Below are 144179 nucleotides of genomic sequence, written 5' to 3'. Positions count from 1 at the left end.
ATTTGGTAACGGGGGCACACTGCCTCAATAAATTGTCTAGTTCCCTGTGAACTAACGGCGGATACCGGACGCACGTCTAACACCAACATAGTTGTCAAGGCCTCAGTTATCCGCTTTGCAACAGGATGACTGCTGTGATATTTCATCTTCCTCGCAAAGGACTGTTGGACAGTCAATTGCTTGGTGGAAGTAGTAAAAGTGGGCTTACGACTTCCCCTCTGGGATGACCATCGACTCCCAGCAGCAACAACAGCAGCGCCAGCAGCAGTAGGCGTTACACGCAAGGATGCATCGGAGGAATCCCAGGCAGGAGAGGACTCGTCAGAATTGCCAGTGACATGGCATGCAGGACTATTGGCATTCCTGGGGAAAGAGGAAATTGACACTGAGGGAGTTGGTGGGGTGGTTTGCGTGAGCTTGGTTACAAGAGGAAGGGATTTACTGGTCAGTGGACTGCTTCCGCTGTCGCCCAAAGTTTTTGAACTGGTCACTGACTTATTATGAATGCGCTGCAGGTGACGTATAAGGGAGGATGTTCCGAGGTGGTTAACGTCCTTACCCCTACTTATTACAGCTTGACAAAGGCAACACACGGCTTGACAAATGTTGTCCGCATTTCTGGTGAAATACTTCCACACCGAAGAGCTGATTTTTTTGGTATTTTCACCAGGCATGTCAACGGCCCTATTCCTCCCACGGACAACAGGTGTCTCCCCGGGTGCCTGACTTAAACAAACCACCTCACCATCAGAATCCTCCTTGTCAATTTCCTCCCCAGCGCCAGCAACACCCATATCCTCCTCATCCTGGTGTACTTCAACACTGACATCTTCAATCTGACTATCAGGAACTGGACTGCGGGTGCTCCTTCCAGCACTTGCAGGGGGCGTGCAAATGGTGGAAGGCGCATGCTCTTCACGTCCAGTGTTGGGAAGGTCAGGCATCGCAACCGACACAATTGGACTCTCCTTGTGGATTTGGGATTTCGAAGAACGCACAGTTCTTTGCGGTGCTTTTGCCAGCTTGAGTCTTTTCAGTTTTCTAGCGAGAGGCTGAGTGCTTCCATCCTCATGTGAAGCTGAACCACTAGCCATGAACATAGGCCAGGGCCTCAGCCGTTCCTTGCCACTCCGTGTGGTAAATGGCATATTGGCAAGTTTACGCTTCTCCTCCGACAATTTTATTTTAGATTTTGGAGTCCTTTTTTTACTGATATTTGGTGTTTTGGATTTTACATGCTCTGTACTATGACATTGGGCATCGGCCTTGGCAGACGACGTTGCTGGCATTTCATCGTCTCGGCCATGACTAGTGGCAGCAGCTTCAGCACGAGGTGGAAGTGGATCTTGATCTTTCCCTAATTTTGGAACCTCAACATTTTTGTTCTCCATATTTTAATAGGCACAACTAAAAGGCACCTCAGGTAAACAATGTAGATGGATGGATACTAGTATACTTATGGATGGACGAGCGACTGCCGACACAGAGGTAGCTACAGCCGTGGACTACCGTACTGTGTCTGCTGCTAATATAGACTGGATGATAATGAGATGAAATCAATATATATATATATAATATCACTAGTACTGCAGCCGGACAGGTAGATATATTTATTATGTAATGACTGATGACGGACCTGCTGGACACTGTCAGCTCAGCAGCACCGCAGACTGCTACAGTAAGCTACTATAGTAGTATGTATAAAGAAGAAAGAAAAAAAAAACACGGGTAGGTGGTATACAATTATGGATGGACGAGCGACTGCCGACACAGAGGTAGCTACAGCCGTGGACTACCGTACTGTGTCTGCTGCTAATATAGACTGGATGATAAGGAGATGAAATCAATATATATATATATATATATATATAATATCACTAGTACTGCAGCCGGACAGGTATATATATTTATTATGTAATGACTGATGACGGACCTGCTGGACACTGTCAGCTCAGCAGCACCGCAGACTGCTACAGTAAGCTACTATAGTAGTATGTATAAAGAAGAAGAAAAAAAAAAAAAACCACGGGTAGGTGGTATACAATTATGGATGGACGAGCGACTGCCGACATAGAGGTAGCTACAGCCGTGGACTACCGTACTGTGTCTGCTGCTAATATAGACTGGATGATAAGGAGATGAAATCAATATATATATATATATATAATATCACTAGTACTGCAGCCGGACAGGTATATATATTTATTATGTAATGACTGATGACGGACCTGCTGGACACTGTCAGCTCAGCAGCACCGCAGACTGCTACAGTAAGCTACTATAGTAGTATGTATAAAGAAGAAAGGAAAAAAAAAAAAACACGGGTAGGTGGTATACAATTATGGATGGACGAGCGACTGCCGACACAGAGGTAGCTACAGCCGTGGACTACCGTACTGTGTCTGCTGCTAATATAGACTGGATGATAAGGAGATGAAATCAATATATATATATATATAATATCACTAGTACTGCAGCCGGACAGGTATATATATTTATTATGTAATGACTGATGACGGACCTGCTGGACACTGTCAGCTCAGCAGCACCGCAGACTGCTACAGTAAGCTACTATAGTAGTATGTATAAAGAAGAAAGAAAAAAAAAAAACACGGGTAGGTGGTATACAATTATGGATGGACGAGCGACTGCCGACACAGAGGTAGCTACAGCCGTGGACTACCGTACTGTGTCTGCTGCTAATATAGACTGGATGATAAGGAGATGAAATCAATATATATATATATATATATAATATCACTAGTACTGCAGCCGGACAGGTATATATATTTATTATGTAATGACTGATGACGGACCTGCTGGACACTGTCAGCGCAGCAGCACCGCAGACTGCTACAGTAAGCTACTATAGTAGTATGTATAAAGAAGAAAGAAAAAAAAAAAAACACGGGTAGGTGGTATACAATTATGGATGGACGAGCGACTGCCGACACAGAGGTAGCTACAGCCGTGGACTACCGTACTGTGTCTGCTGCTAATATAGACTGGATGATAAGGAGATGAAATCAATATATATATATATATATATATAATATCACTAGTACTGCAGCCGGACAGGTATATATATTTATTATGTAATGACTGATGACGGACCTGCTGGACACTGTCAGCTCAGCAGCACCGCAGACTGCTACAGTAAGCTACTATAGTAGTATGTATAAAGAAGAAAGAAAAAAAAAAAACCACGGGTAGGTGGTATACAATTATGGATGGACGAGCGACTGCCGACACAGAGGTAGCTACAGCCGTGGACTACCGTACTGTGTCTGCTGCTAATATAGACTGGATGATAATGAGATGAAATCAATATATATATATATATATAATATCACTAGTACTGCAGCCGGACAGGTATATATATTTATTATGTAATGACTGATGACGGACCTGCTGGACACAGTCAGCTCAGCAGCACCGCAGACTGCTACAGTAAGCTACTATAGTAGTATGTATAAAGAAGAAAGAAAAAAAAAAACCACGGGTAGGTGGTATACAATATTATATATATATTATATACAATTATATATATATATATATATATATTAAACTGGTGGTGACTGGTGGTCAGGTCACTGGTCACACTATCAGCAACTTGCAAGTAGTACTCCTAAGCAGACAATCACAATATATATTATACTGGTGGTCAGTGTGGTCACAATGGCAGTGTGGCACTCTGGCAGCAAAAGTGTGCACTGTACGTTATATGTACTCCTGAGTCCTGCTCTCAGACTCTAACTGCTCCCCACTGTCAGTGTCTCCCCCACAAGTCAGATAATATACAGTCACACTATCTATCACTTCAGCAAGTAACTAGTACTCCTCCTAATGCTCCCCAAAATTACTACTGTGTCTCTCTCTACTGTCTCACTCTCTTCTCTATAAACGGAGAGGACGCCAGCCACGTCCTCTCCCTATGAATCTCAATGCACGTGTGAAAATGGCGGAGACGCGCGGCTCCTTATATAGAATCCGAGTCTCGCGATAGAATCCGAGCCTCGCGAGAATCCGACAGCGGGATGATGACGTTCGGGCGCGCTCGGGTTAACCGAGCAAGGCGGGAAGATCCGAGTCGCTCGGCCCCGTGTAAAAAAACATGAAGTTCGGGCGGGTTCGGATTCCGAGGAACCGAACCCGCTCATCCCTACATTATACTCCATTATACTCCTTTAGTGAAGCATCTGTCCTTTACCAAGATGATTGCCATTAGGTCTTCTGTGCATGCGCAGCGTCATCTTGCCATGACATCATCTTGCTACTGTGTTTGAGCACCGCACTACTGAACGATGTGTAGTACTTAGCACTGGGGTGACTCTGCATTATTCTAAACATTACTGCTGCACATAAGTGATGAACCAAGATGGCCACCAACTCTAATACTGAAAATGTGCTGTGCCATCTTGCTTCTTGCACCGCAACCCACATACCGTCACCAGCTGGTTACTTGTATGCTCTGCTCCTTGCAACAAGTCTGTTATGCAAAATGGTGAGTACGAATGTACATTCACATTGCTCTTAAATAAACCACCCCACTTTTTAAGTACTAAGCCATTTGTTTACTCAGGGCATCTGCTGTCATACCACCGCCACCTGTACATCTATATTACAAAAGTAACACCTAGGTAAGTACTAGGGTGCTCATTTATCAACTAGTGATAAAACTCATTGTGAATGATAAAACTGTTTGCGTATGATAAATGGTGCTCCAGCCAATCAGCTCCCAACTGTCATGTGCATGAAGGGGACCAGAAAAAGAGGGATAAACCCAGAGATGTACAGTATAAGCAACTATTGTGACCAGTAAGAAGAGATAAATCCTCACAAACATATGAATAAAGAAAGAGAATAGAAGTGTGGTATCATATTTAGAGCTAACGGGATTTAGGGAAGACATGAACCTTATAAATGGTCAGGAACACAGGTCCTGATTCTGAGTTGGGAATAGAGAAAGAAAGAGCAAGTAACTGTGCACCAGGACAGACCACATTGCAATGCAAGGGGAGCAAATATATACATTTTTTGCATGTAGCCCACATACTCAGCTTTATTTTTACACTGCAATTCAGGCTTCAGTTATGACATCCCCCTCTTACATCTAAATCTCTCTACACATTTTACACCTGCCCCACCTACAGTCATACTTGCTTACTATCCCGCATCCTACGGGAGGCTTCAGGTTCGAGGTGTAGTCTCCCACTGCCCCCGGAAAGCTAATTAAACTCCCCAGATTCCCACGCCCTGCCGCAATACTATATGGCCGGGTTTACACGGGTATGACCTGATTGTACATAGATTATATGCAGCTGATGCTGAACAATACCAGAGGGAGAGCATCTGAGAGAGGTGTCTGGTACAAGGCCGCTGTCCTTCCTCAGTGAGGACAGTAAGTACCCTTGTCTCCAGATGTTCCTGTTCTCTGCTGCTCCTCACGGGCTATGGCAGATGCTGTGCTACATATACTGTTTTGTTATATATGTATGTCTGGCACTTTGGGTATGGGGGTGAATGCTGTGCACTGTGTGGGTTTGGGGGGGGGGGGGGGTGCATGCTGGGTACTGTATGGCTATGTGGTGTGTATGATGGGCACTGTGTGGGTATGGGTGGTGTATACTGGGCACTGTGTGGGTATGGGGGATTAATGCTTAGCACTGTGTGGGTATGGGTAGTGTATGCTCAGCACTGTGTGGGTATGGGGGATTAGTGCTTAGCCCTATGTGGGTATGGGTAGTGTATGCTGGGCACTGTGTGGGTATGGGGGATTAATGCTTAGCACTATGTGGGTATGGGTAGTGTATGCTGGGCACTATGTGGGTATGGGGCATTAATGCTTAGCACTATGTGGGTATGGGTAGTGTATGCTGGGCACTGTGTGGGTATGGGGGATTAATGCATAGCACTATGTGGGTATGGGTAGTGTATGCTGGGCACTATGTGGGTATGGGGGATTAATGCTTAGCACTATGTGGGTATGGGTAGTGTATGCTGGGCACTATGTGGGGGTATGGGTGGTTTATGCTGGGTACCAGTGGCTGATTTAGGGGGGGGCACCAAGGCACGTGCCCCCCCCCTGTCATTTTTAATTGATTTTTTGTATTGATTTTCACGCCGCTGCGCGCACCCGCACCCGGCACCTGACATGTCCCCCTCCTTCCCTGTCACCCGCTGCTGCTGCTCTGCTCACATGTGTTCCTCCTCCTGATTGGCTCCCTGGAGAAATGCGACATGTAGTCAGTTCAGAGGAGCCGAGCAGGAGGAGGAACTTCATAGATCCAGCCCGCCGCCGCCGCTGATGGAGAGCGCACCGCCGCTGCCGCTGAGGGTCAGCACCCAGGAACAGTGCACGGCGGTGTGCACCTGTGTGACCAGCAGCCCGCTGCCCACCCGTACACAGCAGCGCAAGGATCCGTCCGGGACAGCAGCCACCCTGCTTTCTGCTGGTGAGCGGTCTTTTGTTGGGGGGGAGAGAGTGTGGGGGTGACCTGGGGAGAATGTTGCTGCAGTGGTGAGCGGTCTTTTGCTGGGGGGTGGACCTGGGGAGGGAGAATGGTGCAGCTGGGGAGGGAGACTGGTGCTGCTGGGGAGGGAACCTGGTGCTGCTGTGAGCGGTCTTTTGCTGCGGGGGGGGGGGGGGACCTGGGAAGGGAGAATGGTGCTGCTGGGAAGGGAAACTGGTGCTGCTGGGGAGGGAGAGTGGTGCTGCTGGGGAGGGAGACTGGTGCTGCTGTGAGCAGTCTTTTGCTGGGGGGGGGGGGGGGAGAGTGGGGGTGACCTGGGGAGAGATGTCTTCAGCGTGACTTGTCCCAGAATTGACGTCAGACACCCGCCCTGCAAACGCCTGGACACGCCTGCGTTGGACTCACCACTCACCGAAAACGGTGAGTTGCCAGCCCCAGAACGCCTTCCTGCTGTCAATCTTCATGCGATCGCTACTGCGATCGCTTTCTTTGGTGTTCTTGTCGTCGCCTGCACATTACGTCCACCGCGTATGTGCAGTTCCCACCCGTTCGCACAGCTACGAAAAACAGCAGCGTACGAACGGGTCGGAATGACCCCCATAAGGTATAAGAACTAACTGTGGACCTGTACCCCTTCCAGCAGTGCATTTCGACCATAGACACACTCGATACTCACATTGAGCACTTGACCACACCCCCTCACACAATTGGTCACACCCACTGAAACTTGGCCACACCCACTCCACTTCAAACTCCACCCCTCCTTGACACACAACCACTTATGGTGCCCCCCCTGTAATTTTTTTCTTGATCCGCCCCTGCTGGGTACTGTGTGAGTAAGAGGGATGCATGCTATGCACTGTATGGGCATGGGCACTGTGTGTATTCTGGGCACTGTGTGGGTATAAGGGGTGCATGCTGGGCACTGTACGGGTGAGGGACATACAGTATTTCCCTACTCTTCTGCATCCTGCGGGAGACTACTGGTTCTGTGTAGAATCTAACGCTGCTCCAGAAAATTAATTTAAAAAAAACCCTGATTCCCCTGCCTAACAGATCTATCACGTGGCAGCAGGGGTGGTCTTCAGGTTGCTGGCGGTCAGGGTCCCGGCGACCAGCATACCGGCGCCGGAATACCGTCATCTTTTCTCCCTCTTGGGGATCCACGACCCCCCTGGAGGGAGAATAGATAGTGTGGCGCATGTAGTGCGCCACCGTGCCCGCAGCGTGGCGAGCACAGCGAGCCCGCAAGGGGCTCATTTGCGCCCGCCCGGCTGTCAGTATGCCTGCGGTCGGGATTCCGGCGCCGGTATGCTGGTCGCCGGGACCCCGACCGCCGGCAAACCATACTACACCCGGCAGCAGCTGTGTCTTCATTTTAGTACTATAGTTATTCTGACTCAATAACTAGGCTGTAAGTGTAGTGTTCTTCAGACAGTTACTCTAGGTATATGTCTACATTAACCAGTACTCACACCGAGAGACCTTGTCAGATAGTGTCAACTCAACTTTCAAGACATGTGTGAAGAATCCAGATGAGGGTTTATTTCAAGCTGATATTCTTGTAGTTATGCACAAAACATCAGTAGGTGAAAAGATGATTTACCAGAGCTGGTCAGAATCTAAAAATGGCAGACACACACAGAGCTGAGGACAGGATGAGGGCAGGACTAATGACAACAGAACCTGGCTACAGGAAATCAGGAGGGACAAATTTTAACAAAATGCAAAGCTCTGCAATAAAAACATGACAACACATGAAACACATATATCGTGGGACATGACACTCCCCGTCTTAAATCTTTAAATTTCACGATAAATCAAACATTATAGTAATGTCCTTAGATGAAGTCCAGAACTAATCTTGCAACCTGTAAGACAAAAGAGAAAACCTGTAACAATAAACAATGATAACAAGAAATAAGTTCAGTCGAAGTCTTGTGGCTGAAGGTCTTGAAGCTTGTAATCCGTAACAGTAGGAAAATGTTAGATCAAGTTCCAAGTACTAAACCCATCTTCAGATTGGGGAAGCCGCAACTTGCAAACACTTCCACCAACCCACAGTATGATCCAAATAATATGTTGTCGATGGTATATCATAGCTGGAAGTTTGAGGTAGAATACTTCCCATCATGAGGTGAATCTAGTAGCCATGTCCTTCTTTATGTGATATCTCCCTTTGGAAGAAGAAGTACTAGTTCAGTGATTGGACGGAAGAAAACTTTGGCAGAGCCTCCTTTGGTCACTTTAACCTCTACCTTACAAGTCTTTCCATCGTCGCTGGGAACAACCTTGGTGATAAGTCCCATTGGCCATTCATTGCGATGGGCCTCTTTATCCTTTAAAAGAACAAAGTCACCGATCTGGAGGTTGGGTTTTGACATCTGCCATTTGTGACGACTTTGAAACATATGTAAATACTCTGTCTTCCAGCTATGCCAAAACACATTGGACAGGTGTTGAGCCTGTTTCCACTGACGTCTGTAAATGTTCTTGTGGTCTAAGATTTCAGGAGGAATTAAAGCAGCTCCAATCTTCTGGGTAAGAAGAGTGACTGGAGTAAGAATGGTTGGAGACTCCGGGTCTGAGGATACTGGGACGAGTGGTGTTGCATTGATTATGGCAGATACTTCTGCAAGAAAGGTGACTAAAACTTCATGGGTAAGAGATGACTTGTAGTCCAGCAACATCGAATCGAGGATTCTACGTGCGATTCCAGTCATACGTTCCCAGGATCCTCCCATGTGGGAAGAATGCGGGGGATTAAAAACCCAAGTGCACCCATTGTTAAATAAGAAATTGTCTAATTGCAGTTCCTTGCAGGCCCCCACAAAGTTAGTGCCACAGTCAGACCTCAGTTGTTTGACAGGTCCACGGATGGAGAAGAATCTTCGGAGGGCATTGATGAAACAAGAAGAATCCATAGATTCAATTACTTCTATCTATACTGCATGGATGCTAACACAGGTGAACAACACGGTACACCGTTTGCTGTTTGTGGCTCCACCACGGGTCTTTCATGTAATGACCGACCATGGACCAAAGACATCCACTCCAACGTAGGTAAAGGGCGGATCTGTACTTAGACGATCTGCTGGAAGATCTGCCATTTGTTGCTGTTGGTGTCTTCCTCTAAACCTATGGCACTTAACACATCTGTGGAGCACGGAGGAGATACATCTCTTCATCCCTATGATCCACAAGCCTGCTGACCTGATGGCACCTTCAGTAAACTGTCTGCCTTGATGCTGTACTCGTTCATGATGGTGTCGAACCAGCAGCGTAGCAATATAATGTCGACCTGGTATGATGACAGGATTGTGTTCCTTGCTAGATAGATTGGATCTCATTATACGGCCGCCCACCCTGAGCAATTTGTGCTGATCCATTACTGGGTTCAGTTCAAAGAGTGCTCTGTTCTTGGACAGATTGACTCCTTTTGCGATCCCATCAATTTCTTGACAGTATATTTCTTGTTGTACACACTGAATGAGAACCTCCTCTGCATGTTCGAGGTCTGCAACTGTAGGGTGTTCTTTATAGATATGACAACCATGACACTCTGGGGATTTGACCTTTGAAAAGCAGTGAGCAATGTGGATTAGGCGAGCAGCAGCTCGTACTAAGGATGACCAACTTGAAAAGCGCTCAAAACGATGTGACTTCAGCTTCAGTTTTGTAGTCACGGTAGTGTAGAGCGTGGAGCTTGTAGGCCTAATTTCTTTGTCGGACTCGGGATCGACCAGCCCATAGTTGGTATTGGTAGGAGGTAAGCAGGGATCATCATATAAGAATCTTGGAGGTGACAACCACATGTCACAAAGGTTGGGTGCTGGTGAAGGTCTTGTTCCACGATCAGCTGGATTAAGGCTAGTGGTGATGTGATGCAAGTGCTCTGGAGTGGAGAAACTTCTGATGCGTTCTACTCTGTTGCTGACGTATACATAGAATTGTTTTATTTGGTTGTGTATATAACCAAGCACGACTTTGCTATCTGTGTAGAATGCAAATGAATCAATTTGAACGTCCAGTTCATCTTTTATAACTTCAGCAATTTCTACTGCTAGCACAGCTGCACAAAGCTCGAGTCTTGGTACAGAGTGTGCAGGTTTTGGGGTTAATTTGGCTTTACCCAGGACAAATCCACAGTGTAGTTTGTTGTTGTTGGTTTCAAAGATCCTCAGGTAGGCTACTGCAGCTATGGCTTCCATCGATGCATCTGAGAAAATTTGGATTTGTCTCCTGGTGGCAGCTGAAAGGGAGCTGGGAGTGTAACAACGTGGTATTTGGAGTTGTTCTAATATCTTCAATGACTTCTTCCACGTCTCCCACCTTTGTTGTTGCTCAATAGGTAATGGAGTGTCCCAGTCTAAGTTCACATTGGTTAACTGTCTCAGCAACATCTTGCCATGAATGGTGAATGGAGCTACAAATCCAAGAGGATCATAGATACTGTTTATGACAGATAAAACTCCTCATTTGGTGAAAGGTTTGTCATAGCCTGATATTTGGAATGTAAATATGTCTTGTTTAATGTCCCAGAGCAAGCCTAGGCTGCGTTGTATGGGGGGAACATCAGAACCAAGATCAAGATCTTTCAAGTTGGTGGCATGATCATCAGAAGGAAATGCTTCCATTACTTTCTGGCTGTTGGAGATAATCTTGTGGAGCCTGAGGTTTGCTACAGAAAGCATTTCTTGTGTTCTGGCGAGGAGATCGATTGCCTCTTCACTTGTGGGTAGGGATTTAAGTCCGTCATCAACATAGAAGTTCTTTTCAACAAAATGACGAGCGTCAGATCCATAGTCCTTCTCACCTTCCTGGGCTGTTCTCCTGAGTCCATAGATTGCTACAGCCGGAGAAGGGCTGTTGCCAAATACATGTACCTTCATCCGGTAATCTATGACTTCATTATTGACGTTGTTGTCTTTGTGCCACAGGAACCTCAGGTAGTTCTGATTGTCTTACCTGACTATGAAGCAATGGAACATTTGCTGGATGTCAGCTACTACTGCCACAGGCTCTTCTCTAAAGCAAATTAGCACTCCTATGAGGCTGTTGTTTAGGTTTGGCCCAGTAAGGAGCAGATTGTTGAGGGAGACGTCATCATACTGAGCGCTGGAATCAAAAACCACTCTAATTTGATTGGGTTTCCGTGGGTGATACACGCCAAAGGATGGAAGGTACCAGCATTCTTCTCCTTCCTTTACTGGTGGTGCAGGTTCTGTGTGATCTCTGTCAAATATGTTTTGCATGAAATCCACAAAATGTTTTTCCATCTCTGGTTTCCTCTTTAGAGTTTGATTTAAAGAGGAAAATCTAGCAACTGCTTGCTGTAGATTGTTTGGTAGTTTAACGCTTGGAAAGCGGAAGGGTAAAGGTGCTACCCAGCTGTTGGAATCGTCTTGAGTGAAATCTTTGTCCATTATCTTGAGAAATTCTTTATCTTCTCTCGCAGATGCTAATTTGTTGTCCTCACTTGTTGAATTGAACACTGTCGATCCGAGACTGTCGTCCCAAGACAGGACCATGTTCATGTTATCTTGATGGCTATGCTGCGAATTACTGCTGCCCAGCTTCTGTTTCACCCAGTAATGATGTAGGCATGGCTGAAAACAGGTGCTGCGACCATTAAGCAAGATGTTTGTCTTGAATGAGGAAATCTTGGTAGGCGTCTTCATCTTGTCTATACAGACATTGCCTATGATAACCCAGCCTAGATCAAGACGTTGGGCAAATGGAGGATCATTTGGTCCATTGATGTGTTGACGTACTTTATGTACCCTGAGAATGTCTCTACCAAGCAGAAGTAAGATCTTTGCATTTTTGTCAAGGGTTGGTATTTCATTGGATATAGGCCTTAGGTGAGTGTGATGAAGAGCGGCCTCTGGCGTAGGAATCTCCTCTTCATTGGATGGTATCTCATTACATTCAACAAGTGTGGGTAAGGGTATCTCAAGATTGTCCTTGAGAGAAGCTACAACCAGTCCACTGGCTCTTCTTCCAGATTCCTCTGTAATTCCACTACAGGTACCCAAGGTGTAAGGGTAAGCATCTCCCTTAAGTTTAACAGATCAAAGAGTTCTGATCTTGCGAGTGATTGGTTGCTCTGGTCGTCCAAGATGGTGTACACCCTTAGAGTCTTTTTTGGCTGTCCCTTGGGGTATACTTTGACTAGACATATCTTTGCACAAGACTTGTCCCGGAGATCTTCCCCACAGACTTTAGTGCATGAAGAAGATACAGTAGTAGGACTCGCTGTTTGATCTGCATTCTCCCCGCCATGCCTTGATGCAGAGGGGAAATGTGCAGGGGGTGTAGTATTGGGTTGAGATGGGTGTAGTGCCTGCACGTGGTCCTCACAGCCGCACTCTATGCACTTAATAACAGTTTTACAGTCCTTAGCAAAATGTTCAGTAGAAGCACAACATCTGAAACATACCCCAAAATTCTTTATACGTTCCTTGCATTCCTGGAGGGGTTTCTTTCTGAAACCAATTCATTTCTTGAGGGGATGTAGCTTCTTATGAATGGGACACATGCGGTTGGGGTTTTCAATCCTATCACCTTGGTTGCTTGTGACAGGAGCTGATGCTGGTGTGGGGAGGATTTCAGTATTTTTCACTGATACTGGACCTCTGTGGTTCTTGTAGTTAGAGCGTGGGCTTTCAAACTTGGGGGTAGGTGAACCAGGATGGCTTGACTCACTGTAGGAGAAGCTTGGGTCATTCTTGGATTCCGCAATGTTCTTGACAAACTCACAGAAGTAAGAAAAGGGGGGAACGGAGACTCGATTTTCTCTTTTATATCTTGACCCAAGTGTAGTCCACCTTTCTTGAATACCGTATGGCAGCTTGGAAACTATTGGGTTTACCCCATGAGCTGTGTCCAGGTAACTGAGGCCAGGTAAGTGAGTGTCCATTTTGGCCAGCTGGAGTTCAAAGAGTAGGTCACTGAGCTCTTGGAATTTCTCATTGTCCTTGCCAGATATTTTTGGAAAATCACGCAGCCGTTTGAACAGAGCATTCTCTATGGCTTCAGGACTTCCAAAGCTTCGTTCTAACCTTTCCCAAGCAGCAATGAGGCCTGCCGCAGGATTATCAATGTGGACGGCTCTGAGTCTCTTGACATGTGCTGTTGACTGTGGGCCCAGCCACGTGATCAGCAGATCTAGTTCTTCAGCAGCAGTAATACCAAGGTTATTAGTTGTGGATCTGAAGGCACATTTCCAACCTCTGTAGTTCTCATGCTGGTCATCAAACCTAATGAGGCTGGTCTTAATAAGTTCACGACGAACCATGAATCTTGCAAAGTCTGACATGTCTGTTTTCTCTGACTTTGGGCAAAGAATTGCTGGCTGTGTAGTGCTGTTCATATTATTTGTGGTGTTCTGGGTAAGAGACATAGGGAGATAGGGCAGTGCATAGGCATTCAGCCTAATAGCTGGTTTAAAGTCTGTAGGTCTCGCTGCATGTGGAACTGTGTGGTTGCCAGGGATTTGTTGACTTACTGGCATATTGGGTTGTGACCAGGCATTTGTATATTGAGTTTGTTGAGGTGTTGGGCCTTGGTGCACTGTGGTGTGTGAAAATGGGTCAGGATGACCAAATGATTGTGCATTGTACTGACCTTGAATGTGGCGTGTTGCATAGGGACCGGAGACTTTTTATTCTGGAAGGATGTCCCCTGGAAGGATGTCCACACTGTCAGGAATGTTTGTAGCAATCAGGGGTTCACTGTTTTGACTTAGGACGTAGTCTCTTGTGCGCTTAAGAGGATCCTCCACATCCACTTCACTTGAACTGATGCTGTCCCTTTCACTTCCACTGCCAGCTTGTTCCAAAACCTTTAACCGTACCATTGCTGTGGCATACTCACATTGTTTCTCTAGAGCTTCTATTTCTGCTCTTTCACGTGCTGCTTTAGATTCCATTTCTGCTCTTTCACGTGCTGCTTTAGATTCCATTTCTGCTCTTTCACGTGCTGCTCTAGATTCCATTTCTGCTTTCCGTTGTGCAAAATCGGCTTGTATTTTAGCAGTTTCTGCTTCTGCACGTGCATTTATAAGTTGTTCGCTGAGCATGGAATATTTTGAGCTTCGTGACTTAGATGATCGTTTTGAACGCCTGGAGGACACAGAAATGTGTGATGATGTTTCCAATGTGCAATTCTGGCTGCTGTCTTAGACTTAACTTCACGCAATAGACTGTCTCGATCCAAATTAAGATGATTAAAGTTTTGCAGTTCTTCTAAAGAATCCTGGCTATTGAGTTTCTTCAAAATGCTTATATATTCCTTACCTGACACTTTATAAAGTTCATATACTGAACAAAGCTGTCCTAGTGCGCCCTCTAGCGGTGACACATCACAAACACGCTGAGAAATGGTGGACATATGACTTTGCAATTTTTGCCATAAGTCTAGGACAGTGGAAGAAAGCTCATGTTTCCTACCTTCAAGATTCTCATTTACCTTCCATGTAGGCTTAGCAGGGCGTTTAGACTGCAGGTTGAGATCCATAACTTCTCCTTGTTCTGATTGTAGTCATTGCTCATCCTGAATAGCCGGAACTGTATTTCCTTCAGCCATGATAGTACACAGGAAAATGGATCTGAATAAAGCTAGAGTAAGTTTGTAGCTGGTTATGCTATAATGAGCTGTGCTATAGCTGCAAACACTGATTTCCTGTTACACTACAGGCAAGCTTGTTATGTATTTGTATCTGCAGAAGCTGCAACTGGCTTACTGGTAGTTTTTATCAACCATCTTTTCACTATTCTGACTCAATAACTAGGCTGTAAGTGTAGTGTTCCTCAGACAGTTACTCTAGGTATATGTCTACGTTAACCAGTACTCACACCGAGAGACCTTGTCAGATAGTGTCAACTCAACTTTCGAGACATGTGTGAAGAATCCAGATGAGGGTTTATTTCAAGTTGATATTCTTGTAGTTATGCACAAAACAGCAGTAGGTGAAAAGATGATTTACCAGAGCTGGTCAAAATCTAAAAATGGCAGACACACACAGAGCTGAGGACAGGATGAGGGCAGGACTAATGACAACAGAACCTGGCTACAGGAAATCAGGAGGTACAAATTTTAACAAAATGCAAAGCTCTGCAATAAAAACATGACAACACATGAAACACATATATCGTGGGACATGACAATAGTGTTCACACACCCTTCGGACAGAGCACGACACGTCCCCTCAATGGCGCTCTGCACTAAGATACCTGAAACTAAAAGTAATCAAGGAGGATGCCTGCAGTGCAGCATATGTACATAGGCTCCCCAGGTGCACAGCTACTTGTTCTGTCTTGCATTTTTCCCAACTCACAATCAGGCCTATAAGCAGTAGAGGGAGGAGGAGTGGTGCAGGGATGTGAGGTACTGTAGAAGGAATAATTAAGGTATAAGTGGGAGGAAGGAGAGTTTCCAGAGTGAAGGAGGCAGCAGGTATCGGAAGGGTGACTGGGCATGAAGGAGGATGAGGTAAAGGTTAGAAGTCAGGGCAGGTTGATGACGGAAAACAGTAAATATGCTAAGTATAAAGAAACAGAAGACATGAGGAGACAATTATTCATTTCAGCAACAACATATCAGGTCACAGGAGATTCAGGACCTCAATATAAGGTTACCAGACCCATCCAGAGGATTACTTGTTAGCAAATAATGGGGGTAATTCAGAGTTGATCGCAGCAGTAAATTTGTTGCAGTTGGGCAAAACCATGGGCCTAATTCAGACCTTATCGTAGATGTGCTAAATTTAGCACATCTACGATCAGTTTCCCTGACATGCGGGGGGACGCCCAGCACAGGGCTAGTCATAGAAACATAGAATTTGACGGCAGATAAGAACCACTTGGTCCATCTAGTCTGCCCCTTTTTTTTATCCCTTAGGTAATCTCAACCCTTTTTGAACCTTAATTCTTTGTAATGTCTCTGCATGTCTCTGCATGTCAGACCCTGCCCGCATGTCAGGCCCTACCCTGGCGCAAAAGTACAAAAGCATTGCACGGCGCTGGCAGGAAGCTACTCGTTGCTGTCCGGGTCGCAGCGGCTGCGTGTGACGTCACAAAGCCGCGGCAGCCCGCCCCCACACGGTCCAGGCATGCCTGCGTTGCCCAGACTGCGCCCCTAAAACAGCAGCCAATAGCCGCTGGCCTGCCCACTCCCGCGCAGTTACCTCCTCTACCTGTCAATCAGGCAGAGGCGATCGCAGCACTGAGATGGCCACAGCAGCGATCAGGTCTCAATTAGGCCCCATGTGCAGTGCAGGGGGGGCAGATGTAACATGTGCAGAGAGAGTTAGATTTGGGTGGGTTATTTTGTTTCTGTGCAGGGTAAATACTGGCTGCTTTAATTTTATACTGCAATTTAGATTTCAGTTAGAACACACCACACCCAAATCTAACTCTCTCTACACATGTTACATCTGCCTTCCCTGCAGTGCACATGGGGGGTCATTCAGACCTGATTGCTTGCTAGCAGTTTTTTGCTGTCCTGCGATCAGATAGTCGGCACCTATGCGATCGCATGTGGAGCTGAGCGGTACAAAAAAACTTTGTGCAGTTTCTGAGTTGCCCAGAACTTACTCAGCAGCTGCGATCACTTCAGCCTGTCCGGGGCCGGAATTGACGTCAGACAACTGAGCTGCAAATGCTTGGACACGCCTGCATTTTTCCAACCACTCCCTGAAAACGGTCAGTTGCCACCCACAAACGCCGTCTTCCTGTCAATCTCCTTGCGATCAGCTGTGGGAATGGATTCTTCGTTAAACCCATCGCAGGATCCACTTTGTACCTGTGCGACGCGCCTGCACATTGCAGTGCATACGAATGCGCAGTTCTGACCTGATCGCAGCGCTGCAAAAAACGCTAGCGTGCAATCAGGTCTGAATGACCCCCATGGTTTTGCCCAACTGCTGACAAATTTGCTGCTGCGATCAACTCTGAATTACCCCCAATATGCCTGTGTTATCTGCTGCATATGCATTGCATTGGTTACATAATATGTTTTACTATGAAATGTATCAAAGAGAGAAACTGTTTTCGCACCCTTTTCACATTATTTTAGTATCACCTGAATGTATTAAAGGGATTTTGTTACAGTGCGTGAAAAGCTGCTCCAAACCCATTAATTCACAATTTTTTACTAATCAGATCACATTTCCATACGTATAATGGGAAATGCGATCTGACTGGATTTACTAAAGCAAAAATGTAAAAAACACAGCACAAGCTTTGTCCCTGCATGTGATTATTGATACATCCATGCAATGTATTCAATAATCACATTGCGGATTTGGTCGATCTTATCACATCACATACACATCCTCAGATGCGGATGTAATAAATTGGATGTGTATTAATAAGGCCCATATAGACGGGCCGATGTGGGAGAGATGTGTGCTGAGCGAACCGCTCAGCACACATCTCTCCCGCCGCTCAGCACAGCGCGATCTGTGCTGAGCGTGCGTGGGGAGACGGGGGGGCCGCTCACTTCACCCAGTGGGTGAAGTGAGCGACCCGCTAGATTGGCCTGCATGCAGGCCAATCTTGCAGCAGCGATAGCGATGCGCGGAGCTGCGCATCGCTATCGCTGTAGGGGGTACACACGGAGCGATAATGCTTAAATTCTAAGCAATCTAGTCAGATTGCTTAGAATATCGCTCCGTGAGTACCCCCTATACACTGGGTGTCCATACACCATGCAGCGCAAAACGCCAGACGGGACGGCTCCAAGAGGTGCACCGTACCTTCTTTTTCTTGACATTTTGCGTCTTATTCACATACGCAGGAAAACACCACTGTACTGTAGGCACTGGACTGTAGGGCTTTGTTTCATTAGTTTTAAATATTCACATGGCTCATTGTAAGGGCTTGTATTTTAAAGTGTTGCTTGGATTTGTAAGTGTGAGTTAGTAACAGCAAAAGCAGGAGCTGTAAGCCGAGTGAAAAGGAGGTGCAGTGAGCTGGAACAACTGCAACTGCTAGGTGGAGTATCGGTGCCGCATGAGAGAGTACTACGGCTGCATAAAAGTGAAGGACCAAGAACCGCACAAATATAGATAAGTATAAGCCAGTTAATTATTGTATAAGTGAGATTGTTTGTCTTCTACTTTTTCTTTTTGCTGCTTTTTGAGAGTAACAGGGAGTTAGACCTTACAAACAATATGGGAGGGGCTGTGATTGGGGACCTCACTCAGTGCATGTCGTGCAAGATGTATGCACACCTGGAGCTACCGGCCCAGTGTGATTACATCTGCATGAGGTGTGTGCGAACGGTTGCCCTGGAAGCCCAGGTAACTGATCTAGAGCAAACCGTTACGCGACTGAGGGAGATTCACAATCTCGAGCGAAGTTTAGACAGAACGGTGGAGGAGTTGCGGGAGGGGTCACTGGTAGAAGAGGATGATGATCAGGTAGCCAGCTGGGTCACAATTAGAAGGAAGAAAAAGAGGGGGAGGCTCGACATCTCCGAACTATCAAACCCGAACAAATTTGCCCGACTGGACGAGGAATCGAAGGATGATAGTGAAGAAATGACGGTGCCTGAGGAGACTGCTCCCTCTAGCATCCAGAGGAGCGGTCCCTCTGGTGCAGTTGGGATAAAAGATAGTGAGGTACCTAGTCAGATGGTGGTGGTAGGGGATTCTATCATCAGGAAGGCAGATAGGGCAATCTGCTACCGGGACCGTGATCGCCGTACAGTCTGTTGTCTCCTGGGTGCTCGGGTACGGCACATCGCGGACCGGGTAGATAGATTGTTGGGAGGGGCTGGGAAAGACTCGGCGGTCATGGTGCACCATGGCACCAATGACAAAGTTAGCGGAAAGTGGGATGTCCTTAAGAAAGACTATAGGGACTTAGGAAAGAAACTTAAGGCAAGGACATCTAAGATAATATTCTCTAAAATATTACCCGTGCCATGCAGTAGTCCAGGGAGGCAGAGGGAGATTAGGGAGGTAAATGTGTGGCTTAGGGATTGGTGCAGGAAAGGGGTTTGTGTTCCTGGAACACTGGGCGGACTTCTCAGTCAGGCGCCATCTCTTTTGTCGTGACGGATTGCACCTGACTGAGGAGGGGGCAGCGGTGCTGGGGGGAAGGATGGTTAGAAGGTTGGAGGAGATTTTAAACTAGGAGCCTGGGGGGAGGGTTTAGCTAGAAACTACGGGGCGTGCAGTGAGAATAGTGGGGATAGCGGTAGTAAACGAAATGGGGGAGAAGTTGGGGGGAGGGTAAGAGCAGGCGGTAAGGTTACTAACATGGGTACTAAAAAAGATTTTACCAAAGCACTAACCAATGACGATTACAGGTCATCATTGCTACATAAGGTGAAAGATGTCCCTAACGCAAGGGAAAATACTTATCTTAGTTGTATGTATGTAAACGCTAGAAGCATTACTGGTAAAAAGGGCGAACTAGAAATACTTGCAGCAAGCAAACAGTATGATATTATAGGCATTACTGAAACTTGGTGGGACGAATCTCATGATTGGACAGTCAATCTAGAGGGCTATACACTGTTTAGGAGAGACAGACTAAATAAAAAGGGTGGAGGGGTGTGTCTTTACGTAAAGCCATTTTTAAAACCTGATATACGGGAAGATATTCAGGAGGGGACTGTAGACACTGTCGAGACATTATGGGTAGAAATTGCATGTGGGGAAAAAGGAATAAAAAAGTTAGTATTGGGTATATGCTATAGGCCACCTGGTATCAACGTATCTGATGAGGAATTGTTACTAAAGCAAATTGAAAGAGCAGCAGGAGTAGGAGACATAGTAGTGATGGGAGATTTTAACTATCCAGAGATAAACTGGAAAAACGATTCATGTGATACTGCTAGGGGCAATATGTTTTTTAATACACTTAATGATCTACTTAGTTCAACTAATTGAGGAACCAACTATGTACAATGCAATCTTAGACCTGATATTAACAAACAATGGGGATTTGGTATCAGGTATTATAGTAGGGGAACCCATAGGAAACAGCGACCACAATATGGTCACATTCAATATCAGTTTTCATAAACAGCCCTATACTGGCTCAACTAGGACTCTACACTTTAGCAAAGCGAATTTTGAAAAGATGAGGGTATTTTTCAGGGATATTGAATGGGAAGGTTTGTTTTTAGGAAAAAATACTATGGAGAAATGGGAGGTACTAAAATTCCTGCTAGCTAAAAATACACTCAAATTTATTCCTAAAAGCAGCAAAAAAAAGGAATAAAAATCATAAACCGATGTGGCTTAACAAAAAGATAAAGGAACTTATGGGCAAGAAAAGGCGAGCATTTAAAAAATACAAATCTGACGGGGAAGCAGAGTCATTTCAGAACTATAAGGAATGTAAATAAATATACAAAAAGGAAATAAGAGCGGCTAAAGTAGAAACTGAAAACTAGTAGCAAAGGAAAGCAAAGCGAATCCCAAAAAATTATTTAAATACATTAATAGCAAGAGATTAAAGAAGGAGAGTATAGGCCCTTTAAAAGACAAGTTGGGAGTCTTAAGCAAAAATGATAATGACATAGCGGACACACTAAATGAGTTTTTTTCAACAGTATTTACTAGAGAGGACGCAATTCAGGGACTAACACATAATCTCAATAATAAGAATATCCCACTGATAGGTACTTATTTAAGCGAGGAAGTAGACTGTGACCGATTAAAACATTTAAAGATTAATAAGTCACCAGGTCCCGATGGTATTCACCCAAGGGTTCTAATGGCGCTTCACTCTGAACTTGCAAAACCACTATTTTTGATCTTTAAGGATTCAGTAATATCAGGTATGGTTCCCAAAGACTGGCGTATAGCAGAAGTAGTGCCTATATTCAAAAAGGGAAGTAAAGCTGAACCAGGTAATTATAGACCAGTTAGTCTTACATCTATAGTGGGGAAAGTATTATTCTAAGAGATAGTATTCAGAAGTTCCTTGAAGTCAATAAGGTCATTAAAAGGAATCAACATGGGTTTATGAAGGACAGATCCTGTCAAACCAACTTACTTGGCTTTTATGAAACAGTAAGCGCAAACCTAGATCAGGGTAAAGAGGTGGATGTAATCTTTTTAGATTTTGCCAAAGCATTCGACACTGTACCACAAATGAGACTTATCTACAAGCTACAAGAATCAGGGCTAGGAAGCACAATATGCACTTGGGTCAAAAACTGGTTAAATAATAGGGAGCAGCGCGTTGTGGTTAATGGATCTTTTTCAACTTGGACTGAAGTGCTCAGTGGTGTGCCGCAAGGCTCAGTATTAGGACTGCTATTGTTCAATATTTTCATTAACGACCTAACAGAAGGTCTAGAGAGCATGGTGTCAATTTTTGCAGATGATATCAAATTGTATAAAGTTATAAATGCGGAGGGGGATGCTGAGTCGCTTCAGAACGACTTAGTTAAACTAGAAGCTTGGGCAGCGAAATGGAGAATGCACTTCAATACAGTCAAGTGTAAGGTAATGCACTGTGGTAACAAGAACAAAAATAACACCTACCTACTAAATGGGGTAAAATTAGGGGATTCTGTACGGGAAAAGGACTTAGGTGTCCTCATAGATAGCAAACTAAGCAGTAGTACCCAAAGTAGGATTGAAGCAAAGAAGGCTAATAAGATATTAGCATGCATAAAACGGGGAATTGATGCTAGGGACGAGAGTATTATACTCCCATTATATAAATCACTTGTGAGGCCACACCTTGAATACTGTGTACAATTCTGGGCACCTTACTACAAAAAGGATATCCTGGAGCTAGAAAAGGTTCAAAGGCGGGCGACCAAACTAATTAAGGGTATGGAGACGCTGGAATACGAGGAAAGGCTTGCAAGACTAGGCATGTTTACACTGGAAAAGAGGAGATTAAGAGGGGACATGATCAACATTTACAAATATATAAGAGGACAATATACAGATCTTGCGCAGGACTTGTTTTTGGTTAGATCAACACAGAGAACTCGTGGACACTCGCTCAGGTTAGAGGAGAGGAGATTCCGCACAATACGGCGTAAAGGCTTTTTTTTACGGTAAGGACGATACATGTTTGGAATTCCCTGCCTGAGGGAGTTGTAATGGCCGAATCAGTCAACACCTTTAAGAATGGGTTAGATAAATTCCTAATGGATAAGGATATCCAGGGTTACGGGGCATAGTCACGCACTATGGTTATTATAAAAAAGAGAAGTAAAACGTAACGTCAGTCATCAACTTCAGTCAAAATTTTATACGAAATAATCGTGCATATAGGAGACCACAAATATGTTGAACTCGATGGACAATTGTCTTTTTTCAACCTTAGATACTATGTTATTATGTTACTATGTTACAAAGTAGCAGCTGTCAAAGTCAGAAAAATATCATGCTGCACGTTGCCATATATTCACCTCATGCGCTCGCCCGCTGCACATGCACTTTCTCTGGCGTGCGTGCACATATTCGCAGTTGCGTGACGGCGCCCCTACGGGCGTGCGCTTGAACGCATGGTATGTGCATTTACGGTAGAGTTTGTGTGCGTCTAGCGAGCGACACAATCGCTACTTAATAAATCCATATAGCAGGTTTAATAGATAATGTTCCCCTTAATAGTAACAGTACGTTTGGTTAGTGTAGTTTGTTCCCTGGACAAAGGAATTCCTCTTTTTGTTGTACGAAGGGCCAGACAGGGTTTGAGCAGATGTGTTTGGTACCTAACCGAAGAGTATTTTAATAGCAACAATCCGGTGTTGGTTAGGTAAAGATTAATCGCTCCTGCATATAGTTATGGCCATTAGTAGTTTCTGGACATTTCTAATATTGCAGTTCATTATCCATGCGGCGGGAATCCGGCGATTCCCTCCCACCTGAGCTGTTTGTAATAGTCACAGCCCACCTGTTCAAACTAACCTATGACCTTTTGTTATGATGCGAGGAGACTTCCTGTGTCCAATGAACAATGAGATTATAGGTCCCTTTGTAGTATACTGTATGCAGTGTATATAAGATCAGCCAGCCTGGACAGCTCACTCTCTCACTCCACAAACGGTTTTCATATTGACTAACTTGGAGCTGGTACCAGGAATAGCGCAGCGATCGTTCCCAGTGTGCGTAAGTAATTCTCTGTAATCAACTCGCTCTTTGTTTGTATTGGCCATTCACTCTCTCTCTCTCTCTCTCTCTGTTATAGTATAAGATTGTGACGCTATTGTATATTCCTGTCTAGATATTCTGTTAGAATTATATGTTAGCTTGTAGTGTATGACTTGTAAACTGTTTACCCCTTTTCGATATAACTAAAAGCTTGTTAGTAAAGGTGTTGGAACCTTAGCACGGTATTGTGTGTTCATTACATTGCAGAGGGTAATAGGAGCGTCTCGATCGCTCAAACAGCTTTAGGATTAACAAGGTTAAGCAGCGTTATATCGCTGCAGTATTTCAGTACAAGGTTTACAGCATAAGAGTATCCTTTCTGTGTGTTACATTCAAGGTTTACTGATTGTCATCCTGTGAGCGTCTGCGCCGTTCGTGATCTCCTCGTGGTCTCGAGCGTCCGCTACGCTGGTAGCGTAGCATTACGGTAGTCGCCCGCCTATAGCGTGCTCGACACCACGCATTAAGCTGTGAGCGAGCGTGCCGCATGTGCGTCTCGATCACGGCCGAGCGTATGCTACGCTAAGCGCGTACCCTTACGGTACCCCATACGCCAATTGCGTACTGAGTCTCTTACCCATATAGTGAAGGTTATAAGGTAATCAAAAATCAGCATTATCAATTGGCGGCTCGTCCGTCCTCCACATATCCGCACTAGCGAACACAGACTTTATCTGTCAGCAAGGGCGGGAAGGCAGTATCCCTTCGTATCGGGATACAGTAGTGCTGGCTAGATAAGCGTCTGTTTCGCTACGTTGAAGTAGTGCTGGTGGTAAGAACAATACGCTATTGTCTTTTTAAAACTGTTTTATTTCTGTTTTGCGTACGCACGCACGCATACATCTGCATTTCTTTTCATTTGTGTATTTTCACATCACTCTCCTGGTTGCCATTTCATAATTGATAACGTGCTGAGAAAGATTGTTGCTATTGGTAGTTAAAAGTAATATTAATACGTTAAGGAGTAATTTGTAAATCACGCGCACGGCTTGCCTAAGATACAAGGAAGTTAGGTGTGGTGTTCGGTAGATGATTACAGTTAAAGATCATCTACATTGATATAAACGTGTTAATTGTATTTCTGTGGACATATCTGGCTGGCGTACACGTGTCTCTAACAAAAGGGTGAGACTAGCGTACGCGATGCAAGGGCCGACGCACGGAGCGTATATTACGCTACGGAGCGTCTGGGAACGCCCACATAATACAAATCACACGATAGCATTATTTTTAATTAGGCGAAAAGGAGGCAACGCGATAATAGCGCAAGTCAATTTCAGTGTCCAAAATTTTAAGCTAATAGATCCTTCTCTAATTTGCAACTCATCTGGACTAGACTGTGTTACTGAATGAAAGGGATTTCTGCGCAGAAACAAAAGTAAAGTGTACATGAGGTGAAAGTGTGTGTATACATATATAAGTATTCTCTTTTTGATTGGAACGTAGAAGTCGAGTTCTCGTGAGGACATTCACGTAAGTGACGGCGTGGTGGCTTGGGAGGCATCCCTTGTTAAACATATACAGGAGCATTAGAGTATAGCAGAGTAAAAGTCTACTGTAGACACAGACCGGGAGGTCACGGACCAGGAGGTCCAGAGAGACAGACCAGGAGGTCTAGGTACAGCAGACTAGGAAGTCCGCTATAGATAGAGAAAAGAGGCACAACCCAGGGGGTTGGTGCAGTACCCATATAGGCCATTAAGCTCCGGCTGAAGGAATTCGCAGCAGCAATTTTCGATTCCACTGGTCGTTCCGCACATAAGATTAGTTGCTTATGTGCAGTACGATTATACCGCACGTAATTGTGTGCATTAGTTAGTAACTTGACCCAGTACCGTTTGCGTACGCTAGAGTGGTCATAAACACTATTTGTACATTCTAACGTGATTTGTGAAATTTTTTTTATTTTAAGGGAGGTTCGCTGGTCACTCGGGAATTCTCTAACAACCGATACTTGCTGGGGACGGGTAACCTACTCCCACACGCCCCAGAAATAAAGGTTTATAGGGGCCCTAGGTTGGGTACAGCAGCTCTGAGTCAGTGATTGCAGTATTGGCCAACGTGGGCGAGAGTTTGTGAAGGTACTCGGTAAAGTTTCACCGTCGGCCTACTGGACATCTTGGTTTTTGTAAGGGTTCGCTGAAGACCCTGATTTGAAGGTCAGAGGTAGTGAAAGCAACACCTGCAAGGATGGGGGCCAGTTGTTCAGGTAGGGGGCGATCAACCATGGTTCCGGTTGATGTAGTAAAGCGGCCAATAGAGTCGGCAAGGATAACGTGTGATACAGACCGGGAAGTCCGAAATGGATCACACACAAAGGTATTGTGCAATGAATGGGAAAGAATGACTGTGCATGACGGGGAAAAGTTCCCACGGGTAGGCAGTTTTAGTCCCGAGGTGTTACAAAATCTAAGGAGAAGGATATGTCTCATTAAATCTGCAAAGAGACGGATCAAACATAATGATTATTTACAGTTATGGCAACAGGAAGGTGAAATACAAGGAGAATTAGCTTACACAGCTGACTCTCACTGTGGTAAGAAAAATATGGCAACAAGAGAGAAGGTGGTTACAGAGAATGACACACTGGTGTTTGATAAACATGCACTTAGCAACTGTATTATAGACGATAAGAATAATTGTAATAAATGTAACAATGATAAAAGTAAAACTGTTAAATGTACAACTGTTAACCTGTGCAAGTCACACCCCATGTTAAACTTCCCTCAGGATTACCAGCAAGAAAGTGAGCCCAGCACGATGTCGGCACCTTTTCCAGCAGCCATCACACAAGACATCCAGGTGGACGCGACCAATTCGGTAAAGGCAATAATCAAACCCCCTAACGGAGGGTCAGGTGAGGTCGTGTCCACAGGTACGTACGGTGTTATATATCACGCACAAACAAAGGTACCTCATATTGTAGAACCAACGCAAGATGATGTAATTGAATTTAGTCCTGTCAGGGTGATCACAGTCCCCAATGGGAAGACTGACGCTCAGGGAATCATTCCCGCCAGGGACAGTGCAATGCGCCGTCCCTGGTCCCGGATGGAATTGAGAGCAATTATGTCTGAATTCCCTGATCCTAGGAAAGATCTAGATGCATGTCAGAGATTTATTAAAGAACTAGGAAACTCCACAGAACCCACCAACAAAGATTGGCGGACAGTGCTGAGGGCATGTTTGCCCTCCAGCGTTGACCCTGCGAAATTTATTGCAGATTGTAAATTAAACACAGAGGTACCTGGTACGGAGGAACACAATCAGGAATGTATTAAGCAGATCAACCGGCAGTTAGGAGTATATTTCCCAGCCATTGTCAAGTGGAACAAAATCTTCTCCATAAGACAAGGAGAAGGGGAAAGTACTTCTGATTACTTCAATCGAGCACTGCAAGTAATGGCTAGAGACACTGGGATCACGGACATCAAAACAAATGCACCGCATAGAGAGATAGCGGTTAAGGTATAAATGAATGGTTTAAAGGAAGTCTTGAGAACAAGGGTACAGACCACCAACCCAAACTGGAGAAATATCTCGGTGGCTGCATTAAGAAAGTCCGCTGTTGGGCATGAGCAAAACATCAGCAAGCACAGGGAAACACAGAGACGTAAGGAACCTCAGATCCCTGTGGGTAAGTCCAAGGTGATAAGGTGTTATAATTGCCAGAAGGAAGGTCATTATGCAAGAGCTTGTAGATCAAGAAATTTACAGAAGGTATATCAACCCCCTAGACAACAACAACATAACCATGGTATCCAAGGAATCAGGGAAGTACAGGGAAAGCGGTTGATGGTGATAAGCATCCAAGCGTTTGAGGAGGCATCAAATCAACCAAGACCTCAGGTCACTGACACTTGGAGGAAGTCCAGGGTCTGTTATCTTTGTAAAAGAGAAGGGCATTATGCCAGCAACTGTAACAGCCCACATAAAGTCAGACCCCCTAGACAAGAACACAAACAAGAGGCATGACACACACAAAAAAAAAAAAATTGTAATCAGGGATCGCATAAGAAGAAGTTTGGGCCGCACCCATAAGATGCAGTCAGGAGAGGTGATCATTAGGACTGATAGTAAGCCTGAGGTTACAGTTAATGAAATTGGGAGGTCAGTTCCTTGTAGACACAGGAACGGCCGGGTAAAACGTTGTAATTTATCTGTAAATGTTTATTTTTCCCCATCTCTGATGTTCATCGGCAGAACTCAAACATCACATAGCTATTTGGTCCTTGCAGAAGTCTACCAAACCCCAGTGTGACCTACCGACATCGGAGTGTCCTGGCCAGGCGCAAAACGGTGGGGAGTGGAAATACTGGTGGGGAGGGGACTTCGCAAGGACACCAGTGGAAGTGTTGGTGTGACAGCCTGATGGTGAACGGAAGATCTAACAATGTTTTTTTTTTGTTGTTTAATGCAAAATGTGATGAATTGTTCTCTTTCTCGTTTGTTTTTCTCTCTTCTCCTCTTTCTCATGTTTTAAAGATGGTATGTCACACATCAGTTAGACAAATGGTAATGCAAGATTTTTGCTCCTTACAGAGAGATCGCTGATTTGGAAGGAATATTGTATCACCGGAGTGTTCGTTTGGAAGACTGAGAGACAGCACCTTTGAGATGACAGCAGAGCAAGAAGAACAACAAGACTAGAGGACATAAGACATCGTAACATTTTTCTTTCCCCTCAAAGTATTTTTTTTGTACCCCCATTACAAATTTCTCTTTCTCCCCCTGTAAGATGGACTCGCCCCAAGAGACTGCAGTCCGTGTTTTCCTGTTGACCATGATGTTGACCAGAGCAGTCTGTTTCGGTGAGAGTACCAGTGAGGTCGAGAAAGGATCCGGAATGGGTTTCTGATGACTGAGACGGAGGCGTAAATTTCCAATAGCAGCACAATCACCAAGCAAAGGCGAGTACCAGAAAACGATCTAGCAGCCATGTTATTTGTAGACATTGTGAAGGATTGTTAGCTGAAGAGAACTGCATCTGTAGGCATTGTGACAATATAGTTGAGGATGGGTGCATAAAGAAATGTCAGTCCAGTTTTAATGTCCACATGGACCGGCATCCATTGAGTGACTATCACTCCTTAGTGGGTAAAGTGTTAAACCAGACAGACTGTTGGGTATGCTCTCAAGTACCTCAAGGCCATAGCAAATCAGGACTAGTACCATTCCCTTTAACGGTAGGAGAGGTACTTGAGCTAAGTGGTGGGAGGCCGGTGGACAGGAGGTTTAATATCTCTAGTCATCCTAGTTTGAAGCTCCACCAATATCATGTGGATAGGTCTTTAGTGTGTTTTAACATTTCCAATCCCCGAAAGCCGGGAAATTGGGAAGTGTCATGGAGTAATCAAACCATGACATTTTCACATAGAGCCGACAGAATGCCCATAGACACACAACTTATACGCCAGATAGCCGACCATAGGAAATTCTTTCGGTATAGGTACACCTTAGGAAGTAGGACCATGCGAGTTGGAGAAGTATCACCAGGATACTGTGCACAGATCGTACAAACTGATACGTGTACTAAACAGATGGGAGAATTAGGGTTAGGAGATTTCACATGGAAAATTTGTAACATGATAATGTCATACTCTGTTTCATATGTTCTCCCCGATGATGCATATTTCATATGCGGGAGGAAGGCGTATAAGTGGCTTGCCCCAAACTCAGAAGGGTTATGTTATATTGGAAAAGTACTGCCTGAAGTAATGACTGTATCCCATAACAAAATGAAAGATATTCACCGCAGTGCACAAGCTCCTTATACTCACACCCATTACGAGCACATCGTTAAACGGCACCTGATAGAGAGAACAGAGCATCCGGCCTCTGACCTGATCCATGAATCCACCGGGATTCAATTCCTAATCGCGTTAGATATCACTCGTACCGCCAGAGGAGTGTTAAACTATAGATATATATCTGCGCTTGCAAATTTATTAGACAATATCACCGAAATGTATGACGACACATTCAGGTATACTGGGAGAGAGTTACAAGCCTACAAAACAGAACTGGTTCAGCATAGGATGGTTCTCAATTACCTCACGGCAGTAACAGGCGGGTATTGTGTTACCCTAGCGACTCAATATGGAATAAAGTGCTGCACGTACATTACAAACAGCACTGAGGACCCGGTCGAGGTCATAGACCAAAAGATGGATGACATTTTGCAATTAAAGTGGGAGTTCCGAAGGAGACATAATCTCACTCTCGCCGCTGTGGGCAATGAGCTGACCGGTTGGGTGTCATGGTTGAACCCACGAAATTGGTTTTCGGGCTTAGGAGAATGGGCCCAAGGTATTATCATGGATGTAGGGAAGTTTCTCTTGTGTATATTGGGAGTCGTCATATTTATTGGCCTGATATTTAGATGCGTTCGGATTTTAACAAAGTGTAAACGTAGTACCCGAGTGAAGAGTCTAAGGAGTGAAGACACTGTAATTACAACGACTAATTTGATTTATGACCCAACGATAGAGACAATGTTGTGATGAAAATGTGATTCCACGGTCCGTTTCTTTCACCCGTTTCTCCTTTGTTTTCCTCCAAGGTACAAAGACATCCGCTTGGAAGAAGAATTTGACAACCTTTTACACAGACCACTGATGGACAATGCCATAGACCCCCAATGTCCCTAGTGACTTTAACTTTTACGATAGCCCAATACTTTAAAGATTGTAAGTCTATGGACATTGAGAAAGCTTTTTGCACACCATTTATAGCAAAAGCATCGGGAGACTACAGTCAACATGTACATCGAGACAAGGCACAAGACAAGACCTCAATCGGCAAATGTATATTAAACTCACATAGTTTATGACTGCATTTACCATAATTGCTTCTTATCTTCATTTCTACAACCTTCAGGTAATAACACACACATAGTCAATAGGGAACATAGGCACAGATATCAGCACTCACATATCCCCCCATTCATGTATCATCAACTAAAATGTGCTCCCCCATTTTGTTACAACCAAAAGCCGAAAAGAGCTCGGTAAAGTTTGACAGCCCATCCACAGACCCTTGACACGGGATAAGAAGGAATTCAAATGTATACTTCGCAATACCTCGAAGCTTGATTTAAAACACGTACGGCACGATGATACATGACCCCTCAAACATGGACTCATACACACATGCTTCTACTATTTCACTAGGTCATACTTTTTTTCCCACCTTCTTCTCTTCACCCTTACCCAATCATAGAAATGTATTACATATGACATATATTTTTCTCTTTTTGAACTGTTTTAGGAAGTGGCAGTTATTGATGACTGCCAAAGGGTGGACTGTCAAAGTCAGAAAAATATCATGCTGCACGTTGCCATATATTCACCTCATGCGCTCGCCCGCTGCACATGCACTTTCTCTGGCATGCGTGCACATATTCGCAGTTGCGTGACGGCGCCCCTACGGGCGTGCGCTTGAACGCATGGTATGTGCATTTACGGTAGAGTTTGTGTGCGTCTAGCGAGCGACACAATCGCTACTTAATAAATCCATATAGCAGGTTTAATAGATAATGTTCCCCTTAATAGTAACAGTAAGTTTGGTTAGTGTAGTTGGTCCCTGGACAAAGGAATTCCTCTTTTTGTTGTACGAAGAGCCAGACAGGGTTTGAGCAGATGTGTTTGGTACGTAACCGAAGAGTATTTTAATAGCAACAATCCGGTGTTGGTTAGGTAAAGATTAATCGCTCCTGCATATAGTTATGGCCATTAGTAGTTTCTGGACATTTCTAATATTGCAGTTCATTATCCATGCGACGGGAATCCGGCGATTCCCTCCCACCTGAGCTGTTTGTAATAGTCACAGCCCACCTGTTCAAACTAACCTATGACCTTTTGTTATGATGCGAGGAGACATTCCTGTGTCCAATGAACAATGAGATTATAGGTCCCTTTGTAGTATACTGTATGCAGTGTATATAAGATCAGCCAGCCTGGACAGCTCACTCTCTCACTCCACAAACGGTTTTCATATTGACTAACTTGGAGCTGGTACCAGGAATAGCGCAGCGATCGTTCCCAGTGTGCGTAAGTAATTCTCTGTAATCAACTCGCTCTTTGTTTGTATTTGCCATTCACTCTCTCTCTCTCTCTCTCTCTCTGTTATAGTATAAGATTGTGACGCTATTGTATATTCCTGTCTAGATATTCTGTTAGAATTATATGTTAGCTTGTAGTGTATGACTTGTAAACTGTTTACCCCTTTTCGATATAACTAAAAGCTTGTTAGTAAAGGTGTTGGAACCTTAGCACGGTATCGTGTGTTCATTACATTGCAGAGGGTAATAGGAGCGTCTCGATCGCTCAAACAGCTTTAGGATTAACAAGGTTAAGCAGCGTTATATCGCTGCAGTATTTCAGTACAAGGTTTACAGCACAAGAGTATCCTTTCTGTGTGTTACATTCAAGGTTTACTGATTGTCATCCTGTGAGCGTCTGCGCCGTTCGTGATCTCCTCGTGGTCTCGAGCGTCCGCTACGCTGGTAGTGTAGCATTACGGTAGTCGCCCGCCTATAGCGTGCTCGACACCACGCATTAAGCTGTGAGTGAGCGTGCCGCATGTGCGTCTCGATCACGGCCGAGCGTATGCTACGCTAAGCGCGTACCCTTACGGTACCCCATACGCCAATTGCGTACTGAGTCTCTTACCCATATAGTGAAGGTTATAAGGTAATCAAAAATCAGCATTATCACAGCTAAAGCCCAACAGAAGCTGGCATAAGAAAAAGCCACAGCCACTGCATCGTAGCACTACCTACTGTATACAGACTCACACAGATATACTAATGTCACACGTCAAATTAATCAGTGTCACAACCTTACTTAGCCTGCAATACCATAAACATGGCCTTGACACAATCTTGCTAAATTTAGCCTATGTCCGAACACCCGTTTCTACCCAGTGCAAGTGGGCATGCAGCTGTGGTGCTCAATGCTGTACTCCTGCATATGCTGGCATTATGTTCATACTGTATAAAAACTTAATGCAGGCATAATTTGTTTAAAAAGATAATTTGTTCAAAAAGTGAAAACAACAACACAAAACATTGGAACAACGAAACAGTAAATACAGCTGAAGGTAACAGGTTCCTAAATATGCTAAAAGATGATTTCTTGTCCCAGGCAGTGGCGTCAGAATGGGGGGGGGGGGGGGTGGCAAGGGGGCATCATGCCCCCCCAAACATGTAAGAGGCGCAGCCGCTGGGGAGGGGGAGCGCTTACCTCCGGTTCCCTGCTGAGAGACTTTAAATCTGCCAGCAGCGCTGCTGTGTGCTGCCCCATGTCCTGTCCTAGCCAGTTCTTCCCTGATGCACTACTGGGAGAAGGTGGGGGTGTCCCAGCAGACCCAGCATGGCCACGCCTCCTCCCAGTAATGCTTCCCTGAAGAGTGGACTGAATAGCCGGCCAGTACACAGGATGGGGCAGCATGCTGCAGCGCCGGTGGCAGCCTTTGTAAAGTAGGAGTCTCCTCGGGTATTGATCCAGAGGTAATTGCTCCCCGCACGGGAGAGTGGGAAGGGTGAGTCGGGGGGAGGGGGGTGGAATAGCACAAAAAAATATTTTTTACCATGCCCCCCCATCCACAAACCATTCCGGAGCCCATGGTCCCAGGTAATCGAGGAACCAACCAGATTCAGGAATATACTGGACCTAGTACTAATTAATAATGTGGAGATAATATCAAATACTAAAGTAGCGATCATAATATGATCACATTCGATATCAGCGTTCAAAAACAACACTATAAGGGTCTAACTAAGACTTTAAACTTTAGAAAAGCTCATTTCAACTTGCTGAAACAAGCAATGAAGGACATCAATTGGGAAATTGTATTTCATGGTAAGAATACGGCTGAAATGTGGGATGTTTTTACAACTTTGCTCATTAAGTAGATTAATTTGTTCATTCTCAAGGTCAACAAAAACAGGAGTAGTAAATTCAAACCGATGTGGCTTAATAAGATGGTCAAGGATCAAATGGATAAAAAAAGACATGCTTTCAAAGCATTTAAGTCGGACGGGAAGGCGGAATCATTCCAGTACTACATGGAATGTAACAAAAAATGCAAAAGGAAATCAAAGCAGCTAAAGTAGAAAATGAAAAACAAATCGCCAAGAAGAGTAAAACAAACTCCAAAAAGTTATTGTCACACGCCATAGGCGGCGTTCACCGCGCTTACCCCTGCGTGCCTGCTGGTCTGTGTTGCGGCCTTCGTTGGTCTACGGGCTCCTGCTCCTGGCTGGCGCGGCTCCCGGCGGTTCTCCAGGGCAGGGGCGCCGCCATGACACCCGGCATCACGTGGGCGGGGAGCAGGTGACATCATCAGACTGTTCCGCCAATCCAGCGGAGGCGGGAGATTCAAAGGCAGACGCCGGGCAGCGCCTCGGCGCCTGAGTATCGTCTTTTCCCCTGAAGTGGATGCCAGTGCTTCTGTCCTCGGCGGATCTCTCTGCAGCATACCCCAGTGTCTCCGGAATTTCCAGGTGTCAGTTGTTGCACAGCTTCCAGCGTTCCCAGCCGCTGCTGGGTTCCACTGCGCTCTAGTCACCAGTACTTCTTGGAGTCAGCGTGGGCTGCAGGTTAAACGTCGCTCTCAAGTTATACAAGTCCTTAGTGTCTTTAACCCTCGCTCTCAAGTTATACAAGTTCTCGGTGTCTTTAACCCTCACTCTCCAGTTATACAAATCCTCAGTGTCTTTAGCCACCGCTCTCAAGTTCTTCAAATCATCAGTGTCTTTAACCACCGCTCTCAAGTTCTTCAAATCATCAGTGTCTTTAACCACCGCTCTCAAGTTCTTCAAATAATCAGTGTTTTTAACCACCGCTCTCAAGTTCTTCAAATCATCAGTGTCTCTAACCACCGCTCTCAAGTTCTTCAAATCATCAGTGTCTTAACCACCGCTCTCAAGTTCTTCAAATCATCAGTGTCTTTAACCACCGCTCTCAAGTTCTTCAAATCATCAGTGTCTCTAACCACCGATCTCAAGTTCTTCAAATCATCAGTATTTTAACCACCGCTCTCAAGTTCTTCAAATCATCAGTGCCTTCAACCACGGCTCTCAAGTTCTTCAAATTATCAGAGTCTTAACCACCGCTCTCAAGTTCTTCAAATCATCAGTGTCTTTTAACCACCGCTCTCAAGTTCTTCAGTCACCAGTATCTTTTACTATCACTCACAAGTACTTCCTGGACATTTTTCCCTATACGCTCCTTCTCTGTTATGTGACATTGTGTTGCTCTCTTCCTGCAATAAAGTCCTTTAATATTTTCACCAAGCTTTTCTGTCAGAGTCCTGTATGAGGAAGACCTATATCAAGCCATCCCTGTTCCGACCCAACTGTGGTTCCTCTCCCCTACCATCGGGAGAACCCCGGAGTTCACAACACCCCCAACCTAGGTCAGTGACAGTTATTTAATTATATAAACGGTAAAAGGTTTAAAAAAAAGTAGAATATTGAACCATTAAAGGTCAAGTTGAATGTCTTGATTAATGATGATAGGGAAAAAGCAGATTTATTGAATAAAATCTTTTCATCAGAATTCACAAGAGAGGACCAGTTGGTGGAAGTAGTGCACAACATAAGCTATGATAACGACCCATTGCTAAGTACTTGGTTAAACAAGGTAGTAGTCCGGGAGAGACTAAGTAAAATTAACATAAATAAATCTCCTGGGCCGGATGGACTTCACCCCAGGGCTCTTATGGAACGTAACTCAGAGCTATCGAGGCCCCTAAATTTGACTTTCAGTGAGTCAATTACATCAGGAATAATACAGAAGGACTGGTGTATAGCAGAGGTAGTCGCAATATTTAAAAAGGGAATTAAAACTCATCCTGGTAACTATAGACCGGTAAGTTTGACATCTATAGTATAGTGGGGATAATACTGTAAGGTATAACAAGGGATAGCATACTAGAGTACTTGGATACCTCCAAGATTATTAATAGGAATCAGGATGGTTTTGTGGGACAGGTCATGTCAAACTAACTTAATAGGCTTCTATGAGAAAGTGAGCGATTATATTGATCAGGATAAAGCAGTGGATGTGGTCTTTTTAGACTTTGCTAAGGCCTTTGACAAAGTCCCACATAAGAGACTAATTTTCAAATTAAGAGAGCTTGGGGTAGGAAACACTATTTATACATGGTTGAGTAATTGGCTGTACAACAGGGAACAGCGAGTGGTGGTTAATGGGATGTTCTCTGAATGGGCCTCAGTGCTTAGTGGAATACCGCAGTTGAAAAAGATTAGGGAGTGGTCATCGATAATAGACAGGGGCCTATTTATTAACATTATTTTTACTAAAATAATGTGAAAAAGGGTGTTTTCACACCCCTTTTTACATTATTTTAGTATCACCTGAATGCATTAAAGGGCATTTGGAGCAGTTTTCATGAAAAACTGCACCAAACCTTTTAATTCACTTTTTTTTAGTAACCCGCATCGCATTCCCCATACTTACAATGGGAAATGTGATGTGGCCAAATTTACTAAAAAAAAATGTGAAAAAATACCGCAGTGTGCCCTGTGATAATCTCACCAGCTCAGGCTGGCGAGATCACAGGGCAGCACTGCGATAAGCACCCTTTTGCCCAGCTTTCTCTGCCCCTGTCAGAGAAAGCTGAGCGGGGACCTGGCAGAGTGATCAGCTATGTGTGTCCGATGGACACACAAGCTGATCACAGTGTTAAAATAAAAAAAAAAGTAAAAAAAACAAAACCATACTCACATGTCCAGGGAGCCGCTGTCCGCTGCTCTGGTGAGCGCTGCCGGGTGCCGGGTCCCCCATATGCTGCAATTTGACCCCGGTGCAGTAAAGTGATGCTGCAAAATGGCAGCGCACTTTACAACACCGGGGGTCACAGCGCAAAAGAAGGACCTGGCATATGGCAGCCTCCTGAAGCAGCGCGGACGGCTCCCTGGACAGGTGAGTATATTATCCTGCTGGGGGGGTGTCCGCGGTGCGCGGGGGTATTCGCGAAGGGGGGCGTCCGAGCGGCGGCGTTAGCGGCGATGTCGGTGGGGGTGGTGCATGCACAGCAGGACATCGGGAAATTTTTTACGAAAAATACCCCGATGTTGCTGCAAAGAGGCATCGCAGGGACAGAGCTTGAACGCAAGCTCTGTTCCTGCATGCGATAATTGATACATCCCTGCGATGTAATCAATTATCACAGTGCGATTTGGGGCGATTTTATCACCTGTCATCCGCATCCTGGATGTGGATGGTGATAAATAGGCCCCTTAGTACTGTAGCAGTACACAATGTCAAAATGCAGCAACAAAAGCAAATAAGGTGTTAGCATGCATAAAACAGGGAATGGAGACAAGGGATGAGAGTGTAATCCTGCCACTGTATAATTCATTAGTACGGCCACACCTAGAATATTGTGTACAGTTCTGGGCACCTCACTATAAAAAAATATATCTTGGAACTCGAAAGGGTTCAGAGGCGAGCCACCAAACTGGTTAAGGGGTTAGAGGCAATGAATTATGAGGAAAGGCTTACAAGATTAGATATGTTTACACTGGAAAAAAAGGCAGCTGAGAGGGGACATTATTAATATTTATAAATACATAAAGGGTCAATACAAGGATTTATCAGATGATCTGTTTATCCAAAAAATGCTACACCGGACACGTGGACACCCCCTGAGGTTAGAAGAGAAAAAATTTCGTACACAACAGAGGAAAGGGTTCTTCACAGTAAGAGCAGTAAGGATTTGGAATTCTGCGCCAGAGAAGGTAGTAATGGTGGACTCAGTCAATAAGTTTAAAAATTGATTAGATAAATTCCTAACTGAAAGAAATATCCAGGGATATAGCATTTAAATGAAGTAAAATTATATAATACAGGTTGAACTCGATGGACATTTTGTCTTTTTTTTCAACCTCATCAACTATGTTACTATGTTGTATAATTTGCCAAGCAGGTCTACACATAACACAACTTCCCACCCACACCTGCCCACATATAACATTAACACTCCTCATGCCATTCAACACATAATATTAATAGTCACTAATTCCTCACATTATTATTATAATAATTATTATTATAATTATAATTATAATTATTATTATTATTATTATTATTAGCAGTTTCTTCTATAGTGCAGCAAATTCTGTTGCACTTTACAATTGGAAATAATGATAAAACAAAACTGAGTAATAACAAACAGTCATAGCGGTAGGAAGGCCCTGCTCGCAAACTTAGAAGCTATAGGATTACATGAAGAATCCCCCCAAGCATAATTACATTCAGGAGTAGGTAAGAAAGACCCACTTATACAAGTCCAAAAAGGGGCGTGGTCTGATGAAAAGGGGTAGGGTCTTGAGGAAATCTCCATTCCCATCACTCTGGGGGGGTGCTCAGCACTCCCCTGAACTGCTTTCCTGCTACTAGGCTCACCCCTGCACTGTTCAGGTGTCATGTGCATGCAGCGCTGAGAGTCAGTGCTCCCCCTGTGATAGCACCCCTGTGTTGGAGTAGAGTCGTACCTATTTTCTTCAGACGACGCTGCTTATTCCAGACCTCCCACGACTTCTTCCCTAGGAGCCTGTGGCAGAAGAATGGACACCCCAAAAAGGACACCGCAGATAAAGGATAGAACGAATCGACGGTGACAACAATTTTATTTGGAAGGAAGCGATTAGTCACCGCGGCAAAGTCAATTGTGCTTAGAGCGAAACACATATACTATGTATCAGCAGAACAAATATTACTACTACGGCATCTGATAACGGCAAACATCAATCACAATTTGCGAACTCAAAAGGCACAGAAATGGTTCAGCGACTTAATCACGTACAACATCAAACATTTCCGTACAATTACCTACTGGGAGGATCATAAGGCCAGAAATATTCCGGCACTAAATTGGCACAATGTCTAGACTGTCCACAGGGTGGCGCTGTACACCAAAAGTATCATTCAATTCCTGGGCTGTGGTTTCCGTTTTATAATAATGTCACAAATTAATAAGGCCTGCATGGTGAAGGGGCACTACTGAGACAATATCAACAGACACCAGGTAAGTATCTATAGGAAAACGTGTAGGGAGAGTAACTTTAAGAATAACACAGCAAAATGGATAACGGCATTAACGGTATTTGTATCCACAGAAAGATAAGTCACTTAGTAGAGCTACACACCTTTGGGTTCCTAAAGGTATTTGTATCCACGGAAAGGTAAGTCGGAGGACGTAAAACTACTCCTGATAAGATATCACTTGATGGAAATTATTGGGAGTATCCGGCGGTTATAACTGGTGGAGGGAGGGCAAGAGTTCTATTCTTATGGATGAGGTTCATGCAGGCTCAGCAAAATTCTCAATTCCTTGTATAGCTGGGGTATGATCACCCTATTTAGGTTGGGGGTTTGGCATAACCTGAGGTACTGTCTCCTTTCTCCACTGCCCCTGAAAGACTGCCTGTGATGTCAGGGAAACTGTCAGACATGGGGGTGTCTGAGTGTCTCTATTAATGATCCCAATGACAGGGGGGGTAGGGTAAGCAGGCAATGAAGCTGGGAGGTGCGGGTACCTATTCAGCTGTCAGTATTCCCCCTCTCTCCTGGGCGTACACAGCACTCTCTGGTCTCGGCCACCTCTTCTCTGCGGCTCCCTCTCCCCTGTCAGCCGGCTGCAGCAGCATACGTCTCCACACATATTCCGCCCGGCGCCTCTCTAACCCGTTCAGTGGCAGCGGGTCCGGCCTCTTCTCCTTTCTCCAGTGGCCGCATTACCTCCTCTTTACTGCGCTGTAAGGTGCCTCTCTCCTTCTGGCTCAGGCAGCCGCACCGCGTGTCAGCCCCGGCTCTCCGCACTCCCGCTCTGGCTAGCCGCACACACACACAACACCGCGCTCAGCTCCCGGTCTCCTTCTTTGCGCCTCACTGTCGGCTCCTCCTCCCTTTTTCTCCCGCGCGTTCTCCTCCAATCCAGGTGACTCCAGGCCTTCCCGCTCCTTCCAGATCAACAGGGTAGCCCTGGGTCCTAGTGGCATACAGTTCAGTCCTCTCCATGGGCCGTTGCTAGGCAACCGGAGAGAGGGGTTTTAACTAGAGATGAGCGCCTGAAATTTTTCGGGTTTTGTGTTTTGGTTTTGGGTTCGGTTCCGCGGCCGTGTTTTGGGTTCGAACGCGTTTTGGCAAAACCTCACCGAATTTTTTTTGTCGGATTCGGGTGTGTTTTGGATTCGGGTGTTTTTTTCAAAAAACACTAAAAAACAGCTTAAATCATAGAATTTGGGGGTCATTTTGATCCCAAAGTATTATTAACCTCAAAAACCATAATTTACACTCATTTTCAGTCTATTCTGAATACCTCACACCTCACAATATTATTTTTAGTCCTAAAATTTGCACCGAGGTCGCTGTGTGAGTAAGATAAGCGACCCTAGTGGCCGACACAAACACCGGGCCCATCTAGGAGTGGCACTGCAGTGTCACGCAGGATGTCCCTTCCAAAAAACCCTCCCCAAACAGCACATGACGCAAAGAAAAAAAGAGGCGCAATGAGGTAGCTGTGTGAGTAAGATTAGCGACCCTAGTGGCCGACACAAACACCGGGCCCATCTAGGAGTGGCACTGCAGTGTCACGCAGGATGTCCCTTCCAAAAAACCCTCCCCAAACAGCACATGACGCAAAGAAAAAAAGAGGCGCAATGAGGTAGCTGTGTGAGTAAGATTAGCGACCCTAGTGGCCGACACAAACACCGGGCCCATCTAGGAGTGGCACTGCAGTGTCACGCAGGATGTCCCTTCCAAAAAACCCTCCCCAAACAGCACATGACGCAAAGAAAAAAAGAGGCGCAATGAGGTAGCTGTGTGAGTAAGATTAGCGACCCTAGTGGCCGACACAAACACCGGGCCCATCTAGGAGTGGCACTGCAGTGTCACGCAGGATGTCCCTTCCAAAAAACCCTCCCCAAACAGCACATGACGCAAAGAAAAAAAGAGGCGCAATGAGGTAGCTGACTGTGTGAGTAAGATTAGCGACCCTAGTGGCCGACACAAACACCGGGCCCATCTAGGAGTGGCACTGCAGTGTCACGCAGGATGTCCCTTCCAAAAAAACCCTCCCCAATCAGCACATGATGCAAAGAAAAAGAAAAGAAAAAAGAGGTGCAAGATGGAATTGTCCTTGGGCCCTCCCACCCACCCTTATGTTGTATAAACAAAACAGGACATGCACACTTTAACCAACCCATCATTTCAGTGACAGGGTCTGCCACACGACTGTGACTGATATGACGGGTTGGTTTGGACCCCCCCCCAAAAAAGAAGCAATTAATCTCTCCTTGCACAAACTGGCTCTACAGAGGCAAGATGTCCACCTCATCTTCACCCTCCGATATATCACCGTGTACATCCCCCTCCTCACAGATTATCAATTCGTCCCTACTGGAATCCACCATCTCAGCTCCCTGTGTACTTTGTGGAGGCAATTGCTGCTGGTCAATGTCTCCGCGGAGGAATTGATTATAATTCATTTTAATGAACATCATCTTCTCCACATTTTCTGGATGTAACCTCGTACGCCGATTGCTGACAAGGTGAGCGGCGGCACTAAACACTCTTTCGGAGTACACACTTGTGGGAGGGCAACTTAGGTAGAATAAAGCCAGTTTGTGCAAGGGCCTCCAAATTGCCTCTTTTTCCTGCCAGTATAAGTACGGACTGTGTGACGTGCCTACTTGGATGCGGTCACTCATATAATCCTCCACCATTCTATCAATGTTGAGAGAATCATATGCAGTGACAGTAGACGACATGTCCGTAATCGTTGTCAGGTCCTTCAGTCCGGACCAGATGTCAGCATCAGCAGTCGCTCCAGACTGCCCTGCATCACCGCCAGCGGGTGGGCTCGGAATTCTGAGCCTTTTCCTCGCACCCCCAGTTGCGGGAGAATGTGAAGGAGGAGATGTTGACAGGTCGCGTTCCGCTTGACTTGACAATTTTGTCACCAGCAGGTCTTTCAACCCCAGCAGACCTGTGTCTGCCGGAAAGAGAGATCCAAGGTAGGCTTTAAATCTAGGATCGAGCACGGTGGCCAAAATGTAGTGCTCTGATTTCAACAGATTGACCACCCGTGAATCCTTGTTAAGCGAATTAAGGGCTGCATCCACAAGTCCCACATGCCTAGCGGAATCGCTCCCTTTTAGCTCCTTCTTCAATGCCTCCAGCTTCTTCTGCAAAAGCCTGATGAGGGGAATGACCTGACTCAGGCTGGCAGTGTCTGAACTGACTTCACGTGTGGCAAGTTCAAAGGGCATCAGAACCTTGCACAACGTTGAAATCATTCTCCACTGCACTTGAGACAGGTGCATTCCACCTACTATATCGTGCTCAATTGTATAGGCTTGAATGGCCTTTTGCTGCTCCTCCAACCTCTGAAGCATATAGAGGGTTGAATTCCACCTCGTTACCACTTCTTGCTTCAGATGATGGCAGGGCAGGTTCAGTAGTTTTTGGTGGTGCTCCAGTCTTCTGTACGTGGTGCCTGTACGCCGAAAGTGTCCCGCAATTTTTCTGGCCACCGACAGCATCTCTTGCACGCCCCTGTCGTTTTTTTAAAAATTCTGCACCACCAAATTCAAGGTATGTGCAAAACATGGGACGTGCTGGAATTTGCCCATATTTAATGCACACACAATATTGCTGGCGTTGTCCGATGCCACAAATCCACAGGAGAGTCCAATTGGGGTAAGCCATTCCGCGATGATCTTCCTCAGTTGCCGTAAGAGGTTTTCAGCTGTGTGCGTATTCTGGAAAGCGGTGATACAAAGCGTAGCCTGCCTAGGAAAGAGTTGGCGTTTGCGAGATGCTGCTACTGGTGCCGCCGCTGCTGTTCTTGCGGCGGGAGTCCATACATCTACCCAGTGGGCTGTCACAGTCATATAGTCCTGACCCTGCCCTGCTCCACTTGTCCACATGTCCGTGGTTAAGTGGACATTGGGTACAACTGCATTTTTTAGGAGACTGGTGAGTCTTTTTCTGACGTCCGTGTACATTCTCGGTATCGCCTGCCTAGAGAAGTGGAACCTAGATGGTATTTGGTAACGGGGGCACACTGCCTCAATAAATTGTCTAGTTCCCTGTGAACTAACGGCGGATACCGGACGCACGTCTAACACCAACATAGTTGTCAAGGACTCAGTTATCCGCTTTGCAGTAGGATGACTGCTGTGATATTTCATCTTCCTCGCAAAGGACTGTTGAACAGTCAATTGCTTACTGGAAGTAGTACAAGTGGGCTTACGACTTCCCCTCTGGGATGACCATCGACTCCCAGCGGCAACAACAGCAGCGCCAGCAGCAGTAGGCGTTACACGCAAGGATGCATCGGAGGAATCCCAGGCAGGAGAGGACTCGTCAGACTTGCCAGTGACATGGCCTGCAGGACTATTGGCATTCCTGGGGAAGGAGGAAATTGACACTGAGGGAGTTGGTGGGGTGGTTTGCGTGAGCTTGGTTACAAGAGGAAGGGATTTACTGGTCAGTGGACTGCTTCCGCTGTCACCCAAAGTTTTTGAACTTGTCACTGACTTATTATGAATGCGCTGCAGGTGACGTATAAGGGAGGATGTTCCGAGGTGGTTAACGTCCTTACCCCTACTTATTACAGCTTGACAAAGGGAACACACGGCTTGACACCTGTTGTCCGCATTTCTGGTGAAATACCTCCACACCGAAGAGCTGATTTTTTTGGTATTTTCACCTGGCATGTCAACGGCCATATTCCTCCCACGGACAACAGGTGTCTCCCCGGGTGCCTGACTTAAACAAACCACCTCACCATCAGAATCCTCCTGGTCAATTTCCTCCCCAGCGCCAGCAACACCCATATCCTCCTCATCCTGGTGTACTTCAACACTGACATCTTCAATCTGACTATCAGGAACTGGACTGCGGGTGCTCCTTCCAGCACTTGCAGGGGGCGTGCAAATGGTGGAAGGCGCATGCTCTTCACGTCCAGTGTTGGGAAGGTCAGGCATCGCAACCGACACAATTGGACTCTCCTTGTGGATTTGGGATTTCAAAGAACGCACAGTTCTTTGCGGTGCTTTTGCCAGCTTGAGTCTTTTCAGTTTTCTAGCGAGAGGCTGAGTGCTTCCATCCTCATGTGAAGCTGAACCACTAGCCATGAACATAGGCCAGGGCCTCAGCCGTTCCTTGCCACTCCGTGTGGTAAATGGCATATTGGCAAGTTTACGCTTCTCCTCCGACAATTTTATTTTAGGTTTTGGAGTCCTTTTTTTACTGATATTTGGTGTTTTGGTTTTGACATGCTCTGTACTATGCCATTGGGCATCGGCCTTGGCAGACGACGTTGCTGGCATTTCATCGTCTCGGCCATGACTAGTGGCAGCAGCTTCAGCACGAGGTGGAAGTGGATCTTGATCTTTCCCTAATTTTGGAACCTCAACATTTTTGTTCTCCATATTTTAATAGGCACAACTAAAAGGCACCTCAGGTAAACAATGGAGATGGATGGATTGGATACTAGTATACAATTATGGACGGGCTGCCGAGTGCCGACACAGAGGTAGCCACAGCCGTGAACTACCGCACTGTACTGTGTCTGCTGCTAATATATAGACTGGTTGATAAAGAGATAGTATACTCGTAACTAGTATGTATGTATAAAGAAAGAAAAAAAAACCACGGTTAGGTGGTATATACAATTATGGACGGGCTGCCGAGTGCCGACACAGAGGTAGCCACAGCCGTGAACTACCGCACTGTACTGTGTCTGCTGCTAATATATAGACTGGTTGATAAAGAGATAGTATACTCGTAACTAGTATGTATGTATAAAGAAAGAAAAAAAAACCACGGTTAGGTGGTATATACAATTATGGACGGGCTGCCGAGTGCCGACACAGAGGTAGCCACAGCCGTGAACTACCGCACTGTACTGTGTCTGCTGCTAATATATAGACTGGTTGATAAAGAGATAGTATACTCGTAACTAGTATGTATGTATAAAGAAAGAAAAAAAAACCACGGTTAGGTGGTATATACAATTATGGACGGGCTGCCGAGTGCCGACACAGAGGTAGCCACAGCCGTGAACTACCGCACTGTACTGTGTCTGCTGCTAATATATAGACTGGTTGATAAAGAGATAGTATACTCGTAACTAGTATGTATGTATAAAGAAAGAAAAAAAAACCACGGTTAGGTGGTATATACAATTATGGACGGGCTGCCGAGTGCCGACACAGAGGTAGCCACAGCCGTGAACTACCGCACTGTACTGTGTCTGCTGCTAATATATAGACTGGTTGATAAAGAGATAGTATACTCGTAACTAGTATGTATGTATAAAGAAAGAAAAAAAAACCACGGTTAGGTGGTATATACAATTATGGACGGGCTGCCGAGTGCCGACACAGAGGTAGCCACAGCCGTGAACTACCGCACTGTACTGTGTCTGCTGCTAATATATAGACTGGTTGATAAAGAGATAGTATACTCGTAACTAGTATGTATGTATAAAGAAAGAAAAAAAAACCACGGTTAGGTGGTATATACAATTATGGACGGGCTGCCGAGTGCCGACACAGAGGTAGCCACAGCCGTGAACTACCGCACTGTACTGTGTCTGCTGCTAATATATAGACTGGTTGATAAAGAGATAGTATACTCGTAACTAGTATGTATGTATAAAGAAAGAAAAAAAAACCACGGTTAGGTGGTATATACAATTATGGACGGGCTGCCGAGTGCCGACACAGAGGTAGCCACAGCCGTGAACTACCGCACTGTACTGTGTCTGCTGCTAATATATAGACTGGTTGATAAAGAGATAGTATACTCGTAACTAGTATGTATGTATAAAGAAAGAAAAAAAAACCACGGTTAGGTGGTATATACAATTATGGACGGGCTGCCGAGTGCCGACACAGAGGTAGCCACAGCCGTGAACTACCGCACTGTACTGTGTCTGCTGCTAATATATAGACTGGTTGATAAAGAGATAGTATACTCGTAACTAGTATGTATGTATAAAGAAAGAAAAAAAAACCACGGTTAGGTGGTATATACAATTATGGACGGGCTGCCGAGTGCCGACACAGAGGTAGCCACAGCCGTGAACTACCGCACTGTACTGTGTCTGCTGCTAATATATAGACTGGTTGATAAAGAGATAGTATACTCGTAACTAGTATGTATGTATAAAGAAAGAAAAAAAAACCACGGTTAGGTGGTATATACAATTATGGACGGGCTGCCGAGTGCCGACACAGAGGTAGCCACAGCCGTGAACTACCGCACTGTACTGTGTCTGCTGCTAATATATAGACTGGTTGATAAAGAGATAGTATACTCGTAACTAGTATGTATGTATAAAGAAAGAAAAAAAAACCACGGTTAGGTGGTATATACAATTATGGACGGGCTGCCGAGTGCCGACACAGAGGTAGCCACAGCCGTGAACTACCGCACTGTACTGTGTCTGCTGCTAATATATAGACTGGTTGATAAAGAGATAGTATACTCGTAACTAGTATGTATGTATAAAGAAAGAAAAAAAAACCACGGTTAGGTGGTATATACAATTATGGACGGGCTGCCGAGTGCCGACACAGAGGTAGCCACAGCCGTGAACTACCGCACTGTACTGTGTCTGCTGCTAATATATAGACTGGTTGATAAAGAGATAGTATACTCGTAACTAGTATGTATGTATAAAGAAAGAAAAAAAAACCACGGTTAGGTGGTATATACAATTATGGACGGGCTGCCGAGTGCCGACACAGAGGTAGCCACAGCCGTGAACTACCGCACTGTACTGTGTCTGCTGCTAATATATAGACTGGTTGATAAAGAGATAGTATACTCGTAACTAGTATGTATGTATAAAGAAAGAAAAAAAAAACCACGGTTAGGTGGTATATACAATTATGGACGGGCTGCCGAGTGCCGACACAGAGGTAGCCACAGCCGTGAACTACCGCACTGTACTGTGTCTGCTGCTAATATATAGACTGGTTGATAAAGAGATAGTATACTCGTAACTAGTATGTATGTATAAAGAAAGAAAAAAAAACCACGGTTAGGTGGTATATACAATTATGGACGGGCTGCCGAGTGCCGACACAGAGGTAGCCACAGCCGTGAACTACCGCACTGTACTGTGTCTGCTGCTAATATAGACTGGTTGATAAAGAGATAGTATACTACTAATATTATATACTGGTGGTCAGGTCACTGGTCACTAGTCACACTGGCAGTGGCACTCCTGCAGCAAAAGTGTGCACTGTTTAATTTTAATATAATATTATGTACTCCTGGCTCCTGCTATAACCTATAACTGGCACTGCAGTATTGCTCCCCAGTCTCCCCCACAATTATAAGCTGTGTGAGCTGAGCAGTCAGACAGATATATAATATATATAGATGATGCAGCACACTGGCCTGAGCCTGAGCAGTGCACACAGATATGGTATGTGACTGACTGAGTCACTGTGTGTATCGCTTTTTTCAGGCAGAGAACGGATATATTAAATAAACTGCACTGTGTGTCTGGTGGGCACTCACTATATAATATATTATGTACTCCTGGCTCCTGCTATAACCTATAACTGGCACTGCAGTAGTGCTCCCCAGTCTCCCCCACAATTATAAGCTGTGTGAGCTGAGCAGTCAGACAGATATATATAATATTATATATAGATAATAGATGATGCAGCACACTGGCCTGAGCCTGAGCAGTGCACACAGATATGGTATGTGACTGAGTCACTGTGTGCTGTGTATCGCTTTTTTCAGGCAGAGAACGGATTATAAATAAAAGTGGTGGTCACTGGTCACTATCAGCAAAACTCTGCACTGTACACTACTGAGTACTCCTAATGCTCCCCAAAATTAGTAAATCAAGTGTCTCTCTAATCTATTCTAATTCTAAACGGAGAGGACGCCAGCCACGTCCTCTCCCTATCAATCTCAATGCACGTGTGAAAATGGCGGCGACGCGCGGCTCCTTATATAGAATCCGAGTCTCGCGATAGAATCCGAGCCTCGCGAGAATCCGACAGCGTCATGATGACGTTCGGGCGCGCTCGGGTTAACCGAGCAAGGCAGGAAGATCCGAGTCGCTCGGACCCGTGAAAAAAAACATGAAGTTCTGGCGGGTTCGGATTCAGAGAAACCGAACCCGCTCATCTCTAGTTTTAACCCTGTCAGGGCCTTCAAATGGCAACTTATCAGGTAGCCTTAGCTACAATTGGGGCTAGTATGTATAAATGGTACCCCAAACATGGGTCTCACACCCCAACCTTCCCCCCGCCCACCTGTGGCCTGCGGGTGTGACATTGGGGCAGAGTCTGAAAGGAGGAACTGTCCCTCTTAAATCAGAACGGTTGAGGAGTATGCAAATACCTGCTGCTGGAGAGATAGTGGGAAGGAAGTGAGGAATGACTGTAGACTGGCCAGGAATAGCAGCAAAGCTTAGGCTACACGGTTGGACTCCCCTTCTATATTCAGACCTGAACGCTGTTGTGCCAATCCTAGATGGGCCAGGTGTTTGTGTCAGCCACTTGTGTCGCTTAGCTTAGTCACACAGCGACCTTGGTGCACCTCTTTTTTTCTTTGCATCATGTGTTGTTTGGGGACAATTTTTTTGACGTGCCATCCTGCCTGACACTGCAGTGCCACTCCTAGATGGGCCAGGTGTTTGTGTCGGCCACTTGTGTCGCTTAGCTTAGCCATCCAGCGACCTTGGTGCACCTCTTTTTTTCTTTGCATCATATGCTGTTTGGGGACAATTTTTTTGAAGTGCCATCCTGCCTGACACTGCAGTGCCACTCCTAGATGGGCCAGGTGTTTGTGTCGGCCACTTGGGTCGCTTAGCTTAGTCACACAGCGACCTTGGTGCACCTCTTTTTTTCTTTGCATCATGTGCTGTTTGGGGACTATTTTTTTGAAGTGCCATCCTGCCTGACACTGCAGTGCCACTCCTAGATGGGCCAGGTGTTTGTGTCGGCCACTTGGATCACTTAGCTTAGTCATCCAGCGACCTCGGTGCAAATTTTGGGACTAAAAATAATATTGTGAGGTGTGAGGTGTTCAGAATAGACTGAAAATGAGTGTAAATTATGGTTATTGAGGTTAATAATACTATGGGATCAAAATGACCCCCAAATTCTATGATTTAAGCTGTTTTTGAGGGTTTTTTGTAAATAAACACCCGAATCCAAAACACACCCGAATCCGACAAAAAAAATTCAGGGAGGTTTTGGCAAAACGCGTCCGAATCCAAAACACGGCCGCGGAACCGAATCCAAAACCAAAACACAAAACCCGAAAAATTTCCGGTGCACATCTCTACATATAAATGTGTCATTATCTCAGTTGGGGAACAAAAAATGTGTGATTTAGAATTTAGGATAAGGGATACTCAACCGGTATTTACAAAGAAATGCCCATATACATACTATTAGGTTGCAGGAACACCTTGGAACATACACCCTATATGAACTGCTGAAGCTTAGCTCCTCACTTATACTGCAAACTAGGTGATTCATCGCGCCCTACGGCCGCTCTTCACACCGAGGGTCGGGTATGGTGGTGCTGCTGGTGGGGGAGGAGCGACTGGGTGCCATGGGTGGGAGGGGGCGGGTGCACGAGGCAGGATGGAAATAGACGCAGCAGCATGTGGTCAGGCAGGGAGCGCGACCTCTGTGTCTTAGGTGTATCTGCTTCTCATCAACTATCTTTAAAGTGCTCACCACTCACCAGAAAGTTAAGGGATCATGCCCTGCATCCAGCCACCCAGATCTGTGACTCTATGACTCTGTGTCCGCCCAGCATTGTGACTTCGCTGAGCATTAGGAAATGAGTCATAGGGGTATATTCAATTGGTGTCGAATCCCGCAGTGGATTAGTCAGTTTTCAGATTCGACACTATTCGCCAGCCGAAACCCTCCACCCGGGACACTGAATTCGACATATTCAATTCAAAACGGTTTCGACACGCCTCTGGTGAAAACGGACCAATCTTCGAAGAGGGGCCCTCATTCCGAGTTGTTAGCTCGGTAATTTTCTTCGCATGGCAGCGATTTTCCGCTAATTGCGCATGCGCAATGTTCGCACTGCGACTGCGCCAAGTAAATTTGCTATGCAGTTAGGTATTTTACTCACGGCATTACGAGGTTTTTTCTTCGTTCTGGTGATCGTAATGTGATTGACAGGAAGTGGGTGTTTCTGGGCGGAAACTGGCCGTTTTATGGGTGTGTGTGAAAAAACGCTGCCGTTTCTTGGAAAAACGCGGGAGTGTCTGAAGAAACGGGGGAGTGTCTGGGCGAACGCTGGGTGTGTTTGTGACGTCAAACCAGGAACGAAACTGACTGGACTGATCGCAGTTGCCGAGTAAGTGTGGAGCTACTCAGAAACTGCTAAGAAGTGTCTATTCGCAATTCTGCTAATCTTTCGTTCGCAATTTTACTATGCTAAGATTCACTCCCAGTAGGCGGCGGCTTAGCGTGTGCAAAGCTGCTAAAAGCAGCTTGCGAGCGAACAACTCGGAATGACCACCAGTGTGCGGCCTGGATTCAACTTCCCGCCGTTTGGAATCATATAAATAGTCTTGTGTGCTGCGTGCTCAGCAGCCATTTTGTAAACCTGCAGAGCGGAGTGAGGAGCTGCAGAGTGATCAATTTGCTTGCTGTGGTATCATTCACACACCCAGCAGACTTTCATCCAGAAGACCTTCAGCCACCCCGGAGGAGAGTCGTTTTTGGAGTGAATTCGACATTTTTAGGTAAGTACCACATATGGTCTGGCATTGCATGTAGGTGTTTGTGTAGTGTTTTCAGTGCTTGGCTACTGTTTTTTATGAGGTATGAGTGCAGCATGTAATGTTTGGGTGGTGTGTGGGGGGGGGGGGGTGCCATGAGGTGTACATGTGGTGCTTCTTGGATGTGTTTGCGGTATGTATATGTGTACAGGTGTGTATTTTTAAGGTTCTGCTTTTATTACTGCATGGTTTTAGTGGAGTTTTGTGTTTGGGGGTGGTTTTTCATGTTTTTTTTTATGTGCTAAAATGTGTTTTTGGTCATGCTTCAGCACTGGTGTACCAGCAGCATGACATGTTGGGGTGCATTTACTGGCCTTTTTGGTTGTTTAGGTGTGGTTTTTCATGTTTTTTTTTATGTGGTAATGCATTGGTTTCCAAACTTTTTTAAATCACGGCGCCCTAGAATATCAGAATTTTTTTCACGGCACCCCTAGGCCAAAAATTTCTTATTGAGAAATTTAGAAAGAAATATTACATTAAGTAGATCGCGTTTATATGTCATACTTAGGGTCAGTTGTGTGTGAGGGACAAGATTTGCTTCTGTTTGGCCACATAGTTTATGACTGGCAGCCACCAGCACTGGTTTTGCCTATAAACCATGAATAATTTGAATTGGTCCTGGACCACCAACCCAGGGCACCCCTGCAAGTGTCCCGAGGCACCCCAGGGAGCCACGGCACACAGTTTGGGAACCTCTGTGCTAATGTGTTTGGTCATGCTAGAGCAATGGTGTACTAGCAGCATGACATGTTGGGGTGCATTTACTGTCCTTTTGGTTTGTTTGGCCGTGGTTTTTCATGTTTTTTTAAATGTGCTAATGTGTTTGGTCATGCCTAAGCACTGGTGTACCAGCAGCATGACATGTTGCAGTGGATTTACTGGCCTTTTTGGTTGTCTGGGCGTGGTTTTTCATGTTTTTTTAAATGTGCTAATGTGTTTGGTCATGCTATAGCACTGGTGTACTAGCAGCATGACATGTTGGGTGCATTTACTGTCCTTTTGGGTTGTTTGGGGCGTGGTTTTTCATGTTTTTTTTAAATGGGCTAATGTGTTTGGTCATGCTTGAACACTGGTATGCCAGCAGCATAACATGTTGGGTGCATTTACTGTCCTTTTGGGTTGTTTGGGTGTGGTTTTTCATGTTTTTTTAAATGTGCTAATGTTTTTGGTCATGCTTGAGCACTGGTGTACCAGCAGCATGACATGTTGGGGTGCATTTCTGTCCTTTTGGGTTGTTTGGGCGTGGTTTTTCATGTTATTTTTATGTGCTAATGTTTTTGGTTATGCTTGAGCACTGGTGTACCAGCAGCATGACATGTTGGGGTGCAGGGGCGGCTTTAGTGTTATTTTTCTATTTTAAGAATTATGTAATGTGGGGTGTGCGGCTCTGTTTTTTTTTGGGGCGGGGGTTTGGTTGTGTTTTTTGGGGTACATATGTTTAAAAATTTTTTTTCCTTTTTACAACAGGGATGTCCGGGGACCAGTGCCCCCTATCCTACCCTTCCCTCCACTCCTCAGAAGAATTGCTGGACAGCAACGAGGAGTGGGCCCCGACCCAGAAGGAGGAGATGGCCGAACAGGCATCCAGTGATCAGTCGAGGTCATCAAGGGACCAAGAAAGTAGAAAGAAAAAGAAAAGGCCAAGACAGGTAATTACTTTCAGCGCCTGCAGCCACCATAGCATCCAACTTGACACACCCATGGGCTACTTTGCGCACTGCCAGGCACACCGACACACCCCAAGGCACACCTACAGGTATCTTTGCGTACTGCCGGGGACACTGACACACTCCCAAGGACACCTACAGATCATTGTGATATTATTAATTGCATGTTTTATTTCCCTAAAAGGCAAGAAGCCAGCCAGAGGATCAGTGAGAGGAGGAAGCCTCTGGAGAAGACACAGGACAGAAGAATCCGCGTGGACCCTGGTACACCGAGGAGGAAAACTGTGCCCTAGTGGATGGCGTCGACAGGTCCTACGACGTTCTGTATGGACCAAGGGCACAGACAACAGCAGCAAAGACAAAGAGGAAGATCTGGGAGACCATCGCGGATAATGTCACTGCAGTATCTGGAAACCGCCGGAGCACCAGAAACTGCATGAAGCGGTACAGTGGTTGGCGTAGACAGACCAAGAAAAAGATTCAGCGCCGACATTTGACAGCAACCGGTGGTGGTGCGGCTCTCAATTTGAAGTGGCTGCCCTGGGAGGAAGTTATAAAAAGGCACATAAACCCTGTCATGGTCCAAGGAGTTCGAGGAGGTGTGGACTCCACCTCTCCTGCTGGTTTTCCCGAGGAGGAAGAACCGCCCAGAAGACGGAAGACGGCGGGAGCCCAGCAGCCCAAAAGGAGAGGTGTTGGTAAGAATTAATTCAAATGAGCTGTACTAAACTATTATTTCTTTTCTTTGCTGATGTGTTTGTTCTTTACCCTAGACACGCCTGCCCAGAGGACATCACCTGCGCGCAGACCATCACCTGCGCACCGGACATCCCCAGTGCGCAGACCATCACCTGTGTGCCAAACATCACCTGAGCGCCGGACATCACCAGCGCGTAGACCATCACCTGCGCGCAGACCATCAACTGCACACTGGACATCACCTGCACGCAGACGATTACCTGAACGCAGACTATCATCAGCGCACAGACTATCACCTACACGCCGGACATCATCAGCGCCCAGACCAGCACTTGTGCGCCCAACTTCAAAAGTACGCAGTACATCACCTGCGTGCAGGGCATCCCCGGCTCGTGATCAATCCTCCAGGAGCTCCGAGACTGTGACCCAACAGCCTCAAGCAGACATCACCCTTGTGGGCACATCACCTGACCTGTTTGAGTCAACATGGTTAACCGAGGAGACATTTCTAGGGTTTGATGACAGCCATGCCGATGCATCCAGTCATACCCAAGAAAAGTCTCCAGATTTGAGGCCCAGAGAAGCTCCTGGAGCAGCGGCACCACAGGATGCAGAAGGTTCATATATGATGAACCCATTGTTTTTTTTTTCATCACCATTTTCTATTGTTTAGTAACTTACAGTAGGTTTTTTTGTGTGTACTTTTGCAAACAGAGGTGCCATGGACCAGCAGCAGATTTGCGTCAGGGATTGGCCCCTACTTCAGGCCGGATCTGTTACAGGAAGAGTCGGAAGACAAGGTGGAAGTGCAGCAGCCCGCAGTTTCTACATCCTTGTGTAAGTAATTAGATAAAACAAACTTTAAAAAAAAATGTAAAAGTTTGTGAACCTTAAAACATATGTGGGAATGTGTCTTCTAATTTATTTCTACTTTTCTTTGCAGCTTCACAAATGCAATTGGTGGCAGACATTCAGCAAGGGCAGGGTCCCTCAAGGATTCAGAGGGTAAACACCCTGGCAACAGAAATGCAGGACTGCCAGTAGAGATGAGCGGGTTCGGTTTCTCTGACTCCGAACCCGCCAGAACTTCATGTTTTTTTTCACGAGTCCGAGCGACTCGGATCTTCCCGCCTTGCTCGGTTAACCCGAGCGCGCCCGAACGTCATCATGACGCTGTCGGATTCTCGCGAGGCTCGGATTCTATCGCGAGACTCGGATTCTATATAAGGAGCCGCGCGTCGCCGCCATTTTCACACGTGCATTGAGATTGATAGGGAGAGGACGTGGCTGGCGTCCTCTCCGTTTAGACACTTGATTTACTAATTTTGGGGAGCATTAGGAGTACTCAGTAGTGTACAGTGCAGAGTTTTGCTGATAGTGACCAGTGACCACCACTTTTATTTATAATCCGTTCTCTGCCTGAAAAAAGCGATACACAGCACACAGTGACTCAGTCACATACATACCATATCTGTGTGCACTGCTCAGGCTCAGGCCAGTGTGCTGCATCATCTATATATATTATATATCTGTCTGACTGCTCAGCTCACACAGCTTATAATTGTGGGGGAGACTGGGGAGCACTACTGCAGTGCCAGTTATAGGTTATAGCAGGAGCCAGGAGTACATAATATTATATTAAAATTAAACAGTGCACACTTTTGCTGCAGGAGTGCCACTGCCAGTGTGACTAGTGACCAGTGACCTGACCACCAGTATATAATATTAGTAGTATACTATCTCTTTATCAACCAGTCTATATTAGCAGCAGACACAGTACAGTGCGGTAGTTCACGGCTGTGGCTACCTCTGTGTCGGCACTCGGCAGCCCGTCCATAATTGTATATACCAGTGACCTAACCGTGGTTTTTTTTTCTTTCTTTATACATACATACTAGTTACGAGTATACTATCTCTTTATCAACCAGTCTATATATTAGCAGCAGACACAGTACAGTGCGGTAGTTCACGGCTGTGGCTACCTCTGTGTCGGCACTCGGCAGCCCGTCCATAATTGTATATACCAGTGACCTAACCGTGGTTTTTTTTTCTTTCTTTATACATACATACTAGTTACGAGTATACTATCTCTTTATCAACCAGTCTATATATTAGCAGCAGACACAGTACAGTGCGGTAGTTCACGGCTGTGGCTACCTCTGTGTCGGCACTCGGCAGCCCGTCCATAATTGTATATACCAGTGACCTAACCGTGGTTTTTTTTTCTTTCTTTATACATACATACTAGTTACGAGTATACTATCTCTTTATCAACCAGTCTATATATTAGCAGCAGACACAGTACAGTGCGGTAGTTCACGGCTGTGGCTACCTCTGTGTCGGCACTCGGCAGCCCGTCCATAATTGTATATACCACCTAACCGTGGTTTTTTTTTCTTTCTTTATACATACATACTAGTTACGAGTATACTATCTCTTTATCAACCAGTCTATATATTAGCAGCAGACACAGTACAGTGCGGTAGTTCACGGCTGTGGCTACCTCTGTGTCGGCACTCAGCAGCCCGTCCATAATTGTATATACCAGTGACCTAACCGTGGTTTTTTTTTCTTTCTTTATACATACATACTAGTTACGAGTATACTATCTCTTTATCAACCAGTCTATATATTAGCAGCAGACACAGTACAGTGCGGTAGTTCACGGCTGTGGCTACCTCTGTGTCGGCACTCGGCAGCCCGTCCATAATTGTATATACCACCTAACCGTGGTTTTTTTTTCTTTCTTTATACATACATACTAGTTACGAGTATACTATCTCTTTATCAACCAGTCTATATATTAGCAGCAGACACAGTACAGTGCGGTAGTTCACGGCTGTGGCTACCTCTGTGTCGGCACTCGGCAGCCCGTCCATAATTGTATATACCACCTAACCGTGGTTTTTTTTTCTTTCTTTATACATACATACTAGTTACGAGTATACTATCTCTTTATCAACCAGTCTATATATTAGCAGCAGACACAGTACAGTGCGGTAGTTCACGGCTGTGGCTACCTCTGTGTCGGCACTCGGCAGCCCGTCCATAATTGTATATACCACCTAACCGTGGTTTTTTTTTCTTTCTTTATACATACATACTAGTTACGAGTATACTATCTCTTTATCAACCAGTCTATATATTAGCAGCAGACACAGTACAGTGCGGTAGTTCACGGCTGTGGCTACCTCTGTGTCGGCACTCGGCAGCCCGTCCATAATTGTATATACCACCTAACCGTGGTTTTTTTTTCTTTCTTTATACATACATACTAGTTACGAGTATACTATCTCTTTATCAACCAGTCTATATATTAGCAGCAGACACAGTACAGTGCGGTAGTTCACGGCTGTGGCTACCTCTGTGTCGGCACTCGGCAGCCCGTCCATAATTGTATATACCACCTAACCGTGGTTTTTTTTTCTTTCTTTATACATACATACTAGTTACGAGTATACTATCTCTTTTTCTTTGCGTCATGTGCTGTTTGGGGAGGGTTTTTTGGAAGGGACATCCTACGTGACACTGCAGTGCCACTCCTAAATGGGCCCGGTGTTTGTGTCGGCCACTACGGTCGCTAATCTTACTCACACAGCTACCTCATTGCGCCTCTTTTTTTCTTTGCGTCATGTGCTGTTTGGGGAGGGTTTTTTGGAAGGGACATCCTACGTGACACTGCAGTGCCACTCCTAGATGGGCCCGGTGTTTGTGTCGGCCACTAGGGTCGCTAATCTTACTCACACAGCTACCTCATTGCGCCTCTTTTTTTCTTTGCGTCATGTGCTGTTTGGGGAGGGTTTTTTGGAAGGGACATCCTGCGTGACACTGCAGTGCCACTCCTAGATGGGCCCGGTGTTTGTGTCGGCCACTAGGGTCGCTTATCTTACTCACACAGCGACCTCGGTGCAAATTTTAGGACTAAAAATAATATTGTGAGGTGTGAGGTATTCAGAATAGACTGAAAATGAGTGTAAATTATGGTTTTTGAGGTTAATAATACTTTGGGATCAAAATGACCCCCAAATTCTATGATTTAAGCTGTTTTTTAGTGTTTTTGGAAAAAAACACCCGAATCCAAAACACACCCGAATCCGACAAAAATAATTCGGTGAGGTTTTGCCAAAACGCGTTCGAACCCAAAACACGGCCGCGGAACCGAACCCAAAACCAAAACACAAAACCCGAAAAATTTCAGGCGCTCATCTCTAACTGCCAGGAGAGTTTTCGGGGATGTTGTCGACACCAGACTGGAGGCCATTGAGAAGTCAATGGAGAAGATGGACACCAGTATGGTTAAAATGCAGAAGGCTCTGGCTGACAGCACGGCAGAAATGCGAAAGACCAGGGAGGCAGATTTTATTACAATTTATTTTTCTGAACAATACAAAATACAACTGTTTCATTTTCTTCAATAAAATGTTAAATTTAGAAATTTTGTGTTTTTTCTTTAAAATATAGTAACTGTAATTTACAATAGGGCATTTAAGGGATGTGGGGGTATTGAAGGTCTTGAGGTAGGACATGATGGTAGAGGGGGGTACTTTAGCGTCACTTTACACCGGAGTGGGTTCTTCTGTCTTTGGGAGGGCTACTCCGTGAAACCTTGGGAAGAGAAAAAGGATTAATTTCAAGGTTTTAGAAAGCGTGTCATCCACCCTGTAAAAGAAGAACAACAGGTACCAGAAACATTGCACAAACACACTGGTTACACCGACAAGAGGGAGGTTGGGTCCCTGCATCTCACCTGAGGGGTGTCTTTGTAACATGGCGGTGGGGGAGGTCCACATCACTAGTAGGCCGTCCATGGTAGAGGGGGGTACTTTAGCGTCACTTTACACCGGAGAGGGTACTTTGGCTTTGGGAGGGCTACTCCGTGAAACCTGTGTAAGAGTGGCTTTGAAAAAGTGTAACCAGGGTAAATCTGTGAAATCCTGGGTACATTTCTTCCCTCAGGCCAGTACAGAAAAAAATATTCAGGTGAAAAATCAAAATATAATAATGTAGGTCATAAATACAAAAAACAATTAGATAATTACTTCAAATATAAATATATATGCTATTAGAAATAAAAAAAACACCAAAAAAAATTAGTATTTTAAATTTCTTGTCAGCTAACGACAGAAAAACTTGGCACAATAAAATTGTCGAAAGTCATGTCGAAAAGCACTAATACCGATTCGACAATCTTCAATTGAATATACTTTTGTCGAAATCCCGGCTTTTTAACATTACAGACATTCGACTGTCGAAAAGTCAAAAGTAGAAATGGATTCAACAGCTTTTTTGTCGAAAAGTGCTGTATTGAATTGTCGAATCCAATTCGACATGGTTTTTTTGTCGAAAAAGCCCCGCTTTTCCACAAAATAAGGGATTCGACTAGAGATGAGCGCCTGAAATTTTTCGGGTTTTGTGTTTTGGTTTTGGGTTCGGTTCCGCGGCCGTGTTTTGGGTTCGAACGCGTTTTGGCAAAACCTCACCGAATTTTTTTTGTCGGATTCGGGTGTGTTTTGGATTCGGGTGTTTTTTTCAAAAAACACTAAAAAACAGCTTAAATCATAGAATTTGGGGGTCATTTTGATCCCAAAGTATTATTAACCTCAAAAACCATAATTTACACTCATTTTCAGTCTATTCTGAATACCTCACACCTCACAATATTATTTTTAGTCCTAAAATTTGCACCGAGGTCGCTGTGTGAGTAAGATAAGCGACCCTAGTGGCCGACACAAACACCGGGCCCATCTAGGAGTGGCACTGCAGTGTCACGCAGGATGTCCCTTCCAAAAAACCCTCCCCAAACAGCACATGACGCAAAGAAAAAAAGAGGCGCAATGAGGTAGCTGTGTGAGTAAGATTAGCGACCCTAGTGGCCGACACAAACACCGGGCCCATCTAGGAGTGGCACTGCAGTGTCACGCAGGATGGCCCTTCCAAAAAACCCTCCCCAAACAGCACATGACGCAAAGAAAAAAAGAGGCGCAATGAGGTAGCTGTGTGAGTAAGATTAGCGACCCTAGTGGCCGACACAAACACCGGGCCCATCTAGGAGTGGCACTGCAGTGTCACGCAGGATGTCCCTTCCAAAAAACCCTCCCCAAACAGCACATGACGCAAAGAAAAAAAGAGGCGCAATGAGGTAGCTGTGTGAGTAAGATTAGCGACCCTAGTGGCCGACACAAACACCGGGCCCATCTAGGAGTGGCACTGCAGTGTCACGCAGGATGTCCCTTCCAAAAAACCCTCCCCAAACAGCACATGACGCAAAGAAAAAAAGAGGCGCAATGAGGTAGCTGACTGTGTGAGTAAGATTAGCGACCCTAGTGGCCGACACAAACACCGGGCCCATTTAGGAGTGGCACTGCAGTGTCACGCAGGATGTCCCTTCCAAAAAACCCTCCCCAATCAGCACATGATGCAAAGAAAAAGAAAAGAAAAAAGAGGTGCAAGATGGAATTGTCCTTGGGCCCTCCCACCCACCCTTATGTTGTATAAACAAAACAGGACATGCACACTTTAACCAACCCATCATTTCAGTGACAGGGTCTGCCACACGACTGTGACTGATATGACGGGTTGGTTTGGACCCCCCCCAAAAAAGAAGCAATTAATCTCTCCTTGCACAAACTGGCTCTACAGAGGCAAGATGTCCACCTCATCATCACCCTCCGATATATCACCGTGTACATCCCCCTCCTCACAGATTATCAATTCGTCCCCACTGGAATCCACCATCTCAGCTCCCTGTGTACTTTGTGGAGGCAATTGCTGCTGGTCAATGTCTCCGCGGAGGAATTGATTATAATTCATTTTAATGAACATCATCTTCTCCACATTTTCTGGATGTAACCTCGTACGCCGATTGCTGACAAGGTGAGCGGCGGCACTAAACACTCTTTCGGAGTACACACTTGTGGGAGGGCAACTTAGGTAGAATAAAGCCAGTTTGTGCAAGGGCCTCCAAATTGCCTCTTTTTCCTGCCAGTATAAGTACGGACTGTGTGACGTGCCTACTTGGATGCGGTCACTCATATAATCCTCCACCATTCTATCAATGTTGAGAGAATCATATGCAGTGACAGTAGACGACATGTCCGTAATCGTTGTCTGGTCCTTCAGTCCGGACCAGATGTCAGCATCAGCAGTCGCTCCAGACTGCCCTGCATCACCGCCAGCGGGTGGGCTCGGAATTCTGAGCCTTTTCCTCGCACCCCCAGTTGCGGGAGAATGTGAAGGAGGAGATGTTGACAGGTCGCGTTCCGCTTGACTTGACAATTTTGTCACCAGCAGGTCTTTCAACCCCAGCAGACTTGTGTCTGCCGGAAAGAGAGATCCAAGGTAGGCTTTAAATCTAGGATCGAGCACGGTGGCCAAAATGTAGTGCTCTGATTTCAACAGATTGACCACCCGTGAATCCTTGTTAAGCGAATTAAGGGCTCCATCCACAAGTCCCACATGCCTAGCGGAATCGCTCCGTGTTAGCTCCTCCTTCAATGTCTCCAGCTTCTTCTGCAAAAGCCTGATGAGGGGAATGACCTGACTCAGGCTGGCAGTGTCTGAACTGACTTCACGTGTGGCAAGTTCAAAGGGCATCAGAACCTTGCACAACGTTGAAATCATTCTCCACTGCGCTTGAGACAGGTGCATTCCACCTACTATATCGTGCTCAATTGTATAGGCTTGAATGGCCTTTTGCTGCTCCTCCAACCTCTGAAGCATATAGAGGGTTGAATTCCACCTCGTTACCACTTCTTGCTTCAGATGATGGCAGGGCAGGTTCAGTAGTTTTTGGTGGTGCTCCAGTCTTCTGTACGTGGTGCCTGTACGCCGAAAGTGTCCCGCAATTCTTCTGGCCACCGACAGCATCTCTTGCACGCCCCTGTCGTTTTTAAAAAAATTCTGCACCACCAAATTCAAGGTATGTGCAAAACATGGGACGTGCTGGAATTTGCCCATATTTAATGCACACACAATATTGCTGGCGTTGTCCGATGCCACAAGTCCACAGGAGAGTCCAATTGGGGTAAGCCATTCCGCGATGATCTTCCTCAGTTGCCGTAAGAGGTTTTCAGCTGTGTGCGTATTCTGGAAAGCGGTGATACAAAGCGTAGCCTGCCTAGGAAAGAGTTGGCGTTTGCGAGATGCTGCTACTGGTGCCGCCGCTGCTGTTCTTGCGGCGGGAGTCCATACATCTACCCAGTGGGCTGTCACAGTCATATAGTCCTGACCCTGCCCTGCTCCACTTGTCCACATGTCCGTGGTTAAGTGGACATTGGGTACAACTGCATTTTTTAGGACACTGGTGAGTCTTTTTCTGACGTCCGTGTACATTCTCGGTATCGCCTGCCTAGAGAAGTGGAACCTAGATGGTATTTGGTAACGGGGGCACACTGCCTCAATAAATTGTCTAGTTCCCTGTGAACTAACGGCGGATACCGGACGCACGTCTAACACCAACATAGTTGTCAAGGCCTCAGTTATCCGCTTTGCAGCAGGATGACTGCTGTGATATTTCATCTTCCTCGCAAAGGACTGTTGAACAGTCAATTGCTTACTGGAAGTAGTACAAGTGGGCTTACGACTTCCCCTCTGGGATGACCATCGACTCCCAGCAGCAACAACAGCAGCGCCAGCAGCAGTAGGCGTTACACGCAAGGATGCATCGGAGGAATCCCAGGCAGGAGAGGAATCGTCAGAATTGCCAGTGACATGGCCTGCAGGACTATTGGCATTCCTGGGGAAGGAGGAAATTGACACTGAGGGAGTTGGTGGGGTGGTTTGCGTGAGCTTGGTTACAAGAGGAAGGGATTTACTGGTCAGTGGACTGCTTCCGCTGTCACCCAAAGTTTTTGAACTTGTCACTGACTTATTATGAATGCGCTGCAGGTGACGTATAAGGGAGGATGTTCCGAGGTGGTTAACGTCCTTACCCCTACTTATTACAGCTTGACAAAGGGAACACACGGCTTGACACCTGTTGTCCGCATTTCTGGTGAAATACCTCCACACCGAAGAGCTGATTTTTTTGGTATTTTCACCTGGCATGTCAACGGCCATATTCCTCCCACGGACAACAGGTGTCTCCCCGGGTGCCTGACTTAAACAAACCACCTCACCATCAGAATCCTCCTGGTCAATTTCCTCCCCAGCGCCAGCAACACCCATATCCTCCTCATCCTGGTGTACTTCAACACTGACATCTTCAATCTGACTATCAGGAACTGGACTGCGGGTGCTCCTTCCAGCACTTGCAGGGGGCGTGCAAATGGTGGAAGGCGCATGCTCTTCACGTCCAGTGTTGGGAAGGTCAGGCATCGCAACCGACACAATTGGACTCTCCTTGTGGATTTGGGATTTCGAAGAATGCACAGTTCTTTGCTGTGCTGCTTTTGCCAGCTTGAGTCTTTTCATTTTTCTAGCGAGAGGCTGAGTGCTTCCATCCTCATGTGAAGCTGAACCACTAGCCATGAACATAGGCCAGGGCCTCAGCCGTTCCTTGCCACTCCGTGTCGTAAATGGCATATTGGCAAGTTTACGCTTCTCCTCCGACAATTTTATTTTAGGTTTTGGAGTCCTTTTTTTTCTGATATTTGGTGTTTTGGATTTGACATGCTCTGTACTATGACATTGGGCATCGGCCTTGGCAGACGACGTTGCTGGCATTTCATCGTCTCGGCCATGACTAGTGGCAGCAGCTTCAGCACGAGGTGGAAGTGGATCTTGATCTTTCCCTAATTTTGGAACCTCAACATTTTTGTTCTCCATATTTTAATAGGCACAACTAAAAGGCACCTCAGGTAAACAATGGAGATGGATACTAGTATACAATTATGGACTGCCTGCCGAGTGCAGACACAGAGGTAGCCACAGCCGTGAACTACCATACTGTACTGTGTCTGCTGCTAATATAGACTGGTTGATAAAGAGATGTCTATGTAACTATGTATGTATAAAGAAGAAAGAAAAAAAAACCACGGTTAGGTGGTATACAATTATGGACGGACTGCCTGCCGAGTGCAGACACAGAGGTAGCCACAGCCGTGAACTACCGTACTGTACTGTGTCTGCTGCTAATAATATAGACTGGTTGATAAAGAGATGTCGTAGTAGTATGTATGTATAAAGAAGAAAGAAAAAAAAACCACGGTTAGGTGGTATACAATTATGGACGGACTGCCTGCCGAGTGCAGACACAGAGGTAGCCACAGCCGTGAACTACCGTACTGTACTGTGTCTGCTGCTAATATAGACTGGTTGATAAAGAGATGTCTATGTAACTATGTATGTATAAAGAAGAAAGAAAAAAAAACCACGGTTAGGTGGTATACAATTATGGACGGACTGCCTGCCGAGTGCAGACACAGAGGTAGCCACAGCCGTGAACTAACGTACTGTACTGTGTCTGCTGCTAATATAGACTGGTTGATAAAGAGATGTCTATGTAACTATGTATGTATAAAGAAGAAAGAAAAAAAAACCATGGTTAGGTGGTATACAATTATGGACGGACTGCCTGCCGAGTGCAGACACAGAGGTAGCCACAGCCGTGAACTACCGTACTGTACTGTGTCTGCTGCTAATATAGACTGGTTGATAAAGAGATGTCTATGTAACTATGTATGTATAAATAAGAAAGAAAAAAAAACCACGGTTAGGTGGTATACAATTATGGACGGACTGCCTGCCGAGTGCAGACACAGAGGTAGCCACAGCCGTGAACTACCGTACTGTACTGTGTCTGCTGCTAATATAGACTGGTTGATAAAGAGATGTCGTAGTAGTATGTATGTATAAAGAAGAAAAAAAAACCACGGTTAGGTGGTATAAAATTATGGACGGACTGCCTGCCGAGTGCAGACACAGAGGTAGCCGCAGCCGTGAACTACCGTACTGTGTCTGCTGCGACTGGATGATAAATGATATAAAAAATATATATATATCACTACTGCAGCCGGACAGGTATATATTATATATTATATAATGACGGACCTGCTGGACACTGTCTGTCCGCAGAATGAGTTTTATTTTTATAGAATAAAAAAAACAACAACACACAAGTGAAGTCACACGACGAGTGTTTAACTTTTTCAGGCAATCACAATATAAGTATACTACTAACTATACTGGTGGTCAGTGTGGTCAGGTCACTGGTCAGTCACACTGGCAGTGGCACTCCTGCAGCAAAAGTGTGCACTGTTTAATTTTAATATAATATTATGTACTCCTGGCTCCTGCTATAACCTATAACTGGCACTGCAGTGCTCCCCAGTCTCCCCCACAATTATAAGCTGTGTGAGCTGAGCAGTCAGACAGATATATAATATATATAGATGATGCAGCACACTGGGCTGAGCCTGAGCAGTGCACACAGATATGGTATGTGACTGAGTCACTGTGTGTATCGCTTTTTTCAGGCAGAGAACGGATATATTAAATAAACTGCACTGTCTGGTGGTCACTCACTATATAATATTATGTACTCCTGGCTCCTGCTATAACCTATAACTGGCACTGCAGTGCTCCCCAGTCTCCCCCACAATTATAAGCTGTGTGAGCTGAGCAGTCAGACAGATATATAATATATATAGATGATGCAGCACACTGGGCTGAGCCTGAGCAGTGCACACAGATATGGTATGTGACTGAGTCACTGTGTGTATCGCTTTTTTCAGGCAGAGAACGGATATATTAAATAAACTGCACTGTCTGGTGGTCACTCACTAGTAAACTCTCTGCACTCTCTACACTTCTACAGTACTCCTCCTAGTCCTAAGCTCCAGTAAATCTCTCTCTCTTATAATCTAAATGGAGAGGACGCCAGCCACGTCCTCTCCCTATCAATCTCAATGCACGTGTGAAAATGGCGGCGACGCGCGGCTCCTTATATAGAATCCGAGTCTCGCGATAGAATCCGAGCCTCGCGAGAATCCGACAGCGTCATGATGACGTTCGGGCGCGCTCGGGTTAACCGAGCAAGGCGGGAAGATCCGAGTCGCTAGGATCCGTGTAAAAAAAGCTGAAGTTCGGGCGGGTTCGGATTCCGAGGAACCGAACCCGCTCATCTCTAGATTCGACACCAGTTGAATATACCCCACAGAGTCACAGATGTTCAGATGTGTTCTCATATTATACCAAGCCTAAATACGCCAATTATACCCATTTCTTTTTAATGCCAATTAAATGTGAAATAAGAAAGGATTCTAAGAATCCATAGGTAGGATATACTGCATGCTATGCTTCTGGTTAGTAAGTATTGCAAGGGGCCAATTTTTTGAGTGACAGTTGACTTGTGAGTAGTCAGCACCCACCAAACTGGGTTAGTGTGGAAAGCAACTGTTCATATCATCTGCAGTAACAGACACCAGGTGCTACACACCCCAGGACTCATATATATTCTCGTGTGAGCAGTTAGTCTTTGCTTTTCACCTCACCGCAGTCAGGTCTCATTGATAGATGCTTTGTCCTATTTCTGTTTGTTTCCAGGCTATCGGATACAGAGATCTGCTGGCCGACATAAAAAGATAAACTCTCTGCTGTCTATTTATAGAAAAAGTGGTTTTAAGAATTGCCTGAGCATTCAGTTCCTGAGGTTCAACTTTCACCAACTGGGGGTAATGACCCTGGCATCTGACCTCAGATGGAACGTGACAAAAGGTCACAAGAATACAAGAGACAGGCTAAGAATATAGCAGACAGAACAGTTACAATGATCTCATATTCTGCATTCCTATTGCTATACATACACCAGAATAATTAGTGTCTGGAAATGGCTAATTCCCAACATGCAAAATCTCAGTATCATTTACATCATATGAAAAATATTAATTTACTAGGATCATTTTCATGGACTCGAAATTTCTACAGGTTAAAGTTATGAGTGCCTAACTTTAGTGATGCCCTTATTGGTTTTTGCTGCCTAGTCTTTGCTGTTGTATTTGGTCTGGCCTAAAATAAAATTCCAAACAGGACCTAAGGACAGCGCAAACAGCAAAAAACATAGGTTAGAAAAAAGCAAAAGTTAAAAAAAAAAGTAATAGTAAGTTTAAAATGGCACCCAGGTTAGGAAGCAATGATTGGTTAAGTGATGCCAGGCCTAGATTTGTATAGGTCACTGTTACTTTACGGTATAATAAAACGCACAGGACTTTGAGGGAGATGTATCATTATTTGCAAAAACAGACCTGTTTTAGTGCAGTTTTAGCACATTTTTTCGTGGCTTAACAGCTGCACATCTTGCCTTGCAGTCTGTAGAGGAAGGAAAATGAGGAAAGCAGGAACTGCAGGCCTGTCTTGATTTACTTACCTCAGTACTTGTAAGTGTTCAGGAAGTGTCTGCTGCAACGAGTGAGGGGGTTGGCATCGCCATGGCGATATCCCTGCAGCTGCGAGTGGGTGCAGTCATCGGCTGGAATCCCATATTAGCGTTTGTTTGAGCTGGGACTGAGGAGCCAGGATCAGCTGACTTGTTTTTTTTATGTGAGTTTATTCAGTAGCGGGTGGGCCCAGCTACTGAGAGCAGCCTGGCTTTTTATTTTTTTAAATGTTGAAGATTTTTTTTTGTATTCTTGGAAGGATAGGTTGACTGCTGGCGCCCGTAATGTCAAACACTGCGGACCACTGAGAGGATGTGCAGGACGCTGCCTGCTGGAGGGTGAGGAGCTGGGGAGTACTTATGTGGGAAAGGCCACATAAAGCCTTCCAGATTGACCGCTGTGATAATTCCATTACATTGAGAGGTCTATTCCTGAAACAGTGAAAAAAGTGGAGAAAAGGACCAGTGGAGAAGTTGCCTATAGCAACCAATCAGCTTTGAAAGAAGCTTTTATCAAGTACATTTTATAAAATCTAAGCGAGATGCTGATTGGTTGCCATACGCAACTTCTACACTGGTCTGTTTCTTCACTGCTTTCACTGCTTCATGAATAGACTCCTCAATTTCTACAAATTCTACCGCAGTCCCCCCATTTCTATCAGCAGCCGCAGCACCCTTAGGTTCCTATGCAGTTGCAAAGCTGTCAGATTTTCCAAAGCTTGCCCTGATTGGATAATGGCAACTGATAGTAGCAACATACTTTGATGAGTTGATTAACGAAATTTTTTTAGGACCCTCACATTGATGATATGATATGCAAGAGTCCTTGGTCTGAAGATAAGATGTGATTGAAATGTTATATGAGAGGATTCTCCTGAGCTTTCAAGAGTTCACTGGTAATAAGAGAAATTGCCATCTCCATTGCAGATTTCTGTTCTAGTACCTGGTGTTTCTCACTGCTCATAAGGTTAATGGGAACCCCAAGAAGCCTATTTAAGCCATATGCAACAAGAGTGCTGGCCAAATATAGGTCAGCTGATTGCTCACATCTCAGAAGAGATCAATAAAACAAATGTCATCTGAAGACTGTTCTTACCATGCAGAGCCTGATCAAGATCATGTAGGACCCTACTTAAGATACTGACTTGCTCGCCTTTCTCTCTTTCTTTTTCAAAAAAAGAAAAAACCCATGGAAGTACTGTATGTTAGGGTAATCCGGTCCCTCAGCAAGTGCTAGCCACAAGTTTTATGCACAGAAGATGTGGTCCCTGAGGACCTTTTTTGCTGGGACCCTGATAACAATTAGGTCATCATGTTTGTACAGTATGATCACCTAGTCACGGTAGTGGCTCATACATGCATCTGCATCATGCTCATTATGGGGTAGATTTAGAGTTACACACTGCTACGATTGCTTTAGCATCTTTTGCCATAGTCGTGACTGCGAATTTATGCTAATGCTAGTAAAACCCTTCCTTTTGTGTGCAAGTGTGCAGCTAAGTGTGCAAGGACTAGGACCCCACTTTGTGATTTTTAGGCTCAACAATCCCACTTGGTACGCTACCATCGAATGCACAGTCGAAACTTGCACCTGCACTATGCAGAATCTCCACCAGAGAACGGCCTCCACTGTGAGCGATTAAAAGGAGAGTACTGTATGTACTAAGACTTGGAGAGAGATAAAGTGGGCAGAGATAATGTACCAAACAGGGTCGGACTGCCCATCTGGGCCAATGGGCTGGTGGGCCGGTCTTGTCACACAGAGAGCCGGGAAGGCTATGTGCAGCGCAGCCTCCGGCTCTCTGGTCCGGCCGCTCCACCACCTCCCCTCCCGTCTCTATAGAAATGAAGGAATGCTGCAAGTCCACACCCCCCTGACTCACGGTAAGCCCCTGTGTGCGTGTTGCGCACCCCTGTCCCCCGCCCATCTCCATGAAAATGGGGGCATGCTGCAAGTCCATGCCCCTGACTCGCAGCACGCCCCCGTCTTTAGTGCCCGAGCACCCCTGTTCACGGCGCGTGCACCCCTGGCAACCAACTAGTTCCTGTCATTCTTCAAAGGCAGCCTGTAACATGACAGGAGCTGATTGGTTGATACTTTATCTCAGTCTACTTTATCGCTAAAGCTTAGTAAATAGACCCCAAGGTTTCTGAGTTCCCAAAGAGTTACACACCTGCCACACTTTGATAATAGCTATCCCCTATCCATACATTGAGCTTCATAGGCATCATCACCTTCAGTATTCCAGAGGCCTCCCATTGGCCACCCACTTCCTGAAGGAACTGGGCAGTTTATAAATCATTATAAATCACCTTTTCAGAGCTGGATTAAGGAAGGGGGGGGGGGGACACTGTACCCCGGGCTCCCCTCTGTCAGGGAGGCCCCCCAGCCAGAGCACACTGAGGTCACTGGCTCTCCCTCTTATGTGCAGTAGAAGGAAGAACCTGGCAGCCAGGATGCAAGCAGGAGAGTGGGGTCCATTGGTTTAAATTTAATATACGTAATCTAATATAACCCCCAACCCACCCCCAGAGCACACCACTGCACGTGCACTGTAAAGTCCCATAGTGTGAGTGGACAGGATGACGTGTGGGTGCTAACAAGATGTGGCGAGCCTGAGGAGTGGGGACGGCCACCCCTGTTTTAAGTGCACCAGCCTTGCCCCAAGGCTTAATTTGGCCCTGCCTACTGTACATGTTTTAACTCCTATCCCAAGTACTAGTTATTCTCTTTCACTAATTTCTTGGAAAGTAATTTTCACTTAGATTTGCTAAATGTACAACATTGAATTATATGCTATGCACAATATGATCATACCCCACCTAATATAAAGTCAGCAAACAAAGGTGTCATTTGATTCATGTGTTTAATAAATTATCACTGGACATATGTATATGATTTCACTGACTCTTCTGTGTAACCCTAGATCCTATTTTTGGCAATATAATGACCTTCCTAAAACATAACTCTCAGTACAGTACAGTATAAGAGTATCTATTGTCCCACCTTTATCTGAAAAAATCTAACTCCAAGTAGATTTGCAGGAAAGTAAGGGACGTTTAAATTGTAGGCTGGTGTCAAATGATCTCTAATGCTCTTTATATTTCAATGAAGCCTCATTTTTACCAGAGCATAGTAATAAATAAAATCCAATACAAACTCTAACACTGTCTAGAAAAGCTGAATACAGAACACATAACCTTTCCTTAAAGGCATTCATGCCGATTTCAGCAGGACAGTATCCATCCTGATCGGTACTAAACTGTCCAACTGTCATGACCGGGACTAAATTGTTCTGATCAATGGGCAGATTTATGTGATGTCTGTTCAGTGCTGCTCTGCATAGCTTATCCCGATGTTCATCAATGGCGAGTTGCATTGTATTGAGGCCAAACCCCACCGATGATTTGCAGCCATTTTTAACTCGCTGACTAATCACACTACATTTAATTTCCCCTGCGAGTTCCTACTTGCAGTTGTTATGGTTTTCTATTTACTGTGGTTGGAGCTCACTTCCTAATGTTTTATGTTCCATGTACAATATTCTGAATAAGACTTCAAGTTCCAAACATATGATTACTAATATATAATGCCAGATTTATGTGAGGAGATATGTGAATCGGATGGAACATATATAAGCAAAATAATAAATAATAAATAATAATAAATAATAAGTGACATACCGTGATATACATGCTATATATGTTTTAAGTAACTAAAGTTATTTCTATTTTTATTGTGATTAAGATTAATGAATATACATTGTTTATATTGTTTATATATGACAGTTTTTCAACAATATTTAGTTGCAATTATTATTACGCTTCATTTTATATAATGTTGGGTTTCATATCTATTTGTCCTCTTGTTTAAGTAATTTTGGGGCCTATCAATTAATATTTTATCTCCCCCGAAAAACATCAGTTTTCAGGGTATACCCACAAATATTATGTTTCCCCAAATGCATGTACAGGGTACGGCAGTAGCTATTGGAGATTTCATTTCAATATCAACCTTAAATGTTTCTGTGGGGGCTGCTTTTTGCCAAATTTGCCTTTTTCCTGGTAGAAAACGCCATCTCCAGATGGTGTTATTGCTGTAGCATATGGGCTACATTCCTCATGAGTTACAAGAGAGAGATCCATAGGATCCCTCCCGGCATTCTACACTCACGCAGCTGCAGTAACCAGACCACACATGTGGATAGGGTCCCAAAGGAGAAGTGAAGTGATCGCCTTAGTGATCACTACAGTTCTACTACCCCTTTTCCACTGCCTTCATAAGCCTGGGTTTTTGCTCATGAATGCACATCAACCCAGGCTTGTGCTCAGTGGAAAAGGGTCCAAAAAAACCCGAGTCCAGTTAACGGGGAATCCAACCCAGGAGGTTTGCAAGGTTGGCCACAGGTAGGACCCAGGTTAAGGGGCAGTGTAAAGGGTAATCTGGGTCACCTGACCAGGGACCAGTTTACAGCATGGGTAGAGCCCATACCTCCTACCCGCAGTGTCCTGAGGCGGATGGGAGGCTGGGGTGTGCTGCTGTCTGGGTGCCAGACAAAGGTGAATGGATGCTAGTGCAAAGAGACGGAGGCTGAGGGCAGCCGAGCAGCCGCCAGAGTGATGGGCTCGCCCTCAGCATGACATGGGGTGACTTCAAGCAGCGAGCATGGCCTAATGGAACTGAGGCAACTACCCGTGTTCCCAATCTCTTGGCACTTGGAGACGATCAAAAGAGACTGCATCCGTGCTGCAGTGGGAATGGGGTAAATCCTGTCTGACCCGGCTTGGAATCATGTCGTGTTTGTATTCAGAATAAGGTCAGGATTCCGGAGCCGGTATTCTGACTGCCGGGATCTCAACAGCGGGGCTCGGGACTGCTTCCGCTGATTATAAACTCCCAATATATGAGAGATACGAATGAACTTGTATAAAATACAACTCAATAAAAAAATATGTACCGAAGTGTGTGACCACATACGGTTCACAATCATTTTCCACCACTTCCATACATTGCTTTCACATATGTATTATACCTTGAACACACACAATAAATGCTTTGTGTCCGTGTATCTGTATAGCCCCTTGTTTCAATTAGTGTTGCCGCACAATCCTGTTACTGACACAACATTCTTCCAACCCTCAGCCTTTATATAGTCTGTAGAAGACTGACAAGAAGAAGCATTCCTCAAATCTGCGGCATCTCTAGCCACGCACACTCCGGGGAAAGTCTTAAATAGAAGGCATTGCAAACATGTAACTCACTAATGATGTCAGATTGTCTGCTGACAAGTTCAGTGATAGGTCAAGTGACTGACCCTCAGCAAGGAACAAATGTCTTACTTGCCTTCAAACATTGATTTTTATTGACCACGAAACATGAATCAAAATTTAGAAAAGGACAGAGATAACTAGGCACAAAATGCCACTCTGAGATTTATGTCTGTGTTGTAACTAAATGAAATGAAATGAAACCTCTTTCTCTTTTTCTTTTTCCTTCTTTTTCTCTTTTTCTTTTTCTCTTTCCTTTCACCGCTCTATGGGGATTTGACTATATATCGTAAACTATAACAGTTGGTAGCACCATTTTGAGCCTTCAGTTTCATCAATATGTGGACATATGTGTAATTTTCCCCCACACACTAGAAAGGTGGGTCACGAATACACACGTAGAAGGCACCCCAATTTCTGTATATACGTTACAACATAATTTTTGGTCTTGGTGCGGGTTACTCACCAGCTAGGGTAAGAGCTCAAGCTTTTCCCTATATTGGAACCCCTTGATGAAATGAAACCTACAACCATGATCAAACAAAACAAGGTTTAAATGGATTATACAATGGATCGTTAATTTGATATGTTTTTCCAAAAAACAAGGTTAACTACCATGTCACCTGTCTATTGCATGTATACAAATAGGAGTTGGCCCCCTGTTGTCTTATTGGATTAATTTGACAGTATCAGTAAGGACAAAACACAGGTATGTTGATCGCTACATGAGGGGCTCCCAAAAACAACAACTGCCAATACAAAATGATTGTTTTACAGATTCAAAGGTTCTCCATAGCTAGTTTCACCCCGAACCTGTAATAGCGTCTTCCCCAACACACAATAGGAAATTGAATGGATACCATACTCGGTGCAGATGATACAACGGATTGGAGGGTTACTATGAGGGGAAATTCAACTACAGTCGGATCCTCTCCGATAGAGAGGATCCAACACTTCAGTATTCAATAGTGGGCCATTTCCCTTCCCATTCTGACCATTCATTCCGCCCTCTCTTTTTGACCGCGGGGGGCTCGAAAACACATGGATGAGCAGAGATTCCGACAGGACGGAAAAACTGCATTTCAGTTGAATATTGAAGTGTTGGAAAGTTCAGATTATCGTCGGAAAGTGCCGTCTTTCCGCCCTGTCGGAACTTCCAACTGTAACTGAATATCCCCCTATGGGGGGATGCAATTAGTTCCCATCATTTCGGAGCTAATGAATTTGCTCCACATGAGTATTCAATTAGGGCCGTTTTCGGACGTTTTGAAATCATTTTCACCAACGCCTTTTCACCTTTTTGAAAAGGCGTTGGCGAAAAAAATGCCTCAAAATCTGTGAAAATGGCCAGCATTTTTCATGGAAAACAAGTGGATTCGCCGATCTACGTGTTTTCCGCCCCTGCCACATTTTTCACCTAGGTGAAAATCCGGCCCTCCTATTGCATAGGGCGAATCTCCATTTGCACTAAAAATAGCGAAAAAGCTCATTTTTTCACCTAGGCGAAAAATTGGAGCTAATTGCATACCCCCCTATGCCTCTTACTAGGCACATTCTGTTTGGTAAGCAAAGAAAAAAAAATACAAGTACCTGTGTACCTGGAACAACTCATATTGCATTGCAAGCGGTGCAAATACTGTACATTTAATATTTTTGGATGCAGGGTACTGGCTGCTTTTACATGTAGCCCACAAATGGGTTTTATTTATACACTGCAATTCAGAATTCAGCTTGGGCATACCCCTTCCAAATCTCACCTGTCCAGGGAGCCGGTCCGCGCTGCTTCTGCTGGGCTGCCGGGGTGCCGGATCCAGTGTGCTGCGGTGACCTCTGGTGCTGTAAAGTGCTCTGCACTTTGCAGTGTGACTTTACTGCACCGGGGTCACATTGCAGCACATGGGACACCTGGCGCCCAGCAGCGCTCACCGGAGCACCGGACATCGGCTATCTGGACAGGTGAGTATGATTTTTTTTCTTTTCTTTTTTTTTCTTCTTTTTAACACTTTGATCAGCTTGTGTGTCTATCGGACACACATAGCTGATCACTGGAGCTGGGTTCCGCTCAGCTTTCTCTGCCCGGGGCAGCGAAAGCTGGGCAAATGCCTCCCTATCGCAGGGCACACTGAGCTGGCGACATTATCACAGGGCACACTGTGGTATTTTTTCACATTTCTTTTTAGTAAATCTGGTCAGTTCGCATTACCCTTATAAGTATGGGGAATGTGATGTGGCTTACTAAAAAAAAGTTAATTTCAAGGGTTTGGAGCAGTTTTTCATGAAAACTGCTCCAAATACCCTTTAATACATTTAGGTGATACTAAAATAATGTGAAAAGGGTGTGAAAACACCCTTTTTCACATTATTGTAGTAAAAATAATGTTAATAAATAGACCTCTAAGAAAGGTAAAGAGAAAGAGACACACACACACACACACACACACACACACACACACACACACACACACGGAGAGAGAGAGAGAGAGAGAGAGAGAGAGAGAGAGAGAGAGAGATGGGTGAGAGAGTAAGAGAGGTACAGAGAGAGACACACAGGGGGCGAGAGAGAGAGAGATGGGGAGAGTAGGGGAGAGAGAGACACACAGGGGGTGAGAGAGAGAGAGAGAGAGAGAGAGAGTTAGATAGAAACAGATAGGCAATGAGAGAGAGAGACAGAGTTCTGACTGATGGAACAAGAATATCATACAGTAAACCCTATACTGATGTGGACGGACCCTAACCATTCCACTATACCCATCAAAGCAAATGCATCATTAACAGCAGCCTGAGATTGACGTCAACAGACCTCACCCTATGCTGAGGTAACGTATCACCCTCAAAGCTCTCAAGTGCCATGGTAAAAATATATTAGTATTCTAAGTACAGTTCACATAGATTAGATAATACACATAAATAAATTGTAAATAAAAATAATACCGTCAGCCCAGGAGAACATAGTAGTGTAATTACATTACCTCATTCTAAAGCGAAAAAAGCCTTCAATAATTTCTGCTTAATGAATGACAGGTAAAAAAATAATTTGCCTCTTTGTACATACTAAACAATGTGCGCAGTCAGGCTGCTAGAAAAATGTGCACTTATGCCTTAAAAATGGGAGAGCATTCATAAGCAAATCATTTTTAAGATGTAAACTAGCTTACGCACCAAAATTCGCCGATGACATGTGGATGAAATATGATGCTCTCTAATGGACATGGTGAAACCAGAGCTCAGAAAGATTTATTTGTTGAAATATGAAGATCTATTTGTTGAAGTGATGTGACAGCTGGGAAGCTCTGAGTAGTAAAAGGAACACATCACACTTTAGACTGCAGCCCTTAAAGCACGTGAGCAGTGAATAAACAGAAACCTGCTGTCTATACTACTGACCTGTATGAGACTTGTCAGACAGGACGAGGCTGAGAGGATACAGTATGTTGGAACCGTGACAAAATCTGATTTGTTTAATTTGAACTGTTCGCTATCTTCCCCCGCTAAGGGTGATTTAGAGCTAAATGTATAAACTATCTGTTCGTATATGAGAATAGATGCTTCTGCACACATCTGTGTGCTTACTCAGCATTTTATTTTATGAGTTACAGTCATCTTATAATGCAATATAGAGATGTGTCTGGAACAAAGACAGGGCAAACATCATCATCAACTCCAACACTTGAATCTGGCTTTTGTCCTCTTACAAGACCTTCATTGGCTCCCCTTCCCTTTCAGAATCCATTTCAAGCTCTTCAAACTCACTTACAAAGCCCTCACCCACTCCTCTCCCATCTACATCTCTGACCTTATCTCCCTTTGCACTCCCACCCGTCCTCTTCGCTCTGCTAATGCACGCTGACTCTCCTGCCTACTGATTGCTTCCTCCCGCTCCTACTGCAAAGATTTTTCACGTGCTGCTCCATTTCTCTGGAATTCCCTACCTCTCCCCCTCAGACTCTCCACCTCTCTACAAAACTTCAAACAGGCTCTCAAGACCCACTTCTTCACCAAACCCAGCCAAATCTCATCCTAACCCTCTGTTCCACGCTCTCTATGTACCCCATCTGTGTCACCCCTGTTTGTCTACCCCACCCCTTTAGAATTAAGCTCTCACGAGCAGGGCCCTCTTCCCTCATGTGCTTATCCTTTTTCTTACTTTACTAAGCCTTCAACTGCACCAAATCTAGCAGTCTTCTGCCAACTGATACTTATTTCAGTGTCATCTGCTGATGTAGTTATGTTTATTTACCCTGTACTCATCCTATATTGTCTTCAACTGTAAGTTGCTGTTTTTCTGTTTGATTATTTGTTTATGTACTCTAATTTGGGTTGTGGAACCTTTGTTGCTCCGTATAAATAAAGCATAATAATAATAATGTATGTAAAAAAAAAAGTGTAATTAATGTATTTCAAGATATGTGCAGTATGAATGAAGTTGCATTTACAGATGGAGCCAACTTTATCTTGGCCTTTAATAGGATTAACTGAACCAGGGCAGTCAGACTTAATCCTCTGATGTATTGTTCTCTCTGTATTGTATTGCAGCTGAGAACAATAGATGAAGGGTTTATGCCAGGGGTGTCAAACACAAGGCCCGCGGGCCAAATCCGGCCCGCCAGACCTCGTCTGATGGCCCGCGGTGCCGCCGCCAGCCTTGCAGCCTCCCCTTTTTTTTTTCAATGAATTTACTCCGTGCCTGCACGGAGTAAATTCATTTTAAAAATGGCTCAAGTAAAAAAAAAAAAATTTACTTACCTTCCGGGACCTGGCCCGACTTCTTCCTGCCCCGCACTGCTCCCTGGGTGTCGGACGTGACGTCATCACGTGACGTCCGCCCGACATCTCCAGGGATCAGAGGAGCGCGCGGACGCCGCGGAGAGGAGCAGGAAGAAAGAAGTAAAAGAAAGAAAGAAGTAAAAGGTAAGTAAAGTAAATGGAGGGGGCAGATGGCTGGGCACTATAAAAGGGGGCAGATGGCTGGGCACTATAAAAGGGGGCAGATGGCTGGGCACTATAAAAGGGGGCACATGGCTGGGCACTATAAAAGGGGGCAGATGGCTGGGCACTATAAAAGGGGGCAGATGGCTGGGCACTATAAAAGGGGGCAGATGGCTGGGCACTATAAAAGGGGGCAGATGGCTGGGCACTATAAAAGGGGGCACATGGCCTTGTGTTTTCCATATGTTTAATAAACAGTGTTTGGCAATATTTGTATGTTTAAAAAAAAATTAATGTTTGTTACCAAAAAACATTTTTCAATACATTGTACAATAATTGTACATTTGAATATCTACTTGTCATTATTCTGACTATGTTTCTGCTTTCAGAGCTAGTTATTACTTACATTATTACAAAAAACAGTAATAATTGAATGCAGTGACATTAATTTATGATAATAAAGAGTGGACACATAGACCTACAGATACAACCGGCCCTTTGATGGGGACCAAACTGCTGATGCGGCCCCCGATGAATTTGAGTTTGACACCCCTGGTTTATGCTAATAATCCATGGTGCGCCTAGGCGCAGCAGAGAAGCCAAGATAAACGTGGCTCCATCTGTAAAAGGGGCATGCTTATCCCGTGTCTGCACACCCTTACTGTACTTGTACATGAACCCCCGATATCTGCGTCTTCAATGTAGCAAAAGTATGGATTCAAATTGTGCAGTGGTGCCCAGGGGCGAGATCTCCTCCAACCAGGGGCATAACCAGAACTTGGTGGGCCCCGTAACAATATATTGAAGGGGCCCCTGACCCAATAGTTCTTGATAAACTCTGCAGCAGTTGTAAATGGTATGTCCCCTATTGACACAGTGCCACATTAGAGTGCCCTCCAGTTCAAATTATCCCATGTTACAGTGCCCCAGTTCATATTCTGCCACAATGTAGGGCCCCCATGTCATATTGTGCTACTATAAAGTGCCCCAGTTCTTATTATGTAACATTATAGTGCCCACATTACAGTGAGCAGATCAAATTATGACACATTACAGTGCCCACCAGTTCATATTGTGCCACATTGCAGTGGCCTCCAGTTCATATTATGCCACATTATTAAACAACTCAGGTTTGATAAACTCTGCAGCAGTTGTAAATGGTATGTCCCCTATTGACATAGTGCCACATTAGAGTGCCCTCCAGTTCAAATTATCCCATGTTACAGTGCCCCAGTTCATATTCTGCCACAATGTAGGGCCCCCATGTCATAAAATAAAAACAAGTTAAGTGGCCATGTTTTTAATGCAGCAAAAATGTTGACCGCTCTGAAGGCCTAATTCAGATCTGATCGCAGCAGCAAATTTGTTAGCTAATGGGCAAAACCTTGGGGGTCATTCCGAGTTGTTCGCTCGGTAAATTTCTTCGCATCGCAGCGATTTTCCGCTTAGTGCGCATGCGCAATGTTCGCACTGCGACTGCGCCAAGTAAATTTGCTATGCAGTTAGGTATTTTACTCACGTTTTTTTCATCGTTCTGGTGATCGTAATGTGATTGACAGGAAGTGGGTGTTTCTGGGCGGAAACTGGGCGTTTTATGGATGTGTGTGAAAAAACGCTACCGTTTCTGGGAAAAACGCGGGAGTGGCTGGAGAAACGGAGGAGTGTCTGGGCGAACGCTGGGTGTGTTTATGACGTCAAACCAGGAACGACAAGCACTGAACTGATCGCAGATGCCGAGTAAGGTTGAAGCTACTCAGAAACTGCTAAGAGGTGTGTAATCGCAATTTTGAGAATCTTTCGTTCGCAATTTTAAGATGCTAAGATTCACTCCCAGTAGGCGGCGGCTTAGCGTGTGTAAAGCTGCTAAAAGCAGCTTGCGAGCGAACAACTCGGAATGAGGGCCCATGTGCACTACAGGTGTGGCAGATATAACGTGCAAATTGAGTTAGATTTGGGTGGGTTATATTGTTTCTGTGCAGGGTAAATACTGGCTGCTTTATTTTTACACTGCAATTTAGATTTCAGTTTGAACACACCCCACCTAAATCTAACTCTGGGTCTAATTCAGACCTGATCGTAGCAGCAAATTTGTTGGCAGATGGGCAAAAACATTTGCACTGCAGGAGGGGCAGATATAACATGTGCAGAGAGAGTTAGATTTGGGTGGGTTATATTGTTTCTGCGCAGGGTAAATACTGGCTGCTCTATTTTTACACTGCAAATAAGATTTCAGTTTTAACACACCCCACCCAAATCTCACTCTCTCTGCACATGTTATATCTGCACCCCCCCCCCCCCCCCACACACACACACACACACACACACACAGTGCACATGGTTTTATCCGTTAGCTAACAAATTTGCTGCTGCAATCAGATCTGAATTAGGCCCTGAATTGGAAACGAACCACTACTCCATCAATTAGTAATTTGCTTAACAAAGTATGGTATCTAGCGTCCATGGAATATACAGTATAACTCAGTGGTTTCCAAACTTTTGTGAATCACGGCGCCCTAGAATATCAGAATTTTTTTCACGGCACCCCTAGGCCAAAAATTTCTTATTGAAAAATTTAGAAAGAAATATTACATTAAGTAGATCACGTTTATATGTCATCCTTAGGGTCAGTTGTGTGGTGAGGGACAAGATTTGCTTCTGTTTGGCCACATATTTTATGACTGGCAGCCACCAGCACTGGTTTTGCCTATTATATTGACCATGAATAATTTGAATTGGTCCTGGACCACCAACCCTGGGCACCCCTGCAAGTGTCCCGAAGCACCCCAGGGAGCCACGGCACACAGTTTGGGAACCTCCGGTATAACTGCTTTGTTACATGATACTGTACCGAAATTCCACACCACTTGGGACTCCTGGTATTCTACATATCTTAGACGCTTACCTGGGCTTGAGTGAAGCGAGTCTTCACTCTTTTCTAGTAATACAACAAGTTGCCTCTCTTCTCCCAACCCTCTTCCCTTCCCCCTCTCAACCCTTTTTCCATTGATTTGTACTTATTTCATTTTGATTTACGGAAATATCTCTTCTGTATATTTGCATATTATGTATGTTCAACTATTTTGAAAAATAAAGAGATTACATTTAAAAAAATAAATAAATGATGTGCGTTACAGATAGAGATGAGCGGGTTCGGTTTCTCTGAATCCGAACCCGCCCGAACTTCATGTTTTTTTTCACGGGTCCGAGCGACTCGGATCTTCCCGCCTTGCTCGGTTAACCCGAGCGCGCCCGAACGTCATCATGACGCTGTCGGATTCTCGCGAGGCTCGGATTCTATCGCGAGACTCGGATTCTATATAAGGAGCCGCGCGTCGCCGCCATTTTCACACGTGCATTGAGATTGATAGGGAGAGGACGTGGCTGGCGTCCTCTCCATTTAGATTAGGGTTGAGAGAGAGAGAGAGAGATTGACCTGAGGCTGTGATACTGTAGAAGAGAGTGCAGAGTTTAGTGACTGACGACCACAGTGACCACCAGACAGTGCAGTTGTTTGTTTTATTTAATATATCCGTTCTCTGCCTGAAAAAAACGATACACACAGTGACTCAGTCACATACCATATCTGTGTGCACTGCTCAGCCCAGTGTGCTGCATCAATGTATATATATATCTGACTGTGCTCAGCTCACACAGCTTATAATTGTGGGGGAGACTGGGGAGCACTGCAGTGCCAGTTATAGGTTATAGCAGGAGCCAGGAGTACATAATATTATATTAAAATTAAACAGTGCACACTTTTGCTGCAGGAGTGCCACTGCCAGTGTGACTAGTGACCAGTGACCTGACCACCAGTATATATAATATTAGTAGTATACTATCTCTTTATCAACCAGTCTATATTAGCAGCAGACACAGTACAGTGCGGTAGTTCACGGCTGTGGCTACCTCTGTGTCGGCACTCGGCAGCCCGTCCATAATTGTATATACCACCTAACCGTGGTTTTTTTTTCTTTCTTTATAGTCATACTAGTTACGAGTATACTATCTCTTTATCAACCAGTCTATATTAGCAGCAGACACAGTACAGTGCGGTAGTTCACGGCTGTGGCTACCTCTGTGTCGGCACTCGGCAGCCCGTCCATAATTGTATATACCACCTAACCGTGTTTTTTTTTTCTTTCTTTATACATACATACTAGTTACGAGTATACTATCTCTTTATCAACCAGTCTATATTAGCAGCAGACACAGTACAGTGCGGTAGTTCACGGCTGTGGCTACCTCTGTGTCGGCACTCGGCAGCCCGTCCATAATTGTATATACCACCTAACCGTGGTTTTTTTTTCTTTCTTTATACATACATACTAGTTACGAGTATACTATCTCTTTATCAACCAGTCTATATATTAGCAGCAGACACAGTACAGTGCGGTAGTTCACGGCTGTGGCTACCTCTGTGTCGGCACTCGGCAGCCCGTCCATAATTGTATATACCACCTAACCGTGGTTTTTTTTTCTTTCTTTATACATACATACTAGTTACGAGTATACTATCTCTTTATCAACCAGTCTATATATTAGCAGCAGACACAGTACAGTGCGGTAGTTCACGGCTGTGGCTACCTCTGTGTTGGCACTCGGCAGCCCGTCCATAATTGTATATACCACCTAACCGTGGTTTTTTTTTCTTTCTTTATACATACATACTAGTTACGAGTATACTATCTCTTTATCAACCAGTCTATATTAGCAGCAGACACAGTACAGTGCAGTAGTTCACGGCTGTGGCTACCTCTGTGTCGGCACTCGGCAGCCCGTCCATAATTGTATATACCACCTAACCGTGGTTTTATTTTCTTTCTTTATACATACATACTAGTTACGAGTATACTATCTCTTTATCAACCAGTCTATATATTAGCAGCAGACACAGTACAGTGCGGTAGTTCACGGCTGTGGCTACCTCTGTGTCGGCACTCGGCAGCCCGTCCATAATTGTATATACCACCTAACCGTGGTTTTTTTTTCTTTCTTTATAGTCATACTAGTTACGAGTATACTATCTCTTTATCAACCAGTCTATATTAGCAGCAGACACAGTACAGTGCGGTAGTTCACGGCTGTGGCTACCTCTGTGTCGGCACTCGGCAGCCCGTCCATAATTGTATATACCACCTAACCGTGGTTTTTTTTTCTTTCTTTATACATACATACTAGTTACGAGTATACTATCTCTTTATCAACCAGTCTATATTAGCAGCAGACACAGTACAGTGCGGTAGTTCACGGCTGTGGCTACCTCTGTGTCGGCACTCGGCAGCCCGTCCATAATTGTATATACCACCTAACCGTGGTTTTTTTTTCTTTCTTTATACATACATACTAGTTACGAGTATACTATCTCTTTATCAACCAGTCTATATATTAGCAGCAGACACAGTACAGTGCGGTAGTTCACGGCTGTGGCTACCTCTGTGTCGGCACTCGGCAGCCCGTCCATAATTGTATATACCACCTAACTGTGGTTTTTTTTTCTTTCTTTATACATACATACTAGTTACGAGTATACTATCTCTTTATCAACCAGTCTATATATTAGCAGCAGACACAGTACAGTGCGGTAGTTCACGGCTGTGGCTACCTCTGTGTCGGCACTCGGCAGCCCGTCCATAATTGTATATACCACCTAACCGTGGTTTTTTTTTCTTTCTTTATACATACATACTAGTTACGAGTATACTATCTCTTTATCAACCAGTCTATATTAGCAGCAGACACAGTACAGTGCGGTAGTTCACGGCTGTGGCTACCTCTGTGTCGGCACTCGGCAGCCCGTCCATAATTGTATATACCACCTAACCGTGGTTTTTTTTTCTTTCTTTATACATACATACTAGTTACGAGTATACTATCTCTTTATCAACCAGTCTATATATTAGCAGCAGACACAGTACAGTGCGGTAGTTCACGGCTGTGGCTACCTCTGTGTCGGCACTCGGCAGCCCGTCCATAATTGTATATACCACCTAACCGTGGTTTTTCTTTCTTTCTTTATAGTCATACTAGTTACGAGTATACTATCTCTTTATCAACCAGTCTATATTAGCAGCAGACACAGTACAGTGCGGTAGTTCACGGCTGTGGCTACCTCTGTGTCGGCACTCGGCAGCCCGTCCATAATTGTATATACCACCTAACCGTGGTTTTTTTTTCTTTCTTTATACATACATACTAGTTACGAGTATACTATCTCTTTATCAACCAGTCTATATATTAGCAGCAGACACAGTACAGTGCGGTAGTTCACGGCTGTGGCTACCTCTGTGTCGGCACTCGGCAGCCCGTCCATAATTGTATACTAGTATCCAATCCATCCATCTCCATTGTTTACCTGAGGTGCCTTTTAGTTGTGCCTATTAAAATATGGAGAACAAAAATGTTGAGGTTCCAAAATTAGGGAAAGATCAAGATCCACTTCCACCTCGTGCTGAAGCTGCTGCCACTAGTCATGGCCGAGACGATGAAATGCCAGCAACGTCGTCTGCCAAGGCCGATGCCCAATGTCATAGTACAGAGCATGTCAAATCCAAAACACCAAATATCAGTAAAAAAAGGACTCCAAAACCTAAAATAAAATTGTCGGAGGAGAAGCGTAAACTTGCCAATATGCCATTTACCACACGGAGTGGCAAGGAACGGCTGAGGCCCTGGCCTATGTTCATGGCTAGTGGTTCAGCTTCACATGAGGATGGAAGCACTCAGCCTCTCGCTAGTAAAATGAAAAGACTAAAGCTGGCAAAAGCAGTAGCACCGCAAAGAACTGTGCGTTCTTCGAAATCCCAAATCCACAAGGAGAGTCCGACTCCAATTGTGTCGGTTGCGATGCCTGACCTTCCCAACACTGGACGTGAAGAGCATGCGCCTTCCACCATTTGCACGCCCCCTGCAAGTGATGGAAGGAGCACCCGCAGTCCAGTTCCTGATAGTCAGATTGAAGATGTCAGTGTTGAAGTACACCAGGATGAGGAGGATATGGGTGTTGCTGGCGCTGGGGAGGAAATTGACCAGGAGGATTCTGATGGTGAGGTGGTTTGTTTAAGTCAGGCACCCGGGGAGACACCTGTTGTCCGTGGTAGGAATATGGCCGTTGACATGCCTGGTGAAAATACCAAAAAAATCAGCTCTTCGGTGTGGAAGTATTTCACCAGAAATGCGGACAACAGGTGTCAAGCCGTGTGTTCCCTTTGTCAAGCTGTAATAAGTAGGGGTAAGGACGTTAACCACCTCGGAACATCCTCCCTTATACGTCACCTGCAGCGCATTCATAATAAGTCAGTGACAAGTTCAAAAACTTTGGGTGACAGCGGAAGCAGTCCACTGACCAGTAAATCCCTTCCTCTTGTAACCAAGCTCACGCAAACCACCCCACCAACTCCCTCAGTGTCAATTTCCTCCTTCCCCAGGAATGCCAATAGTCCTGCAGGCAATGTCACTGGCAATTCTGACGAGTCCTCTCCTGCCTGGGATTCCTCCGATGCATCCTTGCGTGTAACGCCTACTGCTGCTGGCGCTGCTGTTGTTGCTGCTGGGAGTCGATGGTCATCCCAGAGGGGAAGTCGTAAGCCCACTTGTACTACTTCCAGTAAGCAATTGACTGTTCAACAGTCCTTTGCGAGGAAGATGAAATATCACAGCAGTCATCCTGCTGCAAAGCGGATAACTGAGGCCTTGACAACTATGTTGGTGTTAGACGTGCGTCCGGTATCCGCCGTTAGTTCACAGGGAACAAGACAATTTATTGAGGCAGTGTGCCCCCGTTACCAAATACCATCTAGGTTCCACTTCTCTAGGCAGGCGATACCGAGAATGTACACGGACGTCAGAAAAAGACTCACCAGTGTCCTAAAAAATGCAGTTGTACCCAATGTCCACTTAACCACGGACATGTGGACAAGTGGAGCAGGGCAGGGTCAGGACTATATGACTGTGACAGCCCACTGGGTAGATGTATGGACTCCCGCCGCAAGAACAGCAGCGGCGGCACCAGTAGCAGCATCTCGCAAACGCCAACTCTTTCCTAGGCAGGCTACGCTTTGTATCACCGCTTTCCAGAATACGCACACAGCTGAAAACCTCTTACGGCAACTGAGGAAGATCATCGCGGAATGGCTTACCCCAATTGGACTCTCCTGTGGATTTGTGGCATCGGACAACGCCAGCAATATTGTGTGTGCATTAAATATGGGCAAATTCCAGCACGTCCCATGTTTTGCACATACCTTGAATTTGGTGGTGCAGAATTTTTTAAAAAACGACAGGGGCGTGCAAGAGATGCTGTCGGTGGCCAGAAGAATTGCGGGACACTTTCGGCGTACAGGCACCACGTACAGAAGACTGGAGCACCACCAAAAACTACTGAACCTGCCCTGCCATCATCTGAAGCAAGAAGTGGTAACGAGGTGGAATTCAACCCTCTATATGCTTCAGAGGTTGGAGGAGCAGCAAAAGGCCATTCAAGCCTATACAATTGAGCACGATATAGTAGGTGGAATGCACCTGTCTCAAGCGCAGTGGAGAATGATTTCAACGTTGTGCAAGGTTCTGCAACCTTTTGAACTTGCCACACGTGAAGTCAGTTCAGACACTGCCAGCCTGAGTCAGGTCATTCCCCTCATCAGGCTTTTGCAGAAGAAGCTGGAGACATTGAAGGAGGAGCTAACACGGAGCGATTCCGCTAGGCATGTGGGACTTGTGGATGGAGCCCTTAATTCGCTTAACAAGGATTCACGGGTGGTCAATCTGTTGAAATCAGAGCACTACATTTTGGCCACCGTGCTCGATCCTAGATTTAAAGCCTACCTTGGATCTCTCTTTCCGGCAGACACAAGTCTGCTGGGGTTGAAAGACCTGCTGGTGACAAAATTGTCAAGTCAAGCGGAACGCGACCTGTCAACATCTCCTCCTTCACATTCTCCCGCAACTGGGGGTGCGAGGAAAAGGCTCAGAATTCCGAGCCCACCCGCTGGCGGTGATGCAGGGCAGTCTGGAGCGACTGCTGATGCTGACATCTGGTCCGGACTGAAGGACCTGACAACGATTACGGACATGTCGTCTACTGTCACTGCATATGATTCTCTCAACATTGATAGAATGGTGGAGGATTATATGAGTGACCGCATCCAAGTAGGCACGTCACACAGTCCGTACTTATACTGGCAGGAAAAAGAGGCAATTTGGAGGCCCTTGCACAAACTGGCTTTATTCTACCTAAGTTGCCCTCCCACAAGTGTGTACTCCGAAAGAGTGTTTAGTGCCGCCGCTCACCTTGTCAGCAATCGGCGTACGAGGTTACATCCAGAAAATGTGGAGAAGATGATGTTCATTAAAATGAATTATAATCAATTCCTCCGCGGAGACATTGACCAGCAGCAATTGCCTCCACAAAGTACACAGGGAGCTGAGATGGTGGATTCCAGTGGGGACGAATTGATAATCTGTGAGGAGGGGGATGTACACGGTGATATATCGGAGGGTGATGATGAGGTGGACATCTTGCCTCTGTAGAGCCAGTTTGTGCAAGGAGAGATTAATTGCTTCTTTTTTGGGGGGGGTCCAAACCAACCCGTCATATCAGTCACAGTCGTGTGGCAGACCCTGTCACTGAAATGATGGGTTGGTTAAAGTGTGCATGTCCTGTTTTGTTTATACAACATAAGGGTGGGTGGGAGGGCCCAAGGACAATTCCATCTTGCACCTCTTTTTTCTTTTCTTTTTCTTTGCGTCATGTGCTGTTTGGGGAGGGTTTTTTGGAAGGGACATCCTGCGTGACACTGCAGTGCCACTCCTAGATGGGCCCGGTGTTTGTGTCGGCCACTAGGGTCGCTTATCTTACTCACACAGCTACCTCATTGCGCCTCTTTTTTTCTTTGCGTCATGTGCTGTTTGGGGAGGGTTTTTTGGAAGGGACATCCTGCGTGACACTGCAGTGACACTCCTAGATGGGCCCGGTGTTTGTGTCGGCCACTAGGGTCGCTTATCTTACTCACACAGCTACCTCATTGCGCCTCTTTTTTTCTTTGCGTCATGTGCTGTTTGGGGAGGGTTTTTTGGAAGGGACATCCTGCGTGACACTGCAGTGCCACTCCTAGATGGGCCCGGTGTTTGTGTCGGCCACTAGGGTCGCTAATCTTACTCACACAGCTACCTCATTGCGCCTCTTTTTTTTTTTGCATCATGTGCTGTTTGGGGAGGGTTTTTTGGAAGGGCCATCCTGCGTGACACTGCAGTGCCACTCCTAGATGGGCCCGGTGTTTGTGTCGGCCACTAGGGTCGCTTATCTTACTCACACAGCGACCTCGGTGCAAATTTTAGGACTAAAAATAATATTGTGAGGTGTGAGGTATTCAGAATAGACTGAAAATGAGTGGAAATTATGGTTTTTGAGGTTAATAATACTTTGGGATCAAAATGACCGCCAAATTCTATGATTTAAGCTGTTTTTTAGGTTTTTTGGAAAAAAACACCCGAATCCAAAACACACCCGAATCCGACAAAAAAAATTCGGTGAGGTTTTGCCAAAACGCGGTCGAACCCAAAACACGGCCGCGGAACCGAACCCAAAACCAAAACACAAAACCCGAAAAATTTCCGGCGCTCATCTCTAGTTACAGACAGTGCCCCCTTACCATTATAACATCCACTACACACTTCTCTCATTGAAAATGTAATGTCACACAATTCAGGCTCAGCAATCAGACACAATTGCTTAGCAGGCAAATCTAGGAAATTGGTATGCAACTATATAACTTGGGTCCAGGCTACCCTAAGCCTCTGGGCCCCATAGCAATAGTGCCCCTTGCATCCACTATACTTGCACTCGTGCCTCCAACCGACAATAATCCTCTCTTTCATATGCTCTGATACATGTTCAGCGAGAAAATACACAAGTTCAGTCCACAAAACTGACAGGTGTGAATCATTAGGTCGACCAGTATTAGGTCGACAGTCAACAGGTCGACCCCATTTGTTCGACATGCAAATAGTCAACAGGGTCAAAAGAACAACAGGGTCAATAGGTCGACATGTAAAAGGCAGACACGAGGTCGACAGGTACAAAAGGTCGACATGAAAATAATCGACACAAAAAAAGGCCAACACACATTTATTTTTCATTTTGGGGTGTCATTTTCAACGTTACTGCACATGGAACCCCAATTAATAACCACTTCGGGCAAGGTACTTTGCTCTGCTATTGATGCACTTGGCGCAAGTTACTATTCCCAGTCGTAGTCCACGCGGATCGAAAAGTATGAAAAAGTTGAAAAAAGTTGCATGTAGCTTTGCATCAGCCACTGGGGGAGATGCATCAAAGCTTGGACAGAGATAACGTGGAGAGAGATAAAGTACCAACCAGTCAGCGCCTGTTGTTTTGCAAACACAGACTGTAAAATGACAGAAGCTGATTGGCTGATGTTTTATCTCTCTCCACTTTATCTTTCTCCAAGCTTTGATACATCTCCCCCACTTTGTGAGTAAATCTACTAAAAAGGCTCACTTGAATAAGCTCCTAGTGGTATTGGCCATCTGGAACTGGTTCCCCATCTCTAACTCTGTTGCTGTGTGGCAATCCTTCTTCAGAGATATGACTCTTCTGGCATGTTGCAGGTTCTAAGAGATTCTGCCTGGCTCACATAGCTAACAATGACTGAAGTGCCAATATTTGTGTGGCATACTATACACCCAGGATCAGAACCCAGGCTTCCCTATCAATTTAGCTGTTTGGCCCAGCAATAGTTTTAGTCCCCCAGATCATCTGTGACGGGCCAGCAAATGTTTTGTCTTCACTGCACCTGTGCTGACATTATAGAGCTGGTCCTTTAATAAAGTAGATTATTCTCATTTGAACCCTGAGGGCACCAGATTACTGTATACTGTTTTAATTGTGTTTTACTAATACGCTTTTCACACCGTACAAATAACCCGGTATATTGCCGGATCAACATGGGTCTAGGTGCGGTGTGAAAGGGGTATTACTTAGTCAGGTACAGTGTGAACGGTTTGCCGGGTCGATGCAACCCAGGACCCATTCACACTATAGGGAGAGGCGGTGCTAGAGGGACAGGCGGTGCTTGGAGATGATCTGATCACCAGGCACTGCCTCCGTACACGTCACTGCACATGTCACCAAACCGCAGTGGTGCAAGTAGAATTTTTTTCTTAGTGGTACAGATAGTAAAAATGGGCGTGGTCACATGTCATGAGGGAGCGTGGTCACATGAAACTAGGGGAGTGGCTACATGACAATACGGGCATGGTCACATTATGCCACACACCGTAATGCCCATTACACATTATGCCACACACCGTAATGCTTATTACACATTATGCCACTAATGTGTAATGTCCATTACACATTATGCCACACATGTAATGCTTATTACACATTATGCCACACACCGTAATGCCCATTACACATTATGCCAGACACGTAACACCCATTACACCTTATGTGACACACCATAATTCCCATTACACATTATGCCATACACTTTAATGCCCATTACACATTATACTAAACACTGTAATGCCTATCACATATTATGCCACACACAGTTACGCCACTGACACCATTTTATGTCCCACACACAAAAATGCCCCTTATAAATTATGCCCCAGTGGTGGGCTGTTGGTACTGAGTACCACCACCATATTTCTTAATGGTACTCTGTACCTCTCTACTTTCAGCACTGCCAAACTGGCAATTTGCCGGGTGGTGCCGCCAGTCTCAAAGGGATCTCGAGCGGGTCACACCCAGGAAGGACCCATATACATGTGTCAGGCGCCATTTTTTCTCTCGTGATGGATTGCACCTGAATGAGGAAGGGGCTGCGGTGCTGTGGGGGGTAGGATGGTTAGTAGGTTGGAGGAGCTTTTAAACTAGGAGCCTGGGGGGAGGGTTTAGCTAGAAACTATGGGTCATGCAGCGAGTATAGTAGGGATGGTGGTAGTGAGATAAAAGGGGGTGGAGAAAGGAGGAGGGAAAGTGCAGCCGGTAAGGGTATTTACATGGGTTCTATTAAGGGTGTTAAGAAAGGTATTGCTAAAGCATTACATAATAACAATTATGTGTCATCATTACAGCCTATAGAAAATGTTGTACGGGACTTAAGGGAAAATACTTATGTCAGGGCGGTGAACATTGGGTTGACCAAAGAGAAAAGTATGGTGGGCAATATTAAGTACGGTGGGGTTGGAGAGGGAGCGAGAAGGACAGTCTGTATCAGTAACTCTACGGATGCACTAGTTAACCAGAATGGGAAATCTTTAGGAAAACAAACAAATAAAGAAACCGATAAACTAAAATGTATGCTTGCAAACGCAAGAAGTCTAGCAGGTAAAATGGGGGAATTGGAATTGTTAGCATCAAAGGCTGAGTATGACATTATAGGTATTACGGAAACATGGTGGGACGACTCTCACGACTGGGTTGCTAACTTAGAGGGGTATTCTCTTTTCAGGAGGGACAGGGCTAACAAAAGAGGAGGAGGTGTATGACCCTCATTCCGAGTTGTTAGCTCGCAAGCTGCTTTTAGCAGCTTTGCACATGCTAAGCCGCCGCCTATATGGGAGTGAATCTTAGCATAGTAAAATTGCGAACGAAAGATTAGCAGAATTGCGATTAGACACTTCTTAGCAGTTTCTGAGTAGCTCCAGACTTACTCGGCAACTGTGATTAGTTCAGTCAGTTTCGTTCCTGGTTCGACGTCACAAACACTCCCAGCGTTCACCCAGACACTCCCCCGTTTCTTCAGACACTCCCGCGTTTTTCCCAGAAACGGCAGCGTTTTTTCACACACTCCCATAAAACGGACAGTTTTCTGGGAGTGTGCGGAAAAACGCAGGCGTGTCAGGGAAAACCGCGGGAGTGTCTGGAGAAACGGGGGAATGGCTGGCTGAACGCTGGGCGTGTGTGTGACTTCAAACCAGGAACGAAACTGACTGAACTGATTGCTATTTTTGAGTAAGTCTCGAGCTACTCAGAAACTGCTAAGAAATTTCTATTCGCAATTCTGCTAATCTTTCGTTCGCAATTCTGCTAAGCTAAGATACACTCCCAGAGGGCGGCGGCTTAGCGTGTGCAATGCTGCTAAAAGCAGCTAGCGAGCGAACAACTCGGAATCACCCCCATAGAGTGAGAGGTTCTGTTTAATAACAAGAACACTTCGGAAATGTGGGCTGTTTTAAAAGGGTTGCTGGATAGCAATATTCATAACTTTATTCCCATGGGTAGTAAACGCAGGAGTATTAAACTCAAACCGATGTGGCTTAACAAGAAGGTTAAGGCAAAAATGGTTAAAAAAAGCGGGCTTTCAAAGCATTTAAATCTAATTGAAAGGAGGAGTCTTTCAAGTATTACAGTGAGTGTAATAAGAAATGCAAAAAAGCAATAAGAGCAGCTAAAATGGAAAATTAAAAGCAAATCGCTATAGAGAGTAAAACCAATCCAATTTTTTTAAAAAAAATACATAAACGGTAAAAGGTTAAAAAAGGAGAATATAGGTCCATTAAAAGATGAATTAGGAGAATTGATAAATGATGACGAAATAAAAGCGGAAATACTGAACAAATTCTTTTCATCAGTATTCACCAGTGAAGAACTGATGGTGGAAGTAGAGCATAACAATTGTGACAGTAATGATTCATGGTTAGATACTTGTTTAAGCGAAGATGTAGTCCGGGAGAGATTAAGCAAAATGAAGATTAATAAATCACCTGGTCCTGATGAACTTCAACCGAGGGTTCTTATGGAGCTTAGTTCACAAATAGCACGACCCCTATACTTGATTTTCAATAGTTCAATTAGATCAGGCATGGTACCGAAGGATTGGCGTACAGCTGAGGTAGTGTCATTATTTAAAAAGGGATCCAAAAATCTTCCGGGAAACTACAGACCAGTTAGTTTAACATCTATAGTGGGGAAAATATTGGAAGGAATTCTAAGGGATGGCATACAGGAGTATCTACAGTCCGCTAGGATTATTAGCAAGAACCAGCATGGGTTTGTGAGGGACAGGTCATGTCAGACTAACTTAATTAGCTTCTACGAGGAAGTGAGCAATAATCTTGATCAAGGAAAAGCAGTGGATGTGGTCTTCCTAGATTTTGCAAAAGCCTTCGATACAGTTCCTCACAGAAGACTGATGATCAAATTAAAGGAGCTTGGCCTAGGAAAAACTATTTGCACATGGATAAGCAGCTGGTTGGATAGCAGGCTACAGCGAGTAGTGGTCAACGGGAAGTCCTCAACCTGGTCCCCAGTAGTCAGCGGAATACCACAAGGGTCCATACTCGGACCACTACTGTTCAACATATTTATCAATGACCTAGAAATAGGCCTGGAAAGCACTGTGTCAATCTTTGCAGATGATTCTAAACTGTGTAAGGTAATTAATTCAGAATTGGATGTGGAGTCCTTGCAGAATGATCTATCTAAACTTGAACTCTGGGCGTCTAAATGGAAAATGAGGTTCAATACAGACAAATGCAAGGTTATGCATTTTGGGACTAAAAACAAACTTGCATCCTACATATTAAATGGGGAACGCCTAGGGGTAACAGAGTTGGAAAAAGATTTGGGGGTATTCATTGATAATAGGCTTAATAACCATACACAATGTCAAAACGCAGTAAAGAAGGCAAGTAAGGTACTAGCATGCATAAAAAGGGGAATTGAGACAAGGGACCTGGATGTAATCATGCCACTGTATAAGGCATTGGTACGTCCGCACCTGGAATATTGTGTTCAGTTTTGGGCACCATTGTATAAAAAAGACATCAATGAGCTCGAAAGTGTTCAAAGGCGAGCTACTAAATTGATTAAAGGCCTAGAAGGACTGAACTATAAGGAAAGACTTACTAGGCTGAATATGTATACACTAGAAAAGAGGCGCCTAAGAGGAGATATTATTAAAATCTTCAAATAGGTAAAGGGACATCACAAAGAGTTATCAGAGGAATGTATTTATTATTTATTTATTTATTTATTGTTTATTTATTATAAATTTATTTATTATTTATTAAAAGAACACAGTTTAGGACACGTGGGCACTCGCTGCGACTGGAGGAGAGAAAGTTCTGAACGCAATGGAGGAAAGGGTTCTTCACTGTTAGGGCAATCAGGATGTGGAATTCCCTGCCAGGGAAGGTGCTAATGGCGGACTCTGTAATTGGATTTAAAAAAGGAATGGATAAATTTCTGAATGAAAAAGCTATCCAAGGTTATATAATATTTAAAATATCAACGTGGTTAATCCGGGGGGGGGGGGGGGGGTAACATGAGTTATAGTAGCTAACTAGTCATAAAACATTATTCAGCAAGTATGTAGAATCATCTCAACTTAAAACAGGTTGAACACGATGGGCAATTCGCCTCTATTCAACCTCAAATACTGTGTTACTATGTTACAAGTCCTGGGTGTGACCCGCTATAGCGATGTGAAAGCGGTGTAAGTCTCAAACCATTATTTATAGCTTGAAGGAGTAACTGGATAAGTTAGAAGTGAATCAGGAGACAATGGTGTCAGAAAACCAGTGGAGAATGGTGAAGGGTATGTAGGAGTAAGAGAAGAGAGTGATCAATGGTACGGAAAAAGCAGAAAGGTCCAGGAGGATGAGTATAGAGAGGTGACCATTAGACTTTACTGCAAATGGGGTATTGAATTGATACCTTTTGTGAGTCAGTCTCAGCGGAAAGCAGAAGCCCAGTTACAGGGTATCACAAATAGTGTACGAGGGGAGTTAATAAAGTAGTTGACAGGATGTCGACATAGAAAGATAGAATTTGATGGGAAATAAACACAACTTGCCCCTTCCAGTCTGCCCCTTTTTTACCATATTTTTACCTTAAACCTTATTTGACCCGTATTTCTTTCAACAGTGAATGGCGATATGGTAATAATATTGGGGGTAATTCCAAGTTGATCGCAGCAGGAAATTTTTTAGCAGTTGGGCAAAACCATGTGCACTGCAGGGGAGGTAGATATAACATGTGCAGAGAGAGTTAGATTTGGGTGGGTTATATTGTTTCTGTGCAGGGTAAATACTGGCTGCTTTATTTTTACACTGCAAATTAGATTGCAGATTGAACACACCACACCCAAATCTAACTCTCTCTGCACATGTTACATCTGCCTCCCCTGCAGTGCACATGGTTTTGCCCAATTGCTAACAGAATTCCTGCTGCGATCAACTTGGAATTACCCCCATTATTTCCAGCATTTTAACAGTGTCAGCATTATAACTCTAAACATGCTTGAAATAACATTACTACCATATGGGCAATATGGCCCTAACTGTGTGGAGTTTGTATATTCTCCCCGTACTTGAGTGGGTTTTCTGCGGGTACTCCGGTTTCCTCCCACAATCCAAAAATTTACAGGTAGGTTAATTGGTTCCCAAGAAAATTAACACTAGTGTGAATGTGTCGGTGTGTGTACATTAGGGATGTGCACTTGAAATTTTTCGGGTTTTGTGTTTTGGTTTTGGGTTCGGTTCTGCGGCCGTGTTTTGGGTTCGACCGCGTTTTGGCAAAACCTCACCGAATTTTTTTTGTCGGATTCGGGTGTGTTTTGGATTCGGGTGTTTTTTTCAAAAAACCCTAAAAAACAGCTTAAATCATAGAATTTGGGGGTCATTTTGATCCCAAAGTATTATTAACCTCAAAAACCATAATTTCCACTCATTTTCAGTCTATTCTGAATACCTCACACCTCACAATATTATTTTTAGTCCTAAAATTTGCACTGAGGTCGCTGGATGACTAAGCTAAGCGACCCTAGTGGCCGACACAAACACCTGGCCCATCTAGGAGTGGCACTGCAGTGTCACGCAGGATGGCCCTTCCAAAAAACACTCCCCAAACAGCACATGACGCAAAGAAAAAAAGAGGCGCAATGAGGTAGCTGTGTGAGTAAGCTAAGCGACCCTAGTGGCCGACACAAACACCTGGCCCATCTAGGAGTGGCACTGCAGTGTCACGCAGGATGGCCCTTCCAAAAAACACTCCCCAAACAGCACATGACGCAAAGAAGCATAAAAGAGGCGCAATGAGGTAACTGTGTGAGTAAGCTAAGCGACCCTAGTGGCCGACACAAACACCTGGCCCATCTAGGAGTGGCACTGCAGTGTCACGCAGGATGGCCCTTCCAAAAAACACTCCCCAAACAGCACATGACGCAAAGAAGAAAAAAAGAGGCGCAATGAGGTAGCTGTGTGAGTAAGCTAAGCGACCCTAGTGGCCGACACAAACACTTGGCCCATCTAGGAGTGGCACTGCAGTGTCACGCAGGATGGCCCTTCCAAAAAACACTCCCCAAACAGCACATGACGCAAAGAAGAAAAAAAGAGGCGCAATGAGGTAGCTGTGTGAGTAAGCTAAGCGACCCTAGTGGCCGACACAAACACCTGGCCCATCTAGGAGTGGCACTTGCAGTGTCACGCAGGATGGCCCTTCCAAAAAACACTCCCCAAACAGCACATGACGCAAAGAAGAAAAAAAGAGGCGCAATGAGGTAGCTGTTTGAGTAAGATAAGCGACCCTAGTGGCCGACACAAACACCTGGCCCATCTAGGAGTGGCACTGCAGTGTCACGCAGGATGGCCCTTCCAAAAAACACTCCCCAAACAGCACATGACGCAAAGAAAAATGAAAGAAAAAAGAGGTGCAAGATGGAATTGTCCTTGGGCCCTCCCACCCACCCTTATGTTGTATAAACAGGACATGCACACTTTAACCAACCCATCATTTCAGTGACAGGGTCTGCCACACGACTGTGACTGAAATGACGGGTTGGTTTGGACCCCCACCGAAAAAGAAGCAATTAATCTCTCCTTGCACAAACTGGCTCTACAGAGGCAAGATGTCCACCTCATCATCATCCTCCGATATATCACCGTGTACATCCCGCTCCTCACAGATTATCAATTCGTCCCCACTGGAATCCACCATCTCAGCTCCCTGTGTACTTTGTGGAGGCAATTGCTGCTGGTCAATGTCTCCACGGAGGAATTGATTATAATTCATTTTAATGAACATCATCTTCTCCACATTTTCTGGAAGTAACCTCGTACGCAGATTGCTGACAAGGTGAGCGGCGGCACTAAACACTCTTTCGGAGTACACACTTGTGGGAGGGCAACTTAGGTAGAATAAAGCCAGTTTGTGCAAGGGCCTCCAAATTGCCTCTTTTTCCTGCCAGTATAAGTACGGACTGTCTGACGTGCCTACTTGGATGCGGTCACTCATATAATCCTCCACCATTCTTTCAATGGTGAGAGAATCATATGCAGTGACAGTAGACGACATGTCCGTAATCGTTGTCAGGTCCTTCAGTCCGGACCAGATGTCAGCATCAGCAGTCACTCCAGACTGCCCTGCATCACCGCCAGCGGGTGGGCTCGGAATTCTGAGCCTTTTCCTCGCACCCCCAGTTGCGGGAGAATGTGAAGGAGGAGATGTTGACAGGTCGCGTTCCGCTTGACTTGACAATTTTGTCACCAGCAGGTCTTTGAACCCCAGCAGACTTGTGTCTGCCGGAAAGAGAGATCCAAGGTAGGTTTTAAATCTAGGATCGAGCACGGTGGCCAAAATGTAGTGCTCTGATTTCAACAGATTGACCACCCGTGAATCCTTGTTAAGCGAATTAAGGGCTCCATCCACAAGTCCCACATGCCTAGCGGAATCGCTCCCTTTTAGCTCCTCCTTCAATGCCTCCAGCTTCTTCTGCAAAAGCCTGATGAGGGGAATGACCTGACTCAGGCTGGCAGTGTCTGAACTGACTTCACGTGTGGCAAGTTCAAAAGGTTGCAGAACCTTGCACAACGTTGAAATCATTCTCCACTGCGCTTGAGACAGGTACATTCCACCTCCTATATCGTGCTCAATTGTATAGGCTTGAATGGCCTTTTGCTGCTCCTCCAACCTCTGAAGCATATAGAGGGTTGAATTCCACCTCGTTACCACTTCTTGCTTCAGATGATGGCAGGGCAGGTTCAGGCGTTTTTGGTGGTGCTCCAGTCTTCTGTACGTGGTGCCTGTACGCCGAAAGTGTCCCGCAATTCTTCTGGCCACCGACAGCATCTCTTGCACGCCCCTGTCGTTTTTTAAAAAATTCTGCACCACCAAATTCAAGGTATGTGCAAAACATGGGACGTGCTGGAATTTGCCCATATTTAATGCACACACAATATTGCTGGCGTTGTCCGATGCCACAAATCCACAGGAGAGTCCAATTGGGGTAAGCCATTCCGCGATGATCTTCCTCAGTTGCCGTAAGAGGTTTTCAGCTGTGTGCGTATTCTGGAAACCGGTGATACAAAGCGTAGCCTGCCTAGGAAAGAGTTGGCGTTTGCGAGATGCTGCTACTGGTGCTGCCGCTGCTGTTCTTGCGGCGGGAGTCCATACATCTACCCAGTGGGCTGTCACAGTCATATAGTCCTGACCCTGCCCTGCTCCACTTGTCCACATGTCCGTGGTTAAGTGGACATTGGGTACAACTGCATTTTTTAGGACACTGGTGAGTCTTTTTCTGACGTCCGTGTACATTCTCGGTATCACCTGCCTAGAGAAGTGGAACCTAGATGGTATTTGGTAACGGGGGCACACTACCTCAAGAAATTGTCTAGTTCCCTGTGAACTAACGGCGGATACCGGACGCACGTCTAACACCAACATAGTTGTCAAGGCCTCAGTTATCCGCTTTGCAACAGGATGACTGCTGTGATATTTCATCTTCCTCGCAAAGGACTGTTGGACAGTCAATTGCTTGGTGGAAGTAGTAAAAGTGGGCTTACGACTTCCCCTCTGGGATGACCATCGACTCCCAGCAGCAACAACAGCAGCGCCAGCAGCAGTAGGCGTTACACGCAAGGATGCATCGGAGGAATCCCAGGCAGGAGAGGACTCGTCAGAATTGCCAGTGACATGGCCTGCAGGACTATTGGCATTCCTGGGGAAGGAGGAAATTGACACTGAGGGAGTTGGTGGGGTGGTTTGCGTGAGCTTGGTTACAAGAGGAAGGGATTTACTGGTCAGTGGACTGCTTCCGCTGTCGCCCAAAGTTTTTGAACTTGTCACTGACTTATTATGAATGCGCTGCAGGTGACGTATAAGGGAGGATGTTTCGAGGTGGTTAACGTCCTTACCCCTACTTATTACAGCTTGACAAAGGCAACACACGGCTTGACAAATGTTGTCCGCATTTCTGGTGAAATACTTCCACACCGAAGAGCTGATTTTTTTGGTATTTTCACCAGGCATGTCAACGGCCCTATTCCTCCCACGGACAACAGGTGTCTCCCCGGGTGCCTGACTTAAACAAACCACCTCACCATCAGAATCCTCCTTGTCAATTTCCTCCCCAGCGCCAGCAACACCCATATCCTCCTCATCCTGGTGTACTTCAACACTGACATCTTCAATCTGACTATCAGGAACTGGACTGCGGGTGCTCCTTCCAGCACTTGCAGGGGGCGTGCAAATGGTGGAAGGCGCATGCTCTTCACGTCCAGTGTTGGGAAGGTCAGGCATCGCAACCGACACAATTGGACTCTCCTTGTGGATTTGGGATTTCGAAGAACGCACAGTTCTTTGCGGTGCTTTTGCCAGCTTGAGTCTTTTCATTTTTCTAGCGAGAGGCTGAGTGCTTCCATCCTCATGTAAAGCTGAACCACTAGCCATGAACATAGGCCAGGGCCTCAGCCGTTCCTTGCCACTCCGTGTGGTAAATGGCATATTGGCAAGTTTACGCTTCTCCTCCGACAATTTTATTTTAGATTTTGGAGTCCTTTTTTTACTGATATTTGGTGTTTTGGATTTTACATGCTCTGTACTATGGCATTGGGCATCGGCCTTGGCAGACGACGTTGCTGGCATTTCATCGTCTCGGCCATGACTAGTGGCAGCAGCTTCAGCACGAGGTGGAAGTGGATCTTGATCTTTCCCTAATTTTGGAACCTCAACATTTTTGTTCTCCATATTTTAATAGGCACAACTAAAAGACACAGAGGTAGCTACAGCCGTGGACTACCGTACTGTGTCTGCTGCTAATATAGACTAGATGATAATGAGATGAAATCAATATATATTATATCACACTAGTACTGCAGCCGGACAGGTAGATATATTTATTATGTAATGACTGATGACGGACCTGCTGGACACTGTCAGCTCAGCAGCACCGCAGACTGCTACAGTAAGCTACTATAGTAGTATGTATAAAGAAGAAAGAAAAAAAAAAAAACACGGATAGGTGGTATACAATTATGGATGGACGAGCGACTGCCGACACAGAGGTAGCTACAGCCGTGGACTACCGTACTGTGTCTGCTGCTAATATAGACTGGATGATAATGAGATGAAATCAATATATATATATATAATATCACTAGTACTGCAGCCGGACAGGTAGATATATTTATTATGTAATGACTGATGACGGACCTGCTGGACACTGTCAGCTCAGCAGCACCGCAGACTGCTACAGTAAGCTACTATAGTAGTATGTATAAAGAAGAAAGAAAAAAAAAAACACGGGTAGGTGGTATACAATTATGGATGGACGAGCGACTGCCGACACAGAGGTAGCTACAGCCGTGGACTACCGTACTGTGTCTGCTGCTAATATAGACTGGATGATAATGAGATGAAATCAATATATATATATATAATATCACTAGTACTGCAGCCGGACAGGTAGATATATTTATTATGTAATGACTGATGACGGACCTGCTGGACACTGTCAGCTCAGCAGCACCGCAGACTGCTACAGTAAGCTACTATAGTAGTATGTATAAAGAAGAAAGAAAAAAAAAACCACGGGTAGGTGGTATACAATTATGGATGGACGAGCGACTGCCGACACAGAGGTAGCTACAGCCGTGGACTACCGTACTGTGTCTGCTGCTAATATAGACTGGATGATAATGAGATGAAATCAATATATATATATATAATAACACTAGTACTGCAGCCGGACAGGTAGATATATTTATTATGTAATGACTGATGACGGACCTGCTGGACACTGTCAGCTCAGCAGCACCGCAGACTGCTACAGTAAGCTACTATAGTAGTATGTATAAAGAAGAAAGAAAAAAAGAAAAAACACGGGTAGGTGGTATACAATTATGGATGGACGAGCGACTGCCGACACAGAGGTAGCTACAGCCGTGGACTACCGTACTGTGTCTGCTGCTAATATAGACTGGATGATAATGAGATGAAATCAATATATATATATATATATAATATCACTAGTACTGCAGCCGGACAGGTAGATATATTTATTATGTAATGACTGATGACGGACCTGCTGGACACTGTCAGCTCAGCAGCACCGCAGACTGCTACAGTAAGCTACTATAGTAGTATGTATAAAGAAGAAAGAAAAAAAAACCACGGGTAGGTGGTATACAATATTATATATATATTATATACAATTATATATATATATATATATATATATATATATATATTAAACTCACTGGTGGTGATTATTAAACTGGTGGTCAGGTCACTGGTCACACTATCAGCAACTTGCAAGTAGTACTCCTAAGCAGACAATCACAATATATATTATACTGGTGGTCAGTGTGGTCACAATGGCAGTGTGGCACTCTGGCAGCAAAAGTGTGCACTGTACGTTATATGTACTCCTGAGTCCTGCTCTCAGACTCTAACTGCTCCCCACTGTCAGTGTCTCCCCCACAAGTCAGATAATACAGTCACACTATCTATCACTTCAGCAAGTAACTACTAGTACTCCTCCTAATGCTCCCCAAAATTACTACTGTGTCTCTCTCTACTGTCTCACTCTCTTCTCTATAAACGGAGAGGACGCCAGCCACGTCCTCTCCCTATGAATCTCAATGCACGTGTGAAAATGGCGGCGACGCGCGGCTCCTTATATAGAATCCGAGTCTCGCGATAGAATCCGAGCCTCGCGAGAATCCGACAGCGGGATGATGACGTTCGGGCGCGCTCGGGTTAACCGAGCAAGGCGGGAAGATCCAAGTCGCTCGGCCCCGTGTAAAAAAAACTGAAGTTCGGGCGGGTTCGGATTCCGAGGAACCGAACCCGCTCATCCCTAGTGTACATGTGATGGGAAATATAGATTGTAAGCTCCACTGGGGCAGGGACTGATGTGAATGGCCAAATATTCTCTGTAAAGCGCTGCGGAATATGTGTGCGCTATATAAATAACTGGTAATAAATAAATAATCTGGTTGACATTACACTGCCTACATTCTGTCTGTCAACATTTTACATGTCAACAGATTATTGCATCCTGAGTGAGTTGCTTACGTAGTTTGGAGGCAAAGGATCGAGAGAATGGCTGGGTCTGTGTCTTGAGGAATGACGAGGTGGGTATAGAGGTATTTAAATGAGTGTGGGAACATGCCAGTGGGTAGAGACAGGTAGAAGAGATGGGCTAGAGGCAGGTATACAGTGAGTGAGAGGGACTGGAGACCTTGAAAAGGAATATGGTCAAGGGGGGCTAAGTGTGAAGCAAGATTATAAAGTGAGTTATGGAGGAGTATGGCTGATGAGAAGGGTGTGGAGATAGCAGATGATGGATAGGTTGAGGGCTTGGAGAGATGAGATAGATGGGAAGTATTGGGCTTGAAAGAGATTTATGAGCAAATAGTGCGATTACATGAAACCGAGCACTGAGATTGCACCAGCAGCCATGAGAAAGAGCAGGGTGAGAGACAGGGTACATGTGTCAATCAATACAGAAAAACATTAATAAATAAAACAATGAAAATATTTTCACATGCAGCTGCCTGTCATGAAATATATATGAACCTGCCCACACAAATACATAGATGACTATCCTCCATACTAAGCACCATTCTTGCCTCACTGGACAGAACACCAATAACACCTTAATCAGTGCCGGATTAAGGCAGGGGCGACAGGGTAGGCCGTTCCCGGGCCCCCACACATTAAGGGCCCCCACACACTTCATTTTGAATTGCAGATGTCACCCTATTACTCTGACCTGTCAGCAGGCATTAACTCCGTGGCTGGGGATCATGCTGGTGCTGCTGGTGGAAGCAGGGGCGTTTTAAGAGAGGAGGAGGCCCGGGTGCAACCGCCTCCATTCGGGTCCCCTCCTCTCTGCCGGCAGCGCTGAGAGTCTGAGCACTAGAGGGCTCAGACTCTACTGCGCATGCGCAGATCTCCGGGAAAATGGTGCGGCAGCCATTTTCCCTGAGATTTCTCTACTGCGCATGCTCAGAACTCCGTGAAAATGGCCACTGGGCCATTTTCACGGAGTTGTAACACCGCCGTGGATGTCGCCGCGGGACTCCGGAGGGGTGAGTATTCAGAAAATGGGTGCAGCGTGTGCGGTGGGGGCCCCCTTTGGACTCAGGGGCCCGTGTGCACCGCACACACTGCACCCATTATAGAAACGCCAGTGGGTGGAAGGGACGGAGGAGACTCCAGGGCGGAGCGGACGGGCTCATTGTTCAGGGTAAAGGTACGCGGCAGCTATGAGGCAGTAGACTGCTGTTACTAAACAGCTGAGCCGCCGAGGTACTCCTGCACAGTGAAAGTGGGAGCAGAGCCATTAGTGCGCTGCCGCCAGCGGGGTCTCCTGCCTCATAGCTGCCGCCAGCGGCGGATTGGGATGCCGGGACGCCGTACCAGATTCCGTTTGGCTTGTCCGGACATGCCTCAGTGGCTGCCGTCATCCCCCATGCCTGCCGGCTGCGGCGAGCGTAGCTTAGCTCCGATCGCGGCAGCATTAACTTAAAAGTAATTTAAAGATGGCCACCGGAGGAGCTGCTGTGCTTCTGTAGCCGCAGCAGCTCCCCCATAAGCCTTTGTAGGGCCGGGCCGTCAGTCAGCACTGACGGCTCCACCTCCGGGTCTGCATCCAGCCCCGAGTCAGCCTCCAGCCCAGAGTCTGCCATGCCTCCAGCCCTGAGGCCTCCTCCGGCCCCAGGCAGTTTCCCTCCAGGCAGCTGCAGCAGCCAGGCAAGTGAAAGCCACAGCAGCCTGGCTTTGTCCTATCTACATCAGGATGTGCCCAATCTATCTATCTATCTATCTATCTATCTATCTATCTATCTATCTATCTATCTATCTATCTATGTATGTGTGTGTGTATATATATATATGTATATATATATACTGTATATATGTGTGTGTGTGTGTGTGTGTGTGTGTGTGTGTGTGTGTATATATATATATATATATATATGTATATATATGTGTGTGTATATATATATATATGTATATATATATGTATATATATATATTTGTAAGTGGCAGCACTCACCGAACTTACACTGCTCTGCTGCAGTTATATATATATATATATATATATATATATGTATAAGTGTATAACGTGCTCTACCTGGTGCAATGTGCATAACGTGCTCTACCTGGTGCAATATGTATAATGTGCTTTACCTGGGGCAATGTGTATAACATGCTCTGCCTGGAGCAAAGTGTATAACGTGTTCTACCTGGTGCAATGTGTATAATGTGCTCTACCTGGTACAATGTGTATAATGTGCTCTCCCTGGCGCAAAGTGTATATCGTGCTCTCCCTGGCGCAAAGTGTATAACATGCTCTCCCTGGCGCAAAGTGTATAACCTGCTCTACCTGGCGCAAAGTGTATAATGTGCTCTACCTGGCGCAAAGTGTAAAATGTGCTTTACCCACTGCAATGTGTATAACATGCTTTACCTGTTGCAGTGTGTATAATGTGCTTTACCTGGTGCAATGTGTATAATGTGCTCTGCCTGGCGCAAAGTGTATAATGTGCTTTACCTGGTGCAATGTGTATAATGTGCTCTGCCTGGCGCAAAGTGTATAATGTGCTTTACCTGGGGCAATGTGTATAATGTGCTCTGCCTGGCGCAAAGTGTATACCGTGCTCTACCTGGCGCAAAGTGTATAATGTGCTCTATCTGGCGGAATATGTATAATGTGCTCTACACGGTACAGTGTGTATAGGAGGTTTTACCTGGTGCACTGTCTGTAAGCGGCACTACTGTGTGGTTTAATGTGAATTGGCACTATTATGTGGCCATCTCCCTTCCCCACTAAGCCACACCCCCAAAATTTTGCAGCGCGCCTACAGCGCACACTTTACATACGTTCATATATGCTGGACTTCTGAGCAGTAATCCCTCTCACTTGACAGACTAAACCCCCTCAACAGTCCCCCACCCCTATTAGGGCTGCTTCCATAAATTTCCCGGGCGGGTTTTCAATCCCAATCCACCCCTGGCTGCCGCATACCTTTACCCCGAGCAGTAAGCCAATCCGCTTCGCCCTGGAGTCTCCTCCATCCCTGCTGCCAGCAGCGCCAGCATGATCCCCAGTCACGAAGTTAATGCCTGCTGACAGGCCAGAGTAATAGGGTAAGGAGTGGGGTTAGGGGCTGGTGGAGGCGCAGGGTTTGGGGGGGGAGGTGCTGTCTGCTGGCAGATGGTTAGTTTGGGGGCCCCCACAACCTACATTGCCTTGGGCCCCCACCAGCCTTAATCTGGCCTTGCACTTAATCATATGCAGAATAGTATAGACCACATAATCCCGGCAGCCAATCAGATCAAAACTTCACTGTTGACTTAAAATATGTAAATAAAACACAAGAGAAGGAGACAATGCAATATCAATATACAAGTCTATATGTGCTCCTTTATAAAGTGTAAAGCAGAGGTTCTCAAACTCGGTCCTCGGGGGCACACACAGTGCATGTTTTGCAGGTAACCCAGCAGGTGCACAGATGTATTAATTACTCACTGACACATTTTAAAAGGTCCACAGGTGGAGCTAATTATTTCACTTGCGATTCTGTGAGGAGACCTGCAAAACATGCACTGTGTGTGCCCCCGAGGACCGAGTTTGAGAACCTCTGATGTAAAGGGTAGGATGATTATTGTAATGTCTACTCCTTAAACACAACGGGCCTGATGCAGGATGCAGTGGCGATGTTGGACGAAAGCGGACAAAGTTTTAAGTCTGTGCATGCGTCCAAGTCGCACTGTGCATGTGGTCCGGAGATTACCACTTGGAGACTGAGAACGAATTTGGACACAGAGCAATTTGCAGTGGGTGTTCCTGGAAGGTAACAGGGGGGTGGCTTGCCAGATGTGGAGGCCATGTGCAGACGGAGAAACTGCGCCTGCGATAGGGCTGGTGCAAGTTGCAATGTGGTGACCAATGGTGGGTCTAAATAGCGCCAGTGGTCGCACCAGTTTGAAGATCATTGGCCACGGCATTAGCATAAAGATGCAGAAGCAGCTGCAATGAAATATAGCCACGGCCACATATGAGACCGACTTAGAACGAGCCCCCATATTTTAATGTGTATAGTAGTATCATTGTGCTAAACCCACGATCTTCAAGAAAAGCAGTAAAACAAGCCCCAGACTGTAGAACAGTGCAGCACAGATGATTGTCTATGACCTATAACAGTCTGCTCGCAGAAAGAGGTTCATACTGTATTATAGCTACTTTAGAGCAAAGTACTTCCAATTTGATTTATGGTAACGATAGAATCTATATTGTAATTAATATAGAGTCAAAAGAACATATTATTAAACTTCCTTTCCTAGGAAAAAAAAATGTGCAGTACAACCCGGGTAAGATGATTTTACCTGCAATTCCTCTTCTTCTTATCTACCGACACAGATATCACAGTTACCTGAATATATATAATGAATTCCTTACAGAAATAGTTTTCTTTTATTAAGCTTGACCAATTAATATCATGCAATTCATATTTCATTTACAATGTACTTGCTCTTGCTGAAAAGGATCTGAATAGCTTCACAGCTCTTTGAGAGATTTCACAGGAACAGCCAAATGCAGGAGTTTGATTCATTTAGCAGGCAATCATTCCATCAGCCTACATAGTATGCCTTTGTAATATTTTTTATATATGTAGTTTTTTTCTCTAATCCAAAATCTACCCAACTTTAATTTGGGCAAAGCAAAAATATTTTAGCAATTTTCGGCTCTGACCCTATGGAATTCGCACAGGTCAACAGACTCAAGACATTCCTGTTTACTTACACGTTTACTCACTCACACGTTTCCCTAATGTCCCTTGTTAAGCTTATTTTGTATTTTGTGTTGTAAATGTAAATGTTAAGCACTTTGCGTCCAATTGGGATAAAAGTACTATATAAATAAGAATAATAATATTATTATTATCATCATTTATTATTATTATTATTATAGGTCTGTGATTTAAAAGTACAGTGCAGGAACAAGTTAAGCACGACACCCAGAGGTGCATCTTATTTTGGGTTATGCTTATCATTGAAATACATTCCTTACCAAATGTAAATTCTGTAACTGCACAATATTGGTGCTATATGCAAGGTGGTGATTGTGATCAGGGCCGCCACCAGGGGGGTGCTGGGGGCATAGCTGTCCTGAGCCCAGACTCTCTGACAGAGAAGGGAGGGCCCGGGCTGCTCATGGCGTTGTACGCCCGCCTCTGTCCGCAATGCTGTATTGAAAATGTATTTTCCAAAATGGCCGCCGCCTCACAGGAGACAGTTATTAAAGATACTACATGAGATGCCTCTAGTATCTTTGATAACTGTCTCCTCTGAGGCGGTGGCCATTTTGGGATGGACGTTTTCAATAGGCAGACGCGAACAGTGAGAGTGTGTGTGTGTGGGGAGGGGGATTCCCATGACAATGAGCAGTACCCCTGACAATGAGCAGGTACTGTTATAATTACTGTGTGGGGCATAATATGATGACAAGGACATTAATGTGTGGGCATAATATGGTGTCAGAGGCATTACTGTATGGGGCACATTATGGTGACAGGGGCATAACTGTGGGGGCATAATATGGTATCAGGGACATTACTGTGCTGACTTAATATGGTGCAAGGGGCATAATATGGTGTTGCTTCATATGTGCATAGGAATTTAAATAGTTTCAAAATATATATTTATTTTTCTTTATATATACTTTTTTAATTATTATTATTATTATTATTATTATTATTAATTATTATTATTATTATTGTAATTTTTCTTTTTTGGGGGGGAGGGTTGGGGGGGGGGGGGGGTTGGGAAGCAAGGCTGTCTATTTTGTCAGTCCCAGGCCCCACAATTTCTTATGGAAGCCCTGATGGTGATGAGTGATATATAGTATATATACAGACATAAGCTAATTTTAAGGTTGCATGTATCTTACGATGTCTGTTTTTGTATGTCGAAAATATGCATACACTCACCTATGTTTTCGCATCTGCATTATAAGTATTTTCTTGGCCAACTTTTATAATACTAATATTATTCAGACTGCCCTAGCTAAGAACCAGGTGGGAGGTATTGGGGGGCGTGGCATAGCCAGAGACAAGGTGCAGAGGTGTGACACTGCAATTACATCATCATGGACCTTGACCCTGCTATACAAAGCTGTAAAACCCAATATGTGTCATCATTCTGTTGGACCAGCCACATCACTTGGAAAGTGGGTGGCTTCTGGGGGACTTGCATGAAACTTGTCTAGTTTTCTGGGTGTCCGGCAGTGCCACCCAATATTAGGCAGTCTCACAGATATTTTTAGAGCGTAGGTAAGTATGACTTTTATGTTCAACTCTAAATCAACCCCAAAGTTTGCTCTGGCTACTACATACCCTCCAACTGTACCTTTTTGGAAAGTACAGTACCGTTTTTTTATAGTCTGTGCCGGCCATTAAGGGGTTCAGCATCTCACCTTTACCAACGGCCGCACTCCCTTTCCTAATTTGTACCAGTTTTCTGCGCAGCCGTGTTGAAGGGTTTGCTACTACTGAAATAATCTATCCTTTGTGTAGTTAAGGCCCTACTAACTTTCATCACATTTTCAAAATACTCAATGATAGACTGAAGAACAGGCAGTAAATACACATTATGAGGCAATGCCTCACTAAAAAGTCACACAGCGCATGCGTCCCACGGTGTTTGTGAGTAACAGTAGTGATTGAGACACCCCGTCTCAGAAATGTAATAGAAATGTAACAGAAATGTATTGGGTGTTCCTGGGCAGTGACTGAAGGCAGTGGCGGATTTAGCGGTGGGCGATGTATTTTATTATACTAAATTATATTACACTATAATACTGTGTCCCTTATATTATATTGTATTATACTATACGTTATATTTTTTATATTATATTGTAATATATTTTACTGTATTATACTATACTATATTACACTATTATACTATGCCCCTTTATGTGGGCCACCTCATCTCTCGTAGCCGTCACCGCTGCTGCTAGCGCTCTGAACGCTGTAGACTCTGGCACAGTGCCAGAGTCTACTGCGCATGTGAAGGACTCCGAAAAATGGAGTCCTGCACATGCGCTGTAGACCCTGGCACTGTGCCAGAGTCTCTAGTGCTCAGTGCGCTAGCAGCGGCGGTGACGGGTACGGGAGAGAAAGGGGGCCCACACACAGTCTCCGATGGACGCCGGAAAGGAGAAATGGGTGCAGTGTGTGCATTATGTGCTTCCCCTGGACTCAGGGGCCCGTGTGCACTGCACACACTGCACCCATTATAGATACGCCACTGGCCCCTTATATAATACTGTGTTATATTATACTGTACTAATCTATCCTTACTGCTTGTCCCCATCACCAGCCCCTTATATTAAACTGTATGATATTATTTTATACTATACTGTACTATATTACACTATTATACTATGCCCCTTATATTATACTGTATTATATTATACTATATTGCGCTATTATACTATGCCCATTAAACTGTATTATATCATCCTAGACTGTACTATATTATACTGTACTTTGCCCTTTATATTACACTATATAATATTTAGCATATTTTTACAAGAGTGGGAGTCGCAAGCATAATTTTATTGGAGGGAATTTTATCATTATTATGACAAACAAGTTTGGAATATATTTTCCATGGGGTTCTGGATCACATTATTACAGGTGTTGTTTGTGGAGTATATAATGATGGGGATTTCCTGAAGGTTATTATTACGGAGAAAGTGTCTGGAGAACCCTTTTAATGTGAATGTGTGTACATGTTGTAGGGCATACAGATTGTAAGCTTCACTGGGGCTGATGTGAATGTCCAAATATTCTCTGTAAAAGTGTTGCGGAATATGTGTGTGCTATATAAATAACTGGCAATAAGTAAATTATTTTAAAGGTCATACAGACAGGGATGCAGGGCCGTAACTAGGTATGGGCAAGAGGTGCTTTGCACACAGCGCATTGCGCTGTGGGGCAGAAAAATCTCCGCAGGCACCCGCCGGGCCACGCCACACTACCGCCTGCCAGCGCCGCCATTTACTGTAGCTGCAGCGTTGCCCAAAGAGAGGAGCACCGGACCTCTGATTCCCTCCCTCTCTCACTGATGATACTAAATTATAGCCGGGCGGGCAGATGGTTGGTTTGTGGTGCAGCTGGCGGGTGGACGGCGGCTCCGCTCTGGCTGCCAGCTGTGATCGGAGCTCTAAGCTCAGCTCTGATCGCGCTGCAGCAGAAACAGAACAAACTGCAATTAAGTGCCCACTGCATTATACAAGACAGCAAAGTAGTAATGAGCCGGCCTTACTAATGTAGTATGCTGGAGGCGGCTGGTACTGGCCATCACAATTAGGGAGGAGGTGAGGTGGCTGTCCGGTCCGCCAGAGGAGAGGACCTTTCCCCTTCCCCATCCTGTCCTGGGTATGATTGGTCACTTTGTGCTTCTTGGAAGGTTGCCACCCTATCAAATGTGCAGCGCTATTCAGCTGTGGGCTGACCCGTCCCTCCCCTCTCTATACACACAAGCCGGGGAAAGAAGGTGGGGGTCAGACTTCTATCCTGTAACCCCCCCCTGTGCATGCAGACATGGAGTATGTAGTAGGGGAGTGACGTGATTCATGGGTATTTAGCCCCGCCCCCATCAGAGACTTGTGGCTGAGCTGTAGACGGTAAATATCTAATGCTGGCTCCCAGCCCCCCCTCTCTCTGACTGACCTTGCCTTTCTTTCTCTCTCTTTCTCTCCATAATACTCTCTCCCCCTCTCTTGATCCTCTCTCTCTCTACTGACACTCTCTCTTGCTTCTCTCTCCCCTCTCATCCATTTATTCCTGACAACCTCTCTTTATTTCTCTAATTCCCTCTTTTTCAATTAAACCCTCACTTTCTATACCTGACCCCCCCCAACTGCCTATCTTCCCCTCCTTCCACCAACCCCCCAACCCCCCCCCCCCCCCCCCCTGCCCCGGACACCTATTTCTTGACAAACCACTGCCTACATGTGGGTGATGGCCCAGGAGCCAGGAAGAGTCACTGCCTGGCCAAAGCGACAACACAGCCTCCTCCTGGAGAATTCCAGGTAACTGCTCTGCAGGGCACCTCATTCTGCTGATGCTGATATACCTCTCTCTCTTTTTATCTATCCATGTAAAAAAAAGGGGGACTCTGCCAGCCTAATGTGTAAAAAAGGGGGACTCTGCCTGCTTAATGTGTAAAAGGGGGACTCTGCCTGCCTAATGTGCAAAAAGGGGGACTCTGCTTGCCTAATGTGTAAAAAAGGTGGACTCTGCTGCCATAATGTGTAAAAAGGAGGACTCTGCTGCCGTAATATGTAAAAGGGGGACTCTGCTGCCGTAATGTGTATAAAGGGACTCTGCATGCCTAATGTAGAAAAAGGGGGACTCTGCTGCTGTAATGTGTAAAAAAGGGGGACTCTCTGCCTAATGTGTAAAAAGTTGGACTCTGCTGCTTAATGTGTAAATAGGGGGACTCTACCTGCTGTACTGTGACTAAGGAGACTCTACCTGCTGTACTGTGTAAAAGGGGACTCTACCTGCTGTAATGTGTAAAAGTGAGCTCTGCCTGACATAGGGGGTAATTCCAAGTTGATCGCAGCAGGAATTTTGTTAGCAGTTGGGCAAAACCATGTGCACTGCAGGGGGGGCAGATATAACATGTGCAGAAAGAGTTAGATTTGGGTGGGTTATTTTGTTTCTGTGCAGGGTAAATACTTGCTGCTTTATTTTTACACTGCAAATTAGATTGCAGATTGAACACACCACACCCAAATCTAACTCTCTCTGCACATGTTATATCTGTCTCCCCTGCAGTGCACATGGTTTTGCCCAACTGCTAACAAAATTCCTGCTGCGATCAACTTGGAATTACCCCCATAATGTGTAAAAGGGAGCTCTGTCTGACATAATGTGTAAAAAGGGACTCTACCTGGCATAATGTGCAAAAGGGAGCTCTACTTGTTGTAATGTGTAAAAGGGAGCTCTGCCTGCCGCAATGTGTAAAAGGGAGCTCTGTGACCATGCCCCTTCCCCATGAAGCCACACCCCTATATTTTTTGCACATGTCCGTGGCGCGCACTGGCTATGTTTTGTATATGGGAGCGGGGGTGCTGATTCTATTTCTTGCACACAGCGCTAAAATGTCTAGTTACAGCACTGCAGAGATATCTAGCATAATAACATACAGACAAGGGGGGAGCAAGTATGGACCTTGACTGTTAATGAGCATTGAGGACCGAGGTGGAGTTTGTGTTATAAAAGGTTTGCAAATGTTTATTCATTTTGATCTATTTTTTGTTAATAAATATTCTGTTAGTTTTTTTCAATATTTGTTGAAAATGGGAGGGGCATAACTAAGTGAGAGTAGCTATGAGTAGAGGGGAGAAGTCAGATTGTTAACCCCCCTCCCCCCAAAAGTAAAGTCTAGAACCGCCACTGCAGAGAGGCGGCTATTCAGACACACAAAGATGAGCTGCCTTATAGGTCTGTTATGGGAGATTCCAAGCGTGTCACTGTACTGGCTGCAAACTCACAAGCTTAATTACTCATATTGGATGCCATACTATGATGGATTCTCTGCACCTAGCATGGGGCTACTGCAAGTATTGGTGGTTTTAGATGTACAAAGTGGGTGTGTCAGGCCTTGCACAGGCAGAAGCACGCTTGTACACCAGGGAAGGGGCTGATACAATCATTAGCATAAAGTCACAGTCGCCACTATGGCAAACGATGCTATGGCAGTCGCAGCAACCCTCAATAGTTCCACCCATATGCAGAGCTTGCGGTATCTTCTGGTCAGTAACAATAGCCTATGTGTCTGGTTTATAGCCAGTATCAGATACTTACAGTGCATCCGGAATGTGTTCACAGCGCTTCACTTTTTCCACATTTTGTTATGTTACAGCCTTATTCCCAAAATAGAATAAATTCATTTTTTCCCTCAAAATCTACACACAATAACCCTATAATAACAACGTGAAAAAAGTTTTTTGTGAATTTTGCAAATTTATTAAAAATAAAAAATGAAGAAATCACATGTATATAAGTATTCACAACCTTTGCCATGAAGCTCAAAATTGAGCTCAGGTGCATCCTGTTTCCACTGATCATCCTTGAGATGTTCCTAAAGCTTAATTGAAGTTCACCTGTGTCACGATCCGGGTATCTGGACGCCATTACTTACCCTTCAGATGCCTCCTAAGGCTGGCTCAGCGTTCCAGGACCGGATCCCGCTGTTCCTGAGTTTCCACATGCAGAATGTCAGAGTGGTGATTTCATCAGCCGCGGCCTCCGCTGTGCCCGCGTGGTTAAATGTGCGCTTGTCAGTCTGGCGTCTCCTGTCTCCTGTGGCCGGCGTCGCCATTACTGTTTCAATTCTCACATGGATTACAAACCAAACTTCCCTCCAAGTGTCTGCATGGGCGCAGCCATCTTGGATTTTGTCATCTGAGCATTTCCACCAATCTGCTGTCTGTATTGTTGATTTGCATAATTGCCTAGCCAACCCCTTCCTTGCTGCAGGTATAAGTAAGCTGTGCCTGAGCAAGGAAGTCGTCAGTGCTTTGGTTGTCTAACCTAGTTCCAGTTTGTCTCTCTCCTGTGGTTGTCTTCCAGGTTCCAGCTCCTGTCTCCAGACTTCTGCTATAGAGACCCGCACCAGCATTCCATCTGCGGTGTAGCCTGACTCTCCGATCCATTCTGGACTCACCTGTTTCCAGTTACAACTATCACCAGCTTCCAGCAGTGTACAGCTTCTCTTAAAGGGCCGGTGTCCTTTCTGCAGTTTACCACTCTCCACCGGTATTATTATTTCACCGCTCTCAAACAATCACCTGCTTCCAGCCCAGCTTCCAGCAGTGTATAGCTTCTCTTAAAGGGCCGGTGTCCTTTTCTGCAGTTTACCACTCTCCACCGGTATTATTATTTCACCGCTCTCAAACTCCAAACTTCATTATTATTTCATCGCTCTCAAGTTCGTTTATTATTTAACTGGTTCCAGCCAGTATCCACTCCGTACCAACAACAGTCTGGTTCCAGCCAGTATCCACAGCAGCCGTTTTACCTTCAGCAGCCCAGCCTTTCCTGGAACATCAGCTGGTACGATCCTGGGTTCTCTCCATTGCTACAGTCAGGCCTGGTAAGGACTTTCCAACTAGAAGATTATAAGAACTGTCTCACACTACCAGTGCCTGTGGCCCTTGCCACCCTGTAGTACCCAGGAATAGTATTTATCCTCTGTTGACTTTCATGTTTCCTTTTACTGCTGCTGTGTTACGGAGTTTGTCATAATAAACATCATTGACTTTTATCCTGGTTGTCGTGGTCACGCCTTCGGGCAGTTATTCTACATGTTACTTACATGTCTAGGGGTCTGATACAACCTCCCAGGTTCCGTTACATCTCAGCCCCTACAACTGAGGCTGCCTCCCGTCAGCTCAGGCCCTCAGTTGTGACAGTAAGCACTGACCTAATGAATCCAGCCGGAGACCAGGATCAAGCGGCCAGGCCGATGCAAGAACTGGCAGCCCGACTTGAACATCAGGAGGCTGCACAGGGCCACATCATCCGCTGTCTCCAGGATCTCTCTACACGGCTGGATGGGATTCAAACGACCCTCCGTGGACCTGGCACGTCCGGTGCGTCCACTACAGTGACACCAGCTGTAACCCCACCCACCTTACCCATTTCCAGTCCACATCTTCATCTTCCAACGCCAGCAAAATTTGATGGATCTCCAAGGTTCTGCAGGGGATTTCTCAATCAATGTGAAATCCACTTTGAGCTTCTACCTGGCAATTTCTTCAGTGACCGTACCAAAATTGCCTATATCATCTCCCTTCTCAGTGGCTCAGCCCTTGACTGGGCATCACCTTTATGGGAGAAGTCTGATCCCCTGCTATCCTCCTATACTGACTTTGTAGCTACATTTAGGCGCATCTTCGACGAGCCAGGCCGGATAACATCTGCTTCATCTGAGATTCTCCGTTTACGCCAGGGAACACGTACTGTGGGACAGTATCTTATACAGTTTAAAATCCTGGCATCCGAACTGGCATGGAACGACGAGGCCCTGTATGCTGCATTCTGGCATGGCTTATCAGAACGCATCAAGGATGAGTTAGCTACCAGAGACTTGCCCTCTAAGTTGGATGAGCTAATTTCTCTTTGCACGAAGGTTGATCTACGTTTCAGAGAGAGAGCAACCGAGCGAGGAAGATCATCTACTCCTAAATCTTCTGCTCCTCCTCTTCGTCAACCATCTCCATCCAAGGATGAGCCTATGCAAATTAGTCGTTCCCGTCTATCTCCCGCTGAGCGCCGAAGACGTCTCTCTGAGTCTCTCTGTCTCTACTGTGCAGCTCCGTCGCACACTATCAATGCCTGTCCCAAACGTCCGGGAAACTCCAGATCTTAGCTCGCCAAGGAGAGGGCCGGCTAGGAGTAATGATCTCCTCTCCATCTCCTCATGACTGTAACCTCCCAGTGTCGCTCCAAATTGCTCAACGTTACAGGAACGTCATTGCCCTCCTTGATTCCGGAGCAGCTGGGAATTTCATAACCGAAGCTTATGTTAAACGGTGGTCCCTACCCACCGAGAGACTGTCCTCGTCCATCTCTTTGACTGCCGTGGATGGCAGCAAGATTTTTGACGCAGTCATTTCCTTAAGGACTCTTCCAGTTCGTCTGAGAGTGGGAGTTCTTCATTCTGAGTATATTTCTTTTTTAGTGATTCCAAGAGCCACACATCCAGTGGTTTTAGGCCTTCCATGGCTCCGTCTCCACAACCCATCAATTGACTGGACGACTACGCAAATACTGGCATGGGGTCCCTCCTGTGCTGAGACTTGTTTAGCCAAAGTTCTTCCTGTTTGTTCTTCCTTCCCCAGGTCATCTGATGTTCCGCCTCCTCCATATCAAGACTTCATGGACGTGTTCAGTAAAGCCTCTGCTGATATCCTTCCTCCTCATAGAGAATGGGCTGCCCAATCGACCTCATTCCAGGGAAGGTTCCACCGCGAGGCCGAACTTATCCGTTGTCTCTGCCTGAGACACACTCCATGGAAGAGTACATCAAAGAGAACCTGGCGAAGGGTTTCATCCGACCATCTTCTTCTCCAGCCGGCGCAGGCTTCTTCTTCGTTAAGAAGAAAGACGGTGGTCTGCGTCCGTGCATCGACTACAGAGGTCTGAACGACATTACCGTCAAGAACCGATACCCTTTACCCCTGATTACCGAGCTCTTTGATAGAGTTAGTGGTGCAACTATTTTCACAAAGCTGGACTTGAGGGGTGCCTACAATCTCATCCGAATCCGTGAGGGTGACGAGTGGAAGACCGCCTTTAACACCCGTGACGGACATTATGAGTACCTCGTCATGCACTTCGGATTGAGCAACGCTCCAGCAGTCTTCCAGCACTTCGTGAATGAGATTTTCAGGGACATCTTGTACCGCCATGTCGTGGTTTATCTAGACGACATCCTCATCTTTGCTAATAATCTCGAAGATCATCGTTTCTATGTAAAAGAGGTTCTTTCCCGTCTCCGTGTCAATCACCTCTATTGTAAATTGGAGAAGTGTGTGTTTGAAGTTAAAACCATTCCGTTTCTAGGTTACATTGTGTCCGGTTCCGGACTAGAGATGGATCCTGAGAAACTCCAAGCAATCCAGAATTGGCCTATACCCTTAAGCCTCAAAGGGGTCCAGAGGTTCTTAGGGTTCGCCAATTATTATAGAAAATTATACGAGACTTTTCCACCATTGTGGCGCCTATCACTGCATTAACCAAGAAAGGTGCTAATCCGTCCAAGTGGTCCGAGGAAGCTACACAGGCCTTTCACCTTCTGAAGCAACGGTTCATCTCTGCACCAGTTCTGAAACAGCCCGACACCGACTCTCCTTTTATCTTAGAGGTAGATGCCTCCTCCGTTGGAGTAGGAGCAGTGTTATCCCAGAGGGCCAAAGATGGACATCTACATCCTTGCAGTTTCTTCTCCCGGAAGTTCTCCCCAGCTGAGCGCAACTATGCCATTGGCGATCAGGAGTTGCTAGCCATCAAGCTCGCTCTGGAGGAGTGGAGATACCTGTTGGAGGGAGCTTCCCACTCAATCACCATACTTACCGACCACAAAAATCTTTTATATCTCAAAGGCGCACAATGTCTGAATCCTCGTCAGGCCAGATGGGCACTTTTCTTCTCTAGGTTTGACTTTAAACTCCAGTTCTGTCCGGGTTCTCAGAATCGTAAGGCCGATGCCCTTTCCCGCTCATGGGAGCAAGAAAATGAGTCCGAGTCTGCAGACAAGCATCCTATTATTAATCCGTTGGCATTCTCCACGGTAGGGATGGACTCTACGCCTCCACCAGGGAAAAGTTTTGTTAAGCCAGTTCTAAGGAAGAAGCTCATGCATTGGGCCCATGCTTCCCGTTTTTCTGGACATACAGGCATTCAGAAAACCCTTGAATTTATTTCTAGGTCCTACTGGTGGCCAACTCTGAAGAAGGACGTTATGGAATTTATTGCCTCCTGCCCAAAGTGTGCCCAACACAAAGTCTCCCGCCAGTCGCCTGCGGGGCAACTGGTTCCATTATCTGTTCCCCGTCGACCTTGGACCCATTTGTCGATGGACTTTGTTTCCGATCTACCTATTTGCAACAAGTTTAATACCATCTGGGTGGTAGTTGACCGGTTCACCAAGATGGCACATTTCATCCCTCTCACCGGTCTTCCGTCAGCTTCCAAGTTGGCTCAAGTGTTTATACAAGAGATCTTCCGACTTCACGGTCTTCCTGAAGAGATCATCTCGGATCGTGGAGTACAATTTGTAGCCAAATTTTGGCGAAGTTTGTGTCAAGCCCTCCAAGTCAAGTTAAAGTTTTCCACGGCTTACCATCCTCAGACCAATGGTCAAACCGAGAGGGTGAATCAGGACTTGGAGGCCTTCCTCCGTATATATGTGTCTTCCTCTCAAGATGACTGGGTTCAACTCCTTCCTTGGGCCGAGTTCAGCCACAACAATCAATACCATTCCTCATCTTCTTCTACACCATTCTTCATTAATTATGGATTCCACCCTAAAGTCCCAGAATTCCAACCGCTTCCCGCAACTTCTGTTCCAGCAGTGGATGTCACCTTGCGTCAGTTTTCAAATAACTGGAGGAACGTCCGCGCAGCCCTGCTTAAAGCCTCATTCAGGTATAAGAAGTTTGCCGATAGGAAGCGTAGAGCGGTTCCTGCTCTCAAGGTGGGTGATCGTGTGTGGCTGTCCACGAAGAATTTGAGGTTGAGAGTTCCCAGCATGAAATTTGCACCTCGCTACATCGGACCCTTCAAAATTGAACAAGTCATCAACCCTGTTGCCTACAGGTTACAGTTACCATCCTTCTTGAAAATACCCAGGACATTTCATGTTTCTTTGTTGAAACCGCTGATCCTGAATCGGTTTCATTCCGCACTTCCTCCAGCTCCCAAAGTTCAGACTCAACGGGGAGTCGAGTACGAGGTGGCCAAGATTTTGGACTCACGTTTCCGTTACGGTCAGTTACAATACCTCATTGACTGGAAGGGGTATGGTCCTGAAGAACGCTCTTGGACCAATGCCTCAGACGTCCATGCTCCTGCCTTGGTCCGAAATTTCCACGCAAAGTTTCCTTTAAAGCCTAAGAAGTGTCCTGGGGCCACTCCTAAAGGGGGGGGTGCTGTCACGATCCGGGTATCTGGACGCCATTACTTACCCTTCAGATGCCTCCTAAGGCTGGCTCAGCGTTCCAGGACCGGATCCCGCTGTTCCTGAGTTTCCACATGCAGAATGTCAGAGTGGTGATTTCATCAGCCGCGGCCTCCGCTGTGCCCGCGTGGTTAAATGTGCGCTTGTCAGTCTGGCGTCTCCTGTCTCCTGTGGCCGGCGTTGCCATTACTGTTTCAATTCTCACATGGATTACAAACCAAACTTCCCTCCAAGTGTCTGCATGGGCGCAGCCATCTTGGATTTTGTCATCTGAGCATTTCCACCAATCTGCTGTCTGTATTGTTGATTTGCATAATTGCCTAGCCAACCCCTTCCTTGCTGCAGGTATAAGTAAGCTGTGCCTGAGCAAGGAAGTCGTCAGTGCTTTGGTTGTCTAACCTAGTTCCAGTTTGTCTCTCTCCTGTGGTTGTCTTCCAGGTTCCAGCTCCTGTCTCCAGACTTCTGCTATAGAGACCCGCACCAGCATTCCATCTGCGGTGTAGCCTGACTCTCCGATCCATTCTGGACTCACCTGTTTCCAGTTACAACTATCACCAGCTTCCAGCAGTGTACAGCTTCTCTTAAAGGGCCGGTGTCCTTTCTGCAGTTTACCACTCTCCACCGGTATTATTATTTCACCGCTCTCAAACAATCACCTGCTTCCAGCTCAGCTTCCAGCAGTGTATAGCTTCTCTTAAAGGGCCGGTGTCCTTTTCTGCAGTTTACCACTCTCCACCGGTATTATTATTTCACCGCTCTCAAACTCCAAACTTCATTATTATTTCATCGCTCTCAAGTTCGTTTATTATTTAACTGGTTCCAGCCAGTATCCACTCCGTACCAACAACAGTCTGGTTCCAGCCAGTATCCACAGCAGCCGTTTTACCTTCAGCAGCCCAGCCTTTCCTGGAACATCAGCTGGTACGATCCTGGGTTCTCTCCATTGCTACAGTCAGGCCTGGTAAGGACTTTCCAACTAGAAGATTATAAGAACTGTCTCACACTACCAGTGCCTGTGGCCCTTGCCACCCTGTAGTACCCAGGAATAGTATTTATCCTCTGTTGACTTTCATGTTTCCTTTTACTGCTGCTGTGTTACGGAGTTTGTCATAATAAACATCATTGACTTTTATCCTGGTTGTCGTGGTCACGCCTTCGGGCAGTTATTCTACATGTTACTTACATGTCTAGGGGTCTGATACAACCTCCCAGGTTCCGTTACATCTCAGCCCCTACAACTGAGGCTGCCTCCCGTCAGCTCAGGCCCTCAGTTGTGACAACCTGTGGTAAATTCAGTTGATTGGATATGATTTGGAAAGGCACACACCTGTCTATATAAGGTCCCACACTTGTCAGCGCATGTCTGAGCACAAACCAAGCATTAAGTCAAAGGAATTGTCTGTAGAGCTCATTGACAGGATTGTCTCGAGGCACAAATCTGGGGAAGGGTACACAAAAATATCTGCTGCTTTGAAGGTTCCAATGAGCACAGTGGCCTCCATCATCCGTAAATGGAAGAAGTTTGGAACCACCAGGACTCTTCCTAGAGCTGGACGGCCATCTAAACTCAGGGACCGGTGGAGAAGGGTCCTAGTCAGGGAGGTGACCAAGAACCCGATGATCACTCTGTCATAGCTACAGCATTCCTCTGTGGAGAGAGAACCTTTCTAGAAGGACAACCATCTCTGCAGCAATCCACCAATCAGGCCTGTATGGTAGAGTGGCCAGACGGAAGCCACTCCTTAGTAAAAGCACATGGCAGCCCACCTGGAGTTTGCCAAAATGCACCTGAAGGACTCTCAGACCATGAGAAACAAAATTCTCTGGTCTCTTGAGACAAAGATTGAACTCTTTGGCGTGAATGCCACGCGTCATGTTTGGAGGAAACCAGGCACCGCTCATCACCAGGCCAATACCATCCCCACAGTGAAGCATGGTGGTGGCAGCATCAAGCTGTGAAGATGTTTTTCAGTGGCAGGAACTGGGAGACTAGTCACTCAGGATAGAGGGAAAGATGAATGCAGCAATGTACAAAGACATCATGGATGAAACCTGCTCTTGACCTCAGACTGGGGCGACGGTTCATCTTTCAGCAGGACAACGACCCTAAGCACACAGCCAAGTGGCTTCAGGACAACTCTGTGAATGTCATTGAGTGGCCCAGCCAGAGCCCAGACTTGAATCTGATTGAACATCTCTGGAGAGATCTGAAAATGGTTGTGCACCGACGCTTCCCATCCAACCTGATGGAGCTTGAGAGGTGCTGCAAAGAGGAATGGGCGAAACTGGCCAATGATATGTGTGCCAAGCTTGTGGCATCATATTCAAAAAGATTTCAGACTGTAATTGCTGCCAAAGGTGCATCAACAAAGTACTGAGCAAAGGCTGTGAATACTTATGTACATGTGATTTCTCAATTTTTTATTATTAATAATATTTTGCAAAAATCTCAAAAAAACTTTTTTCACATTGTCATTATGGGGTATTGTGTGTAGAACTTGAAGGGAAAAAATTAATGTATTCCATTTTGGAATAAGGCAGTAACATAACAAAATGTGAAAAAAGTGAAGCACTGTGAATACTTTCTGGATGCACTGTATGTCTCACCTGTACGGCTGCACCCATGTTGTAAACCGTTTATTACTTGAGCAGCAGCTGCTTTCGCCGTTAGGCATCAATAAAACTACAAGAACCTGTCTAATACAAAAGAAAGCACAACTCAGGCGGCCGGTGGGTGTATGTGGCAGAATGAGGTAAATCTGCCACGTACATACTGTACTGTACTGCCTGATCACATACTGTACTGCATATGTGCTCACTGTTCTAGCCATGTGCCGTGCAAATTCATGCACAATCCACTATGCAGACTGCCGTGATGCGCACTTTCCAGCAGCCCCTATATGACAAATGTACGAGTGTATGGTATTGTTTGGGCACTTTATAAATACACAAGAATAGTAATATAGAAGCAAAGTGCTTTCAGCTATATTGCGTCAGCCGTCTCCTCACTCTTCAGGAGAAATAATATTTATATTCTTTTTTTACATCTTCAGGTTTGTAACCATGAGAGCAGTAGCTAAAGATCATCACTTAGCAATACCCGCGTGGCTCCATTTCTTATATATGTAAATAGCGTGCTGTATCCGGTCAGCTTATACCGTCATTTCTTCCATGAAACCTTCCGTATTGACTTACAGATGTATGTAGCAAGCTCCAATATATTCACCACTTGTGAGAACTAGTGAATTTTGTTTTAGCAGTTGGATAAAATTTATTCTAAACTTCCAAGCAGTTAAAATGCCATAGTCCATAAATTTATTTTTGGGGATATGTCTAGTAAGTAACGTTTACTTACATACATATAATTTATTCTATATTACAGAAACAACTAGAATATACAAGGATTTTGAGTTTTTGGGAATAGATTTACTGAAGCTTCTAAAAGTGAGAAGTGGGAGTGATGTCCAAAGCCAGGGCCGTAACTACATGTGTGCCAGGTGTGTCTGGCACACAGCACAGTCGTCCTGAGGGCGCTACTGGCAGCATTGTAATGAGTCAAACTGACTCATTACAAGCTGCCTTTGTGTGCGAGCCGAGGTGAGGGGCAGCAGATCCGGGAGCAGGGGAGAAGGAGAAGGAGGGAGGGGGACTCGGGAGCCACAGCAGCGCTATGTAATTGGTGGTCGCGCTGCTGCAGCTGTCCCTCTACTTCCACATAGGCTGGCCGCTGTGAATGCTGGGATGCGCTTCCCTCATCCCAGCATTCACAGCAGCGGCGGCCAGCCAATGTGGAAGGAGAGGGAAGGCTGCAGCGGAGCCGCCACCAATTACAGTGCGCTGCTGCGGCTCCCCACTCCCCCTCCCTCCTCCTCTTCCTCCCCTGCCCGGGATCTGCCAGCAGCTGAGCAGCTGCACCGAGGTGCCTGCCTGCCTGAGCCAGCGGTGAGAGAGTATATATCATCTATTCTGTCTGTCTATCTATCTATCTATCTATCTATCTATCTATCTATCTATCTATCGTAATGTGTAAAAAAGGGGATGCTGTCTGCCACAATGTGTAAAAAGGGGATGCTGTCTGCCGTAATGTGTAAAAGGGGGACTCTGTAATTCATTCGGTACATTCATTGTGTACATTCGGTAATGTGTAAAAAGGAGACGCTGCCTGTCGTCAGGGCCGCCATCAGAAATTGTGGGGCCCGAGACTCACAAAATAGGCAGCCTCCCCCCCCCCCCCCCCAGTAATTAAATAAATACATTGAAAAAAAAAAAATATATATATATATATATATATAAAAACATACAAAATAAATATATGCACACACACACACACACACACACACACACACACACACACACACTTTCTCTCTCCCACTCACTATCCCTCAACTTATCTATCACAGGCTGGCCGTGACTGTAGCAGCCTGGTCCAGTGTAGCTCCACCCTTTCCATTTCATGTAGCTCCGCCCCTTTTTCATGACAGAGATCTGTCACAGGACAGGGGAGAGGACGCTGCAAGCTTCTATTGAAAAGTCTCTGTCAAAATGGCCGCCGCCTCAGAGGAGACAGTTATTAAAGATACTAGAGGAGCCTCCTCTAGTATCTTTAATAACAGTCTCCTCTGACGTGGCGGGCATTTTTGGAGGGACGTTTACAATACAAGCTTGCAGCGTCCTCTCCCCCTCCTTTAACAGTGCCAGAACTCGGTAATGAGAAGTGGGCAGAGCATCGCGACGGCATGAGCGGCCAGGGCCCTCTCCTCTCTGTTAGAGAGGCCGGGCCGGGACATCTGTGCTCGCAGCACCCCCCTGATGGCGGGCCTGTCTGTCGTAATGTGTAAAAGATGGACTCTGTCTGCCGTAATGTGTAAAAAAGGGACTCTACCTGCCGTAATGTGTAAAAAGGGGGCTCTACCTGGTGTAGTGGCACTACTGTGCTGCGTAATTTGAATTGGTATTTTTTGTGACCACACCCTTTCCCCATGAAGCCAGCCCCTATATTTTTTACGCGCGTCTACGGCGCACAATGCCCCTATTTTACATAAGGGGGGGCGCCGATGCCGTTTCATGCACACAGCGCTAAAATGTCTCATTACGGCACTGTCCAAAGCAACCAATCAGATTCTACTTATAATTTTCTATGGCAGCCTAGTGAATTAAGTGAATTAAATGTTGTACTAAAGACTCAGCTGTATTGAGCGACTGATCAGAATATCCATTTAGAGCAGGGGTGGGCAATTATTTCAGCTGGGGGGCCGCTTAACACTTCCAGCGAATATTCGAGGGCCACACACAAAATACTCAAAAAGAGATCCCTTTTTACACATTACGGCAGACAGCGTGCCCTTTTTACAGATTACGACAGACAGCACCCCCATTTTTATAATTACGGCAGACAGCGCCCCCGCTTTTATACATTACGGCAGACAGCGCCCCCGCTTTTATACATTACGGCAGACAGCGCCCCCGCTTTTATACATTACGGCAGACAGCGCCCCCGCTTTTATACATTACGGCAGACAGCGTCCCCGTTTTTATACATTACGGCAGACAGTGCCCCCGTTTTTACACATTACGGCAGACAGCACCCCCGTTTTTACACATTACGGCAGCAAGCGCCCCCGTTTTTACACATTACGGCAGACAGCATCCCCTTTTTACACATTACGGCAGACATCGCCCCCGTTTTTATACATTACGGCAGACAGCACCCCCGTTTTTATAATTACGGCAGACAGCGCCCCCGTTTTTATACATTACGGCAGACAGCGCCCCCGTTTTTACACATTACGGCAGACAGCGCCCCCGTTTTTACACATTACGGCAGACAGGGCCCCCGTTTTTACACATTACGGCAGACAGTCCCTACCCCCCTTTCCCCACCCTCCCCTAAACCTATATAGCAGTCCTTACCCTCCCCCCCCCCACTCCCCTAAACCCATACAACTGTTTTTAACTCCCCTTCCCATAACTTATAGGGCAGCTTTAGCTTTATCCAGGGGGTTTACCTATTTGTCAGTGATGATCCCCACTGTCAGTGATGATCCGCGCTGCTGCTGCTGCTGCTGATGCTGCTTCTCCCCGCTGGCCGCCGTTTCTTCTCCCCACTGGCCTCCGCTTGTGCTCCCCACTGGCCGCTTCGTTCTGCTCCGAGTCCCACTCTGCAGTGCCCGCCCAGCGCCGCCCCCCGTGACGCCCCCCGTGACGCCCAGCGCATGAGATAGAGGAAATCCCGGTCAGCTGACCATGTGACGTGACCGGGATTTCCTCAGCGGCGCCGCGTCTGCGAGCAGTGCAATGACAAGCGGCCTGTCGGGCCTCTTGTCATTGCACTCTGGTGGGGCACAGCGGGCCAGGCAGGATCGGTCCGCGGGCCGCATCCGGCCCGCGGGCCGCATGTTGCCCACCCCTAATTTAGAGGCAGATCTTATTTTGATTGATCCTAATGATGGTAATGTTAATCAGATCTATGGGTCAGATTCAGACAATAACTATTTCCAGGATGCCCAGAGCTACGATGAATGAAGCAGCTTATTACAGTATAATAGGCGTTTGCTTATACTGAGTCCTTTACATCTTTTGCTGATTACAAATGCCCCTGTAGATGTTTGCCATGTTGCCTAATAGCGGTATACAAATAACTGTCATCAAACTATTTGTTCCTTAAAACTTTATATAATGTAAGAATTATTTCAAACCATTGAAATACCGTATTTAAAATATTTATAGTTGCTGCTATTTCAGTGTTTTTTTCTTTTTGGTAACTATTAAATATCCACTTGTTGCACCACCATTAAATTCCTTATCTTTCAAATAGTACCTTTAATAATCATCATGATTATTATAACCTGCAATAAATATGCAAAATGCGAAGTTTCTCTGTGGAAGTAATAGAACAGAATACATTTATTGATGTGTAGCTTCATGCGGGAACTTTCTTCAATTTACTTATTGCATTAAAATTAAATTAATTCTTCTAATTTGTTTTTATTAAGTCTGCAGGGGACGTAAAGTGCATTGATGACTTTGCACATTGAAGGTCATTGGAAACTAAAAACGAGATGTTCTAATGTGGAACAAAAATGAATCTAAGTTATACATTTGGCAGAGGGAAGTACTGTAGTTGTTTCTGTTTAATAACTTTGGGATGGGAGGGTTGCAATAATTCCAGTTTAGTATGTGGGCCAGTACTAGGACGGAGTAGAGGAATCAGATACAAGATCGGGGCAGATGTATTAAGGCTGGAAAAGTGATAAAGTGGCAGATGATAACGAACCAGCCAATCAGCTCCTAACTGTCATTTTTCAAACTCAACATGTAGCTTGACACTTAGGAGCTGATTGACTGGTGCATTATCACCTTCCACTTTATCACTTCTCCAGGCTTAATACATCTGCCCCAGGCAGAGAAGTCACCATTATCAGTAGACCCAGGAGAGAGAGAGATACAAAGGCAGAAGGAGAGGGCAGGAGTGTATGGGATGTTGGGGCTCGGAGATATTGCCAATGGAGTGGGTGATAGTGACAGAAGACAAGAAGATGATAAAAATGATTATAAAAAGAGTGAGTGGAGATCATTGGATGAACAGATGAGAGGGGTATATTAATGGAAAGTGACAGAGAAGGAGTTGGTGGTGGACAGTAGAAGATTCCAGGAGGAATCATTGAATTTCGCACTATGGATTGTAAACGAATCCATGGTCAGAGAGGAAAACAGCGGAATTTGGGGTATGTCTTGTGAGCAGAGAGTTCTCCAATCAGGGAGAGACCTAATGATTCCCTTAGCGGATATACTTTATCTCTTGCATCCTCATCACTGACAGATACATGTATACTATATATCTGTGCAGTCACACAGCTTGCAATGTTACCATACCGCTATCTTTCTTCAAGGACACATTTGTGGCTCATTTACAAGTATATGGAATCAACACGTAACCTGGGTTACCGACCTAGATTATGCAGCAACAATATCTCAGTGTTATTAGATCATAGTGCTGTGCTTCAATTAAAGTTATTTGCTTTATAGTGATCAGCCACTGAGTTCAGAGTGAGTGTCATGCGTTTGTGTAGCGCCATTGTGGGAGAGTTTATTACAGCAGAAGCATCAGTTTATTTGGTAATGTTATGGTCACTGCTTGGAACATAGAAACATAGAATTTGATGGCAGATAAGAACCATTTGGCCCATCTAGTCTGTCCCTTTTTTAACCATATTGTTACCTCAAACCATATTTGATTCTTAGGGGTACATTTACTAAGCAGTGATAACAGCAGAGAAGTGAGCCAGTGGAGAAGTGGCCCCATCAACCAATCAGCAGCTCTGTATCATTTTATAGTATGCAAATTATGGCTGTTACTTCAGTGCTGATTTGTTGCCATGGGCAACTTCTCCACTGGCTCTGCTCTTACCACTGCTTAGTAAATGTCCCCCTTTGTTCTTTGTAAGGATATCCCATGCATGTTTAAATTGTTCTGCTGTCTTAGCCTCTACCACATCTGCTGGTAAGCTATTCCACTTGTCCACTATCCTTTCTGTGAAGTAATTTCTCCTCAAATTTCCGCTTAACCTACTTCCCTCTAATTTCAGTGCATGTCCTTGTGTATTCTTTTCCTTTCAAGAATGTCTCCCTCCTGAACCTTATTAAAACCCTTGATATATTTGAAAGTTTCTATCATTACCCCCTTTCCCTTCTCTGCTCCAAACTATACATATTAAGATCTTTTAGTCTTTACAGGTAAGTTTTGTGAGCATACGCCATTTTAGTTGCCCTTCCTTGTACAGTCCCTGATGTATTTTATTAATATTCTTCTGAAGATATAGCCTCCAGAATTGAACACAGTATTCTAGATGAGGCCGTACCAATGACCTATACAATGGCATTATTACTTCTTTCTTTCTGCTGCTGATTCCTCTACCAATGCAACCAAGCATCTGACTAGCCTTCCTCATTGCTTTGTTACATTGCTTACCTGTCTTTAAGTCACCTGAATTAGTGACTCCTACAGTAGATCCCTTTCCTCTTCAGTAGTTTACAGTATAGTGCCATTATTATTATATTTAGCCTTTGGTTTTTTGAGACCCAAGATCATGACTTTGCATATTTTGGCATTAAACTGTAGTTGCCACTGTTTTGGCTATTCTTCTAGTCTACAGTATCTAGATAATCAATTATTTGCTTTAGCCCTCCTGGTTCGTCTACGCTGGTGCATACCTTTGTGTCAGACATGAAATTGGCTACATTATTTTACATAATTAATGGGGGTGTTGTTTTTGAAATGAGTTTTATACATTGACTTCTGACACCCCGGGCTATTTCTTGCTTAAATGCATGTCTGTGGCACAGTCATGGGTCTATAGAGCCTACAGTATATATCAATGCATGCCCTATATATTAATTTAATACCATTTTATGTATAGGGAAAATACAGGTTTAGTCTCTCATATCCAAAATCCCAAAATACAGAATATTCTGATAAACAGATTTTTTTAGAGCGACTGAGATAGTAACACCTTTGGTTCCTGAGGGTTCATTGTGCACAAGCTTTGCTTAATGCACAAAATTATGTAGAATATTTTATAAATTACCTTCAGGCTGTGTGTATAAGGTGTGTGTGAAACATAAATGCATTCTGTATTTAGACTGGGGCCTCATCCCTAAAATACATCATTATTAGTGATGTGCACCAGAAATTTTTCGGGTTTTGTGTTTTGGATTCGGTTCCACGGCCGTGTTTCGGGTATTTTTTTACAAAAACCCCTCAAAAACAGCTTAAATCATAACATTTGGGGTCATTTTGATCCAATAGTATTATTAACCTCAATAACCATAATTTCCACTCATTTCCAGTCTATTCTGAAAACCTCACACCTCACAATATTATTTTTAGTCCTAAAATTTGCACCAAGGTCACTGGATGACTAAGCTAAGCGACCCAAGTGGCCGACACAAACACCTGGCCCATCTGGGAGTGGCACTGCAGTGTCAGACAGGATGGCAGATTTAAAAAATAGTCCCCAAACAGCACATGATTCAAAGAAAAAAAGAGGTGCACCCAGGTCGCTGGATGGCTAAGCTAAGCGACCCAAGTGGCCGACACAAACACCTGGCCCATCTAGGAGTGGAACTGCAGTGTAAGACAGGATGGCACTTAAAAAAATAGTCCCCAAACAGCACATGATGCAAAGAAAAAAGGAGGTGCACCAAGGTCGCTGGATGGCTAAGCTAAGCGACCCAAGTGGCCGGCACAAACACCTGGCCCATCTAGGAGTGGCACTGCAGTGTCAGACAGGATGGCACATAAAAAAATAGTCCCCAAACAGCACATGATGCAAAGAAAAAAAGAGGTGCACCAAGGTCGCTGGATGGCTAAGCAAAGCGACCCAAGTGGCCGACACAAACAGCTGGCCCATCTAGGAGTGGCACTGCAGTGTCAGACAGGATGGCACTTAAAAAAATAGTCCCCAAACAGCACATGATGCAAAGAAAAAAAGAGGTGCACCAAGGTCGCTGGATGGCTAAGCAAAGCGACCCAAGTGGCCGACACAAACAGCTGGCCCATCTAGGAGTGGCACTGCAGTGTCAGACAGGATGGCACTTAAAAAAATAGTCCCCAAACAGCACATGATGCAAAGAAAAAAAGAGGTGCACCAAGGTCGCTGGATGGCTAAGCTAAGCGACCCAAGTGGCCGGCACAAACACCTGGCCCATCTAGGAGTGGCACTGCAGTGTCAGACAGGATGGCAGATTTAAAAAATAGTCCCCAAACAGCACATGATTCAAAGAAAAAAAGAGGTGCACCCAGGTCGCTGGATGGCTAAGCTAAGCGACCCAAGTGGCCGACACAAACACCTGGCCCATCTAGGAGTGGAACTGCAGTGTAAGACAGGATGGCACTTAAAAAAATAGTCCCCAAACAGCACATGATGCAAAGAAAAAAGGAGGTGCACCAAGGTCGCTGGATGGCTAAGCTAAGCGACCCAAGTGGCCGGCACAAACACCTGGCCCATCTAGGAGTGGCACTGCAGTGTCAGACAGGATGGCACATAAAAAAATAGTCCCCAAACAGCACATGATGCAAAGAAAAAAAGAGGTGCACCAAGGTCGCTGGATGGCTAAGCAAAGCGACCCAAGTGGCCGACACAAACAGCTGGCCCATCTAGGAGTGGCACTGCAGTGTCAGACAGGATGGCACTTAAAAAAATAGTCCCCAAACAGCACATGATGCAAAGAAAAAAAGAGGTGCACCAAGGTCGCTGGATGGCTAAGCTAAGCGACCCAAGTGGCCGGCACAAACACCTGGCCCATCTAGGAGTGGCACTGCAGTGTCAGACAGGATGGCACTTAAAAAAATTGGCCCCAAACATCACATGATGACAAAGATAAATAGAAAGAAAAAAGAGGTGCAAGATGGAATTGTCCTTGGGCCCTCCCACCCACCCTTATGTTGTATAAACAGGACATGCACACTTTAACAAACCCATCATTTCAGCGACAGGGTATGCCACATGACTGTGGCTGAAATGACTGGTTGTTTTGGGTCCCCACCAAAAAAGAAGCAATCAATCTCTCCTTGCACAAACTGGCTCTACAGAGGCAAGATGTCCACCTCCTCCTCATTGTCCGATTCCTCACCCCTTTCACTGTGTACATCCCCCTCCTCACAGATTATTAATTCGTCCCCACTGGAATCCACCATCTCAGGTCCCTGTGTACTTTCTGGAGGCAATTGATGGTGAATGTCTCCACGGAGGAATTGATTATAATTAATTTTGATGAACATCATCTTCTCCACATTTTCTGGAAGTAACCTCGTACGCCGATTGCTGACAAGGTGACTGGCTGTACTAAACACTCTTTTGGAGTACACACTGGAGGGGGGGGCAACTTAGGTAAAATAAAGCCAGTTTGTGCAAGGGCCTCAAAATTTCCTCTTTTTCCTGCCAGTATACGTACAGACTGTCTGACTGAGTGCCTACTTGGATGCGGTCACTCATATAATTCTCCACCATTCTTTCAGTGGTGACAGAATCATATGCAGTGACAGTAGACGACATGTCAGTAATCGTTGGCAGGTCCTTCAGTCCGGACCAGATGTCAGCACTCGCTCCAGAATGCCCTGCATCACCGCCAGCGGGTGGGCTCGGAATTCTTAGCCTTTTCCCCGCAGCCCCAGTTGCGGGAGAATGTGAAGGAGGAGATGTTGACAGGTCACGTTCCGATTGACTTGACAATTTTCTCACCAGCAGGTCTTTGAACCTCTGCAGACTGCCGGAAAGATAGATACAACGTAGGTTTTAAATCTAGGATCGAGCACGGTGGCCAAAATGTAGTGCTCTGATGTCAACAGATTAACCACCTGTGAATCCTGGTTAAGCAAATTAAGGGCTCCATCCACAAGTCCCACATGCCTAGAGGAATCGCTCCATTTTAGCTCCTCCTTCAATCTCTCCAGCTTCTTTTGCAAAAGCCTGATGAGGGAAATGACCTGACTCAGGCTGGCAGTGTCTGAACTGACTTTACGTGTGACAAGTTCAAAGGGTTGCAGAACCTTGCACAACATTGAAATCATTCTCCACTGCGCTTGAGTCAGGTGCATTCCCCCTCCTTTGCCTATATCGTAGGTAGCTGTATAGGCTTGAATGGCCTTTTGCTGCTCCTCCATCCTCTGAAGCATATAGAGGGTTGAATTCCACCTCGTTACCACCTCTTGCTTCAGATGATGGCGGGGCAGGTTCAGGAGTGTTTGCGGGTGCTCCAGTCTTCGGCACGCGGTGGCTGAACGCCGAAAGTGGCCCGCAATTCTTCGGGCCACCGACAGCATCTCTTGCACGCCCCTGTCATTTTTAAAAAAAATTCTGCACCACCAAATTCAATGTATGTGCAAAACATGGGACGTGCTGGAATTTGCCCACATGTAATGCACGCACAATATTGGTGGCATTGTCCGATGTCACAAATCCCCAGGAGAGTCCAATTGGGGTAAACCATTCTGCGATGATGTTCCTCAGATTCCGTAAGAGGTTGTCAGCTGTGTGCCTCTTCTGGAAAGCGGTGATACAAAGCGTAGCCTGCCTAGGAACGAGTTGGCGTTTGCGAGATGCTGCTACTGGTGCCGCCGCTGCTGTTCTTGCTGCGGGAGGCAATACATCTACCCAGTGGGCTGTCACAGTCATATAGTCCTGAGTCTGCCCTGCTCCACTTGTCCACATGTCCGTGGTTAAGTGGACATTGGGTACAACTGCATTTTTTAGGACACTGGTGACTCTTTTTCTGACATCTGTGTACATTCTCGGTATCGCCTGCCTAGAGAAATGGAACCTAGATGGTATTTGGTACCGGGGACACAGTACCTCAAGCAATTCTCTAGTTCCCTGTGAATTAACGGTGGATACCGGAAACAAGTTTAACACCACCGAAGCTGGCAAGACCTGAGTTATCCGCTTTGCAGCAGGATGACTGCTGTGATATTTCATCTTCCTCGCAAAGGACTGTTGGACAGTCAATTGCTTACTGGAAGTAGTACAAGTGGTCTTCCGACTTCCCCTCTGGGATGATGATCGACTCCCAGCAGCAACAACAGCAGCGCCAGCAGCAGTAGGCGTTACACTCAAGGATGCATCGGAGGAATCCCAGGCAGGAGAGGACTCGTCAGACTTGCCAGTGACATGGCCTGCAGGTCTATTGGCTTTCCTGTCTAAGGAGGAAATTGACACTGAGGGAGTTGGTGGTGTGGTTTGCAGGTCCTTACCCCTACTTATTTCAGCTTGACAAAGGCAACACACGGCTTGACACCTGTTGTTCGCATTTCTGTTAAAATAATTCCACACCGAAGAGGTGATTTTTTTTTTGTAATTTGACCAGGCATGTCATGGCCATATGCGTCCCACGGACAACAGGTGTCTTCCCGGGTGCCTGACTTAAACAAACCACCTCACCATCAGAATCCTCCTTGTCAATTTCCTCCTCAGCGCCAGCAACACCCATATCCTCATCCTGGTGTACTTCAACAGTGACATGTTCAATTTGACTATCAGGAACTGAACTGCTGGTGCTCCTTCCAGCACTTGCAGGGGGCGTGCAAATGGTGGAAGGTGCCACCTCTTCCCGTCCAGTGTTGGGAAGGTCAGGCATCGCAACCGACACAATTGAACTCTCTTTGGGGATTTGTGATTTAGAAGAACGCACAGTTCTTTGCTGTGCTTTTGCCAGCTTAAGTCTTTTCATTTTTCTAGTGGGAGGATGAGTGCTTCCATCCTCATGTGAAGCTGGCCCACTAGTCATGAGGAACATAGGAGAGGGCCTCGGCCGTTCCTTGCCACTCCGTGTCGTAAATGGCATATTGGCAAGTTTACGCTTCTCATCAGACGCTTTTAATTTTTATTTTTGGGTCATTTTACTGAACTTTTGTTTTTTGGATTTTACATGCTCTCTACTATGACATTGGGCATCGGCCTTGGCAGACGACGTTGATGTCATTTCATCGTCTCGGCCATGACTAGTGGCAGCAGCTTGAGCACAAGGTGGAAGTGGATCTTGATCTTTCCCTATTTTACACTCCACATTTTTGTTCTCCATCTTTTAATGTGTGGAATTATATGCCAGTAATATATCAATAGCAATGGCCTACTGTACCATACTGCTATATATATACTGGTGGTCAGCAAAATTCTGCACTGTCCTACTACTATATACTGCGCACAACTAAAATGCAGCACAGGTATGGATGGATAGTATACTTGACGACACAGAGGTAGAGCAATGGACTACTGTACCGTACTGCTATATATATACTGGTGGTCAGCAAAATTCTGCACTGTCCTCCTACTATATACTGCGCACAACTAAAATGCAGCACAGGTATGGATGGATAGTATACTTGACGACACAGAGGTAGAGCAATGGACTACTGTACCGTACTGCTATATATATACTGGTGGTCAGCAAAATTCTGCACTGTCCTCCTACTATATACTGCGCACAACTAAAATGCAGCACAAGTATGGATGGATAGTATACTTGATGACACAGAGGTAGAGCAATGGACTACTGTACCGTACTGCTATATATATACTGGTGGTCAGCAAAATTCTGCACTGTCCTCCTACTATAATACTGCGCACAACTACAATGCAGCACAGATATGGATAGTATACTTGACGACACAGAGGTAGAGCAATGGACTACTGTACCATACTGCTATAAATATACTGGTGGTCAGCAAAATTCTGCACTGTCCTCCTACTATAATACTGCGCACAACTACAATGCAACACAGATATGGATAGTATACTTGACGACACAGAGGTAGAGCAATGGACTACTGTACCGTATTTCCATATATATACTGGTGGTCTGCAAAATTCTGCACTGTCCTCCTACTATATACTGCGCACAACTACAATGCAGCACAGGTATGGATGGATAGTATACTTGACGACACAGAGGTAGAGCAATGGACTACTGTACCGTACTGCTATATATATACTGGTGGTCAGCAAAATTCTGCACTGTCCTCCTACTATATACTACAATGCAGCACAGATATGGAGCGTTTTTCAGGCAGAGAACGTAGATATTTGCAGCACACTGAGCACAGATATTTGCAGAACACTGAGCACAGATATTTGCAGCACACTGAACACAGAAACTGAGAGAACGCAGCCACGTCCTCTCGCTATCATCTCCAATGCACGAGTGAATATGGCGGCGACGCGCGGCTCCTTATATAGAATACGAATCTCGCGAGAATCCCACAGCGGGATGATGACGTTCGGGAGCGCTCGGGTTAACCGAGCAAGGCGGGAAGATCCGAGGCTGCCTCAGAACCGTGTAAAATAGGTGAAGTTCGGGGGGGTTCGTATCTTGACGAACCGAACCCGCTCATCTCTAATCATTATGGTATTCAGATATTCCAAAAGACGGAAAAATACGACATTCAAAATACTTCTGGTCCCAAGCATTTTGGATATGGGAAACTCAACCTGACCTGCAGTATGTTTGTGTGTAGTATTGAGGTCCGAGACAATGAAATCACAAGATAAAAAGCAAGCTGGGCCCTCCGCAGCCAGTTAATCAAAATGCTGATTAAAAAATAATAATAATAATCATTCACTGTAGAAAAAAAAGTCTCAAACTTACATAAAGTGCATTGCAATTTATGTTAAATTTCTTGCAGGAAGAATGGCCCTCATTCCGAGTTGTTCGCTCGCAAGCTGCTTTTAGCAGCATTGCACACGCTAAGCCGCCGCCTACTGGGAGTGAATCTTAGCTTAGCAAAATTGCGAACGAAAGATTCTCAAAATTGCGAATAGAAATTTCTAAGCAGTTTCTGAGTAGCTCGACACTTACTCTGCCACTGCGATCAGTTCAGTCAGTTTCGTTCCTGGTTTGACGTCACAAACACACCCAGCGTTCGCCCAGACACTCCCCCGTTTCTACAGCCACTCCCGCGTTTTTCCCAGAAACGGCAGCGTTTTTTCACACACTCCCATAAAACGGCCAGTTTCCGCCCAGAAACACCCATTTCCTGTCAATCACACAACGATCAGCAGAACGAAGAAAAAACCTCGTAATGCCGTGAGTAAAATACCAAACTTCTTAGCAAATTTACTGGGTGCAGCTGTAAGAGGGGCGGCGGTGCGTGTGGTGGTGCCTGCTGCCGTGCAGGTGTAGTTTCGGTACTCACCAGGCGCCGCTCTCTCTCACCTTCAGGTACCGGAACCTTCAACGGACCTGGCAATCTTCAGTCGGATCCGGACATGGCGATTCCCTCTCGGAGCTGACCGACGACCGAGCTGAGGAGAAAATAGTCTACCTTAAGGGGGGTATCAACCCTTCTTCCACCGGAAAAGGGGATACCCCAGGGGTGACGGCGACCTTCACCGGTTGGGTGAAAGGTCATCACTGGCACAAAGCCTCAGCCACCCAGATTTCACACACTCGCACTCTCGCGCGTAGTGTGATGATTGGAATTCTCACGTCCGTGAGCAATCCCTATTCTGGCGCTCGGGGACAGACAAGGGACAAACGTACACAGATGCTACTCACCGTTACAAGTCTTGCACTCCGATCTTCTCCACTTACAGGTCCCTGTAAGGAGGTAAAGAGAAAACAGCCATGCAGGGCCAAAAACTACCCTAGTGTGCGTCCGCTACACTAGCTACAGAAACAGAGCACTCAAACTAGCTTGTGTGGGTGGTGCAACACAACTATGCACAAACTTAAAACAAACAGACACTTTGCCCTGCACGGTAACAACATACATCACAATATCGGATTACAAGATCCCACGGTGCTGTCCCTTTAAATCCCTACCCACCGCTGGAAGGGGGTGGGCGCCACACAGCCTGCCAACCTCCTGTACATTTCCTTCTATGGGGCTCAGGTCAAGCGGACCTGCCTACCTAAACACCTCAGGGTGGCCTGGGCCTAAGGCCCAGTGCCACCTTTATTCACCTCGGGGGGCACTTATGCACTGGGCCTAGCGGCCCCTGACTGCACCCAGGCCGGAGGCCTGACTTCACCCACGGGCCTAGTGCCCGCCTAACTTGTTGCCCGTTGGGTGACCTGGGCCTAGTGCCCAGGGTCACCTTATATGTACCTACTGCCCAAAATGCACTAGGGCCTAATGCCCTCTAATGCCCCCACAGGCCGAGTGCCCGATGTGCCCCTCGGGCCTAGTGCCCGCCTATGGCGCCGTCGAGGTGGCTTGGGCCTAATGCCCAAACCACCAAATCAAATGGTGGGCCCAACCTCCTATCGGGGCCGGGGGGAACCCCGACTTCATGTGCCCACGGACCCGGAGGGCCCGATCAAACGTACCCACGGGCCGGGAGGGCCCGACTAACTGCCCACAGGCCGGAAGGGCCTGACTGTGCCCACAGGCCTAATGCTCGAACACCCAGTGGTCTAGGGAGGAGAGAGAGGGTACAGGGGCACCTGATAAGGGCCTACCTGACCCGGTGGGAGAGGCACCAGGGGGGAGCTTCGTCGGCTCTCTTCCTTCCCACCCCTGGTGGCCTCTCCGGCGCTCCCCTTCACTCTTTAGCCGCTGGCCCGTCCTGGCCAGCGGCGCCGCCGTCGCCTCGCCGCGTCCAGCCGCCGCTGGACATCTTCTTCCCGGAGCCTGGAGTCTTCTGGCCTCTTCCGCGGCCACCGGAGCTCTTCAGCGCTCTTCCGCGCGCCCTCTGTCTTCGGCTCCCGCCCGGCGTCTTCCTCTTGCTCCGCGCTCCCGCGCGCGGTCTTCTCCTTCGGCTCCCACTCAGCGTCTGACGTCAGACGCCGGGGTCGGGGCCCATGACGCGGCGAGCGCCGATTGGCTCGCCGCGAGCGCCGATTGGCTCGCCGCGCCCGCCTCCGATTGGCCGGCGCCCCACGAGCCGCGATTGGCTCGCAGACGGCGCCGGGTTTGAAAAGACGCCGGCGGCGCTTCTCATTGGCGGCCCAAGTGGCGCCAAGTTTAAAGCGCCGCCACGCCGCTACCCGCCGCCGCCGACAGCTCGGTGCAGGGAAACATCCGATCCATGCACCAGACACCCGCCGCCACCGCACACCCAGCGCTGGGGACAGACAAGCTTCCCCAGCGCTGTCCACCCTCACGCTCTGCAGGGGACACAGATCCCCTGCACACTGTTGTGGTGATGTGCCCTGGGACACAGGGTACATCTCCACACAGCCGCAGTGCGAACATTGCGCATGCGCAGTTTGCGGAAAATCGCAGCGATGCGATGAAAAAGAACGAGCGAACAACTCGGAATGAGGGCCAATGTTTTGTCCATAATATCTACTATACGTTTGTGGTGCTGATGAGAACATGACTAGCTTGATATGGCAAAACCAGAGATATAAGACGTGGAAAAATTTAAGAAAAAAGTTTTTGACAGAGCCAGGTGATTCAGAGACCAGGTTGAGGTCCTACTGTGTGTAGCAGTCATAGATGATTTCTGTCCTCACTGTCAACCTCAAACAATCTGCTAAACGAAGTTGCCACCAGACTGGGTTTGGTGATCCCCTCCCTAGTACATCATAACCAAGTTGGCTTTATACCCACCTGCCAAATTCAGACAATAATAGAAGGGTTACTTACTGTACCTCATTTGGTCAGTCCAACAAATGTTGCATCTGGTCATGGTTGTGGTTTTAGATGCAGAAAAGCACTTTGACACAGTATGGCAGGGGTATTTAACTTGCAACCCTCCAGCTGCTATGGAACTACATATCCTAGAATGCCCTGACACAGTGTTTACATGCCCTAATAGCAAAACGGTGGCATGGCATGCTGGTATGTGAAGTTCCACAGCAGGTGGATGGTCGCATGTTGAATACCAACACAGTATGGGGGTCATAACGCCATCCTGTCGTGGGATCACAGCTCTTTATCACAATTCCACAGCTTCTGTACTTGCCAATGTTTTTTCATTCCAAATTAAGAGAAGAACCATGCAGGGCTACCCTATCTTCATATATGATATTTGCCAATGTCATGGACTTCAAAAATAGAAATACTGTAGCCCAGTAGTTCCTAAAGTGGGTGGCGTGGCACCCTGGGGTGTTTAGGTCACTTGTAGGGTTTTCCTGGGTTTGTAATAGGCAAATCAGTGCTTGTTGCATCCAATCATTAAACATGTGGACAACAGTAGCAAATCCTGTCCCTCACCACACAGTTGAACCTAAGGATGACATATAAACACAATTTACTCAATTTCATATTTTTTTCTGAATTTGTCAATAAGAAACTTTTGGCCTAGGAGTGGCATGAAAAAAATTCTGATACTTTAGGGAGCCGTGATTCAAAAAAAGTTTGGGAACCACTGCTGTAAGCCAAACATAATAACTTGTTGCTGTATATGGATACTGTTTAACTTAATAATGCTAAACACTTCACAATCCCAAACCTGCTTAGTAAATTGAAAGTGTAAGATGATATTTTCAGTTTCAAAATGTAACACTAATAAAACAGAAGTGTTAGGCCATAATTTTTCAGTGGAGCTGCAACAAGCCCTTTAACAAAATGTTAAGTTCCATTGGGAAGTGCATACACTTAATAATTTGTACATCTACTTGACTAAATGTTATTTGCAACTACTGTATATTCAGCCAGCTTTCTGAATAACCATTTGGAAACCACAGAATCTCTCTAGTGGTGGAATCAACAAAATATATCTTTGCTTGGTAGAATGGAGGCTGTCAAAATTACAGTGTTCCCGAAATTTATCATGCTCTCTTCACTTGATCCGCACCTTGCTCTGTATCAATTCTTGGTAGCAGATCACAATACTCAAACATCTTTTTACACTAAGGTTATGGGACCAATGTGTGCCTAGTATTCAGTTGCACTACGACAGCTTCTTAATAACTAATTTTTGGAACAATCCAGTCTTTGAACCGGGCCCCACCCCAGACAGTTCCAGTACTGGTCAACTGAAAACACAATGGGTAAATGTAATAACCAACAGGTTTGAAATCCTGGCACAGCTGTTCCACCAGGATGACCAACCCGAACATTACAGACAAGGGCGTAGCTACCATAGGTGCTGGGAGTGCAGCTGCTATGGGGCCCAGAGTTGAGAGGGGCCCTTACTTTCCTGTTACATGTGTTATATACATTTTACACCATTGAGTGATATATACGGGCCCTTACATCCTTACAAACATTTGCCGTGGGTCCTATGAAAATCTAGTTACACCTACTCATTGTAATGTGGTATAAAATGACCATGGAGGACATTATAAGGTTACATAGTATGAACTGGGGGTCACTGTATGGCATAATGTGAATTGGGTGTACTGTGTTCCATAATGTGTACTGTCAGACCTACAATGTGATATAATGTGAACTAGGTAACTACTATGGGGCATGACATTAACTAAGGCACTACTATAACTCAGTAAACTATAATGGAGCACAAAAATGAACAGCTGTTGCAGAGAGGTGTCTCTCTATAAGCATTGGGTCAAGGGCCCCTTTAAAATGTTAATGTGGGGCCTTTAAAGTTCTGGCTACGCCCTGGATTACAAAGTATTCTTATGGCAGTGAACTGCGAGTCACAATGTGACCTTGTTAGAAATAGTACTTCTCAGGATGTCTGCATTAACTAAAGAAGACGCCATACATATGGATCTGAATGAGTAATTATGTAGTGAACGAGGGTGTTTTTTCAGGTGCATTGTAGGTCCCAAGGGGGCTTTTATGCCAGGCCATGCTGGCACTTGTTCTCGAAGGGTCAGCATGCCTGGCAGACATTTAAATTAGGCATGACAGGGCTACTATAGATGGGACCTGTAGTGTTCAGTAAAGAACAGTTTTATTTCTATCATTAAAACATATTTATGAACCCCACATCCACCACACAAGGTGTGTTGGGGGTAGCCCTACTGCTGTTGTACAGGGCTGGTTATTTTTAGGGTACTGTAGCTCACATTTGCCTTAGGGGTTCCACCTACAGACTGGATGGGCTATGGCAGGGGGATCCAAAGCCACGTGCTCCCTCTGCTTTGGTGCAACTATCCCTGACTGTTAAAGCTAATGCAGTACAGTAGTAAGCCTACTGGTTAGTGGAATTCATATAGAGCAGTCTGCCTGGATCAAAAGAATCTATGTATCACTTCTAAATTGCTGCATTTTGAGATTCAGAAACAAATGGGTATGAATGGTGGGTTCAGTTTAGAGGGTTAAAATGACCTTTAGTAAATTGAGTACTTTTGAAAATGAACCTGCTGACAATTCATGTCAACATCCATTTTTTTCAAAATGCACTAGTCACAAAATGTTGCCCAATATCTAACTTTTGGGGGGATCTCACCATTTTACGCGTTTTACTACAATTTTCTACATTACAATATTGTTTCTCATTCCCAAACGCTTGTTTTTTTTTTCCATTTTTTACATCTATATTCCATTTATACCAGGGTGCAACCAATACAAAGCAACCACATTGGAATTAATATGTCACATCAAAGTGTTTTCCATTAGTTTGATATCCTCCTTATATCATCATCTTATCACAAGCAGCTAAATTTTAAAAGACCCTCATGAAATGCGTTGGAAAAAGGATGTGGGACCATTTTGCCTCCAGCAGAGTGGGGCCAAATTAGACTAACTGTGTATAAATACTCAATATGTTTCAAAATTAATAAATGGTGTTTTAAAAATGGTATATGACTCCTGAACGACTACACATGATCTTTCCACACGCCCTAAGACAGTGTTGGAGACGTTGAAGGGGGAGGGGATTTATTTCCTGTCTCACATTTCGTAAACTTGCTCAGGAAGGAAGTGCTACATCTCATTCTATGGGGGTCATTCCGAGTTGATCGCTCGCTGCCGTTTTTCGCAGCGCAGCGAACTGGTTACTACTGCGCATGCGTATGCACCGCAATGCACAGGCGCATCGTACGGGTACAAAGCGGATCGTTGCTGGCCGATGGATTTAACGAAGAATCCATTCGCACAGCCGATCGCAAGGAGATTGACAGGAAGAGGACGTTTGTGGGTGACAACTGACCGTTTTCAGGGAGTGCTTGAAAAAAAGCAGGCATGTTCAAGCGTTTGCAGAGCGGGTGTTTGACGTCAAATCCGGGACCAAAAAGACTGAAGTGATCGCAAGGGCTAAGTGCAGAGCTACTCAAAAACTGCAAAACACTTTTTCGTCCCGTTCGGCTGCACACGCGTTCGCACACTTGCAAAGCGAAAATACTCTCCCCCGTGGACGGAGACTATGCGGTTGAACAGCTGCTAAATGTTGCTAGCGAGCTATCAACTCGGAATGAGGGCCTAAGTATTACAGCCATTAGCATATATTATGAGCATTCTCCATTATACACCAAATAGCTTCATATGTATTTGACTCCCGTCACATGCTGAGACCACTCCTACTTCTCAACTTATGCAATGGACTTATCAGCTTCTCAGTGACCGCATAATCCACAGATCAATCATCCACGGCAGCCTCAAAATTATCAAATGTATCCCATTCTTCCCCTCCTCATACCGTCATAGCAATTCCAACTATAGGATTAAAAATAATGGATGTGGCTCTAGAAACTAAAGTTTCAATCATTTGTATTGACATCAGTTTTCTGTTTGAAAAAAATGATTTGCCTACCACAGAAAATTCCTATCCCATTGTCACATCCAGTGTACATTGCTTCCGGTCATTATTCATACTGTATTTCTGCCATGTTATTTCCAGTTTTTTTTATATTTTCTACTTGTTTGCCTCAGATCACAACACATATCAAGTGGAATAACAATCAATACTTGGTTAAATCCAATAATACTTTGGTATAATTGAATTGTGTCCCATATAATTTATGTGCTCTCCCAAATGTTCTTTAGCATTAAGTTTTTTTTATTCTTTAACATATCCCAAAATCCATATCTGTAAATGTTGATTCATTAAGTCGAATGAAACAAAAATATACCAGGCAGTGTAAGAATAATGAGAGTTATAATGCAATAAAGACAATGCAAGCTAAAGGTTTGCCAGAGTGAACTTTTTAAAGGGATTCAAGCAGGGGCCTAAATACATGGATTAATTTTAGATCAATATACTTTTAGATTCCATCAGATAAGGTCACACTGGGGCAAAATGTTGATTCAATTGTCAGAGTGACAGTTGATTCCATAAAAATTCCAGTTGGCTCTAAATTTAATTGTGAACATAGAGGTTGATGTTTCAAACATTCTAAAATGTGGAAAAGTGGGCAAGTGGAGTAGTTACCCATTGCAACCAGTCAGAGTCTATCTACCCTTTTATAGAATGTACTTGATAAATGCTAGCTAGAAGCTTATTGGTTGATATGAGCAACTTCTCCACTTACCTAATTCTTCACTCTCTAGAAGATTTGATAGATTCGCCATCGTGAGGAATGCTCTAACGAACTCTTCCCCTCGATGTGTTTGAACTTCAGGTCCTTAACATATTCCGCCATCTAGCTTCATACATCTTTGGGCTTTGGCAGAAATCTGGAAGTATTTGTTTGAATTGAAATGGACATTGGAACCAAAACTGATTTGGTCATGCACTTTCTTTTGTAAATGACCTCCATATGGCTTGTGGTTCATATACTTTTAAAATAATTTTAAATAAAAGTTTTATTAGTATAATTAATCTTTTTTTTTCTCTTTACACAAGTACAAGTTCATTGTTGAAGATCTAAGAGATTCTCCAACAATTTGTTTTATTTTTTAGAAGGACATAGCAAATTGCGGGCTGATTTTGTTTGGGGCTTCCCCTTACTTTTCCATGGCAGTTCTACTGTCATCAGTATATTGTGTAAGTGTGCAGTATCTGGGAAATGGAAAGACCATGAAAAATGTATGACATAAGTTCCATACACATCTTACAATCTTTGTTTCATCAAAGATATAATCCTTCTATTGAGGCAGGATGTTTTTGATAACAAAATTCACATTTCAACAATAGCAGAACGATGATGATCTGACAAGAGAATCAGTGAAATACCTTGTTACACTAAGCTCTGCTGTAGAAACCTTAAAAGTTGTCAAGAGAAAGATTAAAGGTCTTAGGCTTGAGCACTGCCTCTGGCAATAGAGATGGCACAATGACCCCTGCACTGAGAGCAGCGTCTGTCAGATTTGCCGTAGGCAAGGACATTGATTATAGATTACAAAACAGTCTGCCAACTTCCAGATGGCAGACTGGCATTCACGCAGTCACAAAACACTGTAGACCTAGCCACATACTAATAGCCGCAACTAATCACCTAGGTGGCAGTTACGTTTAGAACACTCACTTTATAAATAAATAACTTCCATATTGAATAAAATGTTTTAATACTCTGACAAATTAGACCATAAAATCACTTCACTATTAGAGAGGGTCTCAATATAAAACATTCTCATTCTTCTAATTTTAATTAGCTAAGTAGGAACTTTGGGTCTATGGGTGGTTCCTGGGGGGGGGGGGGGGGTGGAGGGGCGGACATTCTTTAAATATCAACTTAGTTTTCATCCGTCTCTAGAGTCTTTCTATCCTTTCCGTACATTGATAGCAGGCGAGTCTATCTTATCTGCTCAAAATTGTCCCTGCTTACAAACTCTGTACATTTTGTACAGATTTCCTATCATGTTTGGCATAAGCAGTATATTTATTATTTTATTTACTTGATTAAATGCCTTTGGCGTCTGCCCAATGCTTCTCTGCAGCTCGACTGCCTGTCTCAATAGGGGAGATGAATCTACAGTATCCTTGGAGAGAGAAAGAGTTGAGAAGTTGAACATACTGTAGAAGCCAATCACTTCTAACTGTCATTTATCTAACATAGTCTATTATATAAAAGTTATAAGCCGATGGGTTGGTTTGGGCAGCTTTTCCACTTTACCACTTTCCAAGGCTTGATACATCTTCCCCTTATATCGCACGGCACAGCTCCAAACGGACGGCAGCTAGTGAAGTCATACATCACATGGAGTAGGCGATGGACCTGTGCTTGTCCAATAGGCCTTGTGCAAATTTCCGAGGTGATAAATATGATGGGCACATGGACAACCGTGATCTGCTCCTCGTTCAGGCACTTTCAGCCTGATGGAGAGAAACACGCCAGCCCGTTTATTGATCTGTAGCTCTGTGCATGTTCTGTGACCTGACCTGAGACACATCTCTTGCACCAGGTATGTGGCTGGAACATGTGCACGCTAATCATGATGACAGTATTGGTGGATTCCGGGTGGGATTTGTTCTACTGTTATTTCTTGGTACAGATTATTATTTTACTTGTCCATAGGTGTTTATTACCTATCTCTTTCTCCCAATGAAACTGTGGTGGGAAATTCAACTGGGCACAAGAAAGCTTGCGCCCATTGCTTCAAATTTTGGATTACCGTGGTTATGCCTGCTCCTGATACCAACGGTTTCCAATAAACAAAATGGTTGCAGGATTTACAGCTCTGAAAACCCTGTTGTGTGTGGAAAAAATATATATACTTACCCCTCCGGTGGTCTCTGTGGCTCAAGGTGGTCTCCACTCCATTTTTACAGTGGGGAAGGGGGTTGCTGGAAGGTTCGAGGGATGCTGGGAGATGTAGTTCACATTAGTGACGCGCGGTGAGATGAGGCAGGTGAGGCAGAGCCTTTCCTGTCATACTAACATTTGCGCCAGAGTTTTGACTGTATAAAGTATATGAAAAATACAAAGAATATGTTTGAAATATCTTTCTAATCACTTTTATAGCCAAAACTCTGGAGTAAAAAGTCTATGGCAGGTGAGGCAGTGCCTCACCTGTCGTCTATCTTTTCCGCACATCTGTGATCAAAACTCACCAAATTTCCAGGAGTTTATACTGCTGCACCTGTGTATAATGCCCACATGTACCCTTTGGCTCATATATTGTGTGTAAAACTGGCTCTGGTGCTAGCCAGTGCCTCCTGAGCCATTTACCTCACCACACGTCCCTTGTTCACACCCTTATCACATTATTTTAGTTTCACCTGAATGTATAAAACAGATTTTGGAGCAGTTTTGGTGAAAACTACGCCAAACCTTTTAATTCACATTTTTTTAGTAATCAGATCGCATTTCCCATACTTGTAATGGGACATGCAATCTGACCAAATTTACTAATACCTAAAATATATAATTTTGGAGGCAGCCCTGTGATAATAACGGTATCTACAGATGTTATCCACAGGTTCCCTCTGGTTCCTGGCATCGTTCCTCACTCTGACAGGCAGATCAGAGTCGGAAGCCGGCTCCTGTGATCAGTTATGTCTGTCTAATAAGACCACCTTGGAAAAAGACTCTTGTTATGAGTTGAAACTCATTGGTGGTAATTAAGAGGACTGACGGCAGCCAAGGACATACCAAGGAACATAGG

The 144179-nt window shown here is 45.3% G+C and overlaps 1 protein-coding gene across 1 annotated transcript; it reads left to right on the top strand.

Moving 5' to 3' along the window:
• Positions 1-52551: 52551 nt before the first annotated feature.
• Positions 52552-124946, top strand: LOC135027306 (uncharacterized). The gene is made up of 7 exons (XM_063953698.1): positions 52552-52813; positions 52889-53431; positions 53529-53651; positions 53758-53819; positions 90807-92057; positions 123319-123373; positions 124723-124946. The coding sequence occupies exons 1-7, from the start codon at positions 52552-52554 to the stop codon at positions 124944-124946; spliced, it is 2520 nt and encodes an 839-aa protein (XP_063809768.1).
• The last annotated feature ends 19233 nt before the right edge of the window (positions 124947-144179 follow it).

Source organism: Pseudophryne corroboree, chromosome 2 (genome assembly GCF_028390025.1).
Source record: "Pseudophryne corroboree isolate aPseCor3 chromosome 2, aPseCor3.hap2, whole genome shotgun sequence".
NCBI lineage: Eukaryota > Metazoa > Chordata > Amphibia > Anura > Myobatrachidae > Pseudophryne > Pseudophryne corroboree.
Note: the sequence above shows the minus strand (reverse complement) of the source record. Positions and strands in the feature narration are given on the sequence as shown.

Excerpts from the sequence above, each read along its gene's own strand:
- LOC135027306 (XM_063953698.1), top strand. The coding sequence starts at position 52,552 with ATGAAGCGGTACAGTGGTTGGCGTAGACAGACCAAGAAAAAGATTCAG. Across the intron at positions 53,652-53,757 it reads CGCAGTTTCTACATCCTTGT|CTTCACAAATGCAATTGGTG; the intron begins GTAAGTAATTAG and ends TTTTCTTTGCAG. Across the intron at positions 123,374-124,722 it reads TGTCAGTGATGATCCCCACT|GCTTAATACATCTGCCCCAG; the intron begins GTCAGTGATGAT and ends TCACTTCTCCAG.